Source organism: Schistocerca cancellata, chromosome 6 (genome assembly GCF_023864275.1).
Source record: "Schistocerca cancellata isolate TAMUIC-IGC-003103 chromosome 6, iqSchCanc2.1, whole genome shotgun sequence".
Classification (NCBI taxonomy): Eukaryota; Metazoa; Arthropoda; class Insecta; order Orthoptera; family Acrididae; genus Schistocerca; species Schistocerca cancellata.
Genome location: NC_064631.1, coordinates 74,468,215 through 74,600,225, shown reverse-complemented (window position 1 = coordinate 74,600,225; position 132,011 = coordinate 74,468,215). Strand labels below are relative to the sequence as shown.

The window sequence follows — 132,011 nt, the reverse complement described above, 5'->3', positions numbered from 1 at the left end:
AAATGAAGAAGATTCCCTTACCAATAGTTTACAACCTACAGACATCGTTGATTCTCATTCATCTCCATCTATAATTACTAATGCTACCAATGTACCACATAGCTGAAAAGACTTCAGACAGAGATCGGAATGGTGGTGGTCTGAAAATGAAACCGAGTGTGGTATTTGCTTACAATAAATCAGTGGGACTAGTCGACCAAAGCGACACGCAAATAAAAACAGTGGAAAGTACACAGAAGTCGTTTAAATGGTACAGGAAATCGTTTTTCCATATTTTGGACATGGCAATGTTCAATGCCTTTTGCAACTTTTTGTGTCGATCGCAAGACAGCAGGTGGTGCTAACCGTCAAGAGTATCCTACAAGACTAAACGTGTCGACACATTAACCAGATCAGTGGGAAAAGTACAAGACATGCATAGTCTGTGCTCGAAATGATGTGAGGAAACAAGCTAAGTCATGCTGTAATGAATACAATGTAACTCTTTGTGTTTATCCGTGCTTCAAAACTTACCACAAACAATTTCAGCAATAAAAACTGTTAAGCCTCGTTCTGATTGAATGTAGAAGTATATCACTATTGTAAACGGCTTTATTTGTATGTACATTATATTAAAAATGCAACTCACACGAAAATTAAGTGTAAATATTGTAAATAAATACCCCCAATTCTTCCAAAGCCAATCCAAAGACCAGAACAAAACAGAAAGCCGAAAAACCGAAAAACACCGAGCATGTTGGAAGCACTGCACGTGGCGAGCATGCCAAAAGCATTCACCTCCCAGTGCAGGGCTAACGGCGCCACAGTGCAGCGCACAAGGAGCAATATTTTTAATTTCCTTAGGCCATTAAGGCAATAGACAAAGTCATACATGTAATACAAAATAATTCATGTGTCAATAGAATAATAGGTTTGTTATTATAGTGTAATATTACAATTGATGAAATCCTACGAAGTCATACTTATAACACAATATAATTCCTGTTGCTAAAGAACAATAGGTTTGTTATTATAGTGTAATATTACAATTAGTGAAATCCTACAGAGCCATACTTATAATACTATATAATTCCTGTTGCAAAACAGTAATTGGTTTGTTATTACAGTATAATATTACAATTGATGAAATCCTTTATGTCGTAGAATGGGTGGGCAACTAACCAGTCATACAGCGCTTGTTTGAGTGGTTGCTCTGGCAAATGTTGCATAGCTAGTGGAAGTTTATTAAATAATTTGTGCCCCATTAGTTCACAACTGTTCAGTGATTTTGAGAGTCTGTGGAATGGAGTATAAATACATCTATTCGTCCTAGTGTTGTAGCAATGTGTATTTTCTCTGCGTTTAGCTTTGGGTAGCTTCTTTTTCGTATAGATTAAGACATAGTATATATATATAGGTTTACTACTGCCATAATTTTTTGCTCAGAAAACAAAGGTTTACAGTGTGCCTTATATGATGAGCCTGCAATTACTCTAATAGCTTTCTTCTGCAGTACAAGGATGTCACGCACATAACTGGAGTTTCCCCATAAAATGATAACACAGGTTATTATGCTCTGGAAGATAGAGATAGCATATTGTAACATAATTTTTAGGTACAAAATCCATTAGTCACATTAACAGACAGATTGCCCTAGTCAACTTACCGCTAAGATACTTGGCATGTTGACCCTAAGATAATTTGTCATCCTAATATACCCCTAAAAACTTAACATAACTAAGATCATCATATGGTAGCTTGTCTTCTAGGCTAAATAGTACCTGCTTAATTTTATTTTCACCAAGCAAAAATCCATTTGCTTTAAACCAGTATGATGCTTGAGCAATTGTCTCTGTAACACAAATTTTAAGGCTATTTGGGTCATTACTGCTGTTCAGAATAGTTGTATCATCTGCATATAGTACAGTTTTTGATTTAATACATGAGGCATGTCGTTAATCATTATTAGGAACAGGAAAGGGCCCAGTAGAGATCCCTGTGGGACACCTACCTTAACTAGTTCTACACTGGACAATTATTTGGCAACACAGACAGCTTGCATACGGATCTGTAAAAATGATCTTAATAGTTTAAGACTATTACCACTAACAACATAGAAGTCCAATTTTTCAAGTAGTAATGTATGTTCTACACAGTCAAAGGCTTTGCTTAAGTCACAAAAATTGACTTGAGTGGAGTCTTTATGCTCAAATTCTTGATGGATGTATTTTGCAACAGCATCTATTGCATCAATTGTCGATATGTTTTTCATAAGAATATTGAGATCCACTAATAATGTCTATAATATCAAAATAATCAGATAATTGTTTGTAAATTGTGCATTCCAGTACTTTAGAAAAAGATGGGACTATGGAAATTTGCCAGTAACTTGAGGCAGAGTCTTTATCCCCTTTTTTATAAACTGGAACTACCCTAGACAGTTTAAGGTCATCAGGAAAATATCCTTCAGCTAGACATATGTTTATACAATGTGTTAAGGGGTATACTATACTGCCTATGACTTTCTTCAGTATATTACAGTATAAATGATATATGTCTAAACTGTCTGATGATTTTAACTGTTTCACTATACTTAATACAAGATCTGGTGAGACCTCAGAGCAACTGAAGATACTTGTATTTGTTGATGATCTACAGCTGTTTTTCAACAGTAACTGTGGTGAGCTGATTTTGCGTTTAGCAATACTACGTCCTACTTCTTAAACTAATTTAACAAAATAATCATTGAATTTTTGGGGAGAGATTGTAACATTTCTTTCACATTTAGCAAATGGTTCAAATGGCTCTGAGCATTACGGGACTTGTCCGTGTCCAGATGTGTCTTCATTGGTAGCCGTCAAATGCAAAAATTTTGCCCAGACCGCTGCCTTCATGTCCTTTAGAGTTTTTTAGCATTCATTCTTGTAGCTAGGCCATAATATAGTTGTATTTGATTTATACCCTCACCAGTAACACAGCCACGACCCCCGATTGTTTTGCCGTCGGAAAGTTTTCTTTTCCCAAGTTTCTGTTTCAGTTTCTTGAGGCGACTACCCATCCGCGTCTGGACGTGACCGCAACATTCCAATTTCTCAGTTGAGAAGACGGGACCATATGGTTTGGCCTCACAAACCTTAAGGTAAGAAGCACTGTCCCCGTCTCCTAAATAATACTTGTACCGCACCCCGTATTTCGGCAGCGATTCTTGGAACATTTCCACAAATCCTTTTACCTCCATTCCTCCACATACTCCACAGTAGTTAGCTAGGCAATCAGCATCATGATTGTTGGTCATTCCATTTTGTCATTTGCAATACTTGGATAAAATTTTAACATCAATTACCTTGCCTGTGTTTTCTGATATTGCAGTTACAATTCCATCGAGTGAAGTGTGGCCCCTATGTTGCCACGATCCATCAAATATTGCTGTAAAGTCTCTATTACCATCATTTTCACCGTCACTTTCTTCAACAGCAGCTTTCATACTCTCTTCACAGACCTCTTTTGCAGCATCTCGAAGAATCTTATTGTAATATCAGAAAGCTGGCGGAGTCGGCAAGTTCATTACACCACAGAAAGTATTCGCCACTTCTTCACCTTTTCCAATACACCGGAATGTCTAGGCTAATCAAACATTCACTTCTGATTGTTTAGAGTCTGGTAAGTATGGAGAATTAATAGTGCACACTTCAAAAGAACAGTCACTGCACTTTATTACTATCGGTACTTGTAAGCCTAGCCTTGTTCCAGTAGAGACGGTAAGTGATTCTTTACATTTTACACACACCACAATTTGGCTAACTAGGCTAAAAAACTGTTGATATTAACAATATCATACCAACTTTCTTCTTTTCCATATATCTCATATTTAGCCAATTTACGGGTAAGCTTCTTAGAAGAAGAGCTTGTTTTAGAAGCAGAAGCTGCTTCAGTACTAGAACTAGGCCTAGGCTCACCTTCACAATGAACTTTCACTTCAGATTCACCACGTTGCAAAAACTGTTTTTGTTTACAACTCCCCCCACTGAACTCACGTTATCTTTTCTTGTTTTGTATTAGTGGAATTTTTACATAATATAAACTTATTTGTTGAGATCTAAACACTGAAATACGAATATTGTAAACAAACTTCACTTTCAATCACCACAAACAAAGAACTGAAAACAACAAAGTAAACTGGCAGCTGTTTTCATCATTGTTGCCAACGGTATTTCATCAGTGTTACCAACTAAGCTTTCAAACAGCTGTACTGTAACAAGTAGTCACTAGTGAGTAAAAAGAAGGTTGAGTTCATGAAAAGTGTGCGTTGCAAGGTTTTACTAAAACGCTCGTAAAACGGAAACCACTCAACATAAATTAATAAATTTGGTATCTATTTAAACCCAAATATATGCGTACAAAAAAGAGTAGAAAATCAAAATCTAAATTGTTGAACCAAACAACCATCTGATTCCCCTTAAGATAGCATATTTTAAGATCATAGCAGTCAAAGGGTTAAATACTCAGTGTGAACTAACACAGAAGTATTCACCACTGACTGCTATTGGGAAAAGGTCTTAATCTGCACTAGAAGACAGTACTAAGTTAAAGTATTTTGCTTGTTACACTGAAGGAATATGTTGCAATATAAACATATCTTGTTCAATGTGGTTTTTCCAGTGGAATACCGAAAATGAAACCGGGCATGTAACAGTTTAAAATAAAATTCGGAATAAATTAATGATGAACAGCAGGTAGCAGAAATATATATAAACATAGTTCAGGATCACATATGTACAGTCATGGGTAAAGCAAGTGATAGACTTCGGTTTATTGCTAGAATATTGGGGAAGTGCAATCAGTCTACTAATGAGATTGCTTAAAAATCACTTGTGCGACCAATCCTAGAATATTGCTCAAGTGTGTGGGAGCCATACCAGATATGACTAACAGGGGATATACAGAGAAGGGTAGCACAAATGGTCACATGGTTGTTTAATCCATGGGAGTGTATCACAGAGATACTGAAGGGTAAACTATGGGCCAGTTGTACAATCTCCAGTCAGCAGCCAGTCAAGATCTATTCTCGGAATAGCGTGAGAAACGCATTGTACGAACTCAGAATAACAGCTGACGGGACAGTAAACTCGCGGTAACTGACCCGGCGATTTCTGGCTGGTTAGAGAGCTTAAAAGGGGAAGAAGTTTTCAGTATGGCAGGAATACTGACAAATGTAGACAGCGATGACGAGGTTTTAGTAGAACTGTTCGTGAGATTCAGGAAAGAGAAGAAAGTGAGATGACGCGGATTACAAATTTATATCCAGATTTCACCTGTCAAAGGAAGTTGTACTACGTTTTTTCAATCTTGTAATTGAGAAACTGGACCATATGATGGAAGGGGATACTGTTTCTCAGTTTTCTTAAATAATACTGTTTATCTGTAGTAATATGCATTTAATTTCAGTACTTCGTGAATTCCATTGTGTTATTTATGTAATTCAGGCACACGAAAATAACGATTCATGCAAAAAGAGTGTCGTTTACCTGGCGTGTTACAGTGTTTTCAGAAGTGGAAAGAATTGTTTCATTTTATTTAGCAGACAGTGCCACAGTAGACTTAACCAAATCGAAGAACTACATCAGTTATGTGTACTATCTGTATTAACAGATTTTTCTATTTTAGAGAAAACATCGCTTACGGAACGTTTTGATTAAATAATGGTGTTCCAATTTCGCTTGGCCCCATTACATCAATAGAAGTAAATATTTTCAGGTCTTATTTTTTTGTGAAATACATTTTTTGCGAACACCAGAGCACTGTCAGAACAAATTTCTGCCTTTTAGTGAAAATCTTAGGATCACAGGATACTTACTCAAGCTAAGTTTAACACAGTAAGAAGAAGAGGAATGTTGTCATTTTTTCTTCATTTTTGCTTTCTCTGCAATTTTAAGTGATACTTCCCCAGCTACAGAACGTAGCTGTTGTATTTCTCAATTATTTGTATTATCCACGTACGCCAACCAAAATTTATCATAAAATAACAGCTACATATATATGTGTGTGTGTCTGTGTGTATGTATCTATGGATATATACATGTAGTTACTGAGTGTGTACAGCCGTAGCATGTGCAAGGAGTGCCTGGAATGCTATGTATTTAACTGTCCTTGAATATCATGTTATTTTCTGTCTCCTGCTTTGTGTCAAATTGTATCTAGTTGACAGTAACTTAAATTTAAATATTTTGTATTGTACTTGTGTGAAGTACCATCTTTCTGAAATTGATGGCTTTTTATGATTGTTTAATGTAACAAAAGATTAGATGTCCCAAGTTCACTCAGTCACATATATAGCAAAAATTCTGTTCATTCTCATCTCCCATTGGAACAATACCTTTATATCTTTCAGTGAGTGCTTCTGAGCAACAAAATTGTCCACCACCTAGCATTATTCCCATAAATATGTTAATTATTTATGCTTATGAAACTAAGATTAACAAAGTAAAATCAGCAGGAAGGCCATAGCAGATAGCTGTTGTTTTTCTTAGTTATTAGTATTAACCACATAACCACATCCACATTTATCATAAAGTAAGTGTTATCTTTGTGTTATGAGGACACAGATATTGGTCATTCGGTTAACTAGAGTTTTTAGCTATTGGTCATAATCCAGTGGAAGAAGTGGCTGGCATATTTCGTTTTTAAATTTCTCTTGAATTGTCTCATGTCATTCTTTTCTTTCTTTCTTTCAGAAATCACTCTTTTCCACCGAAGAGCCAGCTATTATGGAAACTCAAATATTTTGCTTCTGGTGATTTTCTTCTGTCACTGGAGACTTTGTTGTTATGGGCAAGGGAACAACCATCAGGATTGTTAAAAGGCTGTGTATGACACTGGACAACGTGCACAAGAGACAATTTTTAAAAATTATTCCAGTTCTCTCATGTAATTAAATGAATATAAAATAAACAAATGTATATGGATTAATATATTTTTATTCTAAAATAATTTGTTTTAATGTTTATTTTCTGATTCTAATTTTGAATTTTATGTTATTTTTTAACCATTGCAGTTCTTCCTCCCTCCTCTAGTTCTTGTCAAGCTGCTTTTGAAGCAGCACCAACCAAAACTCTGCTAACTCTTTCACATTTGAGAACACGAATTTTTAATCTGGAAACAAAACTTAGACTTCTGAGCTGAGATGATTGTAGAAAAGAAGGAAGAACGCAATGAAGTTGTCATGCTTCCAGTTATTTCCCTCCCACATTACATATAGCTGCGCTAGATGATTGAACAAACCAAAATTATGCTTGAAATAATTACTGTTCTTCAAGAGATTTACGGTGAGATACAGTAACAACAGTCACTAGTTTGATATGTGCCTTAGGTACATTGCTACCCCAGGATTGTAAAAAAGATAATGGTTGCTTACTGCAAATGTTGACATCTTATTCTCCATATATACCCTCAGTGTAATTAATAATCACAACATCACGGAAATGGGATTTATATGCCTAAGAAGTGAAAAGGTGGATGTACAAATAATGTTCAGTAATTCAGCAAGGGTATTTTAGGCAGAGCACTCACTTCTGCTGTAAAGCAGTAGTCATTCTAAGGTGTAAATACAACAGCAAACTAGCGAGTAGCCCCTCTCAGAATTTACAGCCAAATCTATCTCGACAATGTCTGTGTTGTTACAGTTTGTTGGAGAGGCTGAAACGACCTACTATTTCTCAAAGCAAACCGCATTTCACAGTTTCTTCTATATTATGTGCCTACTTACAATTCACCATCTACCATAAAGCTACATTTGATGGAATACTATCATGTGTAAAAATGTTGCATCTGAATCGAACTGACTGCGTTATCCTTCTGTTGACAACTTCATCAAATTGTGTATTTCATTGTTCAAAAATTGGAACTTACGTTCCACACACAGGGCGCCATCAATCTGCAGCCTCTGCTACCTTTTCTGAGCATAATATTTACGTGTTTACTTCTTTAAAAAAATCGTACATTTGGTGTAGCTGCTCTGCCGATCTATGTGAAGTAGTATGAGTATGGAAACTGTTGCATATGTTTTCCCCATATCTATCTAGAAAGATCTCTTACTGGTCAGATAACAAATATATGATCCCTTGACTAATTTCAGGATAAATCGTTACATTGTTATACATATAAGTACCCTACCTATTTAGTTAAATGTTTAGCACTAATATTTCCACTGAATGAGACTGCAGCGATTTTCGTGTTTTCTGCTACACTCGCAAACTTATTTACAGTATCTACCAACTTCAAAATATCCTCAAGCAAATAGTTTTGCGATCTGGTACTCTCATTACTCATGTTTCACACACTATTTCTGCAGACAACGACTAAGTAAATATGATATGACGTACACGAAAATACCCAGAGTGCTCTTCAGTTGTTGTTTACTTAAGTGGGCATGTACGCTGTTCCAGGAATAACTATCTGGGCCATAAAGTGGCATCATACAATGTGCACTCCAAGATAAACAATGGTTAGCCCTTCGATCATAGATACTAGTAGACTAGCCTTGCTGTGCAGAAGCTATAGGGCTGGTGTGGCTCCAACATAAACCACGTGACTGTTGGCAAAACGTGGCGGGATTTCAAATCAGCGGTCTGCATCCTATGTTTGTATCGTATTTTCCCCACATTTCTCAATTGACTGCCAAACGCTTCCAACAAAAATATTTGCTCGAGTATCATGTCGTTTTTGGAAATCCAGAATCTACTACGTAGGAATCAACATGGATTTCGGAAACAGCAATCGTGTGAGACCCAACTCGCTTTATTTGGTCATGAGACCCAGAAAATATTAGATACAGGCTCCCAGGTAGATACTATTTTCCTTGACTTCCGGAAGGCGTTCGATACAGTTCCGCACTGTCGCCTGATAAACAAAGTAAGAGCCTACGGAATATCAGACCAGCTGTGTGGCTGGATTGAAGAGTTTTTAGCAAACAGAACACAGCATGTTGTTATCAATGGAGAGACGTCTACAGACGTTAAAGTAACCTCTGGCATGCCACAGGGGAGTGTTATGGGACCATTGCTTTTCACAATATATATAAATGACCTAGTAGGTAGTGTTGGAAGTTCCATGCGGCTTTTCGCGGATGATGCTGTAATATACAGAGAAGTTGCAGCATTAGAAAATTGTAGCGAAATGCAGGAAGATCTGCAGCGGATAGGCACTTGGTGCAGGGAGTGGCAACTGACCCTTAACATAGACAAATGTAATGTATTGGGAATACATAGAAAGAAGGATCCTTTATTGTATGATTATATGATAGTAGAACAAACACTGGTAGCAGTTACTTCTGTAAAATATCTGGGAGTATGCGTGCGGAACGATTTGAAGTGGAATGATCATATAACATTAATTGTTGGTAAGGCAGGTACCAGGTTGAGATTCATTGGGAGAGTCCATAGAAAATGTAGTCCATCAACAAAGGAGGAGCCGGCCGGAGTAGCCGAGCGGTTAAAGCGCTACAGTCTGGAACCGCACGACCGCTACGGTCGCAGGTTCGAATCCTGCCTCGGGCATGGATGTGTGTGATGTCCTTAGGTTAGTTAGATTTAAGAAGTTCTAAGTTCTAGGGGACTTATGACCACAGCAGTTGAGTCCCATAGTGCTCAGAGCCATTTTTTTGAGCCAACAAAGGAGGTGGTTTACAAAACACTCGTTCGACCTATACTTGAGTATTGCGCATCATTGTGGGATCCGTACCAGATCGGGTTGACGGAGGAGATAGAGAACATCCAAAGAAGAGCGGCACGTTTCGTCACAGGGTTATTTTGTAACCGTGATAGCGTTACGGAGATGTTTTGCTTCCACCTACTTATACCTCCCAAGGAGATCACAAATGTAAAATTAGAGAGATTAGAGCGCGCACGGAGGCTTTCAGACAGTCGTTCTTCCCGCGAACCATACGCGACTGGAACAGGAAAGGGAGGTAATGACAATGGCACGTAAAGTGCCCTCCGCCACACACCGTTGGGTGGCTTGTGGAGTATAAATGTAGATGTAGATGTAGATGTAGATGTACTACATTTGACCTGGATTTGTGCACAGTACCATTTATAAAATCTAACAAATACATTGAACGCCACTCTGGTGGGCAGTGGGATGAAATTACTATAAACTATCAGTTAAAGTAAAGTGTCGTTAAAATTCTTTTAAACAGCAAGAGTGGGCTCGTGTCACAACTTTAAACATCGGATTCGTCGCGTTTTGAGCTCTAGCCACTTATAAAAGAAAATGGGATATGGGAATTATGTCAACATTAGGTGCCAAAATTGTCGACTTTAGGATAAGGTCCATTTTAGAGTATCAATTTTAGGTGCACTTCAAAGGTTCAGTTCCCACTATTTTCACAAAAGTTTAAACCATCAGTTTAAAAAAATGATATTTTAGATGAAAGGTGAGACTTAGAAGTTGCAGAAAATAATTTTGGAGCCTAGGTTAAAAAATGACAGACACTGTAAATATATATTATAAATATACATTGAAATAATAACTGACCTATCAAAATACTTCTCCGCGAAGGGCTTTGAGCAAAAGCGTGTATGTGCAGATGGCTTAAAGTTTTTCTGTTTCAGGGCCTCTATCCAAACCTGCCTTCGGCTTTCATGCTTAGGGAACCTATGAGTAGGAACGAGAAACAATTATACTTATTTCTGTAACCGAATTATCACACATACTTTCCAAAATGTAATATGACTTTACAGGCATCACTTTCAACACTTTAATTTACGTGATACTCTATTTCAAGTGTAAAAAACATATAAAAGTCACTTCAGCAGATTTCAATAAACGCATCTGCAAATGTAATGCCATTTCCCCCGACAAAACGCTGAGTACAGCCATAAGCGCAACACGAAATAACCATGTTTTGCCAACATTCACGTGACTTCAGCTCAGAGATGTTGGAGCCACGAAAATGACGTCACGGCAAGTCTATTATATTTATGGTCGAAGGGTTAGCCTATTCCTTGGTTAGGTATCCCTGGATTTATCCTGAGATTGTACAACTGACCCTATCTGAGAAAGTCAATTAGTTAAGTTTCAAGAAATGGCTCTAAATGATTACTCTAATGATGTGCTACAACCCCCTATGTATTGCTTACACAGGGATCGTGAGGATAAGATCGGAATAATTACTTCACACGCTGAGGCATCCAAACAATCGTTCTTCCTGTGTTCTGTATGTGAACGGAACAGGAAGAAACTCTAATAACTGGTACAATGGGACGTACTCTCTGGCGCCCACCTCACAGTGCTTTGCAGAGTATAGATGTATGTGTAGATGTAGAAAGGTCAGGTATACTAAAACGGCCATACAACTTCTGTCGAAGTGATATGTGCCACATCACAGTGGTTTGCAGAGTATAGATGTATGTGTAGATGTAGAAAGGTCAAGGATACTAAAACGGCCATACAACTTCTGTCGAAGTGATATTGGAGGCCTAAATCTTCAATTTCTCTTCGTAATTTTTATTTATATCTTGCTTAACAGCTAAAAAACGCTGTTGTTTAGACATTCTGAAATATTTACTACTCCTCCTCTTCCAGCTGTTCTTAAAGAGTGTGTGTCTCTCCTTCACAGTCTTGATTTTTTAACATTTTTCTATCCCAGACCCTTTTTGCTCTCTGCTCATCATTATGAAGTGCTACAGTAATCATTGCAAATTGCGTTAAACTAAATTTCGGCATTTTTATGACGACTTACCATGAAATACGAAACAGCGCCTATGATGAGTATTTTATGAACCGGCTTTAACGCCACGACGATCTTTCGATGCTGACGTGACATGTAGGATTTCCTTTGACAATCGACATTCAGAAACGTGATGGTTAACTAATGGTGACGTTCCGGCTAGTGTGAATCCCCCATAAGACCAATTCACAATGTCTGTCATGTCAAGACAAGTCACATCCCATAAAAACATTCTACAATGCATTTCAAACGACGGCATACACACTGGCTGTCCATTCCATCACATCATGTCACAGCACCATCATGGTTTCTCGGAGAAGAAGGTTTGATGGCTGACATCATCGCTCATTGTTGGTCACTGATCACATGAACCGCTAAGAGCCCAAGCTTATTTCCTTATGATACACTGCCATGCTCAGATCTCCACATTTCGTTTAGAAATGGTTTTCGTGGTTGATGTAAGTTGCATGTTGTTGGTTATTTATTACGAATTGTTTCGTTCCTTCTTTTGTTAAAATTTATAATAAATGATGAAAGATTCATTGAAGCAGTTGGGCAGCAGGCTGAAGTTCACAACATGAGTGTATTAAATTACATCCTCTCTACTACATTTATAAAGTGGATTATGGTTCATACTTGTACTGTATTTAATATTTTAGGTGGTAATATATAGCAATATTGCTGCAACATGTGTAACTAACCTGTTACTACGGGTTATTACGTTAAGAGTGGGAATGGAAATGCTTATTGATTGTGAAACTAACGTGAGAATATTAGGCTCGCCACCGACTCTAACCATACAACTAATCAAAGGTTGGCGCAATCGGAAAATAAATTAAATTGATCACAGACTAAAAACTCATAAAAAATTCGTACCTCGTGATATCGCTCATAGGAGATGCGATGTAATTAATAGTATTTCTCGTGCACTGTCCACGAGAATCAACCATTTACAGTAAAATACTACATGCATGAACACTGTGCAGAAGATCAGCTCCCAGCAACACACCTGAAAATAAGACTTAATCTAAAGCATTTGTTTTAAAATAAAAGGGGAAACTAATCACTGGACCTGTGCGTAATAAACGCGTTGGATGTGCTAACAGGAAAGCTATGAGGTGAGTGGCTTAGGTACAAAAACGTAACCTCGGAATGTAAGAGAAGATTGTGTATAAAATCATTTATTCCTAAAATATGGATGTGAGGCATGTACACAATTCCTGATAACATTAATTCCGAAAACATTAAAGAAAAGCATCGATACATACAAAGTTATAATCTACACCTAAAATCATTGGTTTGAATCATTCATACAACTGCTGTTGCCTGATAACTGATCACAATAACTCGTGAAACTGTACATGCTTCGCAGTACACCCGCGTGCCCACGTGGTTTGTGGAGACGCAATTTCTAGGTATCATGGCCAAGTTGCAACAATACCACATCACACAACCATGAACAGCTAACATTCTTTAAAACAAACATGAGACCAGACAGTTAGTGATGACGTTAGCCCAACAAACTCTAATGTTCAACCACGAGGTCGGCACCCCACAGACGAAAGATACATAAAGCAAGGAAAATTTACGAGAAGGCAAAGCTACTAATATTTAGAAAAATGAACGCTTATACAGGCATAGCTGAAAGCAAACAGACATTCATACAGAGGCGAGTGCTCACTTCTTATCGACACCTTTGTGTGACGCTCTTCCGGCGGTTCCAAGTCTGCTGTAGAAATTCACTAAAAGAAAAATCTGCCAAAGTTTTGCATTCCTTGCTGCGACAAGGCAAAGCAATCTTTCAGAGTTGAAAAGCGAGACCAAAAGCTAACAGCTCTACCCTCGCCAAGTAACAACGCGCCACGCGGTCAGTCTAACTCACCCTTCTTTGACTGGAGCACAGCTGTGGACGCTTCCCGTACCGGCGGCAGACTGCCACCCTTTTCCATCTCTGGCCTCCTCCACGCTCTGCGTGGCCCGGAAAACCCAAAGATGCCATTTCCGCCACCAACCTAACACAGGTGGATTGCTCACAAGTAGCGCAAACCTCTTTGCCTACTTGACCACTATGAGATTTGGCTATTCTGTGCAACTGCTGCTGAGTCTGTATGACTATCGCAAACTTTCTGCAGCAGACTACGCCACCATCTAGCTACGTGACACACAATGGCATTCATTCAATCACGCCACTATGAGAGTTATGAGAAAAGAGAAACTAGGAAAAGAAAGAGAAATTCTGGTGAAAATGGGGTACCAGACTAATGAAAGGTGGCTACAGGACCCTTTCATCACCCCAAACGTCCCGGAGAAGACTGTGCCGCGAATTTTCTCGCCATGCTAGGAGATTCGCCAACAGTCTTCGAAACAAACATACCCTAACGAGTAACAATTGCGACAGGCAAACAGCAGTACAAAAGAATTGATTAATCTCTTATATCCAAATGAGTTTTATCTGACCTTAGTCAATAATTGTGACATCATGCGGTCTGGAAGCCAAACAGAAAAAATTAAATTAAGTGTGATATTGTATGCTAACATCATGTCATCTGACCTACTACGACAACAAATATGGGATATTGTTTATAATTGCCTTAACCAATTATCAAAAGTTAACATAGAGACTTTGATGAACAGGTATACAAAATATATAAACAAATACAATGATGCAAAATCATTATCACAAACCAAAGCAGTATCAGCTGGTGCTGACATATATAAAAACATGTAAGTGAAAGTGCAAAATACAATATTGACAACAAACACAGTGATACAAAATCATTAATGAACCCAATGGAATGACAGCTGGTAAATAACCACCTGTGGAAAATAAGACATGAGCACAAAAACACATCCAGAAACCAGCTCGTTGACACGCTGTCATTTTTCAGTTTCGTCACATGGTAGTTTCACTGGGTATTCTCTTTAGGTGCTGGGGTGGGCGTCTCTTCTAAAGGCGACTTGGTGGATAAGCTACTAGGGGACCACAACACTGAACTGGGGCGTTCGCAGCGGCGTTGATTGTAACGTACGTTGCAACTCAGGTTTTCATCCTAGACAGCACCCCGCGACGTTGCCTCGTGCCCGTTTCCACCCTCTGCGTCCATACTGTGGGATGGTTCGACGTTGCAAATTTGCAGGACATCGCCGCTTGTGGGCCCTGCCTCACCATCGAGAAGGCGGCTTGGCGGTCGTCGTCCGTGTGTTGCGAAGGAATGTGTTTTATGACACACGCCCCTGTCTCCTGTCGTGTCAATGGAGAGACACGTGCTCTTCACCATCACATCGAGGTCGACGTAAACTCGTGCGGGTGTCGGGCTTGAGACCCGCTTATCACCGCTTTGCACCGTCTCAGCTGATGCATTAGTGGTGGGACCCGTGTCCCTCCGGGCAGTAGGCGGTACCTCACCACAGCGGCCGTCTGGACTAGCGGCGCTCAGAGATCGGCGGCCTCGCCTGGCGTGCGTCATACTTTTCCTTTCGCTTGTCAGATGACTAGCGCATGGAGTGGAACGCCGGCCATCAGCTGGCGCTGCCGTGGTGACACGCCTGCGGGCCCCAGTGTGAGCCTGGGCTTGGGGGAAGACCAGCATCCCCTCCCCTCTGATGGGGAAACAGCTGTGACCGCTCACCGCACTACTGCCTCGCCGTTGATAGCAGGGTGGACCAAGCCATGTGCTTTCTGATGCAGAGGCTCCCTAGGCGGCCTTGTACCCACTTAAGAACTGCGCTCACAGAGATCATTACAAAATATCATGTGTACAGATTACCACAAAATCAGCGGAGTTTCTTTTACTCCTGATCAATACGTAGAATAATTCCCAAATCAACTTGACAGGAAGGGCCTTGTTAACAATACCAATAAAAAAAACAATGAGGAAAACTACATAACCAATATTCAGACAAACAAAGAAATCCTTTTTATAAAATATAGTTCCAGCATTACATCTGCTGTCAATCATTCATGGTAGATCTTGTACAAGGTTTAGTCAGGATTTGGATAGGATTTGGCGCCGCTGCTAACTACAGACACAAAACTATACCTACTCCTAACTACGCCCTCACACACAATCTACAGAGCTCGTACTAGTCACCATCACCATATAGCCTGACTACAATTCCCACATATAAACAAAATATTCCTTTCAACATCAATACCGATATCGTTGTTCATTGACTGCTGCTCCAACGTTTGCACCACACGTTTGCTTTTCTATGGACATTGCATAATATAAGTTATGATTAATGAGACACAGAAGGTTCATTCAAGTCACATCTGGAATGGTAAATGTTTCAACATCTATTCATCAGACTAATGCAAAAGGTCAGTGGGCATAAAAATGGAAATAAAAATCATTCTATCCTATTAACATACACATAAACACTTCGTCCTATAAGTACTTATAAAAGACTGTCAAAAGAAATCCATTGTCCAGAGCCTCGAGTACCCAACTTACTGCTGTCATAAGATACTCATAATGATTGCACGATTACTCACCACATGTCCCCAGGGGTCCTCACCTACCATTATGTTATTTCAGCTTGGATGTAGTCGCATTGAGTCTCTATTAAATATCAAGCTGCTTGAGTTTATAAGCTGTTTCCGTATACGTCTTCTGGGTTTTCACATTCTGGTGCCCTCAACCGTACCTAGTAGCATGTGGTGGCAAGTTACACTTTCCAAATATCTTCTAAGAAGGCAACTCTGAAAATCAAACACTATTAATCTCCCTTCGTACACAAATCCTTCACCTACAAGTCACCAAGTCGCTTCATCAACACCGCAGTACATTTGAAAAATCTCACTGAATCATGCTCACCTAAGGGGAATAAGAACATTGCAACTGTAATTTATCATCAAGAATTACCTTACGACCAATGACTCGTCACGCCAACACACCCGATACCTTTTTTAGCCATCAAGAAACAAAAGCCATCTTACAGTAATAGAAAATACTTCGTCTGAACCTCATAATCATTCACATTCAGATGTTATAAAGCTGCACAAAACTACTCTTTTCTGCTCAGAAGAAGAAATAACTACACATATACACTTTAATTTTAATCACACCAGAGTGAATCAAAACGCTGGAAAATATACACAGTAAATGTACTAAGGAGACACGACTGAGTTTACCGCAGGCACACCAATACTGTGGTCCTCCATCAACAAATCTTCCGTAATAACGTCTTCCTTTATCAAATGCACATCAGTATCATCAATAGCACCAGTCCTCATTAAGTTGACGCCAACCGAGTCAGCCCATAGTCATTGATCCCTTTGATTACGGTCATATGGCGGATTGTGCCACGGGTTTGCGGGACGTATTTCAACACCCACTGGCGGACCACCCGTACTGTTTAGAGCACCCCTGTTGTCGCTTGTTCGATAATTATTTTGTGGTCGGTTACGACTACCGTTTCTAGTTCAGCTATAATTGCGCCTAAATCTCTGCTCATTACCATATCTTCTAAACTCCCGGGGGTGTCTTCGATTTCCTCTCGGCGAATGATGATTATTGGCATCGTTCATTCGGCCCTCGTTCCGTGAGGAGTCGCGACGCTGCCACCGCCCATGCGTTCTGTAACTCTCAGGGGACCCGTTACGTCTGGATTGCCAACTGTCTCTACGCCTGCGGCTTCGCTTGCCCGGCCGCTGCTCTTAGGCGCTCTGACCGTAATTCTGCGTGGTGCCATTCGCATAGCACACAAGCTTTAAAAGGAGATTGCGAAACCCCTCTACGTCATCCTTACATCGGCCTGCAAGAATAACGTGCTGCAACTGCATTGGAAACTTTCCCAGACAAATACGAATAATTTCTGCAGGTCCATAAGGATCGTCAAGATGTTCATTCGCCTGCAGCATGTGCTCGAACATGTGCACAGGGCTGGAGAATTTTGACCTGTTTCTCTGGTAGCATAATGAGTCCGTGTTTTACACGACTTTGCGCTGCCACTGACCAATAGATCGACAGGAAGTGTTGTCGAAACTCCCCGACAGTGTAGCAATTGCGTGCAATTGACCTCATCCGCGCCGCTGGCTCACCTTCGAGGTAGCCGCACATATACTCTATTTTGTGCACACTGGGCCACGTAGGAGGAAGGGAGAACTCGAACTGCTGTAACCAGGCCCGCGGGTGAATCCCCGTAGCCGAGTTACGGAAGACTTCAAACTTCCTCACCGTCAGAAAATGTTTAAAGTCAAATTCGTGAGTTTCCCTTGCCGAACGTTCCTGGGGATATCCGCGCCATTGCCACTTTGTACGAGATCTGTGATCGTGATAATGATCAAATTCGCCATCGTTCCCAGAATCATCGTCGGAATAATGGCCCTTTCGTTCATTTCTTTCAACTTCATGGGCCATTAACCCTTTTAGGTGAAGTTCTAAACGGGCCATGCTCTCACATAGTCCCTCGGTAACCCCTCTTTGTTGTATATTTATTTCACACTGTCCGCGCGGACATTTCGTTATCGACCGTATTTCGTCCGCATCCGCTGATAACGAGGTAATCGTCTGAGATCCTGGATATTTCTTCTCGCATCTCTCGGTGGGCCGTGTCTTGTAGTGTTTGCATACGCCCTTGCTCTCGCTCGAGGGCTATTATCGCCTGGCTGAGGGTTTATACCTACGCGCTAAGGTGGACCGGGCACTTAAAGCCGCAGTGTCCCCTATCGGGACACAGGAGCCGCGTGGTCACTGTGACATTGTTCTGCTAACGCGCGGAGATCCTCAGCGGAACTTTGTACTACTCGAGGCTCAAGAGCTGCGTGTTAACTCCGGTATTGTTCTGCTAGCATACGTAGATTCCCAGGGAACCTTTCTTCTTGCTCCATAACCTGCTTACTAATGACTAGCTGCCCCTCTTCTAAAGCGGAGATGCGTTGGTCAATGATCATCACTTTCTCCCCAACAGCCTGTACTATTTCACTACTCAATCTTTTATTTGCTTCCTCAATATCCCTCTTATTACTGTATAGTAATTGCCGCAGCATAGTCTGTAATGAATTTGCATCTATCGACTGAGTCGAAACCACTATAATGGGCTCAGGATGGACAACACTTGTACTTGCGTTTTCCGAGTTTCGTTCCTGTATGGACTCCACGTTTTGGTCTCGTCCTTGTTCAGGGTTATCGTCTGGCTGGTTTTTTCGATTGTGGCTCCCTGAACAGCTACGCGTCTCCATCATAAGGGTAGTTACTCCGTGCTCCAAAATACAAGAATACTGCCAAAGTCACCTAATGGACTCACACTCCCAACACGGCAGCCAAGATTTACTATATTACACGGATACACGCTACAAGACAAGAATCAACCCACACTTGTAACACAATGGAATACTAAATTACAATGTCTTTTCAGTAATACATAAACAAGATAAAACATGGAAGAAAATGCACACCTATATCCTAAATCCACGTAAATTCTGTGTTCCAGAAAGACAATATACCAATTAGCACGTCCAACCGAAAATAACTAATCCTCAGTGTGCATCAGAAGATCTCTGGTTTACCGAAATCCGTGAGCAGGGTAAGCCATGTGTAACTAACCACGTTACTACGGGTTATTACATTAAGAGTGGGAATGGAAATGCTTATTGATTGTGAAACTAACGTGAGAAGAGTAGGGTCGCCACCGACTCTAACCATACAACTAATCAAAGTGCCTATTGGCTTCTGTCTCGGGTTCTTCGGCCGACGTTCATCTAATGATTTTTCTGACGTTTCGCCAGCACGAGTGGCTGGCATTGTCAAAGCTTCACCCTCCATTGCCGGTGGTGAACTGGAGGCGAGCTCGCGGCCGCAGACTATATGTACCTGGCGCGTCAACGTCCGAGGGCTTCTCCGCGGTCATTTCCGGTACGGTTCCCCTCTTGCTACCTGCGACGGTCGTTCGCTGCAGTACGGGAAGCCAGGATCCGTTTACCTTAAGGATTTCCTCTTTCTTGTTGAAACTGTTCGCGTGTTTTTGGATTTCTACAGCTTCTCTGAACAAGCGCGTGTGATAGTGCTTCTCTACAGCCAGAACTTCCGTGTCGGCGAATTTTATTACGTGGTCGGTCTCATTCAGTGCGTGCTCTGCCACAGGCGATTTCTCCACCTGCCTCAACCTGCAATGTCGCTTATGCTCTTTGATCCTGGTGTTAATGGATCGTCCAGTCATTCCGACATAAACTTTTCCGCATGTGTAAGGTATACGGTATATTCCCGACATTGCAAGTGGGTCTCTTTTCTCCTTCGCCGATCTAAGACACTCTTTGATCTTCCTTGTCGGTTTGAAAATCGTCTTTACGCCGTGTTTGCGCAATAAACGGCCGATTCTGTCCGTCACTCTGGGAATGTATGGCAGAAAGGCCGTACCCAACATTTCTTTTTCTGGTTCCATACTTCGCCGAGTGTTTGGCTCTGTTACACTTCTAATGTAATTTGTGGAGTACCCATTGCTCCTCAGAACAGTTTCCAGGTGTTCATTTCTCGTTTGAGGTGTTGAGGCTCACATATTCGTCCTGCTCTCGTTACGAGCGTACTAATCATGCCTCTTTTCTGGCTCGGGTGGTGGTTTGACAGTTTGTGCAGGTATCGGTCCGTGTGTGTCGGTTTTCGATACACGCTGTGTCCCAGGTTTTCGCCGTCCCTTGTGACCAGCAAATCTAGAAATGGCAGTTTCTTGTCCTTTTCTACTTGCATGGTAAATGTTATGTTGGCATGGAGGCTGTTCAAGTGTCTCAGGAATTCACCGAGCTGTTCTTCACCATGGCTCCACACCACGAAAGTATCATCGACGTACCTGTACCACACCTTAGGTTTGCAAGTCGCCGAGTCCAGTGCCTGTGCTTCGAATTGTTCCACGAAGAAGTTGGCCACCACTGGACTGAGAGGACTACCCATGGCGACGCCTTCCAGCTGTTCGTAGAAATCGCCATTCCACAGGGACGGCGAAAACCTGGGACACAGCGTGTATCGAAAACCGACACACACGGACCGATACCTGCACAAACTGTCAAACCACCACCCGAGCCAGAAAAGAGGCATGATTAGTACGCTCGTAACGAGAGCAGGACGAATATGTGAGCCTCAACACCTCAAACGAGAAATACAACACCTGGAAACTGTTCTGAGGAGCAATGGGTACTCCACAAATTACATTAGAAATGTAACAGAGCCAAACACTCGGAGAAGTAAGGAATCAGAAAAAGAAATGTCGGGTACGGCCTTTCTGCCATACATTCCCAGAGTGACGGACAGAATCGGCCGTATATTGCGCAAACACGGCGTAAAGACGATTTTCAAACCGACAAGGAAGATCAAAGAGTGTCTTAGATCGGCGAAGGAGAAAAGAGACCCACTTGCAATGTCGGGAATATGCCGTATACCTTGCACATGCGGAAAAGTTTATGTCGGAATGACTGGACGATCCATTAACACCAGGATCAAAGAGCAAAAGCGACATTGCAGGTTGGGGCAGGTGGAGAAATCGGCCGTGGCAGAGCACGCACTGAATGAGACCGACCATGTAATAAAATTCGCCGACAAGGAAGTTCTGGCTGTAGAGAAGCACTATCACACGCGCTTGTTCAGAGAAGCTGTAGAAATCCAAAAACACGCGAACAGTTTCAACAAGAAAGAGGAAAGCATAAGGTAAACGGATCCTGGCTTCCCGTACTGCAGCGAACGACCGTCGCAGGTAGCAAGAGGAGAACCGCACCGGAAATGACCGCGGAGAAGCCCTCGGATGTTGACGCGCCAGGTACATATAGTCTGCGGCCGCGAGCTCGCCTCCAGTTCACCACCGGCAATGGAGGGTAAAGCTTTGACAATGCCAGCCACTCGTGCTGGCGAAACGTCAGAAAAATCATTAGATGAACGTCGGCCGAAGAACCCGAGACAGAAGCCAATAGACAGTTTGACAACAAGCGCCCACGAAAGCCTTAACAATTTTGAACTAATCAAAGGTTTGGCGGAGTCGGAAAATAAATTTGTTTGATCACAGACTAAAAACGCGGACGTTGTGATACCGCTCATAGGAGATGCGATGTAATTAATAGTATTTCCCGTGCACTGTCCACGGGAATCAACCATTTAAAGTAAAATAGTACATGCATGAACACTGTGCAGAAGATCAGCTCCCAGCAACACACCTGAAAATAAGACTTAATCTAAAGCATTTGTTTTAAAATAAAAGGGAAAACTAATCACTGTACCTGTGCGTAAGGAAACGCGTTGGATGTGCTAACAGGAAAGCTACGAGGTGAGTGGCTTGGGTGCAAACACGTAACCTCGAAATGTAAGAGAAGATTGTGTATAAAATCATTTATTTCTAAGATATGGATGTGAGGCATGTACACAATTCCTGATAACATTAATTCCAAAAACATTAAAGAAAAGCATCGATACATACACCGTTACAATCTACACCTAAAATCATTGGTTTGAATCATTCATACAACTGCTGTTGCCTGATAACTGATCGCAATAACTAGTGAAACGGTACACGTTTCGCAGTACACCCGCGTACCCACATGGTTTGTGGAGACGCAATTTCTAGGTATCGTGGCCAAGTTGCAACAATATCACATCACACAATCATGAACAGCTAACATTCTTTAAAACAAACATGAGACCAGACAGTTAGTGATGACGTTAGCCCAACAAACTCTAATGTTCAACCACGTGGTCGGCTCCACACGGACGAAAGATACATAAAGCAAGGAAAATTTACAAGAAGGCAAAGCTATTAATATTTAGAAAAATGAACGCTTATACAGGCACAGCTGAAGGCAAACATACATTCATACAGAGGCGAGTGCTCACTTCTTATCGACACCTTTGTGTGACGCTCTTCCGGCGGTTCCAAGTTTGCTACAGAAATTCACTAAAAGAAAAGTCTGCCGAAGTTTTGCATTCCTTTCACATGAACTGCAAAAAAGAACCGTGGGTAGAACATGGTTAGTAAGTAGAATTTATTTGTATGTTGTCAGGCAATTGTAACACATCACAAAGAAATGGAATGCGTCTTGAGGCACTGCAACAGTGGCAAAATTCTTTCTTTGCAATGTATACATCATGTAATGTTCTAAAGTTGTTTGTTTGGATATATGCTTGTGGCTGGTTCCTTTATTGTTTAAGTATTGGCTCTCTCAATTGTGTGTGAAACAGTTTTGCAATCATAAATGGCCACTATTATGTGGTTTCAGAAGCTAGCCCCATTACAAATAAGGCACTTGAACTATTAAAACCCATAGCAAGAGGGAAAGAAAACCTGTACATCTTGAAGAGAAACATATTGAGGGAGATATGACTACTACAGAAAAATTTACATGAGACTGTCAATTAAACTTAACCTAAAACCGGCCACTTTTTCATAGGACATGATGACAGCTCGTAATACTGTGTTTCTTTTAGTAATTCTGGAAGAAATTTGACGTTGTTGTTGTTGTGGTCTTCAGTCCTGAGACTGGTTTGATGCAGCTCTCCATGCTACTCTATCCTGTGCAAGCTTCTTCATCTCCCAGTATCTACTGCAACCTACATCCTTCTGAATCTGCTTAGTGTATTCATCTCTTGGTCTCCCTCTACAATTTTTACCCTCCACACTGCCCTCCAATGCTAAATTTGTGATCCCTTGATGCCTCAAAACATGTCCTACCAACCGATCCCTTCTTCTAGTCAAGTTGTGCCACAAACTTCTCTTCTCCCCAATCCTATTCAATACCTCCTCATTAGTTACGTGATCTACCCACCTTATCTTCAGCATTCTTCTGTAGCACCACATTTCGAAAGCTTCTATTCTCTTCTTGTCCAAACTAGTTATCGTCCATGTTTCACTTCCATACATGGCTACACTCCATACAAATACTTTCAGAAACGACTTCCTGACACTTAAATCTATACTCGATGTTAACAAATTCTTCTTCTTGAGAAACGCTTTCCTTGCCATTGCCAGTCTACATTTTATATCCTCTCTACTTCGACCATCATCGGTAATTTTACTCCCTAAATAGCAAAACTCCTTTACTACTTTAAGTGTCTCATTTCCTAATCTAATTCCCTCAGCATCACCTGACTTAATTTGACTACATTCCATTATCCTCGTTTTGCTTTTGTTGATGTTCATCTTATATCCTCCTTTCAAGACACTGTCCATTCCGTTCAACTGCTCTTCCAAGTCCTTTGCTGTCTCTGACAGAATTACAATGTCATCGGCGAACCTCAAAGTTTTTACTTCTTCTCCATGAATTTTAATACCTACTCCGAATTTTTCTTTTGTTTCCTTTACTGCTTGCTCAATATACAGATTGAATAACATTGGGGAGAGGCTACAACCCTGTCTTACTCCTTTCCCAACCACTGCTTCCCTTTCATGCCCCTCGACTCTTATAACTGCCATTTGGTTTCTGTACAAACTGTAAATAGCCTTTCGCTCCCTGTATTTTACCCCTGCCACCTTCAGAATTTGAAAGAGAGTATTCCAGTCAACATTGTCAAAAGCTTTCTCTAAGTCTACAAATGCTAGAAACGTAGGTTTGCCTTTTCTTAATCTTTCTTCTAAGATAAGTCGTAAGGTCAGTATTGCCTCACGTGTTCCAACATTTCTACGGAATCCAAACTGATCTTCCCCGAGGTCGGCTTCTACCAGTTTTTCCATTCGTCTGTAAAGAATTCGCGTTAGTATTTTGCAGCTGTGACTTATTAAACTGATAGTTCGCTAATTTTCACATCTGTCAACACCTGCTTTCTTTGGGATTGGAATTATTATATTCTTCTTGAAGTCTGAGGGTATTACAAATGAAAAAAACTGGGTGCTTCGGCTTTGTAGGATGTAAAATTCAGATTCTTCTTCCTCGAGCTCCTTGTATAGGGTGTGATATTTCCCTGCTATACCATGTAATGACATGTATACGCTATCCCTGCAAGCTACAAACCATTTGAATCCAATAAATGTTTTTATCGTACAAGTGTGGACTATAGTACGCACACATATGTGCTACTGCGTTTTGTTTAAGCTCTTTGCTCATAACTGTTGAAAATCATCTTGCAAAGATCACAATTTCTGTGAGAAATAGTTGCGGACATCTATGCGACTTGAGATTGCGTGACTTGAATTGACTTGACCCGCCATGCTGTGATAGACAGTGTGAATATACCTTCATATTATGGCGCTGTGATGTTAGTGTGACAGATAGTGTGAACTGGTCTTTTGTAGACTTATTTCTTGTAAATGGTTTATTCTACAGTTCCCATTTCCTAAGACTTTTAATAAATGTATTTGATGTACATGTCTGCAAAGAACTAAACATTTAGGACCTGGCATAATGTATGCCTACCAGAAAGACCGCCACAACTGTGTTTAGGCCTGTCCACAGCTATTATTGTTCACCTTAAGACCAGTTCACACTGGCTGTCCCGCAATGTTAGAACGCACTGGATTCCAATTGCCACACTGGTGGTCCTGTCCTGTCATGTCATGCCATCGTCAAGATTCCTCAGGAAGAAAGTTCTGTTGACTGACGGCTGTTTATTGTTATCACATGACCCCCAAAGCTCATTTCCTCGATATATGGCCACCTGCAGATTACCACATTTCATTTTGTTATGGTTTTCGTGGTTAATGTCTATTGTTTTTTGTTTGTCATTTGTTATGATTGTTTTGTTTTATCACTTCTTTTGTCAAAATTTATAATAAATGACGAAAGATTAATTAAAGTAGTGAGGCAGCAGTCTGAATACAAACTAGGTACAGGAAGTCAGTTGAAATCTGAAATTGATAGCAGTGGGATTTTTGGGAAATATAAGTCTATATAGAAATGATAGGCAAATGGGGTGGTATGTTTGTCACAGCAGACAAGAATATAAAATCCACTGAGGTAAAAATTGAAGCTACATATGAGGTTAACTGAGAAAGACTCACTATTGGGGTGAGCATAAAATGATTATTGGATCCTTCTATGAACCACCAGACTCATCTCCTGATATAACCAAAAATTTTATAGAAAACATAAGTTCATTTTTAAGTCATTTCCCCAATCTTGCTGTGATAATCGATGGTGTCTTTAATGATGAAACAATTATTTGCAAAAATTACAGCTTTTTAGTGGTAGGCGTGATAGGACATCCTGTGCAACTTTACTAAATGCCATCTATGGAAACTATATAGAACAGATAGTTAGGAAGTCCACTCATGATGGAAACTTATTGAATCTAATGGTAACAAACAGACCTGACATCTTTGAGGATGTTCACATCGAAACTGGTATCAGTGACCAGTAGGGAAAAGTCCATAATGGGGGGGGGGGGGGAGGGGGAGGACCTCCATGGTATACAGTCACTGTAAAGGAACTTCTTAAGAAACAGAGATTACTGCATGTTGTTGTTGTTGTGGTCTTCAGTCCTGAGACTGGTTTGATGCAGCTCTCCACGCTACTCTATCCTGTGCAAGATTCTTCATCTCCCACTACCTACTGCAACCTACATCCTTCTGAATCTGCTTAGTGTACTCATTTCTTGGTCTCCCTCTACGGTTTTTACCATCCACACTGCCCTCCAATACTAAATTGGTGATAGCTTGATGCCTTAGAACATGTCCTACCAACCGATCCCTTCTTCTAGTCAAGTTATGCCACAAACTCCTCTTCTCCCCAATTCTGTTCAATACCTCCTCATTAGTTATGTGATCTACCCATCCAATCTTCAGCATTCTTCTGTAGCACCACACTTCGAAAGAGTACTTCATAACAGGAGCAAGACAACACATAGGGCTATGGACAGAGAGATGCTGAATGAAGCATGTTTGGCTGTCAAGAGAGCGATGGGTGATACAGTAAATGACCACTGTAGCAGAATATTGTCAAGAGATCTTTCATGGGATCCAAAGAAATTCTGGTCATACATACAGGCTGTTAGTGGCATAAAGTTGGTGGCCTGTCCCTAGTGAATGAGACAGGAACTGAAATTGAGAGTAGTAAAAGCAAAAGCTGAAATGCTTAACTCCATTTTCAAATGTTTCTTCACAGAGAAAAACCCAGGAGAACTGCCCCAGTGTAATACTCATATCACAGAAAAGGTGAATGAAATAAGCATTAGTGTCAGTGGTACTGAGGAGCAGCTGAAATCGTTAAAACTGAACAAAGCTCCAGGGGCCAATGGAATCCCTGCCAGATTATATGCTGAATGTATGGTTGAGTTGGCCTCTCTTCTCACTTAATCTATAATAGGTCCCTCAGACGAAAAACTGTGCGTAGTTCTCAGGTCACACCCATCTTCAAGATGGGTATTAAATTTATACACAAAACTACTGTCCAATATCCTTGTCATCGATTTGTTGTATAATCTTGAAACATATCAAACGTAATGAGGTACCTTGAACAGAACTAGCTCCAACAAGCATGGATTACGAAAATTTCGATAATGTGAAACAAGTCTCACACATTTCTCACATGACATACTGAAAGCTTTGGATCAAAGCACTCAGGTATATGCTGTATTTCTCAACTTCCGAAAAGCATTTGACTCAATACCACTCCTAGGTGTACAGCCAAAAATAAGTACATATGGGGTATCAAGTGAAATGTGTGAGTGGATTGAGAACTTTTCGGTAGGGAAGATGCAGTATGTTCTCTTGGATGAAGAGTCATCATCAGATGCAGAAATAACTTTGGGCGTGTACCACAGAAGTGCATAAATATTCATCCATATCTTGATGTGATTTCATTGTGGTGCAGAGATTGGCACCTTGCTCTAAATGTTCAGAAATGTAAAATTTTGCACTTCACAACACGAAAAAAACGTAGTACATCATGACAATGATTCATTGTTGGAATTGGCCAACTCATACAAATACCTGGGTGTAAGATTTTGTAGGAATGTGAAATGGACTGATCACATAGATTCAGTTGTATGTAAAGTAAGTAGTAGACTTCACTTTACTGCTACAATACTGGGGAAGTGCAATCATTCTATAAAGGGGGTTAAAAATCACACATGCAACAGGTCCTAGAAAAATGTGTAAGTGTGTGGGACCCATACCAAACAGATCTAGCAGGGGATATTGAATACATACAGAAGAAGACAGCATGAATAGTGACATGTTTGTTTATTCCATGTCAGAGTGTCACAGAGATAGTGAAGGAACTAAACTGGAAATCTTGAAGATAGATGTAAAGTATCCCAAGAAAGTTTATTAACAAAGTTACAAGAACTTGATTTAAATGATTACTCTACGAATATATTGCAACCCCCTACATATCGCTCAAATAGGGGTCATCAAGATAAGATGAGAATAATTAGTGCTGCACAGAGACATTCAAACAACCATTTTTCCTGAGCACCATACACGAATGGAACAGGAATAAACCCTATTAACTGGTACAGGGAATGTACGCTCTACCATGCACCTCACTATGATTTGCAGAGTATAGATGCAGACGTTGATCTAGAATTGCTTGACGTGAATGTACTAAATTACTTGCCCTCTACTGGTTTATAAAGTGGATTTTTATAGATGCTGGTATGGTATTTAATATCTCACAATCAAATGCATTGCAGTATAGATATAAATTGAAGTGAAAAAAGTAGTGTGGGTAGAACCAGGTTGATTAGTAGGTGGAACTAGTTTTCACGTTGTCAGGCATTTGTATCGTTTCATACAGAAATGGACTGAAACATTCAGACACTATAGGTTGTTTGTTTGAATATATGTTTGTGGCAGGCTTGTTTATTGCTATGTAGTTCTCTGGATTGTGTGTGAAACAGTTTATCAAGCGTCAGTGGTCAATATAAACAACTTAACCTCAAACAAATCAATTTTTCGTGGGTTGTTATGGCAGCTCACAATACTGTGTGTCCCGCACCCGGGTTCCTGGGTTCGATTCCCGGGGGGGTCAGGGATTTTCTCTGCCTCGTGATGACTGGGTGTTGTGTGATGTCCTTAGTTTAGTTAGGTTTAAATAGTTCTAAGTTCTAGGGGACTGATGACCATAGGTGTTAAGTCCCATAGTGCTCAGAGCCATTTGAGCCAATACTGTGTGCTTTTTAACAATTCGGGATTCAATCTGACATTAAGAAATAAAAAAAAAACTGATGCTTCGACTTCCTAAAATATAAACTGAAGATTCCTCCTCCTCCAGCTCTTTGCATAGTGTGTGAAATTTCTCTTGTGTATCACTTAATGACTTTACCTGACCCACAGTCTTTTTTGTTTTGTTTTTTTGTTTTGCACTTCTGTCTTCTTTCTGTAATATATACACTATCCTGTAAGCTGTAACCATTTAAGTCCCACACATGTCATTTTCGTACAAATGTGGACTCCAGCAGCCATGTAAATGAACTAACAGGGTGTGTATGTGCAATTCTCACTCAAAAACAGTTGAAAACCGACTTGTGAAGATCGCAAATAGCGCGAAAAGAGCAGTGAGGACAGCCATGAAATTTGAGATCACATGACTTCAAATGACCTGACGTTCGGTGACGTGACAGACAGTGTGAATACATCTTGATGTGACGGTGCTGTGACATGAAGTGCGAACTGGCTGATTGGTTTATGGCGTTCTGCAGACCCTTTTAGATGAGGAAGGAAGCTTTATTGCTTGAGTGAAGCAGTTGTGCTGATCAGATTACAGTTGTATCGAAAATAAAACAGTTACAGTTGCAAGGTTATTTTTATTTATGAATAGTGCGTTTTGCTATGATTAGGCATCATCAGGTTATGTAAAACTATCAAATGAAGTTCATTGGATTGGCTACCAAACCTCTATGTCAACCACATACATGTCAATTCATCTGGATGAAAATCCAGTCATCAGAATACTGTAAGTAAAAGGAACTTTGGGAACAGTTCAAAGGTTCCCACTATTGCTTTTAGTTATTATGGCTGCCTGATTTACATCCACTCGGTTTTATGCGAATATGGTTGACATAGAGCTTTGGTAGCTGATGCAATGAACTTCATTTGACAGTTTTACATGATCTGATGATGCCTAACCACAAGTAAATGCGTTATTTTTAAATAAAAATAACATTGCAAGCATGACTGTTTTATTTCCAATATAAACATGAAACCCAGTTGCTGTATCAGACAGCCAGTGATGTTGTGGAGTGAATACTAACTGTACTTCATTTGTTTCATAATGGCGATTCCAAGACATGGTTTGTCTGGTGCAAAAATTTAAAATACTTGATTTCAATGTCAAATGATGAATCCGAAGCAGAAGTTGCTCATAATGTCTGTGAAATCGATGAATTACAAGAAAACACTGCAAACGCTATTGATAGTGAGGAATATATCCCTCCCATCGACAAAATCAGTGACTCTTCAGACAGCAATGTTGCACCTGCTATACAGGAGAAGACCTAAAAGGGACAAACCTATAGCACGTATGTTTGTAAAGTCTTTATATTATTAATATTGTGCATCTTCATGTTTTCGCGGCGCAAACATTGTTCCGTAAAATTTTGGTTGTGCAGCTGCATAAATTCGACTTCTTCTAATATATGAGCTGTATACCGTCCAGCCAGCTTCAAAGTGAACCTGGAACACAGTGAACAGAAATAGATTATGTAAAATTTTGTGGTTTATATGATTTGATCAAATGGACACACATTCCCAAAGGACAGATTTCTTTGCTCCAGCTACCCCTGTGTGGAATTCTTTCATTGACAATTTCTTGGAATGTTATATTCTGGGTGAAAATATCACTGTGGATGAGCAACTCTTTTCTTGCAATGCTAGATACTCTTTCCTTCAATATATGAGCAATAAACCAGACTAATTTGAAATAAAGTATTGTTGCAGTTGATACTAATTCTAGGTACCTGGGGAATGATTTTCCTTACTTAGACCAAGATGAGCAGCACCCCACAGGTATTCCTGTTGCAGAGGATATTGTAATGCATCATATACAGCTATCAGTTTCTGCAGGATGAAATATTATATGTGATGGTCCTTTTGCAACCAAATACCTCACAGAAAGTTTGAAACACAAGAATCCAAGAATTGTAGGCACAGAGAAGAAATCTAGAACGGAAATCCACTGCAGTGCCTTTGCACACAACTATACTTTGTAAGTCAGGTCATGGCATTGGTGTCATTCCACTGTGAAGTATAGATGTCGCAGATAGCCCATGACTTTTTTTGCAGTGTACTGGACTTTGAAGCTATCAATACATGAGTACCCTGCAAGGAAGTAACAAGTTAAAAGGTAAGCTGAAGTCAGTTTATATACAAGTTGGCAGAAGAGTTAACTTCAGCATATAAGGCTACAAGGAGACAAAATACAAATACTTATACAATACCGCAACATAGCAACATTTGCAAGACTGGTCGAATTGAAGGATATAGATGGAAGGGTAGTAGGAAGTACTAATGTGGAAAGTGCAACAAGTATGTTGGTGGACAATTTTTAGGCGATGCTGAATACACATTTGCAAGTATTACCATGCAGCATGTGGTTTTGAATCAATGAGATATGAGTTATGTATATTTTTCCCAACTATATATTGTGCTATATAAAATTTTATATTAGAACACATATTTTTATTAAAGAAAGTTAGTCTCACGTTTTATTACCATAAATATTTGGATTGATTATTAAGTTAAACGTTCATTGCACCATGTAATTACTCAGAAAAAAGTAAAACTCTATCCTGGTAAAGTGTACTAATAGTATGAAATAAATTAGCATATGTCCAAATTTGTTTACGATTTTTAAAATGGCCCATTAAACTGCATACATCAAAATGACTAGCTGATTCTTTTAGACAGACCATAATGCCCAGTCCTTTTTGTGTTGAAAGAAAGTTTCTTCCATGTCTGATATGACAACTAAAGTTGAAAATACTCCAACCTCAACTTCTGTATACTTGAAAAATAAACATAGAACTTTTAGATCATTTCTGTTTGATATGGGGAATGCACATAAAAATCCTTGCTTTATATCATCCAACACCTGAAACGTTGTCAGTTCAAAATCATAATTATTGAACACATGCGCCCCATCTGTAAAAATGTAGTCCATGTCACACTTCTTCAGGATTTCTTCCTGTGGATTGTTCATTTAACTAACACAGAATCTGCACTCTTCAACTATGGCTGCAACGTCTCCACATTGTCCTGTCATTCATAAAAAAAACCCACTTCATACACTCACTCCTCAACATCGCTAACATCATTGTGATGCCTAGTTGTTGTGGAGTACAGGTTTTAGCTACATTCAGTATCATACAAGTGATTTATTTCAAGTTCAGTCACAAACAGAGCATCATACTTTATCTTGCATAGTGTGGAAAGGAATTTTATTCATGATACCTGCAGCTACTATTTCCTTTTCTGTTTCAGTCAGTCCCAGGTGACTTACATCATGTTTAACCAACATGACTGATGCAAATTTGACATGGTATGATTCATCTATGGCATGTGTGATATTTATTTTTTCGAGACATTAAAAAATTTATTGCTGTCTTGCAATGTGAGCTGTCTAATGTCTTTACTTTTAGAGACAATATTGCTTGACGTAGATCACGTAACTAATGAGGAGGTATTGAATAGGATTGGGGAGAAGAGAAGTTTGTGGCACAACTTGACTAGAAGAAGGGATCGGTTGGTAGGACATGTTCTGAGGCATCGAGGGATCACAAATTTAGCATTGGAGGGCAGCGTGGAGGGTAAAAATCGTAGAGGGAGACCAAGAGATGAATACACTAAGCAGATTCAGAAGGATGTAGGTTGCAGTAGGTACTGGGAGATGAAGAAGCTTGCACAGGATAGAGTAGCATGGAGAGCTGCATCAAACCAGTCTCAGGACTGAAGACCACAACAACAACAATTGCTTGACCGAGGACAGGCATTATATACTAATGTCTTATACATTTATCAGTACCATAATTTCACAAGCATCACCTGTGTAGAATTTTCAGTTCCCTTTTTGCATTTTTTGAGAGAACCAAGAGGTGAAATGTGCAGACCTCTGGACTTCACTCATATGTCATGTGCGATTCTCTGAGTGTTCAAAATAATTATACTCTGTAAACACTTCGTACCTGTGGTCTAGGGGTAGCGTCTTTGATTCATAATCAAAACGTCTTCGGTCCTGGGTTCGATCCCCGCCACTGCCTAAATTTTGATAAACAATCAGCATTGGCGGGCAAAGACTTCCGGCATAAGAAGTCAGCCTCATTCTGCCAACGGCCTTGTCAAAGAGGGCGGAGGAGCGGATAGAGGTTCAGGGCACTCTCTTGTCCTAGGGGTGGAAAATTGCCCCTAAAGGCGGAAGAATCAACAATGATCAATGACATGAGGATGCAGAAGGCAATGGAAACCACTGCATTAAAGACACATAACGTGTATCCACAGGACATGCGGCCTGTAATTGATGAAGTGTCATGATGATCTCTCCATTGGCAAAAGATTCCGGTATAGTCCCCCATTCGGATCTCTGGGAGGGGACTGCCAAGGGGGAGGTTACCATGAGAAAAAGATTGAATAATCTGCGAAAGGATAACGTTCTACGAGTCGGGGCATGGAATGTCAGAAGCTTGAACGTGGTAGGGAAACTAGAAAATCTGAAAAGGGAAATGCAAAGGCTCAATCTAGATATAGCAGGGATCAGTGAAGTGAAGTGGAAGGAAGACAAGGATTTCTGGTCAGATGAGTATCCGGTAATATCAACAGCAGCAGGAAATGGTATAACAGGTGTAGGATTCGTTATGAATAGGAAGGTAGGGCAGAGGGTGTGTTACTGTGAACAGTTCAGTGACCGGGTTGTTCTAATCAGAATCGGCAGCAGACCAACACCGACAACGATAGTTCAGGTATACACACCGACGTCGCAAGCTGAAGATGAACAGATAGAGAAAGTGTATGAGGATATTGAAAGGGTAATACAGTATGTAAAGGGGGACGAAAATCTAATAGTCATGGGCGACTGGAATGCAGTTGTAGGGGAAGGAGTAGAAGAAAAGATTACAGGAGAATATGGGTTTGGGACTAGGAATGAAAGAGGAGAAAGACTAATTGAGTTCTGTAACAAGTTTCAGCTAGTAATAGCGAATACCCTGTTCAAGAATCACAAGAGGAGGAGGTATACTTGGAAAAGGCCGGGAGATACGGGAAGATTTCAATTAGATTACATCATGGTCAGACAGAGATTCCGAAATCAGATACTGGATTGTAAGGCGTACCCAGGAGCAGATATAGACTCAGATCACAAAATAGTAGTGATGAAGAGTAGGCTGAAGTTCAAGACATTAGTCAGGAAGAATCAATACACAAAGAAGTGGGATACGGAAGTACTAAGGAATGACGAGATACGTTTGAAGTTCTCTAAAGCTATAGATACAGCAATAAGGAATAGCGCAGTAGGCAGTACAGCTGAAGAGGAATGGACATCTCTAAAAAGGGCCATCACAGAAGTTGGGAATGAAAACATAGGTACAAAGAAGGTAGGTGCGAAGAAACCATGGCTAACAGAAGAAATACTTCAGTTGATTGATGAAAGGAGGAAGTACAAACATGTTCCGGGAAAATCAGGAATACAGAAATACAAGTCGCTGAGGAATGAAATAAATAGGAAGTGCAGGGAAGCTAAGACGAAATGGCTGCAGGAAAAATGTGAAGACATCGAAAAAGATATGATTGTCGGAAGGACAGACTCAACATACAGGAAAACCAAAACAACCTTTGGTGACATTAAAAGCAACGGTGGTAACATTAAGAGTGCAACGGGAATTCCACTGTTAAATGCTGAGTAGAGAGCAGATAGGTGGAAAGAATACATTGAAAGCCTCTATGAGGGTGAAGATTTGTCTGATGTGATAGAAGAAGAAACAGCAGTCGATTTAGAAGAGATAGGGGATCCAGTATTAGAATCGGAATTTAAAAGAGCTTTGGAGGACTTACAGTCAAATAAGGCAGAAGGGATAGATAACATTCCATCAGAATTTCTCAAATCATTGGGGGAAGTGGCAACAAAACGACTATTCACGTTGGTGTGTAGAATATATGAGTCTGGCGATATACCATCTGACTTTCGGAAAAGCATCATCCACACAATTCCGAAGAATTATCGCACAATCAGCTTAACAGCTCATGCATCGAAGCTGCTTACAAGTATAATATACAGTAGAATGGAAAAGAAAATTGAGAATGCGCTAGGTGACGATCAGTTTGGCTTTAGGAAAAGTAAAGGGATGAGAGAGGCAATTCTGACGTTATGGCTAATAATGGAAGCAAGGCTAAAGAAAAATCAAGACACTTTCATAGGATTTGTCGACCTGGAAAAAGCGTTCGAAAATATAAAATGGTGCAAACTGTTCGAGATTCTGAAAAAAGTGGGGGTAAGCTATAGGGAGAGACGGGTCATATACAATATGTACAACAACCAAGAGGGAATAATAAGAGTGGACGATCAAGAACGAAGTGCTCATATTAAGAAGGGTGTAAGACAATGCTGTAGCCTTTCGCCCCTACTCTTCAATATGTACATCGAGGAAGCAATGATGGAAATAAAAGAAAGGTTCAGGAGTGGAATTAAAATACAAGGTGAAAGGATATCAATGACACGATTCGCTGATGACATTGCTATCCTGAGTGAAAGTGAAGAAGAATTAAATGATCTGCTGAACAGAATGAACAGTCTAATGAGTACACAGTATGGTTTGAGAGTAAATCGGAGAAAGACGAAGGTAATGAGAAGTAGTAGAAATGAAAACAGCGAGAAACTTAACATCAGGATCGATAGTCACGAAGTCAATGAAGTTAATGAATTCTGCTACCTAGGCAGTAAAATAACCAATGACGGATGGAGCAAGGAGGACATCAAAAGCAGACTCGCTATGGCAAAAAAGGCATTTCTGGCCAAGAGAAGTCTACTAATATCAAATACGGCCTTAATTTGAGGAAGAAATTTCTGAGGATGTATGTCTGGAGTACAGCATTGTATGGTAGTGAAACATGGCCTGTGGGAAAACCGGAACAGAAGAGAATCGAAGCATTTGAGATGTGGTGCTATAGACGAATATTGGAAAGTAGGTGGACTGATAAGGTAAAGAATGAGGAGGCTCTACGCAGAATCGGAGAGGGAAGGAATATGTGGAAAACACTGATAAGGAGAAGGGACAGGATGATAGGACATCTGCTAAGACATGAGGGAATGACTTCCATGGTACTAGAGGGAGCTATAGAGGGCAAAAACTGTAGAGGAAGACAGAGATTGGAATACGTCAAGCAAATAATTGAGGACGTAGGTTGCAAGTGCTACTCTGAGATGAAGAGGTTAGCACAGGAAAGGAATTCGTGGCAGGCCGCATCTAACCAGTCAGTAGACTGATGACCGAAAAAAAAACACTTCATAATTTCATATGTTATACTTCACTGATCTTTTTTAACTCAATGACTCACTGTGATGGTCTCGCCGTCCTTAAAATTTTTTTTATGTTTCTCTGGGTTAGACTTTGACACATGGTTCCAAAGATTTTTGATGTATTTTTACCCCTTCCTGGTTTCTGAAATGATGTAATCACGTTGAGCAGACAATACCACCAAACATAATAACGTAAAGCTACTGCCACTGCTTACTTCACTCGCTACAAGCACAGGCAATGATAAAATGTGAAGACTAAAGCTATGAACACTGAAGACTAAAGTTATCCCCACCCTGATAGAGAGACAAAGTGAAATAAAAACATCATCATATTACAGTGGTACATCGAGGAGTTCAAGACAAGAAACACATTTTAAAATTACTGACTCCATTGTGCTACAAGGTGATACTGTCCACCATAAGGATGACTGGTTACTCTATCCCTAGTTACTGATCAGCAACCAATTGCAGCTGAAATTGATGTGAGTCAAAAGATCACTGTATGCTCTCCATACTTGCCTTCACAAGATTTTATAGCATCTGAGTCACTGATCTTGTGGAACAATTCCCTTGGGCATTCTTCCTACTGGAGGATTCAGTTCCCATAACGTGTTGTGAGTTTCAAACTCTACTTGATCGACTTTTCGAGGTTCTCTTGAAGTCTCATGAACTGAATATTCTTCGAATGGGTCCCCCCCTCCCCCCCCGCCCCTCATTTCAACGCTACTAATGGGTCATCCTCAGCTATAGATGTCTCTTTCTGCCCTTTGGCCCTCACTCAGTGGGGACTTACTGATGACCTTCGTTCCAGTGACCACTTCCCACTCTGGATCTACCTACAAGATGAAGCAACCCTTGACGACAAGCCTCCAAGATGGAGAATCAGTAGAGAAAATTGGACATTGTTCAGCCAGGTGGCTGTGCTTGAATGGCGAGGCAGCCCCAAGGAATGGGTAGATGACATTACACATCAATCTGCTGAGCCACCGACTTATGCATCCCAAGGTCGTCAGCTCTTCTTAGAAGGTGGCTGGGAATGGGTGGATGACATTACACATGTGATCCACCATGCTACCGACTTATCTATCCCAAAGTCTTCAAACCTCTATGTTGGCAGACCGATGAGTACTCAGTACACAAGAAAGGTGATATAATGTGCTGTAACTGCATGGGAATTTGCCTATTACCTATATCAGGGGTTCCAAAGCTTTTACTCTAGGAGAACAGTTTGAGAAACATGGTATATTTTGAACATCAATAAAATTTCAAAACAGGAGAAAACTTGGTTTATTCCATGATAACTTCTATTTTAAATCATAACTGATAACTGTCTCTAATGACCTCGTTGTCGACGGGACGTTAAACACTAACCACCACCACCACCACCATAACTGATAACACAGAAATCATAAAAAATTTAAAAAAATAGTATCATCAAAATTCAAAATTTGGGAAAAACGCCATGTTATGCAGAGCTCTTATTCACTTCTCGTGGAACAACAGTGTTCTGTGGAACATAACTAGGGAAACCCTGGCCAACAGCATATAAAATAATCCCCAACATCCTTGTTAATAAGCTATGTTGATAATGCTGTTGGTGATTATCAATGTGTATTTTGTTGAGGAAGATCCACTGTTGATCAGATGCTCACAGATGGCAAATACTAGAAAAATGTAAAGAGTTTAGGATCGATACACATCATGTCTTTACAGAGTTCACATCAGCCTATGACAGTATTGACAGAAGGTTGCTGCATATAGCAATGGAAGAGTTAGAGATGAATTGACTGCCTTAGTGAAATTCAAGTTAAAATACAGGATATGTTATCAAGTGCTATGACCACAAACAATGGAGTGAGGCAGGAAGACAAATTATCTTGCCTTCTGTTTAATGTAGCGTACATTATAAGAGATGCTGGCCTCTCTACAGTGAGGTGGGGGATATCAGTTCAGGTGCTGACATATGCAGACGATACTGACATAATTGCAAGAACATCAAGTGCAATGAATGAGGCCATTACAAGCCTAGAAACAACTGCTATAAAGCAGAACCTATAGACAAATGAATGGAAAACTAAGTATAAGAAAGATTGTCTTATGATCCCTTATCCACAGCTATTGGTTCATATAATTTGATTTTGTGTTTAATTTCAGCTACTTTCGATCACAAGTAAACTGTAAGAACAATACCAGCTATGAAATCCAAAAACGAATATTGTCTGTCAACAAATGCTTCATGGCTTCAGAAAACACATAAAATCTAAGCTGCTGTTCAGGAAAACTAATGTCATGATGTATAAAGTTTTAGTGAGCCCAGCGCTGATATGCTGAAACATGGACATTGATGAAGTTCGATGGAAAGCAGCTTCGCATATTTGAAAGAAAGATGTTGAGACAAATGCTTGGGCCCATTGAAGAAACTGGTGTCTGGAAGTGGAGATGCAATAATTAATTATGTAATCTGTATAACGAACCAGATATTGTCATCTACATTAAGAACCTGGAATGGGCAGGGACATGTTCTGAGAGCAAATAAAAGAACGATTAAGAAGATATTAAATGCAATGCCTGAAGGAACCGAAACAGTTGGAAAAACAAAGCTAAGATGGGCAGTAGGCGTCAGAGAGGACAAAAGGAAAACTGCGATTCGGAAATGGAGGAGTTTGGCACTCAGCAGCGAAGAATATAATAGTCTTCACAGAAGGCCAAGGCTCACAAAGGGCTGTTGTACCAGTGATGACGATGACTGTCACGGCCAGCCAGGATCCAACATTCTGCCACTAACATGTGAGCGAGGAGAGGGATGAATTGTGCTTCAGATGCCGCAATTCTGAGTCAAACAACTGCTCTTTTTCCATCTGGGGGCTCAATCCTGCACTGTCTGAGGCTGTGCCTGATCATGACGAAATCCAATACAGCATGATGTGAAACTTACAAATTGCGTCAAAGAAACTTCTTCCAGTATGTTTTAATTTATTCTAGCAGACAGTACAATTTTCAAGCTCTTGGAGAGCAGTAACTTTGATATCTTTTGTCAAACTATGAAAGGACCGAAAATGTTCCAGTAGCTACAGGAACTTTACCTTAATGAGTCGTAAAGGAAAGACCTTGGAACAAGTGGACAACTGTCGACTGGTCTGGATCAGAGACTTCGCAACACCTTCGCCACTCTCACTATGGATCAGACGATGTCAATCGACTGTTGACAACCTAAGCCTGCTAGAGACAGCTATGGAGCAGACTTTCTTATGTTGAAAGCATAGTGCAGGGACAGGGACATTTTCTGACATCAATCGGGCATATGACACTACTTGGAGTCACAGTATTCTAGGGCAACTCCACCAATGTGGTTTTTATGGACATCTACATATATTCATTTGGTCTACACCTACATTTACATATATACTCCCCAAGTCAACTCACAGCGTGCGGTGGAGGGTACTTTGTGTACCCCTGTTGCTTCCACTTTTCCTGGCCGACCGCTGTGGCCGAGTGGTTCTAGGCGCTTCAGTCTGGAACCGCGTGACCGCTACGGCCGCAGGAACTGATGATCTCAGATGTTAAGTCCCATAGTGCTCATAGCCATTTGAACCATTTTGAACCTCTTTTCCTGTTCCTGTTGCTACTGGTTCATGGGAAAATGATTGCTGGTAAGCTTCTGTGTGAGGCTGACTCTCTCTAATTTTATTCTGATGGTCTTTTCGCGAGATATAGGTAGGAGGAAGCAATACATTGGTTGACTCTTCTAGGAATGTCTATTCTCAGAACTTTAACAGTAGACTGTACAATGATGCACGATACCTCTCTTCTAGTGTCTGCAATAGGAGTTGACTGAGCATCTCCCTGATACTTTGACACTTACTAAATTAATTCCTCTATCAGTTTTATCTGGTACGGATCCCAGACTGACTAGCAATATTCAAGTATCAGCCGAACGACTGTTTTGTAATCTATATCTTTTGTTGGTGGAGTACATTTTCTAAGAATTCATCCAGTTAATCTCAGTCTGGCCTCTACCTTATCCCCAATTAATTTTTTGCGTTTGTTACATTTCAAATCTCTCTGTATTCATACTCTTAGGTAGTTTATAGAAAGAATTCCTTCCCATTATTGTTCTTCAGTCGTGTAACCATACAATTACCGGTCTTTCTGTCTACGTGCACGCAATATGTTACATGTTTCTATGTGGAGGGTCAACTGCCACTCCCTGCAGCAAGCATCAATCCTCTGTGGATCTTCCTGCATTTCACTACAATGTTATGGCGTTGCATCTACTCTGTATGTGTCAGCATCATCTGTAAAAAGCCTCATGGAACTTCTGACGTTATCTGCTAGGTCGTTTATACAGGGTGAACATTAATAAAACCGACGAACTCCAGAGATGGATTCCTGACTGGAAATGGAGGAAAAAAGGTCCTATGAACAGGTGTCTGGAAATGCATTGTTGCCATGGTAGAAGTCACAAACGAATAAAAGTTCCAGTCACCAACGAATAAAAATTCCACTGATAATGTGCTGTGACTGTAGCCCACAGAAGACGATTATGCAGATTGATGCTAGCTGTAGTAAAGGTTGATTCATCAGTAAAGAGGAATGATGACAGAAACCCCATAACTGTGATGGTCCGGTTCAAAACCCATCGACAAAGCCCTTCCCATAGTGGGAAATCCACTGCTGATAATCCTTGCACTCATTGCAGGTGATAGGGATGGTACTGGTTGTTACACACAATATCTAAAATCGTACTTTGGCTTACATCATGTTGGTGGGCCACTTGCCTGGACGTTGTACTATGATTCATATCAATATCCTGTTGAACCCCATTCTCCAAATCTGGTTTATGCAGAGTCCGCCACCTCCCTGCACATTCCTCTGTCTGAAAGGACCAATGATCACACAAATGTCCAAAACGGGTTTGAAGTGTTGTATGATGTGGCTGGTGTCTGTGAGGGTACTGCTTGGCCTACACAAACTGCCACCTCGGCTTGATCTCGACGTGTATGCCAGACTGCAGCTTACAGTACGCTGTATCAATCACACAGCTTACAAAATACGAGGAACCCACAGCACACGGTCAGACGAGGTTTCCTCTGTCACTGGCATCTACTGTGACAACAACGCATTTCTGCACACATGTTCACAGGACCTTTTTTCCTCCATTTCCAGTCGGGGTCTGCCTCTGCAGTTCGTCAGTTTAATTAATATGTAACCCCTTGGGGTATGCCTGAAGTTACATCTGCTTGAAGTACATTTGAAGATTTCTCTCCATTTATAATCACATGCTGTATTGCTGGACATGTCTGCTCCAGTTTTAGAGGGCATTGGTGAAATTGTGGCAAGACTAAGGGTGCTCAGTGTATGGATCAGCGAGGCCTTCTTGCCTGGAGATCATTGTTACTATCCAACATGAGGGGACCAGGCTGGCTGTGAGTGCTTATAGGTCCAGACCCAGACACATCCTCTGTACTGAAGAGGGGCAACTGCTGCTTACCATCTGGCGACTACTCCTCATGGTGTATCAAGTGTATAGGATCCTTGCTGCACCAAATTCACCAGCATACTATACTGTTGCTCGTCCAAGTATGAAACACCGTTTCTCAAATAATTCACAAGGAACGAGGCCATTTCAGTTTCGTGTGGAGTATGTGGTGGAGTCAGTTGGTGTGGGGCAAGGACAAACTGAAATCCAGGCGTGGAACTGACTGCCACCTTATTTACTACAGAGGTCCAGAAGAATTTTAGATTTAATGGAGTCCAGGAAAGGCTTCATTCCTGCGTTTCTTTTTAAGGCATTTCTTTACGACTTTTTCAATGAACACCACAACTATATGTCTTTATTCACAGATGTGTCTAAACAGGGTGACTTCCTTGGCTGCTCTGTTATTTTCCCTGATTGCGTTCACAAGATCTGACTTCCTCAAGAATAGTGTTGTGTTCAATGTGGAGCTGTACATGATAATCAGGGTACTGGAACAGATGCTGAATTCCTTATCTGTTCCGATCATCTGAGTGCTCTTAACTCTTTATAACGCTTGTGCCCAACAGATAAAGTAGACCAGAATATCGAGGATGCCCCTCTCCACCTACGAGGGCTGGGGATGGGAGTGCTTATTCCGGATGCCAGGGTACACAGATGCTAAGAGAAACTAAATGGCAGATGTAGCATCCAAGGATGCGTGGCGTAATAATCAGATAGTTCATTATGCCATTCTCCTACATGCTATCACCTAATTGTTGAAGTACAGAGTCGTGCATGGATGGGAAGAAGAATATCTGGAAGTGATAGACAACAAGCTGCTCCTATTAATGTCAACAGCTTGACTATGGCGTACCTCTGTCAATCCACACAGACGTGCTGAGGTACTTCTCACTCGCTTTCATACAGGACACTGCCTCTTGACGCATGGCTTCTTGCTCCAGCGGGAAGACCCACCTTTACACTTTAGTAGACTGTGTTTTCTATTCAGACAAGAGGGCAGAAGCTAATGTGCGAATAGATTTGTCCTCTATTTTAACTGACAATGATACGGATATGGTACGACTTTTAAGGTTCTGTCAAATGTCTGATTTGTTACTTAAAATTTTTGGGGATAGTTTTTAACGTGTGATCAGGATGGTTGTCTTATAGGAGTTTGTTGTTAGTGATCAGCCAGCCACATATTCCTGTGTAATTATTTTGTGTTTATTCTTGTATTACTTGAGTTTAATTGACAGTTTTATAACTCCTTCGCATATCTGCGCTCTCTTAAAGGATAGGGATAGGTAATGTGATTGTGTAGTTGGGAGAGAGTGAGTGTAATTATGTAAGACTTACTCTTGCTTGTTTTACACAACTGTAACCACATTCGTTTTTACTACTTTTCGTAAGGACGCTGATAACTTTGCTGTTGAAGGCCCATAAAAAAAACACACATGCACAAGCTCTTCTCTGCAATTAAAGCTATGATAAAACTTTGATTGCTGCGTAGTATAGCATCTGTGCTGTGGACAGTGTGGACCAATGGGAATCCGACAACACAGAATTCCCGAAAGCCCCCGTATTGCCGGTTGTCAGACTGAGAGAAAGAGAAGCCACGTACGTTGGAGATTAACTGTGGAAGGGTGTAAGAGTAGGTGGTTGCAGAATAGTAGTAAAAATGTTGAGGTACTTGTTATTACTTGCGCTTGCATGTGCAGTGCTAGCTACCGAAGAGGATGTCTTGGAATTGACTGACGAAGATTTCTCAACTCGTGTACAAGAACATGAAACAATGCTTGTTATGTTTTATGCACCATGGTAAGTTGTTTACTATGCTGTTTCTAGGATACTAAGCAGATCATAGGGACGCACATAATTGTGTGGATGATTGTCATGTACATATGAAAATGTTGTGCAGCAATCGTTATTTTTATGCCGCAGGTGTGGTCATTGTAAAAAACTTAAACCAGAATATGCCAAAGCAGCTGGGATAATAAAAGACAACGATCCACCCGTTACGTTAGCCAAGGTAAAGTATTTGATCCGTTGTTTACTACGAAATAAGTTTTAATCGTTGTGTATAAGCAACACCGCATATAATATTTATAATTATTTTGAAGTGATTGGCTCATGTGGCCCACATTCCAAATTACAGGTAGACTGTACGGAAGCAGGAAAAGAAACTTGTAACAAATTCAGTGTCACTGGATATCCCACGTTGAAAATTTTCCGTAATGGAGAGTTGTCTCAAGATTATAGTGGCCCCAGGGAAGCAGGTTTGTAATACACCCTGTAGTTTCCATTGCGTTAACGATTCTGTAGTTTCTACAGTGAGTTAATTTACGAGCATATTTTTTTACAGCTGGTATTGTGAAGTACCTGAAAGCACAAGTCGGGCCAAGTTCTAAGGATTTGTTATCAGAAGAAGCCTTCGAAGATTTTATTTCGAAAGATGATGTGGCAGTTGTGGGTTTCTTTGAAAAGGAATCCGATTTAAAGCTAGCATTCCTCAAGGTAGCAGATAAATTACGCGAAAAAGTGCGTTTTGGTCATACATCAAACAGAGACTTGTTGAAGAAAGGTGTAAGGTAAATCTTAAACTTGTCAGGCGTGTCATATGTTTGTATAACAGTGTCGTAACTGAACACAACGGACAATTATATAGTGCAGTAATGTTAATGAAATTATTTTTTCCAGTGATGGCATTGTACTGTACAGACCAAAGCACTTGCACAATAAATTTGAACCAGACACTGTTACATATGATGGAGAAGCAAAGAAAGAAAATATTGAATCCTGGATCAACAGAGAGTAGTAAGTAAATCACTGGATCCCCATATTCAGAGTTCACTGTATTTGCTGATAGCAACATCAATAGTGTAAGTTACTGTCTTACTTTTCTGTACTGAGGACTCGGGGCCTCAAAAACTTGTACATCCATGTATTCTGTTGTCTTTACCAAGGAGTATTAAGTACACAAAGGAAAACCGCTTATGAGTTTCATTGCTGTCCTCAAATTTGAGCATAAGATGTGGTATCTTACCTAGTTTGTGCACCTCATTGCAATTTTTTTAATGCATATTTGCATAATATGCATGAAACAAGTCACCGGAGACTTGTCCAGTACCTAAATATAAGTTTTCTGAATGTACCATGTGGTTTTAGTTTTTAGAAGTGCATTGGAAATGGTGGGTGTGGTTAAATGACGTGAATGTAAATATTAGTCTGTTACTGATCAATCTTCATTGGGCATTGATGTTCGTTGGCTTAACCTACACCTACACCTCATGGTACACAAGCTGTCACAACAAGGATTTAAGGGGTGCCTATCATAACACTCGATCCTAGAATGTGTGTCCAGAGCATCCCCAGCTTTAGAGAACATCTTATCATGAATTTACTTTGTTTCAATTCTGTTACTAGTGGGTAATGTAGGCATGGCAAAACAAATTGTGCCGTTCTCATTACATCACATTAATAATTGTTCCGTAGTTCATGAACGTGGCATTTCGAAATTATGGGGAACATCAGTTTAACGTAAGGTTTCACATATCGCCATTACTATTTGGTATCTTAAAAATTAATTTGAGTAGGGGTTCAATTTGTTTTTAAATGCTGGTTGGTTATCTGAGAGGCGTTTAATGCTACTTGGTAAATGATGAAAGACTTGTGTGGCAGCATAATTCACCCCTTTCTGTGCCATTCGAATTGAAGACCATCCTTTTTTTTTTTTCCTAGTGTTGTAGCTATGCACTTTGCTGTTATTTCTCAACTTGGATATGTTATTAATAACAATTTCGAAAGTGAATATAGCTATTGTGAAGGTACTGTGAATATTCCTAGTTCCTTAAATCAATGCCTGCAAGGTGGTCTTTGGTGGGCTTCAGCTATTATTCTGATTACATGCGTTTGTGCAATGGGTATTTTTTTCTTAATAATGAATTACCCTAAAATATGATGCCATATGACAGCAATGAATGAAAATAGGCATAGTAGGCTAATTTGCTGATGTATGCTTGTCACAAAAATTTGCAATAACCCTGATAGCATAAGTAGCTGAGGAGATCATCAATGTATTTCTTCAAATTAAATTTCCCATAAATTGATACACCCAAGGATTTTGAATTTCTGCTTTAGCAAGAACTTAAGTCTATATTTACAAATGGTGCTATACAATTTACTGTTCAGAACTGTATATACTGTTTTTTCTCAAAATTTGCTAAGAGTTCATTTTCAGAGAACTACTTCATAATTTTGTGAAAGATATTTACAATTTCCTCAGTGAGTTGTTTGTTGGGGGTGAATACAATGCTTGTATTGTCAGCTAAAAGAACTGTGCATCTTCATGAATATTGAGTGGCTGATCATTAATATATGTTAAGAACACCATTCTTGGTGTCTGCCCATTTGGAGGACTGCTGATTCTTGCAGATATTCTGTGCTGTTAATTTGTCAATCTTCTGCAGCCTTACAGTTAATATGAATTAAACCATTTGTGCACTGTTACTCATACCACAATACTTGAACTCATCTAGAAGAATTTCATGATTCACACAGGCAAAAGCCTTATAGCATATTTGTATACTCAGAAAAATGCCTGTTTTCTACATATGTGGCTGAGAATCCTACGTATGTCGGGAACAAGCTTTTAGTACTCTGTTGGAAATGTCAATTCCATGTGAGCTTCTACATTTCAGTGAAGTTATTATTTTCCTTATTTCAGTAGGAGAGGTGGGTTGAACTTCAATTTTATCGAATTTCATTAGTAGTGCCTCTCCTGTGTACTGCTTTGCATTTCCTGATGAACAGCTCTTTTCTTTAAAACACTTAAAAATGTTTATTAAAAATATTTTCTAGTTCTGGATTTTAAGACTTTTCATAGAGTTTTATAGAAATATTTTTCCTGTGCTCTCGGTTGCCCTGTTTCCCTTTAAACTATATTCCAAATTGTTCCAATTTTAGTACCATAGGCACTAATCTTGGACATAATGCCATACTTCAGGATTTGTTAGTAACTTTTCTTAATACAGTGCCATAGTTTTTACAATGTTGGGCTGTTGCTGAACCATTATTCCTTCTAGCTATAAGATAAATTACCCTTATCTGTTTACAAGATACGTTTATCCCTTTATCAACTTTTTGCGTGGTTTCTTACATTTATGTTTCACTGTTTTGTTGGAGTTCATTTTCTCAAATCTTTTTTTTTTTTTTTTTATTTGTTACAATGTGGCAAATAAATGAACTGATTTGGAAGCTGCTACTGTTATAGGTAAATAGCTCATTTTTCTTGAATCAGTATGTTTCTTCACACACAATTCATGTGGCCAAGTCTTTCATTTAAGGTAACCCATCACAGTACAGTGAAGGTGTTAAGTGGTGACTAGGAACATAAATAAAAAAGCTCTGAAACATTGCCTTTCAGCTACAGATTTACATTATCCCAGTCCACAGTTTCATTATACAGTAAGATATAGCTGCTGAAGTAACTGAACCTAACTTACCTGCTTAGCCATGTATAATCGCTGTTGTGTTCAGCATTGAGAATTCTTCAGTTAGTGGAATGTGTAACTAAATCAGTGTGACAATGACATATCTTTGCATTTCAACAATGAGTTTGGCTTCAGTATTGTAGTTATAAATTCGGTGCTGCTGTAGTTGATTGTGAGAGTGAACAATTAAAAAAAAACAAAAAACTGTATTACAGCCATGGTCTTGTGGGGCATCGTCAGAGGGATAATACCCAGGATTTCAAGAATCCTCTCGTGGTTGCTTACTATGGCGTTGACTATGTCAAGAATCCTAAAGGTATGTAAAATGTACCATAGTAAATTGGTGGGCATACATACAAGAACTGTAATTTCGTGTAGGTTGTCATGAGATTGGAAGAAGTTTGTAACCTCACTTTAACATTCTTTGTTAATGTTTTTGTATGCCATATTTGAATGTACTGTTTTTCTTAAATTTCAGGCACCAACTATTGGCGTAATAGAATCTTGAAGGTTGCAAAGAGCTTTGCTTCAGTTTTCAATTTTGCAATAAGTGCTAAAGATGACTTCCAGCATGAACTGAATGAATTTGGTTTTGATTATGTGAAAGGTGACAAGCCAGTCATATTTGCTCGTAATGCGAAGAATCAGAAGTTTGTCCTTACGGATGATTTTTCGTAAGTAAATTGCATGTTTGCTTTTGTCTTGGAACGGAAGTCTAAATGTCATTGAACGATCAGAGTTTGTCTAGTTCTTAAAAATGCATTGTCAGCAGTGGTGGGTTGTTAAGTGAATGTGTTTATTGCTGGTTTATAAGTAACCTTGTGACAAACTATTATTATGCCTTATTGGATTTGTCAGGTCTTTTTGAAGTAGGTGTTTGATGTAACACTATCTAGTAAGGCATTTATATGTCTAGAATGTTGTTGGCTATGTTGATTCTTCTAAATTGTCCAACAGATGTTTTGTAAATTTGTCATATGTCCTACTGGTACATTGCATATCATCTGCATGTTGAATGAGGAAATGCATGAAATGTTTTGTACTGTGCTGTTCCTGCAAAAATCTGGTGTATTGGCTGTGTACGTTAAATGTCAGAAATGCTGGAAATCTGAGTGTGTTAGGTTTATGCAGCCTGCACCACACAATAATTTGTGCTGGGTCGACCTAAGCGTCCGATCCCACCCGTTGGCTTAGACCTGTGACGTAAGGTTGTTGTGGTTTGTGACGTCACGACTGTGCGGAATTTAGTTTGTGAGAGTGACGTGTTTGTAGATGTCGTTTTGATGCGATCGGTGGTGCTCTGGTGGTGTGTTAGGTGATGTTTTTGGTTTAGTTTGCGAGTGTGGCGTCATGTGTGAATTTTGGTAAATTCCTTTTTTTTACATCTTTGGTAGGTGTGGATATGACTGACAGGGTCAACAGTTTTCGGTTGTTGGCTGTGATGGGGGACAGTGCATTGTCTCTAATAAAATTTCTTCAACTATTCGGATTTTTGGATGAAATTGTGAAGTGTTCAGTATGTTGTGAAGAAATGAGTATTACTTAAAGTTCCGGCATCTCGGACCAGGGACGGCTGTATGTGATGTTGTAAGGATAACAGATCAAGTGAAGTGTTCGATCCCAATGTGTGGCTGTGAATGTTGGTATTGGTATCGGGAGATGTTTTTGGTCTCTATAGGTCAAGGGAAGTGTTAGGTCCTAATTTATGGGATCGGGAGTTGCTGTTGAGCTATATAGGTCAAGGGAAGTGTCAGATTCCATATGATATTGTGTTTAGTGGTATTTGGGGAGTTTTGTGATGTTGGTTTTTTGTCGTTTTGCGTGGTTCTGTATGGGGGTGGGTGTCTAAATTTGTCCCCACCCAAAAACGCCTTATTTGCCACACTTGGCCCGTTAGTATCATTAGGCTTTTTGTGGAACGTGTGTGTGTGTGTGTGTGTGTGTGTGTGTGTGTGTGTGTTTCGGTGTATTTTCGTCCTCATGATGTGTACGTAACGACTTTATATACGCCATATTGGAATTGTGGTTTATGGTCGTTTCCGCCATATTTGTGATGTCATGGGTTAAAGCAGACGGGCGGGATCGGACGCTTCTGTATTTCCTTTGTGCCGTATCAGGAAGACAACTTGTGGAGATAAACAGCAGCATGTGCCTTCAAAAATTAGGGCTTGCCATCTGCAGTATGGTTTTGATGACCTGCTTTTTAGGGTTTTTAAGCAATTGTACAGTGTTTCTAGCCTAAATGCTATCAAGTGGTACTGGGGGCCATGGCATCAGTTTTACTGTAGAGGTGTTTTGGTCAGTACTGTCAGGGCAAGACTACATGACAGATGATTGCTACCCGTTTCAATCCTTTTAAAAAGTTACAGGAAAAATATGTAATTGGAAAGTTTTGGGCGATGATTGGTGTTGGTATGTGTTTAATTTTTGATTGGGATTTGGGTTGTAGATTTTTGGAGTGGTCGGGGAGGAATAGTATGGGGCAGTGGGAAGCATTTTTGTTTATGGAATATTTCAGATAGTGTTCTTTTGTTTTTGGTATTTTAGATGGCATGCTGTTTGTTCAAGAAAAGCAGATATTGGTTGGTGGCTGTTGAGACTGGATGGTGCATGTATTTATCATTTTTCTTTGGTTTGTGTATTCTGTTCTATGTTTCCTTTGTGATTTTTTTTAAAAATTACGATGGTGTTTCTGAATGGTAAGTGTGTTCCTATTAATTTCAGTCCAGAGATTTTGTGGTGTACTATGGCTTGTTGCTTGGTTTTGAGTTTTTTAGGTATATGAGTAAATGACAGTTAACTATTCCAGCTGTGCTCTCAGAATGACATAATATTTGTTTATCATTGCTTCGTTGTTGGTGGGTGTTGTGTAGTTCACTATAGCTGTACAGATTGTGTGAAGCAAGTAAAGCCAATTTTACATAGAGAAATTCACTTAATTTGCATTTATTGATGTTTTGTAGTGTTTATGCGAGGTTATTGAATGTTTTCATAGTGGGTAAGGCATTTGACTAGTTTATTTATACCCAAGCAGCTGAACTTCCCCAGTCACATATTGGTTTATACCGGGTGAGTTGGGAGGAAAGGTACATGCTTTGAGGGTTGATAGTATTAGTGAGTCTGAACAAAAAGCTTAATATGGACATATGCCCTATTGTGAATGGTTTCAGAGATAGAACACATTTAACCCTTTGTGCATTTTTGTGATGAATATTTACTGTCTTTGTTGCACATATGCCATATCCATTGCAAAAGTTCTTTTGAAGCTATTGATTAATAAATAAAATGATTCCAAATAGCATCATTGTCACAGAAATCCACTGGAAGTATTACTTAGGTATAAAGCAGTCAGTGTAAATACATAAACTAATTTCTTATTTTATTAGCAAGTGTTAAAACTCTTTGTTTTGTTAAGATATAAAACAGCGTGTTTCTTTGAACCTTTCATTTATTTTTAACTCAAAACCATGCTACAAAATTGATTTTTTATTGATTTATTTACAAAGAAATTTTTTGAAACAGTTGTTTTGTTTGTTAAAACCACAATGCAACATTGCACTTGGAGCATTTAACTCTTGAATATGCCTTTATACAAAGTCTGCATCTTGATTTTGACTCTAAATGCTCTGGCGAGTGTCCTGTTTGGTCAAAGTGCATGTCAGCAACTGGGCGAATTGCTGTAGGCTTTCTTTTGGGAGCAGGTAGACTTAGAGAGTCTGTGGCTGGATGGCCCCTCTTTATTGCAGGTGTACCAATTCCTTTCTTCAGCAAGGCACTTGATATTTCTGCTCAAAACTTCAGAAGTTGTGTGTGTTTCTCATTTTTCTGAGTGCAATGTCGCCCGTAAAGCAACCAAGTGTTCACACAACCCATGTCTATGAAATGGAAAATAATTCTCAGGTAGTACCTCTTGCTTTTTTATGTTTATTCTGTATATTTGGACCAACATACCATGTAGGTCCACTCCTCCCATGTGCATATTATGCTCCTGCACAATGTTGGGGCAGGGAATGTCTATATACAATCTGTTTTTTTTTTTTTTTTTTTACTCCAACGTTCCACATTTTCAACTGGTTCCTTGCCTTTATAAGTAGAAATCAGGTGGACAGCTTCATTGTCATACCATTTCAAAATTATAATTTTGATTTTTCACCTATATGGTAATCACAGGTTCCTCTGCCTTCTTTTTTCATCTCTGCATCACTTTTCAGACAGTATCCACACAATCTGTTTTTTCTGATGGTTCTCGTAACATATATTCCTTCATTTCTAAGCTTTACTTCTAGGTTGAGGGAAGTAAACCAGTATCCATAAGGAGTTTGAAATTGGCGTGCCTAGGCAAGTTCCCAATCAGCCAAATCACTACATTTCCAATCATTCCTAACTCAGGATTACTTGCATTGTTTGTTCCCTTCCCAACATACACTTCAAAATCATAAATGTAACCACCCCACCAGCTCGCGCAAATACTTTTATGCCCCATTTGTGTGGCTTTGATTTTATATACTGGCACAGATGTGACTTCAGCGGAATGAGTCCTTCAATACTGTTGTATTCTTAAACTTCAGTTTTTAGAAAAATTTTCTGTAGTTGATCTAAAAAGGCCTGATCTTGAACAACTTGTCATGATGAGGGTCATCCCTGGGTAACATATTTACATTGTTGTTCACATGCAAATACCTCCTCAACTTGTAAAACTGGTGGAGTGGCTTCACGTCAGCTATCTGATTATACCTTGTCTCATTTTCCCAATACATCTTGTAACATGGTACACTCAAAATACCACTTAGTAAATGAATTCCAATGAACTGTCTTATTTCATTGGCACTAGTGTTTATACTTCGTCCTAACACTTGAGTAGAATATAGATTTGTCTGTGTAACTACCGTATTTACTCGAATCTAAGCCGCACCTGAAAAATGACTCGAAAACAAGGAAAAAAATTTCCTGAATCTAAGCCGCATCTGAAATTTGAGACTCAAAATTCAAGGGGAGGGAAAAGTTTTAGGCCGCACCTGCAAATTGAAACAAAGTTGGTTCATTGTAATATGAGACACAATTTAGGTCGAATGAATGATGATACAGCTACAGTAGTTTGGTTTGAGTCGTAAGCTTAGCAGGTAAGCTTTACCAGTTAGCCATTGCTATGCGTCAGGTTCTCCGTCCATATTTATACAGGTACCCTTCCTTTTTCACGTGCCTTGTCTGGTTTGAATTGATTGCTTATTTTTCTTTGATGTGATAAGTGCCGTTCTCTTCGTTACAGGTGTTTAAGTCACTCTAGGCTGAAAATGTATTACTGTATTGTGTCATGCATTGTTTGTCGCATTCTGATGAGTGTTTACGGCCTGTCGCCGCTCGTGGCATGGCTTGCTTTTGTGCATGCTACTGCCGCTTACAATTAAAAAAGAAATGGAGAGGAAACGTCTCATTGGCGAAAAAATGGAAAGAGACTGGTATTTCTTGTTACTTACACTGCTCCTTTCTTTGATAATGATCAACAAGAACCAAATAATAGACTGCGTATGATGTTCTGAACAAGAGTTTAGTGAAAATTTTTCTCCGTTCGAAAATCTTTGCAGACGCCTCTTTAGTACATTACATTCTGCACAGAAATTAGTCATCTTAGATTCAAACATCTAGTCAGTTGCCGTGCTGCATTTCTGACTGTCACTATTAGGCATAAGAATAATACGAATATAAACATGACATGATATGTATATTCTACCTTGTTTGCTGTTGTCTCACTCTAGTTTCGTAGTTTATTAGGCAGACAGGATTTAAATGAGATAGCAGCAAACACAAAAGAATATATGGCAAAATGTTTATATTTGTATTATTCTTATGATGAAGAGAATACTGAATGTGATTCACAATTCATAAAATTTCCTACTAGCAACCATCTCTTCTGACAGCTAGGAAAAAATTCTGAGCGTACAGTTGGCCATATTGACAAACATCCCAAACAGTCTTGCCAGTCGGATTTTCGTAGTACATTGGAATGCTGCTACATTCAAAGATGAACAATACAGAATTTGTATTTACTTCTTTGGGTAATGTATGAAAATGCAGTGGTTGAAACTCGGGGTGGAGAAAAAAACTTGTCTTCCACCTTTTTTTAATTTATTTACTGACGCAGAGGTTTTGGTGCCAGTATTTACCTTTGTGCCTGAAAGCATGCCTGTGTAGTGCTACATATATTAGACGGCAGAAGTTACTTGTGGCGGCTCCTACCATCATTTTTCAGAACTTCTGCTTACTTTGCACTCGATTCTAAGCCACAGGCGGTTTTTTGGATTACAAAAACCGGAAAAAAGTGTGGCTTAGATTCGAGTAAATATGGTAAATTGTCAATTATAGTCTCATCAATAAAACTCAAAATATTGGAGGGGAGAACATTCTTCACTTAGTGGATCCGAACACTGCACAGCACATCCATGTATAGCTCAGGCAGTTTGCATTTCCTGCTCCTAAATTTTCAAGCCTTACAGATAGGGTTGTTTCATCATCAGTAAGAGCTTCTTCTAAACTGTCCAGTTCAGGTTCTGTCTGTAGAGGCAATACTTGCTGTACTAATGGATCATAGTCACTTTTATCATCCGAAACAATTTCGTCATCTGATGTTTGTCATCACCACACAGAAGAAAAAGAATTTCATCATCCCGTAGAGCTTAATGTTTTCCACGCTTAACCTATAAAGAAAATATGATGCAAGAATGAAAACTACGAAATACTAGAATAAACACAACTCACTCTTATGATACAAATTCATTTTTGCATACCTCATACATACTAATGCGTCAGTGACTCCAAATGGCGTCATTAGCAATTTCAGTAATAAGTACTGAAAAAAAAGTATACCTAACTGTATTGTAAACCTACCGTATTTCTTTCCCTTGCCCTTGAGGAACTAGGTAAAGTTCGTTCTATAACCAAGAATTTCAGTATACACAGAATAAAACTATACACAACAATCGTTGTTCACTCAAAAATGTAATAGCACAACTCACGATGCTTTTTTGTTCTGCACTTCAAACAAACGGCAAGCTACAAAAGCAAATGCCACTGTGATCTGTTGGCCAAACTTGGAACTACGCAAAGTGATGCCAAACAGTATCATTGAAGCATTAGAAAGGTCAAAACAGCCAGAAATACTTAATGATGCCATTTGGAATCGCAGAAAGCTTTAAAGACTTTTGTACATTTTTCTTGAATAACTCGAAATCCTCACCTTCCAGTGAAAACGTGTTGCAGTACAAAATTAGGCTATATTAAATTTCTTACAAAAACATCCTATTCATTTTTTTCTCCAGTACTAATGGTTTGTATGAAGAGGGCACTAGAATGTTGAAAAACTTGCTCGACGCCCTTGCACTGTAGCTAACGTAGTTTTTGTGGACCAGTTTGAGGTAGTTTACCGAATTGATAGACCGCAAGTCTCGTGTATCAAACTGTTAGTCTCAGCTTGCTCTGCACTGCTGTGGTACATTGTAAACAGTGAAAAAGTGACAGTACAGAAAATTATTTATTTTTTGTACTATCAAACATTGTCACTGTTTACAATGTACCACAGTACTGTAGAGCAAGTTGAGATGAACAATTTGATATGGGACACTTGTGGACTATAAAGTCGGGAAACTATCTCAAAATGGCCAACAAAAACTACGTAAGCTACAGTACATGTGTCGAGTGAGTTTTTCAACATTCTAGCGCTTTCTTCACACAAGCTAGAAGTTACAGAGAAAAATGAACAGGAAATTTAATATAGTTTAATTTTGTACTGTGACACGTTTTTTGTGGGAGCATGTGGCTTTACAGTTATTCAAGAAAAACAAATAAAAGTGATATTTAACGTGATCTGCCTCAGAAACCATTCAGAATAGGGTGTAATTCCATATGAAATTTTTTTTTGTTCAGTATACTATCACCCCTCAAAGCATGTACCTTTCCTCTTTACTCACCCTGTATATTACTAATGTGTTAAGAAATGGTGTGCATAGTATGGTTGTGTGTATGACATCATTCACAATTTTGATGATGTCATGGGTCAAATGGGAACTGAACAGTTCACTGTTCCTGCAGTGGTAGGCTATGTTTATTGACCTGGTCTCCTTATTATGATGAAATTGCATGGGCAGGTGCAATTAGGTTGTTCAGGAAAGTGACTCACTGTGTACTGTGGTTGAGGGAATGAAAGTGATTTGACTTGCTCAGATTTGGCAGATAATTTGTTCTTTTGCAATAAATAAAACATGATCATCTCCTACATATTACCATTGTTGCATTTCTAGCTATCATCCAGGCATTTACTAGAGAGTTAATTTTGCAATACCCAGCAGGATAATGCACTCGGTTGTTCCTCCACTTCTGTTCATGTTTGGTGTCTTTGTGCTTTATCAGTTACCACAGCCAATTGTGGATAATTTTTCAGCTGGTAACATTCCGTAGTTTCTAAGTTCCTTTCTGTTATATGTTATGTTATTCAGTGTATAATGTTTAAACACCAGAATGTCTGGAACCAGTAGTGAAAAGGCACACGAAAATATCTGCATAAAAAGTTTTGCATCTTCAGTTTTGATAACCTTGGATTACTTAGTTCCTTCATTAAAATAACTGCAAAAATGCATTGAATTACGCAACCACAAAATAAGTAGACAGACGCCCTGGGTTGAATTTGCCTTCAGGATACTAAATTCTGTGTTACTTATACACACAAAGGTAGTGAGAACTATCCCACCTTTGGAAACTGTTGAGTCCTCCCTCAGGGAAAGAAAAAAAATAGGTTGGTGATGGTTAGAAGTAGATAACCTCGGACCCCAGTTTGTAGGGGCTGCATATAGAAGACAAAGATCTCACAAGTGGTACCCTGTGAGTGACCTACCCCTCTGTTTTAACTGCCCACAATCTACCCCATTTTCCTCCCTTAGGAAGGAGCTAACATTTTCAAAAGTTGTTATAGTTTTTGTTCTTTAGTGTGTGTATTGACAGTAATTTCTTTGGAAGCTAATGGATAGCATAGCTTTAGCATTATTATTGGTTGTGTTGTTTGGAAATGGTGTTATGGGCATAAATATTTACATGTTTTTTGTAAACATAACCACCACTTGTGGTTTAGGCATTAGGCCTAGACAGTAGACTTTGATGCTTACAATGAAGCATGAGGAGCAATCAAAGATTGTGGCACAAATGATCAGCATGTTGCCAACCTCTCCAGCTGTTATTGCCAGTAAGTGAATCCTGATCATGCATTGCTGCTTTATTCAAACAGCTCCTCATTTGGCCCCACAGAGGTTGGGTGCCCCCCTACCAGAACTCCCCACCTTTTTTAAAAAAAGAAGAAACCTAATCTGATGAGGTACTAGGAATGACCCAGGTCCTTCCACACTGAAGGCAGCAAAGTTAACCATTATTTAATTTAGTCACTGCACAGTACAGGTACAGGAAGTTAAACATACCCCTGATGGTAATTAAATTTAGGAATTAACTGATGTGCAAAGTCTTCACATTAACATTTTCCACCGGTTTGAGATTGTCAGATTTGTCACGAATGATCCTGCTTTGATCTGATTATTCAATTCTTCTTAAAATCTTTTGTCTCTGGTGTTGGTTCTGTTTTGTAAGGACCCTAAATATAATGGATCTAAGCTTAGTGTGCAATCTCCTTTCTGAGTGAGTTATCATCTAAAAATAAATTTTTGTCTTGCATATGTGGCTGTTACTGCCACACACTGTTTTATTCATGTGGTCTTCAAAAGTAACAATCATATTACACTTTGAAGAATGATACATGGTACTTTTACTTTGTGATTTCCTAATTGTGGCTGACATATCAAATTCTGTTGAAGCTATCAGTTCCTTCATGATGATTTATTAACTGTCTGAGTGGAATGGTGACACAATATTTTGGGGTGTGATGAAAAAGTTTCATTTGGTCTTTACAGACTCCAGAAACTTAAGTGTGTTTATAGATTTGACAGTGTTTCACACTTAGTTTTGGAGAGGTGGTTGCAGTGTAATACTACAGTACGTACTGCAGCTTTTGTAAGACATATTCACTCCCTTCAGTCAATAAGTTGTTACTGAATGCATTTTCATGTTAATATCCCTACAAATATCAGTGTGATGGTATTCAGTTAATCAGTCAACATGTTTCATGTAATTATGTTTTTCTTATCAATTACAAATGTTGCCCTTATTTATTTTGTATCACTTTCATAGGATGGAGACATTTGAAAAATTCTTGAATAACTTGAAAGATGATAAATTAGAACCTTATCTGAAATCGGAGCCAATTCCTGAAGATAATGATGGACCTGTAAAAATAGCTGTGGCCAAAAATTTTGATGAAATTGTGACCAATAATGGACAAGACACACTTATAGAATTTTATGCTCCATGGTGTGGACATTGCAAGAAGCTGGCACCAGTTTATGATGAGCTGGGAGAGAAGGTAAATGTAAACCATGTGACTTTGTTATATTTTTCATTGTTATTAAAGTTCAGAATCTGGTTGCCAGTCAGAAGGATAAAAGAAAATCTCATCTCTTTATTTTCTCTCATGAAATTTTGGTGCATTTCATAGGTATTCAGGTAGAACTCGATGTGGAAGTAACAGTTTGGGATTTGAACTGGAGAGAGAGAATTTTTTCTTGGTCATTGGACTGGATAGATCAGTTGGCTAGTACATTAAGAAAGGAACTGGGACTTCAGTGTTATGTGACAGATTTGCAGCTGAAACTTACAGGACAGTACTAATCCAGAATCGGACTGCTACTCTGGAGCTGCTTTTGCTTGTTTTATTCAACATAAACTTTTGGAAGCAACACTTCATGTTGTAAATGAGGCTTTGCTACAAGGAAGGGCATGTCTGCAGAACCCATGCTACATCTTTACGATTACTTTCCAATTCAGAAATTTAAGTATTTGGCGGCAGATTCGAATTCCTTGTTCATTCAACCTTCAGATTAGCATGTAACCATACTGAATAACCTGAGTCTGTCTGTGCACTCTGATTTCTCTTATTTTATTGCAATTGCTATTTCTCAGTATATAAAGGGGACCAATAAAATATTTATGGAATTGTACAAGAAAACATTGCTGCGAGGACCTGCAATAAAAGAACACAGATTTTCTGTATTTAGCAGTTGGTGCACAAAAGGATGAGGTGACAAGATATGTGTATTACCCACCAACCATGAAGGTAAAGTCTGATATTGCAGATAATCAACAGGTACCATTTGACCAACATTATGGTTAGTACCAGAAGGCTGATTTTTGGATTATGGCACATTGTTCAACATTGGTTATATGTTGATGAAAATCTTAACACTTCAATTGAATTGTCCAGATAATAATTTCATGAGGTGTAGCATAGGTTGTGATACGGAAATGACTGAAATGATAAACTAGTACTGATTTGTGCTTGTTTGGTATGTTTAGAATGGTGTTAAACATAGTGTATAATCTGCTGATAGTAAACACTGCCGCAGTATAAAATTATTTTATATTATTGCAGTACATATTCCGTAGGTCCATTATTGCGTGATAGTGCATGGAAGTAAAATGAGTCTCAACATTTGACAATCCCATACAGAGATCAGAAATACAAATTTCAGGTATTGTGTAAACAGACATTGAGTCATAAAATATAAAGAAGATTCTTGTGACTTCAAGAACATGAACAGTCTAAAGCAGCAACAAACATTAACACAGAAATATTTGGGAAATAGTCTTATGTCTTTGTTGAAGAATTTGTTTAGAGAAAAACATTTTTTCAAACAAAAACTCCTTACTTTTAAATACAGAATAATCCCACTTCTACATTCCCAGAATTAAGGTTTTCCTTCAGTTTACATTTTTTTACTCCATGAAATTTCCTATGTTCAGTGCTAATTCACACTCATTTTTTTAGTAAACGTATTCATAATTTTCCTGGGATTTGCTTTATGGAACAATGTTCAAGAAGAAAAACTGTCCTGATTGATATAAAATAATGCTGGCATGGCATTAGCTTTTGAGTAAAGACCTAAGTGTTTACAAACATTAAGTGGTTAGGTTTTTTGATACCAGGGCGCTGTTCAGCAGATTTGAATCATTAAAAGTTAGAACAGTTTGTGCAATGTCTCCTGCCATTGCCAAGCTTTACTTGGCATTGTGTCTGATAGAAGGAAGTAGGTCCGTTCGAATACGGATATCTTGACAGATCACAACTGTTTGTTTTAAAACAGTCTCCACCTTGTGCTCATTGTGACATCTATGCATTACTCTAGTGCATATTTTCCGTGTTTCATTGTTTGTCCACCTGTAGCACAAGTTGACACCATTGCTCTCTTTGTGTTGCTTGGGTGTTTCTGCTTTAAATAATGTACACTGCACAAGTTATGTATTTTTTTCATGTTTAGCATGATGTGTTCAGAGAATTTATCCTCATTGTCAAGTGCTAATACTAACGTGTTTTTTGTGTTGTTTGACAAACAGTGTGAGTGATAGTTTGCGTATGTGAGAGAAGCACAATGGAAGAGGCATAGTATACCTTGTAACTTCAAAAAGGCAACTACAGTGGAAGAGGCAGAACACGTGCAAAGCATGAAAAAAATATGTAACGGACAGTTTTTCATTATTCAAACAGCGAATGGCACAGTCGATTATGAGGAATGAAATTGTCAAACATTTCTACTTCCCAGGCCCACAGAATTCTTCCTGTGGTGTTATTTATTCTTGGCTGCTTGCCGGTCTGAGGCTGAAAACCAATCTTACCTCTCTAATCAGGGTGTCATTGCTGTCAATCGTGCAACGGAAAAGGTAGATTTCTCCTTAGTGCCCACCCACACTCTTTTCCTCACATTTGATAGCATGGTGCTTCCGTCCAAGGTCAAAGCAGGCTATGAAATTATCAGTCTGACCGTACATTCCGAACCTGATGCGCTGTTACCAGTGTCGTAGTTTCAACCACACTAGAACATCTTGTCAACACCCTGCTGTATAACTGCAATGGTGGCCATATCGCCTGCTCTTGGGATTGTCCTGTGTATTTTGATGAGCGGGCTGTCACAGAGATTCAGGTACAGGAAAAAGTGTCTTACCTAGTCGCTCAAAAGTTATTGGCTACTCGCAAACCCTGCATTCTCTTGTCTGGCACCTATAGTTATGTTCTTGTTACCCTTCGCTCCATGAAGGACATGGCCACACAGACATATGACCTCAAATTCAGATCTGAGGTTGTGAAATTGCCCAGTGTCATGGTAGCATCACCATCTCCCCATCAAGCTGTGCAACGAGCCATCAAACACTTGCCTGAAGGGGCAAAACTACCAACTATTGGTAGGCCAGAAAAGACAGGGGTAGTACTCCCCCTTCCCCTTCACTGTCTCGAAGATCCTCTTTGACAGGGTTGCCACATGATGCCTTTGCCCAGCCATCCTCCGTCGCCACTGCGCACCACCAACCGTTTTTCAGCATTGGACTCCACAGACTGGCAGCACACACAAGCCGATGCTTCTGTGGACGCCATGGAGCAGGATGCTGCTGCTTCTCTGCTCTGTAGCAGCGACTCTTCACAGGCTGTCACTCTGCAGCCACCAAGGTGACACCCTTTCATCTCTTCATCATGACTCTCCTCCAGTGGAGTGTTCGTAGCCTTCAGTCCCCAAAGAGGATTTACGGCTGCTTTCAGCATTGCAGCATCCCCTTGTACTCTGCCTTCAGGAAACAAAATTGCATCCTCACGACAGCTTTGAGCTTTCAGATTTCTTCCCAGTTCGTTTTGACCTTACCCCTGAAGTGGGCATTCCAACTTGTGGGGGCATCATGCAACTCATACGGCATGACATTCATAGTCAACCCATCTCCCTGACTGCCAGTCTTCAAACTTTTGCAGTTTGCCTTTTCCTTCCCCACCTGACTTTTCCCTCTGTACCGTTTATGTCCTTTCATCATTCTGTGTCACCAGGGCAGACTGCCTTCAGCTTTTTGGGCAGCTATCTTTCCCATTTTTTGCTACTCGGTGACTTTAATGCGCATCATCCCCCTTGGGGTTCTACCAGGACCTGTTAGAGAGGTGCTGTCTTGGCTGACCTTCTTAACCATCTTAACCTCTTCTGCCTTAAAACTGGAGCACACTCTTTCCTTTCTGACTTCTCGCACGTCTATTTCAATTTGGGCCTGTCCTTTCGCACTGCCCAGCCTGCCCATCGACTTGAGTGGTCCGTTCTTTGACACACCTACTTTAGCAACCATTTCTCGTGTGCTCTGTTTGCTGTCTGTCTACCCATGTGCATGCCCAAATGGCAGCTTACTAAGGCTGACTGTCAGCTTTGCTCCTCCCTGGTGACCTTTGGAGGACAAGATTTCCCCATTTGTGATGAACAGGTGGACTAGCTCAACAGTGTTACCGTTAAAGCTGCAGAACGTTCCATTCCTCGCACTTCCCTTTCCCCTTTCTTTCCCTCCCATCTTCTTCCGCCTTTTTCCTTTCTTCCCTGTCATTAGTTTCTCATTTCATGGACATTGTAGTTCCCTCTCCTAATGTGGGATTTTATCGGTTTTAGTTAATCTAAGGTTGGAGGGACTGATGACCGCGTAGTTTGGTCCCTTCTCCAACCAACCCACTTTCCTTTACCATGTTGTGACCCAGTCCTTTGGTGGACTGAGGCATACCGCGTTGCAGTTTGTGCACGGAGACGTGTCCTCCGCTTTAACCATCATCCTATCATGAGGAAACTGCATTTGTTATAAAAAGATGCATGCAAAGTGTCATTGCGGTTTTGGGATAGCAAACGATGTAGCTGGATTTCATTCACTAGTTCTTTTAACAGTACCACCCTTTCCTCTGTTGTGTGGTCCAACCTCTGACAGCTCTCTGGGATCAAGATCCATTACCCCCATTTCCAGCCTCACAGTAGCCGACAATGTTACCGTGGATGCTGTTGCTATCTCAAACACCTTGGGCCACCATTTTGCAAAAGTTTCAAGCTCTTCCCACTATCACCCCACCTTCCTCCATCGGAAACGAGCAAAGGAGGCTTGGTCGATACCCTTTTCTTTTGAGAATCGTGAGTGCTACGATGTTGTCTTTATGAGGGAGCTCGATCATGCTCGTAGTTCATCCTGATCCTCTGCCCCAGTGCCAGACGCCATCCACATTCAGATGTTGCAGCACTTTTCTCTTGCGGGCAAGCACTTCCTGCTTAACACATACAACCACATATGGGCAGAGGGCACATTTCCCGGATGCTGGTGTGAAGCCACCGTCCCACCCATAACTAAGCCCAGTAAGGACAAAAACCTTCCTTCTAACTACTGCCCCATCTCTTACCAGCTGCATTGGCAAAGTGATGGAAGTTAGAATTAGTGCCTGGCTGGTATGGTGGCTCGAGTCTCACAATTTACTGACGACTGCACAGTGTGGATTTAGAGAACAGTGATCTGCAGTTGACCATCTCTGTACTTTGTCCACCCATGTCGTGAATGGTTTTCTGCGGAAATCACAGACTGTGGCCATGTTTTTCGATGTGGAGAGGTTCTAAGACACCTGCTGGACAACTGGTATCCTCCGTACTCTTTACATGAGGGGCTTCTGTGGCCGCTTGCCCTGTTTCCTTTAGGCATTTTTATAAGATAGTTTTCAACGTGCATGTGGGTTCTACCTTGTCAGACAACTTTATCTAGGAAAATAATATCTCAGGGTTCCGTCCTGAGTGTTGCCCTCTTTCCTATCGCCATTAACCCTATCATGGCCTGTCTCCCATCGGGCATCTCCGGCTCCCTTTTTGTTGACGATTTTGCCATCTCTTGCAGTTCTCCATGGACCTTTCTCACTGAGTGGTGTCTTCAGCAGTGTCTTGATCATCTTTACTCCTGGAGCATCGACAGTGACTTTTACTTTTCCACTGACAAACCCGTCTGTGTGAATTTCTGGCAATGCAAGTGGTTGCTCCCACTATCTTTACATATTTGGCCTGTTGCCTGCCATTCATTAAAACTAAAATTCCTGGGGCTCAAGTTCGATAGGAAACTCTTGGTCCCCCCCCCATGTATCTTATCTGTCAGCCCGCTGTGCGTGATTCCTCTGTCCTGTGTCCTCAGTGGCATTTCCTGGGGGGCCGATCGAATCACCCTCCTCCCGGTCCCTTGCCTGTTTGAAACTTGACTATGGGTGCTTTGTTTGTGCATCTGCACGCCCATCCCTCTACACTGTCTCATCACTATCAACCATCATGACATCCATTTGGCCACGGGGCACCAGCCTGGTTGAGAATCTGTATGCTGAAATTGCTTAACTACCCCTGTCCTACCGTCTTGCCTTTCTGCTCAGTTGCTATGCATGCTGTTTGTCACCCCCTGTGGGTCCGGGGGTTAGAATAGACCCGAGGTATTCCTGCCTGTCGTACAAGGCGACTTAAAAGGACTTTCACATGTTTCGGCCTTTATGCGATGGTCCCCTGTAGGGTTCGACCTCCATTCTTCAAAATTTTCCTGAAGAGCGAGCCAATTGCGAAAAGGCGCCTTACAAGGTGCATGTCCATTGTGCATTGAGATCTTTAGCCCACTTTCTCATCGTCACATTGCAGTCCTGCCCATTCTCCATCTCTTGGGTGAGGACACTTTTCTGGGTGCATTTTCCATTATGCACTATGCAGTGTCGATTTCTGCGTCAAAGATGACCACGGACTTCTTTGCACCTGATATCCAGCATGGTATCCAGTCTGTTGTGGTGGGGCTGCCATGTACCCTGTTGGTTGTAGCCCCTGACCACACAGGGATTGCTCAGCTGATGCCTGCGCTATTAACTCCCCACGTATGCCAAGGGGTAGATGCCCATCCCCATGGAGCATTGGGACTCATGGCAATGGTCATCCTGCCAGGTGGCCTTTGCTGCCCAGAAGTAAGACCCCAAATTGTTCCCCTCCCTGGCCACACCATGGGAGGGACATCAGGCGAAGGATGGCAGCGGATCTTATTTGCCCCGGTACATTGTATGTTCAAGAGCTGATGGGGAATCTTTCATCACGATGAAGTCTGTTTTTTGTTGAGCATTTAGAGGACAAGTTAGAGGAGGTGGAGGGCTTGTCCAAAATGAGATCTGGGTCAGTCTTGGTCAAAACAGCATCATCTGCCCAGCCACAGGAGTTACTTGCTTGTGACAAGCTGGGGGATGTTTATGTAACCATAACACCCCTTAAGAGCTTAAATATCGTCCAGAATATCATATTTCAGAGACTTTTTTTTGCAGTCCGACAATGAGCTGTGCGCCAATTTAGAGCGTCGAAGTGTACATTTTGTCCGGTGTGTCCACCGGAGTCCGAAGGATAATCAGGTTCCCACCGGTGCCTTCTTCTTGGCCTTTGAGTGTGATACATTGCCCGAGAAGGTCAAGATGATGGTCTACCGGTGTGATGTAAAGCCCTATATCCCTCCCCCTGATGCGGTGCTTTAAGTGCTGGAAGTTCAGCCACATGTCTTCCCGCTGTACTTCCAGCGTCACATGCCGAGATAGCAGACGCCCATCACATTACAATTCTCCATGTGCCCCGCCTCCCATCTGTGTCAGCTGCATAGAGCGCCATTTGCCTTGCTTGCCTGACTGCAGGATTCTCCAGAAAGAAAGGAAAATCATGAAGTACAAGACCTGGAGAGACTGACCTACACTGAGGCTGAATCCTGTGTGTATGACATCGTCTTACACTGCCGCTATAACAGTTCTGGCACCATCAGCTCTGCCAACCCAGGTCACCTCTCAGAGGTGGAAGACTGCACCATCCCTCTTGATGGTGGGAGCTTGTCCTGCACCACCTGCTTCTGGAGCAACACCCCCCCCCCCCCCCCAACCATCGGGGATGTCTGTCCCCATTGCTAAGCTGGAGAAGTGTAATCCTTCTTCGGCTTCTCTCTCTAGGAAGGGGTCCCTTGCGTCTCTCCCTTCCCAGGTTTCTTCCAGTGGGAAAGATGACACCTGTCAATGGCTTAAGAGCCCAAAAGCAGCTGCTCATAGGGCTTCACGCTCATTCTCAGCCCTGGAGACTTAGCCAGTGAAGTCCTCTCAGCCAGGGAAACCCAAGGAGCAGCAAGAGAAATCCAAAAAGAAAACCCCTAAGTCCAAGGAAATTGCTGGATGGGGTGGAGATTTTGGTGTCCGCTGAGGACCTAGATCTCGCCAGACCCACAGACACAATGGATATAGACTGCTCAGGCAATAAATCGGTGGCAGCAGGTGACTGAGGCATAAACCGCCTCATTGAATGTTTCATGCCGTCCCAGTCTCATGATGTTATCCTCCAGTGGAATTGCGGCAGTTTTTTCCACCGCCTGGCTGGATACAGCAACTGTTAAGCTTTACACCTGCTAACTGCATGCCCTCCAGGAAAGCTGGTTCCCAGCAATGCGGACCCCTGCCCTCCGTGGCTATAAGGGATATTACAGGAACCGTAGTGACTATAATAAGAGTGCCAGGTGGAGTTTGCGTTTATGTCCTAAACTCGGTCTGTACTAAACATGTGCCCCTTCAAACCTCTCTTGAAGCTGTGGCTGTCAGAATAAGGACAACACAGGAAATAACTGTCTGCAATGTATATCCTCCTCCAAATGGAGCAGTACCCCTGAACGTATTAGCCGCTCTGATCGATCACATCTCCAAACCTTTCCTACTTCTGGGAGATTTTAATGCCCGTACACCCTTGTGGGGTGGTACCATACTTACTGGCTGAGGCAGAGATGTCAAAACCTATTGCAGTTTGACTTCTGCCTCTTGAACACTGGGGCCGCCACACATTTCAGTGTGGCTCATAGTAGTTACTTGGCCATTGATTTATCAATTTGCAGCCCAGAACTTCTCCCATCTATCCACTGGAGAGCACATGGCGACGTGTGTGGTAGTGACCTCTTCCCCATCTTCCTGTCACTGCCCTAGTGTCAGGCACATGGACACCTGCCCAGATGGGATTTGAGCAAGGTGGACTGGGGAACCTTCAGCTCTGCTGTCACTGCTGACTCTCCCCCACATGGTAACATCGATGTGATGGTTGAGCAGGTGACTAGCACAATTGTTTCTGTGGCAGAAAACGCGATCCCTCACTCTTTAGGGTGCCCCAGGTGTAAGGCAATCGCTTGGTGGTCGCCAGAAGTCGCTGAAGCAATTAAGGAGTGTCGGTGAGCTCTACTGTGGCATAAGTGGCACCCTTCCCTGGAGTACCTCATAGCCCTTAAACGGCTCCATGCCTGTGTTCGCTACCTTGTCAAACAACGGTAGGAGTGGTGTTGGGAGAGATACATCTCCACCATTGGGTGCCACATGGCACCTTCCCAATATCTGGGCAAAGATCAAATGTCTTTTCGGGTACCAGGCCCCAACAGCTGTCCCCAGTGTTATCATAAATGGCGAGTTATGTACCGACACAAATGCGATTGCAGAGCACTTTGCCGAGGGAGCACTTTGCCGAGGGAGCACTTTGCCGAGCACCTCCGTTGGAGAATTACCCCCCGCCTTTCCCACACTCAAATGGCAGCTGGAAGGGAACATTCTCTCATTCACTACATGCTGCAGTGAATCCTGTAACACCCCATTTACAGAGCGGAGCTCCTCAGTGCCCTTGCACATTGCCCTGACACAGCTCCTGGGCCTGATCACATCTGCAGCCAGATAAACATCTCTCATCTGACTACAAGCGACATCTTTCGTCATCTTCAACTGGATCTGCTGCGTTTAGGTCTATCCATCGTAATGGCGGGGGAGCACCATGATTTCTGGTGTTCAAACCTGAGAAGAACCTGCCTGATGCAGATAGCTATTGGCCCATCAGCCTCACCAACGTTCTTTGTAAGCTGCTGGAATGTATGGTATGTTGACAGTTGGGTTGGGTCCTGGAGTCACATGGCTTGCCGACTCCATATCTGGGCGGCTTCCGCCAGGGTCACTCTACCACTGATAATCTAGTGCCCATTGAGTCTTCCATCCAAACGGCCTTTTCCAGATGGGATCACCTGATTGCAGTCTTTTTTTACTTACTTAAAGCATACAATACAACATGACTTGGCGACATCATATCCTTGCCACATTGTATGAGTGGGGTGTCCGGGGACCACTCCCAGTTTTTATCCAAAACTTCATGTCGCTCCATAGTTTCTGTGTCCAAGTTGGTGACTCACACAGTTCCATCCATATACAGGAGAATGGAGTCCCACAGGGCTCTGTATTGAGTCTATCTTTATTTTTAGTGGCCATTAACGGTCTAGCAGCAGCTGTCGGGCCCTCCATCTCACCTCTGTATGCAGACGACTTCTGCATTTCGTACTGCTGCTCCAGTACTGTTGTTGCTGAGCGGCGCCTCCAGGGAGCCATCCACAAGGCACGGTCATGGGCTCTAGCCCACAACTTTTTCAGTCGCAAAGTCGTGTGTCATTCACTTCTGTCAGCATTATATCTTTCATCTGGAATCTGTACTTTACCCTAATGATGATCCACTCACTGTAGTGGAGACATACCATTTCCTAGGACTAGTTTTGACACTCGATTGACTTGGCTCCCTCATCTTCGTCAGCTTAAGCAGAAGTGCTGGCAGCACCTCAATTCCCTCTGTTGCCTGAGCAACACCAGTTGGGGTGCATATTGCTCTATGCTGGTGCAGCTCTACAGAGCCCTTGTCCAATCTCGAATTGACTGTGGGAGTGTGGTTTATGGCTCGGCAGCACCTTCAGCATTGTATTTGCTCAACCCTGTGCACCACTGTGGGGTTCGATTAGTGACAGGAGCTTTTAGGACGAGTCTGGTGACTAGCGTACTGGTGGAGGCTGGTGTCCCTCCATTGCATATCAGATGTGCGCATCCAAATTACAGTCTCCTTTTCCCACCCGCGGCAGTCCATCTCTCGCATCAGCGGCCCATATCGGGGCTAAAGATTGATGTTTCGCATGCAGTCCCTTCTCTCTGAACTGGAGTCCTTCCCTTTACCACTTCTACTTGCGGTCCGTTCACGTACGCCTCCATGGTGTAAACCTCGGCCGCAGCTTCGTCTGGACCTTTCGCATGGCCCTAAGGACTCTGTTAACCCTGCTGCTCTCCGCTGTCATTTCCTCTAGATTCTTGACGTGTTCCGGGTCTCTGAGCTGATTTACACAGACAGCTCAATGGCTGATGGTCACGTAGCGTTCACATTTGTTCATGGAGGACATATTGAGCAGCACTCCTTGCCGGTTGGCTGCAGTGTCTTCACTACAGAGCTGGCAGCCATATCTCGTGCTCTTGAGTACATCCACTCATGCCCTGGCAAGTAATTTCTCCTGTGTACTGACCCAGCCTACAAGCCTACAAGCTATCAACCAGTGCTACCCTTGCCATCCTTTGGTAGCGTCCATTCAGGAGTCCGTCTATGCCCTGGAACAGTCCCGCCATTCCATGGTGTTTGTGTGGACCCCAGAACACGTCGGAATCCCCGGCAACGAACTTAACAGGCTGGCCAAATAGGCAACGTGGAAACTGCTTCTGGAGATAGGCATCCCCGAAGCTGACCTGCTTTCTCTTACACCACAGGGTTTTCCGGCTTTGGGAGATGGCATGACAGCACGCTCAACAAACTGCATGTCATTTAAGGAGCCTATGAGTGTTTGGAAGTCTTTCATTCAGGCCTCTCACAGGTAATCAGTTGTCCTTGCCGGCTCCGCATTGCTCATACGTGTTTAACACATGGTTACCTACGCTGTTGTGAGGAACCACCTCAGTGTGACTGTGGCTCCCAAATGAGTCGGCAACCTCTTGCTTGACTGCCCACGTTAAGCCGCTCTGTGGCAGATTTTTAACTTTCCCTGTACCCTGCCTTTGGTGTTGGGCGACAATGCCTCCACAGCAGCTTTAGTTTTACGTTTTATCCTTGAGAGTGGGTTTTATACTTCTATGTAGGTTTTAGTGCATGTTCTTTGTCCCCCTATGTCCTCCACCCTAGCTACTAGGGTGGCAGCCACTGTAATCTGCTTTCATGTTTTGCTCTCTTCTGTTTTTAGCATATCTCTGTTTTCTTATCCTCTTTTGTTCCTTTTAGTCTTCCGTTGCCTTCCCTTCATTCTTGAGGCTTTTCCTTTCTTTCCGTTTTGTGTTGTGTGTTTCCTCTGTTTTACTCTCACACTTGCGGCATTGTTTTATTAGGAACAAGGGACGGATGACCTCTTAGTTTGGTCCCTTCTCCCGCCTCCAAACCAACCAACCATACCATTTGTCTGCCATCTGTGACCACCCATCCTATGCCTCCTCCTTTGATGATTCCTTTGATCATCCGTGTGGGGCTCATCCTTCTCTGTTACGTCCTGGAGTCCACTTTCGGCACTTGCTACGGTGGCTTAACTTCACACTACCTGCACCTTTTCCAGTGGGTGTGAACCCTTCACCACCTTGCCTTTGTGAAGGACCCATGTTAACCTTGGCCTTCATTCACTTCCTAAGGACACTACTCCAGCCTCGTTCTATGGCCTTCAGTTTCTTGACCTTCAGATGGAACTTCACGATAGTACCTTTGTATACACTGATGGCTCTGGTACTGACAGTGGGGTTGGGTGTGCCTTAGTCATTGGCACCTGTGTCTTTCAATGTTTGCTTCCGGCACACTGCTCAGTATTTACAGCTGAACTCTTCACCTTGTATCAGGCCATGGAGTACATGCGGCGACACAGCCTTTTTCAATTGTATCCTCTGCTCACTCATTCAGTGCCCTTTAAAGTCTGTCCACTGTACACTGCCCATCCTTTAGTGCAGTAGGTCCAAGAAAACTGTCAGCTGCTCACTCTTGGTGGAGCCAGTCTCATGTTCTGTGGGTTCATGGTCATGTCTGTCTGCCAGGAAACGAGGCTGCTACCAAGGCTGCAGTCCTCATGCCTCAGCCCGTGACTACCTATGTGTCCTCCGATGATCTGTGTCGCTGTCTGTGAGGAGGTGGTGTCCCTTTGGCATCGCCACTGATCCTAACTTCACGGGAATGAACTCCGGCTTATTAAGCCTCTCCCAGTGGCTTGGATAACTCCTTTCTGTCTTCGTGTTCTATAGTTTTGATTTGGGTGCAGTTATTTTTGTGCCTTAAAGCAAAACAAAAACAAGTTCCAGTTACATCAGCTGTTAAACATAGTACAAAATTCAGATAACCTTTATTAGACAGCGAAAAAGTTCCTGAAGAGTATTAGATTCCTGCTATGTACATAAATAAACTGAAAATGAAAGGGTGGGGGGCAAATCCCCTAAGTGACTTTTACTGCTTAAAAACTGATTTCCTGCTTTTACACCACTTTTGAAAAGTGTAAAACTGGGGTTCCACTGTAATCTATCACCTTGTTAGGACTTATTACTTGGGAGTTGAAGATTTTCGTGCTTGTGTATTTCACACCAGAGACAAATTCTTCACATTACAAGGTAAATTTCATTCCCTTGTTATGATAAGGCACATTTGTTTCATTTGGAGAAGTATTGTGAATCATCAATATCATGATCAAAGAGATAGATTGTGGGGTTGTGATATACATTCTTGCTTGCATAAAAACATTGACATTATCTTTTTTGTAGACACTGCACAGAATTAACTCTTTTTCTTAATGGTAAAGACTTTTTTTATAGCAGTGAATTGCTACAGATGGATCCCACACTGTATCAGTGAATGGGAGCGTCCAAAATAGGTAGGTTTTTAGACATTGGATATTATCCAAATGGCAAATGTTGCTGAGCTATGACTTTCAACCCCCCCCCCCCCCCCCCCCCCCTCCCCGAGGTCCCCAAGGATCTTTCGTGCATACATGTGTGATGTATTTGGGGCCCTAAGCTATTGCAGCCTTTCTTTTCTTCCAGGTTAAGTTTCTTTTGTCATATCCATTCCTTCCTTTCCTAGCTCCTGCCCCACCTCACCCCAACCTATCCTTTGTTCCTCAGTGTTTGTTTTTGAAGACTTGAGCCATTCCTTTTCAGTTTTGGCTTGTGTTTCCACTATCACTCTTTTTTCCAGTCCTCCTTGGAGGTTTGACCTTCATTTGTAAGTTCTGTTTCCATAGTTTCAGATATTTCTATTAGAGGAAGAACTCCCTCCCTAGTGACTCTGGCAATGGGTTCCCCTTTGCCCTGCCCCCTCCCGTTTGGCATTGAAGATTTGCTGACAGGACTTGATCTCTGCCTCTTCAACACTGGAGACCCCCACACACTTGAATGTGGCACACTGCACTTTCTTTGCCATTGATCTGTCTGTCCGCAGCTGTGGATTTCTCCCCTCCGTTCAGTGGGGAGTTCATGACGATTTGTTGTGACCGTAATCATTTTCCGATCATCTTATCTTACCTTAAACGTCACTCGCTTGGATGCCCTCCCCCACAGGTATGGGCAAAGATAAGGCTCATTTTTGTCTGCTGACATTCTGCAGGTGCCTTTGGAATTTCCTGAATTGTGTTACCCTCACCAGCCCGGACTCTGTTGCTGAGCATTGTGCTCAGTATTTCGCCTGGGCCTCAGCATTGGTGTACTATCCACCTGCATTCCATTGTCTCACACTGTCTGGAACGACTCCACTTTCTTTTGTTCCTCACTGCCTGTAGTCTTATAACACCCCGTTTAGCGAGTGGGAATTTGCTCCAATACGGCTCCTTGACTGGAGAGTGTGCACGACCAAATGCTTAACCATCTATGCAGAGAGGGAACTCCCTTCCCAATGGCAAGAAGCATCATTTTAGTTTCATAACCAGGTAAACTGCCTCTTCAGATAGACAGCTGTTGTTGGGTCAGTTTAATCAATGTCCTCTGCGAGTTACTTGAACGTGTGGTGATTCAAAGGGTGTATTGGATCCTTGAATCCCGGGATCTTTTGTCTGCTGTGGCCATTATGCTGCACACAGTTTAGTCCACCTGGAGTCTGTTTTTGCCCATCATAAATTTGCTGCAGTCTTTTTATCTGCATAAAGCTTATAATACCACATAGCAGAACTGCATCCATACCTCCTTCATGTCCCACTTTCCAGGTACAGATTGGTCCCTCCTGTGGCAAATCCCATCAGCAGGAGAACGGAGTTCCGTAGAACTGTTTTGAGTGGCCCCTCTCTTTTTAGTGGCTATTGATGGTCTTGTGGTAGCTGTGGAGGCTACAGTGTCCTCTTTGTATGCTGACCATTTTTGTTTGTCCACGATGGCCATGGTTTAATGCAGACTGCAGGAAGCAAATCGCCTAGCACAATCTGGGGCTGTCATTCGTGGCTTCCATTTCTTGGCTGCCAAGACCTGTTATGCATTTATTGTTACCGTACAGTCAATCCTCACCTGGATCTGTACCTTGATGACCAGTCCCTAAATGTGGAGGACTCTCATTGTTTCTTGGGACTTTCTTTAATGCTCAGTTAATATAGCTTCCCAATCTTCAGCTGAATCTGACATGCTGGTCTCGCCTCGGCGCTCTTCAACAAGTCAGCAATACCAACTAAGGTGCAGACTGCACTGTGATAACAGCTCAACAACGCATTGGTCCAGCCTCATCTAGATTATGGGAGTGTTGCAATCAACCTCCTAGAAGAGGCCGGTATTCCACTACTGAGAGCTCTGGCACAAAAAACAGTTGATCGCTTATGCATTAAGCATTTGCTGTTCCCTGGATCACCTAAACTACCATATCCTCTTTCCAGATACAAAGATCCAATATGTGGAACAGTGGCCCAGGCCTGGGGTTTCACTGCCATCTGCATCCAGTCTTTTTTCTGAACTTCAACTTTCTTCTCTGTGGCCTGTCCACAGCTCTGTCTTGATCTACCACAAGAACTGAAACACACTGCTCATCCTGAGATCCTCTGATGTGAATTCTCCTCTCTCTAGGCAAGCTCCATGCTTGTGGGACACACTGGATCAAAATAGTTCAAATGGCTCTGAGCGCTATGGGACTTAACAGCTATGGTCATCAGTCCCTTAGAACTTAGAACTACTTAAACCTAACTAACCTAAGGACATCACACAACACCCAGTCATCACGAGGCAGAGAAAATCCCTGACGCCGCTGTGGGACACACTGGCTTTACTCATGTTCATGTGGAATGTAATAAACTCCACTCCTCTCTGGATGACAGCAGTGTTTTCACTGTGGTACTGGAAGTCATCTGTCATAATCTTGAGCATCTGTCTTCCGTCACTGGTGAGTCTTTCCTCATCTGTAATAACTCTTTGAGAAGTTTGAGCTCTTGACTGATGTTATCCTGGCCATCCCTTGATCCTGACTATCCAGGTTTCCCATTTTGCCCTTGAACAATGTGGAGGTTTGGTAGTCTTTGTCTGGACCCCAGGTCACATTGGGATCCCAGGGAATGTACTTGCTGACAGTCTTCCCAAATTGGCTACCAGGAAGTCACATCTTGAGGTCAGTTTTATGCTGTCAAGTTCTATGGATCAAGAATACAGAGTGGCATTCTCTGAACTTGCTGCACAAACTACAGGCATAAAAGGAGGCCATGAATTTGTGGAGGTCCTCCATGTGGACCTTATGCAAGGTCTGTCATCTTTTGCTGGCTCCACATTGGCAATACTTGGCTGACTGGTGGTAATCTCCTGTCACAGGCACCTCTCCTGTCTTTCTTCCTCCTCCCCCCCCCCCTTTCTCCCCTTCTTTCTTGTTCCTTACCTTTCTCTAGGCCTTTTTGACCAAAGCCTGTTTTGTGTATGGACACCTAAGAACTTTGAAGATCTTGGCTTGCTTTGTTGGAGGACAGGTGTGGTTGTGCTTGTGTAATCAGGGGAGAGGGGACAGAACCTTACGCAACTCCATAATTTACCATTCACTAGTCACTCTACCTCTCTCACCTGCATGGCATTATTTTCTCGTGTCTGTCCTGTAAATAGCATTTTAGCCTGTTACCCAATTGTCCTCAGGTTCCAAAAAAGGACTTCTCTGCAAGTATACCCCCCATGAAAGTCGTAACACAAATCACAAAATATGCCAGCATGTAATATCTGCTCTTCAAGGTATTACAAAACGTTATTTGTAAAGGAAACAAAAGAAAAATTCAGAGTAGGAATTAAAATCTATGGATAAGAAATAAAAACTTTGAGGTTCGCCGATGACATTGTAATTGTGCAGAGACAGCAAAGGACATGGAAGATCAGCTGAACGGAATGGACAGTGCCTTGAAAGGAGGATATAAGATGAACATAAACAAAAGCAAAACGAGGATAATGGAATGTAGTCGAATTAAGTCGGGTGATGCTGTGGGAATTAGATTACGAATTGAGACGCTTAAAGTAGTAAGAGTTTTGCGATTTGGGGAGCAAAATAAGTGATGATGGTTGAAGTATAGAGGATATAAAATGTAGCCCGGCAATGGCAAGGAAAGTGTTTCTGAAGAAGAGAAATTAGTTAACATAGAGTATAGATTTAAATGTCAGGAAGTCGTTTCTGAAAGTATTTGTGCGGGGTGTTCACTTGTATGGAAGTGAAACACAGTAAATAGTTTAGACAGAAAGAGAATAGAAGCTGTCGAAATGTGGTGCTACAGAAGAATGCTGAAGATCAGATGGGTAGACCAAATCACTAATGGGGTGGTGTTGAATAGAATTGGGGAGAAGAGAAATTTGTGGCAAAACTTGACTAGGAGGTTTTGTTTGGTAGGACATATTCTGAGGCATCAGGGGATCACCAATTTAGTATTGGAGGGCAGTGTGGAGGGTAAAAATCATAGAGGGAGACCAAGAGATGAATGCACTAAGCAGATTTAGAAGGATGTAGGTTGCAGCAGGTACTGGGAGATTAAGCAGCTTGGACAGGATAGAGTAGCATGGAGGGCTGCATCAAACCAGTCTCTGGACTGAAGAGAACAGCAGAATTGCACCAGTAGCAGGGCTTCAAAGCCATATAGAGCAAAACATGTATTTTAGCCCCACTGATGTATTTTTTTTTTTAATCCTCAGCCAGACTACCAATCCAATTATCTTCAAACCACGACTTCCCAAAATGCTTGACAGTAATAACACACTCCCATAATATGGCACAGCATGTGTGTGAAAGCTGACCATTTGCCTTAAATCAGCTTCTGCAGTCTTAACTGCAAACTTCACTTTAACTCGCATCAGGAAAGTGATTCAGTGATTAATTTGTAAAACCATCATAAATACGAATAACATGAACTCAAGAAAATAAATTTTGAACATAGAGTGCACCACAATATGTGATAACCGTAGGAAAGGCATTGAAAACGGGCTACGTTGGACAAGAAGCTGACAAACAAAAAGCAAGATAAAGCTGCTTCTCACCAGTCCTTCAATGTGTGAACACACACCAACTTGGAAAATGGGTAGTGAAAAACACTTTGTCCAGACTTTCAACTGAGAGTTATTTCTCAGAGAAAACTGCCCAACTGTTCCTGTAAATCAAAAACTCGCGATTTATCAACAAATCATTAGATGCCTCAGTAAGAAGACCTGTGGCCTTACAGTCAATGTCCATGATGCATTGGCTGTACCCATATCTGTGTTTCCATGAACACCGTGTTACTTATGGTATAGAAAAAAATTATAACTTAGCGACATCATTCGATAGAAACTATACAGAAAGAGGCAGTGTTGCCATCTGTGTTAAGATCAATGTCACTTGTAGTACAACTGATTACACAGTTTTTGTCTAGAACAACATTTGGAAGTGTGTGCCATAGAATCATTTAGATAATTCTGTACCACCACATTTTGAAAGCTTCTATTCTCTACTTGTCTACACTGTTTATCATCCATGTTTCACTTCTGTACACGGCTACACTCCATAAAAATACTATCAGAAAAGACTCCGTGACACTTAAATCTATATTCGATGTTAACAAATTTCTCTTCAGAAATTCTTTCCTTGCTATTGCCAGTCTACATTTTATATCCTCTCTACTTCGACCATCATAAGTTATTTTGCTTCCCAAATAGCAAAACTCCTTTACTACTGTAAGTGTCTCATTTCCTAATCTAATTCCCTCAGCATCACCCGACTTAATTCGACTACATTCCATTATCCTCGTTTCGCTTTTGTTGATGTTCATCTTATACCCTCCTTTCAAGACACTGTCCATTCCGTTCAACTGCTCTTCCAAGTCCTTTGCTGTCTCTGACAGAATTAAAATGTCATTGGCAAACCTCAAAGTTTTAATTTCTTCTCCATAGATTCTAATTCCTACTCTGAATTTTTCTTTTGTTTCCTTTACTGCTTGCTCAATATATAGATTGAATAACATTGGGGATAGGCTACAACCCTGTCTCACTTCCTTCCCAACCACTGCTTCTGTTTCATGCCCCTCAACTTGTACACTGCCATCTGGTTTCTGTATAAATTGTAAATAGCCTATCACTCCCTGTATTTTACCCTTGCCACCTTCAGAATTTGAAAGAATATTCCAGTCAACATTGTCAAAAGCTTTCTCTAAGTCTGCAAATGCTAGAAACATAGGTTTGCCTTTCCTTAATCTACACTCCTGGACACTGCGAGAGGGCTGTACAAGCAATGATCACACGCACGGCACAGCGGACACACCAGGAACCGCGGTGTTGGCCGTCGAATGTCGCTAGCTGCGCAGCATTTGTGCACCGCCGCCGTCAGTGTCAGCCAGTTTGCCGTGGCGTACGGAGCTCCATCGCAGTCTTTAACACTGGTAGCATGCCGCGACAGCGTGGACGTGAACCGTATGTGCAGTTGACGGACTTTGAGCGAGGGCGTATAGTGGGCATGCGGGAGGCCGGGTGGACGTACCGCCGAATTGCTCAACACGTGGGGCGTGAGGTCTCCACAGTACATTGATGTCGCCAGTGGTCGGCGGAAGGTGCACGTGCTCGTCGACCTGGGACCGGACCGCAGCGACGCATGGATGCACGCCAAGACCGTAGGATCCTACGCAGTGCCGTAGGGGACCGCACCGCCACTTCCCAGCAAATTAGGGACACTGTTGCTTCTGGGGTATCGGCGAGGACCATTCGCAACCGTCTCCATGAAACTGGGCTACGGTCCCGCACACCGTTAGGCCGTCTTCCGCTCACGCCCCAACATCGTGCAGCCCGCCTCCAGTGGTGTCGCGACAGGCGTGAATGGAGGGACGAATGGAGACGTGTCGTCTTCAGCGATGAGAGGCGCTTCTGCCAATGATGGTCGTATGCGTGTTTGGCGCCGTGCAGGTGAGCGCCACAATTAGGACTGCATACGACCGAGGCACACAGGGCCAACACCCGGCATCATGGTGTGGGGAACGATCTCCTACACTGGCCGTACACCACTGGTGATCGTCGAGGGGACACTGAATAGTGCACGGTACATCCAAACCGTCATCGAACCCATCGTTCTACCATTCCTAGACCGGCAAGGGAACTTGCTCTTCCAACAGGACAATGCACGTCCGCATGTATCCCGTACCACCCAACGTGTTCTAGAAGGTGTAAGTCAACTACCCTGGCCAGCAAGATCTCCGGATCTGTCCCCCATTGAGCATGTTTGGGACTGGATGAAGCGTCGTCTCACGCGGTCTGCACGTCCAGCACGAACGCTGGTCCAACTGAGGCGCCAGGTGGAAATGGCATGGCAGTCCGTTCCACAGGACTACATCGAGCATCTCTACGATCGTCTCCATGGGAGAATAGCAGCCTGCATTGCTGCGAAAGGTGGATATACACTGTACTAGTGCCGACATTGTGCATGCTCTGTTGCCTGTGTCTATGTGCCTGTGGTTCTGTCAGTGTGATCATGTGATGTATCTGACCCCAGGAATGTGTCAATAAAGTTTCCCCTTCCTGGGACAATGAATTCACGGTGTTCTTATTTCAATTTCCAGGAGTGTATTTTCTAAGATAAGTCATAGGGTCAGTATTGCCTCATGTGTTCCAATATTTCTACAGAATCCAAACTGATCTTCTCCGAGGTCGGCTTCTGCCAGTTTTTCCATTCGTATGTAAAGAATTCGCGTTAGTATTTTGCAGCCGTGACTTATTAAACTGATAGTTTGGTAATTTTCACATCTGTCAACACCTGCTTTCTTTGGGATTGGAATTAATATATTATTCTTGAAGTCTGAGGGTATTTCACCTGTCTCGTACATCTTGCTCACCAGATGGTAGAGTTTTGCCAGGACTGGCTCTCCTAAGGCTGTCAGTAGTTCTAAGGGAATGTTGTCTACTCCCGGGGCCTTGTTTCGACTCAGGTCTTTCAGTGCTCTGTCAAACTCTTCATGCAGTATCATTTCATCTTCATCTACATCCTCTTCCATTTCCATAATATTGTCCTCAAGAACATCGCCCTTGTATAGACCCTCTATACATACTCCTTCCACCTTTCTGCTTTCCCTTCTTTGCTTAGAACTAGGTTTCCATCTGAGCTCTTGATATTCGTGCAACTGGTTCTCTTTTCTCCAAAGGTCTCTTTAATTTCCTGTAGGCAGTATCTATCTTACCCCCTAGTGATATATGCCTCTACATCCTTACATTTGTCCTCTAGCCATCCCTGTTTATCCATTTTGCACTTCCTGTCGATCTCATTTTTGAGACCCTTGTATTCCTTTCTGCCTACTTCATTTACTGCATTTTTGTATTTTTCCCTTTCATCAATTAAATTCAATATCTCCTCTGTTACTCAAGGATTTCTATTAGTCCTCGTCATTTTACCTACTTGGTCCTCTGCTGCCTTCACTATTTCATCTCTCAAAGCTACCCATTCTTCCTCTTCTGTATTTCTTTCCCCCATTCTTGCCAATCGTTCCCTAATGCTCTCCCTGAAACTCTCTACAGCCTCTGGTTCTGTCAGTTTATCAAAGTCCCATCTCCTGAAATTCCCGCCTCTTCTTAGTTTCTTCAGTTTTAATATACAGTTCATAACCAATAGATGGTGGTCAGTCCACATCTCCCCTGGAAATGTCTTACAGTTTAAAACCTGGGTCCTAAATCTGTCTTACCATTATATAATCTATCTGAAACCTGTCAGTATCTCCAGGCTTCTTCCATGTATACAACCTTCTTTTATGATTCTTAAACCAAGTGTTAGCTATGATTAAGTTGTGCTCTGTGCAAAATTCTACCAGGCGGCTTCCTCTTTCATTTCTTAGCCCCAATCCATATTCACCTACTAAGTTTCCTTCTCTCCCTTTTCCTACTACCGAATTCCAGTCACCCATGACTATTAAATTTTCGTCTCCCCTCACTATCTGAATAATTTCTTTTATCTCCTCATACATTTCATAAATATCTTCATCTGCAGAGCTAGTCGGCATATAAACTTGTACTACTTTGGTAGGCGTGGTTTTCGTGTCTATCTTGGCCACAATAATGTGTTAACTATGCTGTTTATAGTAGCTTACCCAGTTTCCTATTTTTTTATTCATTATTAAACCTACTCCTGTATTACCCGTACTTGATTTTGTATTTATAACCCTGTATTCACCTGACCAGAAGCTTTGTTCCTCCTGCCACCGAACTTCACTAATTCCCACTGTATCTAACTTTAACCTATCCATTTCCCTTTTTAAATTTTCTAATCTACCTGCCCGATTAAGGGATCTGACATTCCATGCTCCGACCCGTAGAACACCAGTTGTCTTTCTCCTGATACCAATAACTGGTGCAATATTGGGAATAAAATTTAAGAATATGCTCAGTACTGCAATTCACATGTTCTGTGGATCAATTTAGCAGCACTTGTGCCATTAAATGTGTGAAGCACAGCATAAGCAAGAAAAGAATTTCGCTCTCTTCACACCTCTAAACATCCATGACCTTGTGACCTTATTGTCTTAGTTGATCTTCTTTTGACAAAGGCTATACTAAAACTTCGTATCTGCTAATGTTTTGAACCTGCATCAGATAAAACCTCAGCATAAATGTGTCTGTAAATCTGCCACTAATAAACGATAGTAGATTAACTAAATCTAGATCATGGAAGTTATCATGTACTCGCATCAGTCAGCTGAAAAATGATCTTTATGTAGATGGCAGGAAATCCTAACTATCTATACACAAATTACTTTCACAACCTCTCACAGCAATACTTCTTTACTACACTACAGCACTGGCATTTATGCCATGAGAATTTGCATATGTATTTCTACTGCTGCTAAAATCTTGTTAAAGGTGAAAACTGTTTTTCTGTTGGGTAAATAAGCTTTTAACAAATATCAGTTTAGTGTACATCACCACTGGCCCCCCTGCGGGTCCGGGGATTAGAATAGGCCCGAGGTATTCCTGCCTGTCGTAAGAGGCGACTAAAAGGAGTCCATCCCCCTCACGGGGGTAGTTAGCGCCTGCGTCCGGAGACGGACGGTTCCACGACCTATAATCGTGGTCTTTTTGGTTTTTCACTTCTCGTTTCTTCCTTCCTTTTGTTGGTTCCTTTCTTTGCTATTCTCCACCTCACTGTCTTCCTTACTCTTTCCCTTGACTTCTCCTTGCCTTCTCATTGCCTTTCTCTCCTTGCCTTCTCATTGCCTTTCTCTCCTTGCCTTCTCATTGCCTTCTTCTCCTTGCCTTCTCATTGCCTTCTTCTCCTTGCCTTCTCATTGCCTTCTTCCTCTCTCTCTTCTTTTCCTCCTCTTCCTTCCTCCCTGTGCGTGTCTGAAGGCCGACCCACGCGTTCGCACGCGTAGCCGGTGACGGGGTAACGCGTAAGTCCCCGCCCTGGGTAGACATGTAAGGCACGCGCGTACCCCCTGGTAAAGGCCAGGCCCAGGGAGGGGTGATTGCCTGAGCTGATACCTTCTGACCATGCCGATTGGTCCCTCCGTCTGTTTCTCGGGAGGTGTGACCTGAGGTGTAAACATTCACCTAAGGCGGGAGTGCCCTCTGAGAGGGTCCCCACAAGGAAGGAGCGCGCCATCGGAGACGCTGGCAATCATGGGGGATTCCTCCGCAATGGATTCTACTCCATCTGTCTCGACTTCGACCCAAAAACGGAAACGTGACCAGCCAACAGTGACAAAAGTACTACCGCCTGCCCCACAGTTCCTCGTAGTTTCTCGCACTGAGGACGGAAAGGATTTTTCCTCTGTCAACCCTTTTGTTATTCAGAAGGGCGTTGATGCCATAGCCGGATCTGTCAAATCTTGTACCAGGTTGCGTAATGGCACCTTATTACTAGAAACTGAGAGTGCCTTTCAGGCACAAAAACTGCTTCGGGCCACCCTCCTGTACACGTTCCCTGTCCGGGTGGAGGCCCACCGAACTTTGAATTCTTCTCGTGGTGTAGTCTATACTAGCTCCCTCGACGGATTGACTGACGAGGAGCTTCAATCTTTCCTCGCTGAGCAGGGCGTGACGGCTGTCCATCGGGTCATGAAAAAGGTCAACAACGACCTTGTACCGACCCGGACACTTTTCTTGACCTTCGATAGTGTTAAGCTGCCATCACGCATCAAGGCAGGCTACGAGGTTATTTCTGTTCGCCCCTATGTCCCGACACCTACGCGCTGCTACCAGTGTCAGCGTTTCAATCACACTCGACAGTCTTGTTCCAATGCGGCTAAATGTGTCACTTGTGGCAGGGATGCCCATGAGGGTGACTGTCCACCTCCGTCTCCTCATTGTGTGAACTGTCAGGGTGACCATGCCGCATCCTCCCGCGACTGTCCTGTCTATAAGGACGAACGTTGCATCCAAGAAATTCGGGTCAAAGAGAAAGTGTCCACCTCGGCTGCTCGCAAGCTATTGGCTAGTAGGAAGCCCACGCTGCTCCCAGTGGGGAAATATAGTACTGTCCTCGCCTCTCCTCGGACTACCCGGGAGGTAGCAACCCAGACATGCGATCTGACCTTCAGCACCACGGTCGTCCGTTCGGCCAGTGCTAAGATCGCGCGGTCGACGTCTCCTCTTCCTCCCATCACACCAGACACCAGCCACTTCCTCAGCTTCTGCAAGTCGAAGACCCCGAAGTCAGATGCACGGTCCTTCAAGAAGGAACCATCCCGTGCAGACTTCCTCCGTCCCTCGACCTCCCAGCCTTCGACCGGTACTTCCACCAAACGTCCTTCCAAAAAGGCGCATAGGAAGCACAGTTCTCCTTCTCCGCCACGGCGCATTTCTTCTCCTGCGCCACCCAGCGGTTGCCGCCCCAGGCTGTCATCCGTTTCGCCTGGCCGCACCGCCGGTAGCCGTATATCTGGCCGTTCACCGGCGGAGGAAGCTCCCCCTCCCGGCAATCCTCCCGAGATGGCCGATGACCCTATAGACCCCATGGACGATGACTGTCCGCCTACTGATAGCGGCGGCAGTGCTCGCTCGAAGCCAGGCCCTAAGCGGCCTTCGAGGTGACCCCTTCTCTCCTCTTCCTTTTCTTACGATGGCACTTATTCACTGGAATATTCGCAGCATTCGCTCCAACCGAGAGGACTTGAAGTTGCTGCTCCGCTTGCATCGTCCGCTCGTCGTAGCCCTCCAGGAAACGAAGCTACGCCCATGCGATCACATTGCCTTGGCACACTACACCTCTGTGCGTTTTGACCTACCCCCTGTGGTAGGTGTCCCAGCTCATGGAGGGGTTATGTTGCTGGTCCGGGATGATATTTACTACGATCCCACCACGTTGCACACCGGCCTGCAGGCAGTTGCCATCCGCATTACTCTCCCCACTTTTACGTTTTCCTTTTGTACCGTTTACACTCCATCGTCCTCTGCCGTTACCAGGGCAGACATGATGCAACTTATTGCTCAGCTACCTGCACCATTTTTGTTAACTGGAGACTTCAATGCCCACCATCCCCTTTGGGGTTCTCCAGCCTCCTGCCCGAGGGGCTCCTTGTTCGCAGACCTTTTCAACCAGCTCAATCTTGTCTGCCTCAATACTGGCGCCCCTACTTTTCTTTCGGACACATCTCGTACCTATTCCCATTTAGACCTCTCCATATGTACTCCCCAACTTGCACGCCGGTTTGAGTGGTATGCACTTGCTGATACATATTCGAGCGACCACTTCCCGTGTGTTATCCATCTCCTGCAGCATACTCCCTCTCCGTGCTCCTCTAGTTGGACCATCTCCAAGGCAGACTGGGGGCTCTTTTCTTCCAGGGCGACCTTTCAGGATCAAACCTTCACAAGCTGCGATCGTCAGGTCGCACACCTCACGGAAGTCATTCTCGCTGCTGCTGAATATTCCATCCCTCACCCTACTTCTTCTCCACGTCGCGTACCGGTCCCCTGGTGGACCGCAGCATGTAGAGACGCTTTACGTGCTCGTCGACGTGCTTTACGCACCTTTAAACGCCACCCTACAGTGGCGAATTGTATTAATTATAAACGTTTACGTGCTCAGTGTCGTCGTATTATTAAAGAAAGCAAGAAAGCCAGCTGGGCTGCTTTCACAAGCACCTTCAACAGTTTTACTCCTTCTTCTGTTGTCTGGGGTAGCCTGCGCCGGCTGTCTGGCACTAAGGTCCACTCCCCAGTTTCTGGCTTGAAGGTCGCGAATGAAGTCCTTGTGGCCCCTGAGGCTGTCTCCAATGCCTTCGGCCGCTTTTTCGCCGAGGTTTCGAGCTCCGCTCATTACCACCCTGCCTTCCTCCCCCGCAAACAGGCAGAGGAGGCTAGGCCACCTGACTTTTCTCCTCGAATTGTGAAAGTTATAATGCCCCATTCACCATGCGGGAACTCGAAACCGCACTTGGCCGATCACGGTCCTCCGCTCCAGGGCCTGATTCTATTCATATTCAGATGCTGAAGAACCTTTCTCCTGCGGGTAAAGGTTTTCTTCTTCATACATACAATCGCATCTGGATTGAGGGACATGTTCCCGCATGCTGGCGCGAGTCTATTGTTGTCCCGATTCCTAAGCCGGGGAAGGACAAGCACTTGCCTTCCAGTTATCGACCTATCTCACTTACTAGCTGTGTCTGTAAAGTGATGGAGCGAATGGTTAACTCTCGATTGGTTTGGCTGCTCGAGTCTCGAAGCCTACTTACCAATGTCCAATGTGGATTTCGTAGGCGCCGCTCTGCTGTTGACCATCTGGTTACCTTGTCGACCTTCATTATGAATAACTTCTTGCGGAAGCGCCCGACCGCGGCTGTGTTCTTTGATTTGGAGAAGGCTTACGACACCTGTTGCAGGGCGGGCATTCTCCGCACCATGCATACATGGGGCCTTCGCGGTCGCCTCCCTCTTTTTATTCGTTCCTTTTTAATGGATCGACAGTTCAGGGTACGTGTGGGTTCTGTCCTGTCCGACACCTTTCGCCAGGAGAATGGGGTGCCACAGGGCTCAGTTTTGAGCGTCGCTCTGTTCGCCATCGCGATCAATCCAATAATGGATTGCCTCCCAGCTGATGTATCAGGCTCCCTTTTTGTGGACGATTTTACCATCTATTGCAGCGCGCAGCGTACACGTGTCCTGGAGCGCTGTCTTCAGCGTTCTCTTGACCGTCTTTACTCCTGGAGTGTCGCCAATGGCTTCTGTTTTTCTGCCGAGAAGACGGTCTGTATTAACTTCTGGCGCTACAAAGAGTTTCTCCCACCGTCCTTACGACTTGGTCCCGTTGCTCTCCCAATCGTGGAGACCACCAAATTTTTAGGCCTTACCTTTGACAGGAAACTTAGCTGGTCTCCACATGTGTCATATTTGGCCGCCCGTTGTACCCGTTCTTTAAATGTCCTCCGTGTTCTCAGTGGTATGTCGTGGGGAGCGGATCGAACCGTCCTACTTCGTCTATATCGGTCGATTGTCCGCTCCAAGCTGGATTATGGGAGCTTCGTATACTCCTCTGCACGGCCATCCATCTTACGCCGCCTCAACTCCATACAACATCGGGGTTTACGACTTGCGATCGGAGCATTTTATACCAGTCCCGTAGAGAGTCTTCATGCTGACGCTGGCGAATTGCCACTCACTTACCGGCGCGATATACTGCTTTGTCGGTATGCCTGTCGGCTACTGTCAATGCCCGACCATCCGTCTTATCGTTCCTTTTTTGACGACTCTCTTGACCTTCAATACGGGTTGTATGTCTCTGCCCTGCTACCCCCTGGAGTTCGCTTTCGTCGCCTCCTTCAACACCTTAATTTTTCACTCCCTGCAACCTTTCGAGTGGGCGAGAGCCGCACGCCACCTTGGCTCCAGGCTCAGGTCCGCATTCACCTTGACCTCAGCTCGCTCCCAAAAGAGGTCACCCCCGGTTCGGTCTACCACTCCCGTTTTTTGGAACTTCGTTCGAAGTTCATCAACATGACTTTCATTTATACAGATGGCTCTAAGACCAATGACGGGGTCGGGTGTTCCTTTATTGTCAGGGCACAAAGTTTCAAATACCAGCTCCATGACCATTGTTCGGTCTTCACAGCTGAGCTCTTTGCCCTCTACCAGGCTGTTCTTTACATCTGCCGCCACCGACATTCTGCTTATGTCATCTGCTCAGATTCTCTGAGCGCCATCCAGAGCCTCAGTGATCCGTACCCGGTTCACCCTTTCGTACACCGGATCCAACGCTCTCTTCAGCGGCTGGTGGACGTCGGTCCGCCGGTTAGCTTTATGTGGGTTCCTGGCCATGTCGGTATCCCTGGGAACGAAGCTGCAGATGCCGCGGCCAAGGCTGCGGTCCTCCAGCCTCGGACAGCTTCTTGTTGTGTCCCTTCGTCCGATTTTAGCAGGGTCATTTGTCGGCGCGTTGTGTCGCTGTGGCATGCCGATTGGGCTGCACTTACCGACAACAAGCTTTGGGCCTTAAAACCTCTTCCCGTGGCTTGGACGTCCTCCTCACGCCCTTCTCGGCGGGAGGAGGTTGTTTTAGCAAGGTTACGAATTGGACACTGCCGGTTCAGCCATCGCCATCTGCTGACGGCTGCGCCTGCGCCGTTCTGCCCATGTGGGCACTTGCTGACGGTTAGACACATTTTAATGTCCTGTCCAGATCTTAACCAACTGCGCCTCGATCTTAAACTGCCTAATACTTTCGATGCAATTTTAGCGGATGACCCACGAGCAGCTGCTCGTGTTCTTTGTTTTATCAGTTTGACGAACCTCGCTAAGGACATTTGATGATGTTGTTTTTTAATCCTATGCCTGTCAGTCTCTTTTATCGTGTTTTCCCTTTTAGTTGTTGTTGTTAACTTGTGCCTCGCGGTGCATTCTTAGAGTAGTCAGGGCGCTAATGACCATTGAAGTTGTGCGCCCTAAAACCACAAAAAAAAAAAAAAAAAAAAAAAAAAAGAATCACCACTGGACATTTCAAGTGATACATAGACATAGGAAATGTACATGGAATATGTATTGGTGTACACTTGGATAAAAGCTTACTGATCCAGTGCAACCATAGTTCGTCTTTGATCAATTCGTGTGATGTGTGCAGATGCATTACATTGTGAGAGACAAAAAGATTTTAAAAGTGCCACTTGGGTTGATACACAGTGCATTGTAGATCCCTGTAGCATAATTTTACAGTTCTCCTGTCTCTTGCTGTAGTGTTGGGAGTATACACGTGTACTATGAGCAGGAGGTACACGACAGTTACTATACATGCAATATAACTTTTAATTTGACATGAAGGTTACTATATATGGTGCTATCAATAGATTAGCCATGTATACCTTTCTTATCATCCCTGTCCCCCCTTCCTTTAGCAAATCCTCACTTTCCAGCTAGGCTGTCCAAATAACACAGGCAGTAGATTTTTCAAAAGTTTCTTCTTCTGGGAGGGCAAGTGACAATAATAAAATTTCATTAGTCAAGTGTTGTTTACTTACTCCACTGGGACAAATTACAAACAACTTATTAAAGTTTACTGTGGTTTTATGAGGAAGCATTGACAAATTGCAAAATAGAGTTTCATTCAATGTTGTTTCTTGAAGACTTCATGTAGTCTTCAAGAAGTTGGAACAAGGCTTTAATTGGCCTCTTTGTTCATGAGCTAAAAGCACAATGTGTGACTACAGAGAAAACAGTGGATAACTTGTTGAAACTTTGAATCGGTGGTCAGTGGTCTATAGGATGCTTTTATCAGACAGCTGATTTTATGCATGGAAATACTGATCCAGTGTCATGTCGTGTAAAAGACTGAATGCTATAGGATGACTGTTAGAGCAGGAAATAAAGACAGAACTATATTTGCTGATCAGAATTTTACATTGTTCAGGGTGAACTTTATTTTTAAAAGAAACAGTTCTGTAAAATATTTGAAATGTGAGAATTTAATCAGTGATAGCAAAAAGGACACCTTCATTTATACAACAGTGGAAACACTGCTTTAGATTACCATTTGCCAGTAGGAATAGGAAACAACCAACAATTGTGTAATCTGTGGGTCAGTATGTAGTTTCACATCTTAAGGGTTTTGAATGTGGTTGGACAATATTTTTTGAAGTGTTCATCACGTATTTAAGGTTCTAGCACAATCTTTGCAATTTCTATAGCCTCGGTGTACTGTTAATCATACCTGTTACAGTGCATGTTGAAGAATTGCAAGTTTTGGTAGGTGTTCCATAGAAAAGTTGAACTTGACAACCTTATGTTTTATTATGCAAATGAGGGTGCATTATTTTAAATATAAACTTTTTGAATGCTGTAGATGAAAACTGTTGTGATTACATCTGCCTTTAATAATGGTACTTCACCACACCAAAGTTTTGTTTTATAATATCCAAATAAGGTAATGAAGCTGTGAAAGCTATAAAACACGCATTTAATTTTCATACAGCTGTAGAGTAATGTGAAGAAAGGAGATGTCAGATGTTGAAGTACGAGAAAATCTAGATCTTGTTAGAATAGTCTGCCTCAGTTAATCATGGCAGTATAGGGAAGAGATTTCACAAAATTGATAAGTTGCTGTTTAAATTCAAAATTGTCAGTTTGTTTCATTTTCATTTCCTCAAAAAAAAAAAAAAAAAAAAAAAAGAGTGGAACCTATATGACCATGTTTATCAGTATGGGGCTTAAATCACAACTTTTTTACAGATGAAGGGAGAGGATGTGGCCATAGTGAAAATGGATGCCTCAAACAATGATGTTCCAGAACCATATGAAGTCCGTGGATTTCCAACGTTGTACTGGGCCAGCAAAGATGGCAAATCAAATCCTGTTCGCTATGATGTAAGTTAATTTCTCATAAATTATGAAGTTCTTTTTACTATTTAAATAATGTCAGACTTAAGTAAGAAGTTACTAATTGGGTATCTTAATTATACAGGGTGGCAGAGAGCTAGATGACTTCATCAAATATATAGCAAGACAAGCAACAAATGAATTGAAGGGCTGGGACCGCAAGGGGAAGACGAAGAAGCAAGAACTGTAGAGAGAAAATTGTTTTCAAGACTGTATTTGAAGCAATATGGTGGAACTTGAGAAACTGCCCAGATCAGAAGAGCCTTTGTACAAAGTTTGTACTAAAACTAAACTGAACTGTACATAGCTTGTACAAGTGTAGTTGTAACAGATTTGTATTTTCTGCATTTGATAAACCAATGGTTGTACTGTTAAAGATCTATTAAAATTCATCAGGAACCTTTGAATTTTGTCATGTGAGATGTCAGGATGCTGAGATTTGGTTGTGTTTAGATGGGTGTGTGCTATTTTTATATTTATTGTATTGTTTGAAAATTTTAATCAGTGGATATGGGTGTTCTGGTATTGCATGAAATTAGAAAACTTTATCATTCCATGCGCCTTTCAATAAGTTATATATATGCAGCTGAGAATGTCAGCTCTTGATCTGAATTATAAAAAGTATATTGTACTATACCTTTGTGCTGCAACAAGTGTTCCATGAATGAAGAATTAGTTATTGTATACAAAAGTTTTTCATTTATAGTCTTGGAGATACTAAGAACACGATGATTTTAATGTTCCATGCTTACCTGTACTATTGATTTTGTAAAACAGGTTAGAATAAGTTACACAAGATAGTGTAGGAAAACTTTCTAAGCTAGCATCTTTACAGTGGAGAATTCAAAAGTCTGATTATAATTAAAAATTTGTGCTGAACCTTTGTTTGAAAAGTAAAATGTTTTATACAAATGTCTGGTCATACCATTATTTATCTTTCTTTCCTCTCTCCCCCTGTTAACACAGTATGAGGAATAATGAATGTGACTGGTTACAGTAAGTAGTCCTTAAACTGATCTTCATTATGGTCAAATTTAACCTACAATGTATGCATTTACAAAAATTAAAGTTGTCCACAAATCGGTTGACTCTGGGAACACAACACAGTTTTTGCACACAAACTCTGCTCGTACTGCATGGGTGTATGTAGCTCTAAATTTTCACTGGTGTCGAGTACAAAATATATGTACAAGGGTGTCCTGATAAGTCCTTGGCTATATAAAGAAAAGGATGCTGTTCAGGTTTGACAAATATTAAGTACCCAACATATTCTCCCTTCAGCTCAACAGGTATTTGGCATCCATGTTCTGGCTTTTTTCACCCACCTTAAAAAAGGCAGATCATACTGCAAGCTGCTCATCTGCAAACTTTGATTTCCCAGTAGTGTGAAATCTTCCCTTGATGGTTCTTCAGGTTTGGGAACAGTTAAGTCTGAGGGAGGTCACATTATGTGAATAGGATGGATATTCCAATTTTTGCTGTGCTGACCATCTTGTGAGAAGGGGCATTCATTGTTTTTTCATGAACCAAATTCCTGTTCTCTGCTTTCCTCAACATTTGGAGAGGTGTTGCTTCAGTTGTCAAGAAATTCAGTGTTGTTCTTCGCCATGGTGGTTTTACCATGTTGTAAGTAGGCAAAAAGTAGCGTTCCACCTTTATCTGAAAACAGGTGTGAGCAAATTGTCTGATCTTTGTGTTTTGAACTGCTTTGAACATGGATAACCACTGTCTACACTCTTTGGACTCTGGATCATAACTGTGTGTCCATCATGAAAACATGATCTAAAAATTCCACTGAATCATAGTGAAATGGGACCAAAGTGGACTGTGAACCAAATACTAATTCATGCTTTTTGTGTGCATATCCGTTTGGGTGAGTGCTTTTGATGTCCAATATTTCACGAATAATGACCTAAATATTCTCATATATTCCCAGGGTTTCTGCTATCTTTTTGGCAGTTAGCCAGGATCAAGGAATGAACAATCCACTGTTTCTGAATATGTGGCTTGACTTAGTCTTCCAGTACACTGTTTATCTTCAGTGCTGAAATGCCCTGTTGTAAGTGCAGAAGCCCAATGCTTGATAGTAGAGCAGCAAGGGCAATTATTACCCATTGTGCCAGACATAAATTTCTTTAGCAATGTTCCGTTTTAAAAAAGTTACTTAATCACAGCATGACTTTCACTGTCAGTTCTGTTTCCTTGCACCATGTTCACTTCAAACCTGTCAGAAAAATAAAAATCAATGTTACTGCTACACAGTTACTATCACATATAATGTACAGAACAAGGTTTAATGCCAAAATGTCAGAATAAAAGGACATCCATTTTGACTAGGAAAAGGCAATGACCTGATCAGCACACCCTTATACAGTTTGTGGGACAACTAAACGTTCTTACATTCTTTGGAGTAATAAAATGATGAAATAATATTTGATGGTCCTGCAGTAACACACAGCATGATATATTTTGTCATGGTGTGATATGGTAAATGTCTGGAAGTTTTTGAGCTGTTGTGGATCAAATGTTTTCAGTTAAGAGCCCTTTTGGAAACACTTCTAAATACAGAGGGGTCCAAAAAAAAATGTATCCACTGTTTAAAAGTTCATAACTTGCAAACTAATTGACAGAGTTGTCTAATTTTTGGTGAAAGTGTAGCTTAAAGTCCAACTTAAAGATGTCACTGTAGGTGTTTGAAATGGTCACCATTAACATCCACACACAAACGATGCCGCTGAACTGCAGCACAAACTGCTACTGACTGCAACGTGTTCAGTTGGATATATGCACATTAATGTAAAATGGTTTCTCAAAGATCATCAAATGTGCGTGGCTTTTTTGATAAATTACGTCCTTCAGTGTTCCCCCACAGGTAAAAGTCCAGAGGAGTTAGGTCTGGGGAACTTGGTGAATACTACTCCACAGCACCTCTTCAGCCTATCCATCTTCCTGGTAGATTTTCGTCGAGATACGCTCTAACACAATTTTGGTAGTGTTCTGGGGCACCATCTTGTTGAAGGCAAACGCTTCTGTCTGCATACAAGTCTCAGATGGCAGGTAAAATGGATTTCTGAAGCTTATTGAATGTAAGACTTGCACCAGCCACGTTTGCTCGAGTAACTGGGTGGAACTAAGAACAAAACACAATACAATGCTTCTGTGGCAATTTCTGGAACTACAAACTATTACACTACCAAAGATGGGACAACTCAGTCAATTAGTTTGCCAGTTATGGACTTTTAAACAGTGGATACATTTTTTTTAATCTCTATTTCAAAAAAAAAAAAAAAAAAAAACTAATACCTAAAGAAAATAAAACTGGTCAGGAATTTAAGTGAATGCTTTGTTAAAGAAAAAATTACCTAGATTAAATGAAATTTTGATTTTTTAAGGGTTGTGCATTTGGATCAGTTTTCATTATAATAAAAACTGAGTGGAAGGTGAATGCAACAAAGGAAAGTAAATTGGCTGACCTGAGTAATAGATTTATTAACCAACTAAGTTGCAGTGCAATGTAAAAGAAAACTGAAAAACTTAACTGTGTGGTACCAAAAGTGAGACATTAAGAAACAATGGAGTGATGTAGTTTATACAATTTCTACTACAGGTAAGTTTAGAATGGGTTGAAGTGAGGGTCCTTCCTCACTGACAAGGATAAAAGTAGTCCAGTTAACGCAGACCAATTATTCTTCTCTCCCCCCCCCCCCTCCCCCTCCAAAATGCTCGTAGACTAGAGCAGTGGCTGTCGAACTGCAGCCCAAGTCAAGTGTTCGTATGGTGTGGGGGTCTCATCTGTATTTTATAATATATGCTTCTAGCCACTAAGAGCGGAATCGAAAAAAGTCAAAGTTAAGCGCTTCTTAAGAGTATTTTTCTTGCTGGATAACAAACGAAAAAATACTTGATGTAATATTTCAAGATGTGCTGTCAATTGACGAATTCGTATAAGTGAGAGGAGGGAATAGTGTGTCTTACATTGTTGACAACTCATGTGAGCAGAATCAGCACCAATCAGCTGCTACGTTATAAATCTCGAATGGAAGTTACATGGGAATGCGCATTATAGAGACAGTCATCAATAAATGTGGTACATAACGAGATTTTTACTCTGCAGCGGAGTGTGCGCTGATATGAAACTTCCTGGCAGATTAAAACTGTGTGCCGGACCGAGTCTCGAACTCGGGACCTTTGCCTTTTGTGGGCAAGTGCTCTACCAACTGAGCTGCCCAAGTACGACTCACGCCCCGTCCTCACAGCATTACTTCTGCCAGTACCTCGTCTCCTGCTTGGGCAGCTCAGATGGTAGAGTACTTGCCCGCGAAAGGCAAAGGTCCCAAGTTCGAGTCTCGGTCCGGCACACAGTTTTAATCTGCTCTAACATTGTAAGAACGTATTTTTTACCTGCTTGGGTTCTATTAAAAGGTCTCATGACATCTAACCCTAACAAAGAGAATGGTCTGTCAGCTTTTGGTAGTCATTGTAACTAAATTTTCAGATGACTCAAATCTGCTTGTTGTGCATATGGGATACAATTCATTACATATTTCTCTGCATCACTCCGGCACATTTACCACCAAAATCTTTCGGTTACATGCCTATCAGCTGCCTGTTTTCCTCTGAGGCTCGATAATGTGTGTTCATGCATTTGATGTAATACTTGCAGCAGCTAAAATTTGAGGTCTGCACTTTGTAGACCAGTGTAGCAAGCCTTCTTCCATTTCAAACTGAGGCTGCGCTCGAAACAATTTACATTCACTGTCAGTTGCTTGTGCCTTTATCCAAGCTGTCTGACTTCCACCTACTACTTGCAAAGCTGCTATCTTTCTGCTTGGGACATCAGCATTTGTGTGTTTGACTCCGGGCTTACGAATTACCGTATAATCAAACTCACTTAATTTTAATTCCCACCTTGCTAATTGACTTGGTGGATTTTTTAACCCTAATAACCAGTCTGAAGATGCATGGTCTGTAACTTCTTTGAATTTGTGACTGTAAAAGCAGCAATGAAAGTAAGAGATTCCATATATTAACTGCTAACACTTCTTTTTCAGTTGTTGAGTAATTAGTTTCAGCCTTATTCAATTGTCTGGAGGCATGTGCCACTGGACATTCTTTTCCATCAACATTCTGACTTAAGGCACAGCTTAAAGCATTTTTGTACGCATCACACACAAGTATGAACTCCTGTTCAAAGTCAGGGAACATTAACACAGGATCTGACATTAATATTTGCTTGAGTTTCTCAAGCACTTCTTGGCATTTGAAGGCCACTAAAACTAACACCGTTTTGTAGCTCTTGGGAATGCAGGAGGATGGCGTAGGTTATCTTCAATCAGAAAGATTCCCAACAATTAGTAATAGAATTATATTTATTAAATATGAAGAAATACTCAACTTAGATGATGTTTCTTCTTGTGAAATGTCCAGCACAATTAGATGTTTGAAATTATTACAAGTCCTCTAAAATTTTAAATTCCTGCCACTGAGGTATTGACCAATTGCTATCCACACATGTGTCGCTCATGGGTGGGCAGCTGCAGCCCGTGGTGGACCTTGGTATAGTTTGTACTGCCAATCCATATAACTGCGGCACAACAAGTATTTCGAGTGCACCTTATTGATTTTGGTGCGGTACTCTCTGGAGTCGTGAGTAACATCACCACAGTAGCAACTTAGTTCATGGTCATGCAATTTCAGCAAACCCCTTCATGGATTGGCAATAATAATTGCATAACACAATGAACGAGTGTAATCATTTAGTAGCTTATGGTGTTGCTACATAACATACAGCAGAAGTAAATCAAGGATACATCCTCACTGTGTCTTGATTGATAATGTGCTGAAGATAAGTTACTTGTGTGTGAGCAAAATGGCATTTCTCCACACTTAGTGTAAGGTGCACTGCAATCAATCCACTAAACACTTCATCCAGACATTTAACATGATCTTCTGCAGTTTTTGAATAGACAACTATATTGTCAAGATATACCATACAGATTTTTGGTTTTAATCCACAAAGTACACCATCTAATGGTCACTGGAAAATAGCTGGAGCATTTTTCAATCCAAATGGCATTCTTCGATATTGGTAATGACCTGAATTTGCTGTGAAAAAGTTTTGGGTCTGTCTCCATAAAGCATTTCTAGTTGGTAATAACCACTTCTAAGATAAGTTGCTGAGGCATATCTACATTTCCCTAGGTTGTCTAATGTATCCATTATGTTTAGTATTGGATATGCATCCGTTGTGGTTTGTGCATTTAAGTAATGATAGTCACAGCAAAATTGATATTTTCTGGTACTGGCAACTGATTTTTTGGGTACCAGGACAATATTTGCTGACCAAGGGCTATCACTATGCTCGATAATATCCTCACGCAATTGCTGATCTATAAGCTCTGCCTGTAGGTGTTTCGCATAAACTGTTGGATTATCACCTGTTCGTATGCAGTGTTGTGTGATAGGTATTGTTGGTAGTGGACCATCTGAATTGAACAATACTAAATATTCTAACAACAAAGCTTCCATGGCTTCTCACCCACTATCTTTCAAGTGGCAAACCTTGTCACATAGTACAGATGCATTGATGATTTGTTTGATACTGTTATCACAGTGTGACCCTTTGGTATCCTGATCTTTGAATATCTCTAGACTTGCTAAAAATGACCTTTTGAGAGAGATTCACTTCATCTGTCCTGAAGTTATCCAAGCTTACCAGAATCATAAGCTCCCCATTAATGTTGGTTATGGATGCAGGGAGTCACACCTAGTGATACGTGGCTGGCGACCACGGGGCCCCGAGCTGAGTCCTGGCATTGCTTCCACTTACTTATGCCAGGCTTCTCACTTTTATCTTTCCTATCTGGCCACCCTCAGCCAGCTCTTGGTCTTTTCCGACCCTGACGCTATTAGGTTTCGAGGGCTAAGGGTCTTTAATTTTTCAACCTATACTTCTCATGCAGCGTCTGACCCGGAGCGGGCGGCTGCAAAAGGTGTCTGTATCCCATGTTAGGGGTGGCCTCCAGAACTGCGGAAGGCAACGGAATACCACCGCAGATTATCTTCCCTGCATAATGCAGTCTCCATTTTATGCACAAAAAATGGCTTCCTCTCATGTTAAATCAGTGTCCGGAGGTAAAATAGTCCCCCATTCGGATCTCCGGGGGGGACAACTTGAAAGGAGGCAAAAAATCAAAACGAGAATTGGTACCTGGAATGTCAGAACTCTGCTACAAGCAGGAAAACTAGAAAACCTGAAAAGAGAGATGGAAAAGAATCATATGGACCTCGTAGGAGTTGCTGAGGTAAGATGGAATGGACATGGAGAGTTGCAGTCAGATGAATATGTATTCTACTACTCAGGAGGAGAAGTAAAAGGAATTAATGGAGTAGGAATGATTATGACAAAGGAATTGGCTAAATGTGTGGAATATGTAGACTATGCAAATGACCGGGCTATTGGTGTAAGGCTGAAGGGAGCACAAAAAGATTTACTGATTGTCCAGTTGTATATGCCAACTTCAGAACATGATGACCAAATTGTAGAGGAAACATACAGTGTAATAGAGAGAATAATGGACGAAAATAAAAAAATGCTGCAAAATAGTAATGGGAGACTGGAACGCCATTGTGGGAGAAGGGAAAGAGGGAAACATAGTCGGCAGTCATGGACTTGGAAAGAGAAATGACAGAGGTGAATGGTTAATTGACTTCTGCAGGGAAAGGCAGCTGATAGCGGCAAACACATGGTTCAAGAACCATAAGAGGAGGTTCTACACCTGGAAATCACCAGGGGATAAATACAGAAACCAAATCGATTTTATACTGGTAGAAGAAAGATACAGGAATGGAATCAAGAAGGTGCACACATTACCAGGTGCAGATATTAACAGTGACCACAACTTACTTATGGCAGAAATAGAAATAAGAATGAAAAAACTGAAAAAGGCGACAATGGTGAAGAAGTGGGATCTAGAGAAGATAAGATCCAACAAAGAACAAATTACAGAAATTCTGTCTCGGGACTTTCTAAACACATTACGAGACAAAGAAGCACCTGACAATGCCAACGAGTACTGGAATATGCTGAAAGAAGGAATCATTAAAGCAGGACAGCAAAATATAGGATATGTAAAAGGGAAAAGGTAAAAAAAACCATGGGTCACACAAGAAATGATTTCCAAGATGGAGGAGAGAAGAAAATTGAAAAACAAGAACACTGAAGATGCAAGAAAGATATACCGAAGGTTAAATAACAAACTGCGAAGAGAAACAGAGCAGGCTAGGAAAAATGGCTAAAAGAGGAATGTGATGAAATTGAAGAACTGGACAGGAAGGGAAGATACGACTTAGTATACAGCAGAGTAAAGACTATGACATGGGAACAAAACAGAGCAGGAAGTGCTACTATGGAAATTTTGAGTAAAGACGAAGAGGTAGTGTACAAAGATCGTGACGATGTCCTCCAGAGATGGGAAGAATATATAAAAGAGCTATATGACACAAATAGCAAACCAGAAACCCTGGAACTTGAATCACACAACAGTGTAAGTGATGAAGAGAAAGGACCGACCATCATAATGGAAGAAGTAAAGTCTGCCATTGCTGCAATGAAAAATGGTAAAGCAGTAGGTACAGATACAATACCGGGAGAAATACTAAAATGCTTGAACCACAATGGAATAAGAGAAATATTGAGGTTATGTAATAAAATATATGACAGTGGTGAATGGCCTGAGGACTTTTTGACAACAGTAATGATTCCATTACCGAAACAACAAGGAACCAAGAAATGCAGCGAGTACAGGACAATCAGCCTCATTTTACATGCAGCCAAAGTGATGTTAAGAATAATTAATAAAAGACTTGAAAAAGTAATAGAGGAGAATCTCGGCGAGGAGCAGTTTGGCTTTAGACGGAATACGGGCACCAGAGATGCAATAGGGCTCCTACGAATCTTGGGAGAAAGGTTTATTGAAAAAGGAAGAGACCTATATATGTGCTTCATCGATTTAGAAAACGCATTTGACAATGTGGTTTGGGACAAGCTGGCGACTATTATGAGGGAAAAGAGAGTGGACTGGAAAACCAGAAGACTTATAAACTCATTATACCTTAATCAAAAAGTTTCAGTTAAAGTGAGAGGAGAAAGTACAAACTGGATCAGACTAGGGAAAGGAGTAAGACAAGGATGCTGTTTATCACCTACTCTTTTCAACCTGTACTTGGAAAATATGATTGACCAATGCTCATTAGATGACAAAGGAGTAGAAATTGGAGGAAGAAGAGTAGGGTGCTTGAGATTTGCTGATGACATGGTCCTTCTAGCCACAGGGGAAAAAGAATTACAGGATTTGGTGGACACCATTGCAACTAACGGGAAAAAATATGGAATGAAAATTAACACAAATAAAACAAAAGTATTGCCAATAGGAGGAAATAAGGAAATAAAAATTGTGCTGAATGGAGAAACACTAGAACAGATACAAAATTTTAAGTATCTTGGAAGCAGGATAGACTCCGACTGGAAGTGCACCACAGAAATTAAAACAAGGATAGCAATGGCAAAAGAGGCGTTTTATAAGAAAAGGAGAGTCTTCTGCAGCGATCTGGACAGAGAACTCAGAAAGAGACTCATAAAATGTCTTGTATGGAGTGTTCTTCTATATGGCACTGAAACATGGACTATGAGGAAAAAAGACAGAGAAAGGCTGGAGGCTTTTGAGATCAGGAAATGGCAGAAGATGGAAAGAATAAGTTGGATGGACAGAGTAAAAAATGAAGAGGTACTGAGAAAAGTGGGAGAGAAAAGACAGTTACTAGATGTAATAAAGAGAAGAAAAAGAAATTGGATTGGGCATATATTAAGAAAGAATGACGGACTGATAAAAACAGTTTTAGAAGGTTATGTAGAAGGGAAAAGGAAGTGAGGAAGGAAGAGATTCCAGATACTGGACGACATGATGGACGGTACAACATACAGCAGCCTTAAGAAGGAAGCAATGGATTGCAGAAAATGGAGAGGCAAAGGACCTGCTAATATAGCAGATAACTGATGATGATGATGATGGATGCAGTGCTTCTTCATATAAAACACTGCATTTCATCTAATACTTCATTGTTCTGCAGTGGCTCAACCACACACAATCTCTGCTGTGGCACATCAGCATCTACAGATATCCAAACCAACTTCTTTATACCAGCAGGTACTTTGTCATGTGTAATCATCTTTAATGGACATATACTCAGTTCAGCTGGTGACACCTTAGCAACTGGCATACCTCGCAACATTAAAATATTTACAGCTGTTGGACCCATTGGTAACAAGTTTCTGCCAAGGCCAACCATGTGCTGTGAAAGATTAATTTTTGCATTATGCCTATACAGGAAATCAAGTCCATGAATCACAAAATACCCTCATCTCACAGTTCACAACACTTCCATATGCTCATGAAATGTCTCCAGTGATACCAATTGACTGTTTTGCACTCCATACAATTTATACCTTGGAGTTCCTAGTCTTCTCCTGCCCACAAGGTCTAGACTAATAATAGATACATGTGCACCTGTATCAACTAGAAATTTACATTCTCTACCATTTACAAAGTCCATCGAACAACAATTCATCTCTTTCTTAGTGTCTGCAGTACTCTGACTTACCATGAATGTTTTCTGACAGACAAAATACCCCCATTTATTTTTAATATTTTCTGTTGACTATTTCCTTTACTTTGCATCTTATTCCCACACTTGTTTGCCTTGTGACTAAAATTCTCGCATCTTCAACATTGTGGTTGATTGCGTTGCACCTTCAAATGCCCTTTCTTCCCACAATGATAATAATTCTTTTCAGAATCAAAAAGTCGCTTATCAGTGCATACCCATATAGTAATATGTATCTTCTGCAGATTTATGGCAGTATGCAATGCTGCAGCCAAATCCACTGGATTTTCCATTTGGACTATTCATGAAAACTCTTCAGGAATTCCTTACAAAAACACAGCAAGTGATCTGTTTATCTGAGTCCCTGAGTATGATGTGATCTGCATTAGGATTTCCCATAAACTCATCTGTATTTGCATTTACTTTATGGATTCTGTCTGAAAAAATCTCTACAGTCTCATTTGCATCCTGCATCAAACATTCAACTTTTCCCTACAAAACCTGGCACTATTTTGCTTATGGTATCTCTGACACAAACTTTCCATTAACTGCTCAGTGTCTCATGACATGTCACATATGTACTCGCTTCACACAAAAGGCATAAACTGGCAATCTGCAGAGTAATTTCATCTGGCCAATTACATGTTCTGGCTGCAGCCAATAAATCATTAATGAATACTTTGACACCCTCTGTTATTTTGCCAGAGAAGGGTGTGATGATGTTAGATACTGAAGAACCTACTGAAAAGTGGGGCATTACTACTGGTGACTTAAATTCAATCGAACCCAGCTGTGAATTTCATGTGGCCCACAAAGATTCTTATTGTTGCACCAATTCCTCATGGCATAACTTCTATTGGGCATTTTCCTCTAACAGTTGTGACACTTGATCTGTTAAAGTGGCTATACTATGCTGAAGAGCCAAAGACACTGGTACACCTGCCTAATATCGTGCAGGATCCCGCAAGCACACAGAAGTGCCACAACACGACATGGCATGGACTCGACTAATGTCTTAAGTAGTGATGGAGGGAATTGACACCATGAATCCTGCAGGGCTGTTCACAAGTCTGTAAGAGTATGAGAGGGTGGAGATCTCTTCTGAACAGCACATTGCAAGGCATCCCAAGTATGCTCAATAATGTTCATGTTTGGGAAGTTTGGTGGCCAGCAGAAGTGTTTAAACTCGGAAGTGTGTTCCTGGAGCCACTCTTTACGAATTTCGGCCATGTAGGGTGTCACACTGTCCTGCTGTAATTGTCCAAGTCTATCAGAATGCACAATGGATATGAATGGATGCAGGTGATCAGACAGGATGCTTACGCATGTGTCACTTCTCAGAGTTGTATCTAGACATAGCAGGGCTCCCATATCACTCCAACTGCACATGCACCACACCACTACAGAGCCTCCACCAGTTTTAACAGTTACCTGCTGACATGCAGGGTCCATGGATTCTTGAGATTGTCTCCATACCTGTACACATCCATCTGCTCAATACAATTTGTTGAGATTGTCTCCATACCTGTACACATCCATCTGCTCAATACAATTTGAAATGAGACTCGTCCAACCAGCAACATGTTCCCAGTCATCAACAGTCCAATGTCAGTGTTGACAAGCTCGAGTGAGGTGTAAAGCTTTTTGTTGTTCAGTCATCAAGGATACATGAGTGGGCCTTTGGCTCCGAAAGCCCATATCGATGGTGTTTTATTGAATGGTTCGCACACTGACACTTGTTGATGGCCCAGCACTGAAATCTGCAGCAGTATACTGAAGGGTTGCACTTCTGTCACGTTGAACGATTCCTTTCAGTTGTCATTGGTCCTGTTCTTGCAGGATCTTTTTCCAGCCACAGCGATGAAGGAGATTTGATGTTTTACTGGATTCCTGACATTCACAGTACACTCATGAAATGGTTGTATGGGAAAATCCCCACTTCATCGCTACCACACAGATGCTGTGCCCCATTGCTCATGCACAGACTATAACAGTATGTTAAAACTCACTTAAATCTTGATAACTCGCCATTGTAGCTGCAGTAACCAACTGAACAACTGCACAAGACACTTGATGTCTTATATAGACATTGCCAGCTGCAGCACCATATTCTGCCTGTTTACATATCTCTGTATTTGAATACGCATGCATATACCAGTTTCTTTGGTGCTTCAGTGTATTACTAGTAGTAACTGACCTTGTGCCTAGCATATTTGTGTAATTTACCACTCTCTTATATGTATACCAATATTAGCTTCACAAACATGAGACTTAGTTACTTCTTTTGCCTGATCATCACCCAGCAATACTCAGTATGCTCCTGTGCTGCATGACCATAATGTGTACAGCTATAAAAAGTTACTGGTACAAACTTAGTGCATGGTTCACTATGACCTGTTAAATTACAAATAGCACATCTCACTGGTACCAAATGCATTTCTTTACAATTGCCTCTGAAGACTAATAAAGCAACTGGCTCCATTGCTTTTAAAAAATATACTTTTGATATAACACATCCATCAATAATCTTACATTCTGCCATACCACAAAGAAAGAAAAATTTTTTTTATCAATATTTGAATAAAAGTTTGAAGATAACAAATATAGTAATTTTGCCTGTATAGCTATCAGCTATAAACACCAACTGAATTTGTATTTAAGCCATTGCTGATCATGTAAGATCACTTAATTGATTTTAGGTAAAATAAAGGAAAGGCAACCCCTCACCTATCGAGGACTGATGTGTAGCACATAGATACATGTAAAAGAAAACAGTGTTCACACTAGCTTTCAGCTCTTGCTCTTTTTTGAGCAAAAGTACACACATTCACACCCAAAACCCACAGACACCCAAATGCACACTTCCACACCCATGGCAAGACAGATCATTAATTGATATTCAGTCTTGCCATGGCCTTGGGAGGGTATGTCTGAGTGGTTGTGCATGTGAATGTGTGTACTTTTGTTCAAAAAAGAGTGAGAGCTTGTAAGTTTGAGTGAAAACTGTTTTCTGTTGTATCTGGCCATGTGTTACACATCAACCTGCTATAGATGAGTGGTTGCCTTTCCCTTATTTCATCTACTGTTGCATCCAGGAATTTCCATTATTATTTTACTTGGTTGTTAATTATATTCTTCCTCGATAGCACTATCAATTTAAAGATTCTTGTTGAAAATGGTTTGAACAGTTTAAGTATATTGAGAAATAACTGACACAACTACATGTGTTTTATGTTCAATTCTTGGCATTTTTATTTTGATTAGAATATGGTTAAGCAATGACCAGTTCTTTGTGCAACCCCTCATACAACTATCAGTTCTTCATGGCTTGTCAGTGAATCCACCAAGTGAGCACACTACTAATTGATATAAGACAATAGAATCTTACTTTCACATTACATTGATTAAATGTTCACTGAGTTCACACATGACAAAGTCAACACAAATGTTTACTTACAGTGACTATTTTCATGATAGTTTTCCCAAATAAATTTTCACCAAAAAGACACATACAATAAGAAATTATTGCATATACATATCCAATTATTTCCAATACAGATGTTAAATGAATGATTACACTTCACAGACTTTTATATCAGTAGCAGCTAATCAGACGAGGAATGGGAGGCTGAGCTTCCTCCTTTTTGTGTAGTATAGATGGAGGTAGTGGAGGAGAAAGTGGTAGTAGTAGTGGTGGTAGTACCAATAATTATATTTTTACAATAAACTTTTATGCATTTTGGTTCACAAGCAAAAGATGTTAACTTGTGTTATTTCTTCTAAATTTCCAGCACTAGAGACCACATCAAAATGTGAAAGCTCAACCATAACCTAAAGCAGATGGAGTGAGGCATACTCTATATGTTGAGGAGGCTGGGCATATGCCAGGCCACCTGTAAATGATTGGTTGCAATGGTAACCTTTAGTCACTGCTAGAAATAGAGGAGGGAGTACAGGCTTCTTAGCTGTGTTGCCAGCCTTGGTGCTGCTGTGTTCTTACATGCTGCAGGAGGCCAGTTGCTGTGGTGCCACCTCTCTAAGTTTTTATGTTAGTTGTCCCGTGTGTAGTGAATATGGGTCATGCCCAACTTTGTGAAAGTACTGAGATAGCACTTTTGAGTGAGGATATCATTACTTCCTTGCAGGAGCTATTGTTTTCAAGGACATCTGAAGCTGAATGACATTAAATTTTGAAGAAAGGACATCCAACATTGAAGTGACACATTCTTTAGAAAGATAAGTTCAAAACAGGGTCATTCCAAAGTTCTTGGCATGAGCAGCACAAGTAAATACAAAGCCACACAAAAGGAAAATTGTTATAGTTCTGCTGGCCATGTTTGCTTTTAAACACAGTAACCATATGATCTGCTGAGGGTTATGATGATCTGAATAATCTGTCTACAGGTTTAGCGCAGCATGCATCTCCTAAAGATTATCTAAGTAGTTTTATTTCATTTACGGAATTGTCCAAACAAGTGTTTAGTATTTCAGAGCTACTTAATGAACAACATACACTGAATAAAATCAGAGACAACAATGAAGTGAAGCCTAACAGAGGGGCCATGAAACTTTTAAATCTTAAATGGAAACACCCATTATTTTATTGCAGATTTGGATTCTCCCAAAAAAGTAATCAAGTTTTGTCTGAAACTTGTTTTCAAACCAGTGACAGATGGTGCTGAAATCAAGAAAAATTCCAATTGGCGAAGAACTCTGATATGTTTCCTACCCACCACAGTTTTTGATGGAGGGAGGCAGAATAGTATCAAAACATCATTAGGGAACTCTTCACAATTGCATTACTCACCCATCTGTGGTGCTACCATGACCAAACTGCGAACTACGGCTCAGTATAAAGGTCGGTGTAATGTGACCAGATGTCACTTCACTTTCAAATTGTGAACCATAAACATCAACTGATGAAAATAAATTATTCTTTAGTGAAAAATGGCTCATTATCCTTCTACAGAGATTGTTAATATGATGTTAATTTTAGGTGAATGCCATAACAAATAGCTGCAGTTGTGCAATTGCATGTGGATCGTTTTCCAAACAGATGACATCCAAGTGAAAACATTATTTGAAGTTGCACCCAAAGAGCTCGAAATAGATAGATGAACCATCCACCTCGTCATCACGAATACAATGAAAATGACGCTCATACCCTTACCGTGCTCGCCTGTGTTCAACTGGATCCCGAAATGAGTAGTCATGCGATTAAGATACAAACTGGAATGCCGAAATCAACTGTTTTGAGGGTTTTGAAGGCACATAAATATCATGCATATCATATCACACTGACACAGGCATTAACGCCAATTGATATGCATATACGCGTGCATTTCTGCCAATAGGCCTTGGAAATGATAAGAGGTGACAATGATTTTGTTAGATATGTTATGTTCACTGATGAAGCCACATTCAAAAACAATGGTGAATTAAATCATCATGATTGTCATTATTGGTCCCCTGTCAATCCACACTGGCACAGACCCATTGACAATCAACACAAATGGTCGTTAATGGTCTGGTGTGGAATTTTAAACGGTTACTTGATAGACCGTACTTTTTTGACCGAAAAGTTACTGGGGAATCTTATTTACAATTTCTCCGGGATGATTTGTTGGAGCTGATGGAAGATGTTGATTTAGAAACAAGGCAATGAATGTGGTTCCAACAGGATGGAGCAGCTCCCCATTATGCTAAAAATGTGCAGAACGTATTAAATTTACAGTACCCTGGTTGGTGGATAGGGCATGGCGGACCATTTCACTGGCCTCCACGTTCACCAGACCTAACATCTCCTGATTTTTTCTTGTGGGATTGTTTAGAAAATATTGTTTATGAAAGACAGCCCACAACCTTAAATGACATGGAGGAATGCACTCGAAGAGCGTGTGCAGCCATACCATGGGATGTGCTGCTCAAAACTGTGGACAACTTTCACAGTCGATTGACTTTACGCATTAAAGCAAATGGAGACAATTTTGAACAATTTCTTCATGGCTAATTTCATTAATTAAGCACCCCAAATTGTGAGAGGCAAGGGGACTCACAATAATGAAGCACCCCATCGGAACATCATTCTGCTATGTCCATTTCATTGTTCCTGGGTAATGCTAAAAGTAGGATACAGTACATTTTGTACAAAAATAGCTTAATTTGCCATAATGAAAGAATTGATGCACATTTTTTATTGATTTGATGCGTCTTTCTCGGATAATTCTACATAAATCAGAGTTCTTCCCCAATTTTACTTTTTTCTTGATTTCAGCACCATCTGTCAATGGTTTAAAAAAATGTTTTAGACAAAACTTGATTACTTTTTTATGGAGAATCTGAATCCGCAGTAAAAAATTGGTGTTTCCATGTTTCCATTTAAGATTTAAAAGTTTTTCAGAAATGTTATAATTTTACCACTTCGGGACCTGTATACACAGATAATTCTGAGCTCTTCACTCATTATGCCAGTGATTTCAAAATCTTTTCCAATGCAAGCTGGCAGGTTTACATATTTACATTACTCACTATTTTTTAGACTTCCAATTTTCTTCTTGTATGTAGTGATACCTCCACCTTTATGTTTTCATCTACAGAAATAATTACTTAAATCATATTCTTATTATTAGGCTGCTAAGTTGTGCTTCATTTAACTCATGCTCACTGATGCATAATATATCTGGCTGTGTTTCATTCAGGACCACTTCCACCTCAAGTTTTTGTTGCCTAAGTACTGAATATTTTGGTACAATATTTTAATGTTTTTGTTCTCTTTATGAGTCCTGGGTTGCTGAATATCTGTTGTAGTTGGAGCTTGATATGTGGCTATGCTGTATTCATTATTATTTATTTTGCCCTTTATCTCTTTCATTGGCTGTGGAATAAAAAATATTTTGCTAAATAGTGGGTAACTGCTCGTACTCTCTGTGAAGTTCATGTTGGTTTCGTTTCTATTTGTTCAACTTTTGAAGTTGTTGGTTGTATGATTTGTTGTGTTTCACAGTCTTGTTGTGGTGCTGTGTGTGATGGTTCCTTATTACATTTAATCCACTATCAGTTGTATCTGTTGACACATTGTGATCTTCCTGTTTTTTACAGTGTGTTCCAATACTGCTGTTAATGCTGCATCTGCTACTATTTTTGTTGATTCAGTGTGGTCTATCTCATTGTTGGACTGTGATGGTCCAGTTTTTCCATCTTCCTGGTTTTTTGATTCTATAGAAGATTTATCTACTTCTGGCATGACGGTTACTGCTATTTTGTTTCCCACGATTATGGTCTGCTTTTTGGTTGTTATTGCTTACTTTAATTCTCTGCATAGTTTCTTTCTTTCTCTTTTGTTTATAAGCAATCCTTGACATGTGAAATCTTGTCTTCGTAGGAATCTGTTTACATCAACCACTGTGGCATGATTGTATTGTTCACAATGTACTTGTTCAGCTGATAATGATATAATTTGTCTGTACCCTGTCTCGCTGGTATAGAATTGTTCACAGTATCGCCCACATGTGTAACATATTCCTGATTAACTCCTCTACAGCATTACTGAAATTATAGGTCTTCTTCCAGTTTCTTCTGTCATTTGATCCAGCACAGACTATTAGTGTGTCTTCATTTCCGAAGTGTTTGATTTTGCTATGAATGTCTGTAGTAACTTCATTAAACAACATGCCTGGCTCCACATATTGCATGAAACCAGGTACTCCTGCTTTCTTCCTCTGGCCTTTCAAATGCACAGCAATTCTGGATCGTATGTTGGTAAACGCGTTCCTTCAAAGAGTAAAATGAGATGAAACTGTAATTCAAGTATAATATCTGCCAGTCACACAAACCAGCCAGGTCTAATTGTCGTTTTAAATTAAATAATTGACAGTCCTGACAGTAGTGCAATGACTACAAGTGAAGCCTGTGATTTCAAAAATAGCCTGCTAGATTTTGGCGTCATTTTTCTTGTCCCTGTTTTCCAAAACATATTTTTAACAACAGTTCTGCAACAATGCTGTCTCAGAATGCATAGCTTACATGAAAAACTTAAGAGATGAAGGTAAACTGATCAGCTTTTTAAATTCCATGAAATGCTTGACTAATACACAACCTGAAGCTTCCACGAATAGAGCTGAAATTATAAATGAATATATTGGCAATCCACTGATGTCAAAATACGGACAATTATACTCTATATCTTGTAGTGTTTCAGATTATTTGTAGACATCCAAACACACCATTGGGAAACTGTCGACAAGAGATGCTCCTGAGTAAGTTGAATAAGGATAAATGTAGTGGGAAAGGGAAACTGTGTGTTTTCCTTTACTGTATGCAGTGAATTTGGAGCAGTGGTGGAGCCAGCGAGAAGGGGACCAGTAAAAATAGTGTTGCAACCAATGGTCATCCAGGAGTCATTTGGGCCATCATGCAGCAAGTGCCTGAATAAGAGAGCCATAGAGTAGACAACGCACCAACAAGGGTGTAATGAACATTTGAACAGCAGTAGTTTTTTATCTGTGTTTTGTTTGCTCTCTCAGGACCTGAAGTACGCATGTATGGATAGTTTTGAATGTACTCAAGAGAGCAGTATTACCATAGCAATTGTTTGTTGTGTTGTTAAAAGAAATAGTGAAAATGTTGGGCAAAATATATCCCTGTTTGTGAGAAGTGTGGCTATTTATTTAGTAGTGCCAGTAGAGAGAACTTGCGGAAGCATTCCAAGAATCTTCACCACAATTGGATCGACAGGGAGGTGGCATGGAAGGATCCGGACCACCAAACACCTACTCTGAGAAAAGAGGATAAAGGTAATATTACTTTCATCTGGTAGTGTATTAGGGTCGGCAAATTCTTGACCAGTTATATCAGCCAGGGACGCAACTTCCCGCTAGTGCCGGTATAAGACCCACGACAAACCCTACAAAATATACATCAGCAGGAGAAGAGTGGAAAACACACCTCAGTCTACATCTATAATCTGCAAACCACCATGAAGTGCATAGCAGAGGGTACATCCCCACTGTACCAGTTACTAGGGTTTCTTCGTGTTCCATTCACATATGGAGCACGGGAAGAATGACTATTTGAATGCCACTGTGCATGCAGTAATTATTCTAATCTTATCCTCACAATCTCAATGTCAGCAATACATAGGGGGTTGTAGTATACCCCTAGAGTAATCATTTAAAAGTTGGTTCTTGAAAGTTTGTTAATACACTTTTTTGGGATTCCTTCAAGTATCTGCCAGTTCAGCACCTTTGGTATCTCTGTGACACTCTCCCAGGGATTAAACAAACCTGTGACCATTTGTGTGCCCTTCTCTGTATATGTTCAATATCACCTGTTAGTCCAATCTGATATGGGGTCCCATGCAGTTGAGCAATATTCTAGAACTAGTCATATGAGTGATTTGTAAGCATTCTCTGTTGTAGACTGATTGCACTTTCCAAGTATTCTACCAATAAACAGAAATCTACCAGTTGCTTTACCCACGACTGAATCTATGTGATAATTCCATTTCACATCTGCAACTAGGTATTTGTATGAGGTGGCCAATTCCAGCAGTGTGTCATTGATATTATAGTCAGAGGATACTACTACTTTTTGTTTTGTGAAGGGCAAAATTTTACATTTCTGCGCAATTAGAGCAAGTTGCCAATCTCTGCAGAATGCTGAAATCTTATCAAGATCTGACTGAATATTTATGCAACTTCTTTCGGATCATACTTCATTACAGATAACTGTGCCATCTGAAAAAGCCTGATTTTACTATTAACATTATCTGCAAGGTCATTAATATATAATATGAACAGCAAGGGTCCCAACACACTTCCCTTTCTCACAGCCAAAGTAACTGCTAAATGACAATGACTCTCCATCCAAGACAACATCCTGTGTCCTCCCTACCAAAAAGACCTCAATCGAATCATAAATTTCACTTGATACCCTTATATTGTACTTTTGACAATAATGTAGGTGGAGTACTGAGTCAAATGCTTTTCAGAAATCAAGAAACACTGCTTCTACCTGTTTATCTTGATCCAAAGCTTTTAATATGTCATGTAAGAAAAGAGCGAGTTGGGTTTCACGTGATCAATGTTTCCAAAATCCACGCTGCCTGGTACTGAGGAAGTTATTCTGTTCAAGATACCTCATTATCTTTGAGCTCAGAATATGTTTTAAGATTCTGCAATGAATCAAGGATATTGAACAATAATTTTGTGCATCATTTCTACTACCCTCCTTGTAGATGGGTGTGACCAATGCCTTTTTCCAAGATCTGGGCACAGTTTTTGTTAGAAGATTATAGTTAGAAGTGGGGCTAACTCAGCCACAAATTCAAATTCAGTATAGAATCTGACATGGACTCCATTGGACACTGGAGTTCTGTTCAATTTTAATGATTTCAGCTGTTTCTCAATACCACTGACATTAATACTTATTTCACTCACTTTTTCAGTGGTGTGAACATTAAATTGGGGCAATTCTCCTGGGTTTTCCTTTGTAAATGAACATTTGAAAATGGAGTTAAGCATTTCAGCTTTTGCTTTGCTAACCTCAATTTCAGTTCCTTTATATTGTGACATAGCTAGAAACATAATTTTCACATTGTGATAAACCACTCTTCCTTAAATTAGGCAATACTCCTTAGTTTGCTAATTATGCCCAACATTTTGCTGTAGATGCTGGGGATTCATTATTACAAATGTATGATGGATTCTTCAATCACTCACAGTTGTGTCCAGAATTGGAGACAGTTTTCATTCTAGCATAAAGAAAGATTTCACTCTGTCAGTATGGGTGACATTAGAATGAAACAGAGCAAATTCTTCTAGAAGCTTTCAAACTACTTTTTCTAATCGCTACCATTCCTGCAACTAGTGCTTCAGTCAGAAGGTGTTTTTCTTGTCTTCCTGTGGTGCACACATCCACTGCAGTGGACAGCTGTTAATGGTAACTTCTTTGGTATTTTCAATCAGTCCTAAGGCTGCAAATGCATACAGTACACAGCATCGGTAGGGAGTACACAGTAGGGAACTTCACAATCTCATAACTGCCTAATTCTGCGTACACGATCAGATTATCTAGAGACACTCTAATATTAGAGTGGATTCTAGTTTTTGTGCCATTTGTATACAGAGTGTTTCAAACACATTAATCTCCTGTCATAAGGCAGTTCCTTCTACATGAGTGAACAGAGATACTTGAGGCAAATTTGTATCTTACACATAGGACTTCAAAGTTGTTATTTTCAACAGAACCATCCAATTCTCAACAGTGTCTCTTTCACTTGTATATAAATATGACCTTTGGGGTACTTTTTACAATTATATTTAGAATAAAAGCTTTTATTTGCTTCTCACAAATGTTCCAGTGCCTTCCAGTGGATGCATAACACATATCCAGACAATAATCAGTCTCATCCTATACTATTCTGAGTATGTCTGGAATTTTTGCATTCATTTTTGGCAGTGTCATAGTTTACCCAAAGTTGTTGGAAGGGGATGGACATAGATGGAATGTTTCATACTTCCCCTACCAGAAAAAAAGAGTTCCATTGTTGAGGCAGCTCCGTATTAGGAAATGCTCTTACATGTACATGTCAATGTGGTGGTGCTCAGTCCTGTCGAAAAATGATGTTTTGAGCATTTTCTCACATATTGTGGAAGATAACCACATCTCCAACATATCCAGGTGTGTGGTTCTTGTAACAAACTTTTCCATAAAAAAGAATGGTCTGTAAATGTTTTCTTGTGAAATGCCACAAAACACATGAAGGTTTACGGAGTCTCTCTCATGACTGATAGTTCCTTTTGATCTTACATTATGGCAACCCACTTTGAATGGAACATAGCCTCATTGTTTTAACACAAATTGTTATCATCCGTCTCCAAACCCAGAATGAATTCACAAAACTCTAAACATTGTTGTTTTGTCACAATCATGCAATGTTCATCACAACTGAATTCTGAATAAAATGAAACACAAATCTCATCACAAAACATACCATACAGACATATGAGAAATGGCTAACCTTCAGCTGGTGTGATGAATAGACTTCTATGGAATAAATGCAAAATTCTGTTGAATGTCCTCTATGTCTTGAACAAGCACATGAGGGTGACCTGTGGTTTTCCCTTGGTACTGCTGTTGAAAACTTTGAACTGTAGGAGGTGCAGTGATGTACTCTTAACAAACTCATGCTGCCCAGTTGTAACTTTATTATACCCACTAAAATGGAATTTATTGCCATGTTATCACCATCTTGAATGAATGTGCACTGGGTAATGAATGAGGAAATGTGCTAATTGGGCCAAGGAGATCCCTACTGGCAACCACATGAGACAGGAACTTGCAACTAACTTCAAGGCAGAAATTACCCACCATTTTTATATTCATTCATGTAGAAGCTTAGCCTTTTGAAATTGTAAGATTTTTTCTGAAGCAGTCTCAGTATTATAAACATCAGATGTACCTGTGCACTTCATTGTGGCAAGTCTGACATTGCTTGCACTTCCCCTGACGCAACTTTTCCTACCTTTATTGATATTGTCTGCACTTCCTCTGGGACACCTTTTTCTACCAATTCTCTTTGGGTTCTGGCTTGCAGAGGCAAGAATGCCATTACTGAAGCTACTGCTCTCCCTTCTATTCCAGGATTTCATAAATTGTGTAACAAGAACCCACAGTGGACTCTGCTATATTCCTCTGATAACCCTGCCACTGACGTCTGTGTCCTGTAAGTTGTGGTTCACAAGACTCTTGTTCCCTAAATGTGCACTCAATTTTGTTATGCCATTGCATTGTGTTGTACATTGTACAGATAGCTAGAAGTCTTTCCATAATTTTGCTGACAACTGATGTTAGGTTGACTGGCATATAATTTACAGCATTGTCTCCTTTGTGAGCAGGGAACACAAAGACTACCGACAAGTCATCCGCCAGTTCTTCTCTCTCTAAGCTCAACCTGAACACTTATGCCAGGTGGAGCACAACTGCTGAGTCAACCCTCTTCAGCAGATCAATAGACACACTGTCTGGGCCACACACCTTCCCAGTTCTGCTGCTTCTGAGAATATTCATTACTTTCTTCATATGTATTTCGAAATCCCCAACACATCACCTGGAAAGTACACCACTGGTTCATTCCCCAATGTCTGGATTGTGCTTCACAGTCCACCCTCCATCTTCCTAAACTAAAGGTGGGTGTTTTTCCATTCTCACATATGACCAAATCTGCTTTGCTATCTCCCAGAGATAGAATACTGTTCATTCCTTTGCATATCCTGCATAATGGTAAAAACTGCTGATGATCAATATTGTGGAAATGATACAATGCTGCTCACCATAAAGATAACATATAGAGTTGCAGACTGGCACAGCAAAACAATTGTTATGCATTGAACTTTTGGCCAAATACTCTTCCAGAAAAGAAAAGAAAACACACACATCTTCACACAAACAAGCACACCTCATATACACACGACTGTTGTCTCTGGCCACTCTGGTCAGAATGCAACAGTTGTGTCGAACAGAATCTGGAATGGGCTATGGGAGGGGGACAGGTTATAGATGGGAGGAGAGAGAATGCTGTCTGGCATGGTGTGTAGGACAGGGCTGCCAGGTGAAGTGCTGGGAAGCTGTGGGGAAGGGAGGGTGATGGAAATGGGGAGCGGAAAAGGAGAGGAGCAGAGTTGGGCAAAAAACCAGTGGGTGCATTGGCAAAGAGCGGCACACAATGAAGTTGAGGGGACATGGACTTGGAGCAGGAGATAAGGCAGAGAGAGTGGAAACTGTTGGGAGGAGGGTGTGGGAAAAGTAGGTCACTGTTGGTTGATAGGTTTTTTTTTTTTTTTTCAGGCAATTTTCAGCAGTCGATATATGTTTCAAAAACTCATGATACTGAACTGCATTAGCTGGATTTTATTATTACTACCAATTTTGGCCATAAGCCAGCACCTGGTATGAAAATCACACAAAACAGTTCATTTGTCATGAATGACAACAACAAATACAAAGACTTTGTATTTCTTGTTGTCATCTCATATGAATAGGACAATTGCTGCACTTGTGAATGCCATGAATGAGGTTTTTATTACAAGTATCAAATGGATTAAAATATTCAATGCTCTGCATTTCAATATTCATGACAAATGAAAATTTTTAAGTGATTTTTGTACCACATGATGGTTTATGGCCAAAACTGGTAGAACTAATAAAATTCAGTTAATTTAGTTCAGTGTCATAAGGTTTTTGAAACACCGTAGGTTGAGCCTAGGATAATTTCAGGAGTGGAGGATGTGTTGTATGTATAAATCCCATCTATGCAGTTAAAAAAAGATGATGGTGGGGAGGTTGTGAAGTAACCACTGAAATCAAGTATGTTATCTTCAGCTGCATGTTGTGCCATTGTGTGGTCCACTTTGCTCTCGGTCACAGTTTAATGGTGGTCATTCATCCTGGTGACAGATGGTTGATAGTCATACCAATATAAAAATCTGTGCTATGATCATAGCATAACTGGTGTATGAAATGGCTGCTTCCACATATGGCCTAGCCTTTGATGGGTGGGATAAAACTGTTACAGGACTGGTGTAGGTAGAGCTGGGAGGATAAATTGGGTACGTCTTGCATCAGGGTCTTTCACAGGGATATGATCCCTGCAGCATAAAGCTGGGTTCAGTAGTAGGACAGAGATTGACCAGGATGTTGTGGAGGTTGGGCAACAGAACGCCACTTTAGGAGGATAGGGAAGGATCTTGGCTAGGATGTCTGTCATTTGGTGACATAATGACAGATAATCAAAGCTCTGATGAAGGATGTGGTTCAACTATTATTGTCTATTGTCATGAACTGATATGAGGAACATTCTACCCAAGATCCTTCCCACCCTTCCTTAAGTGTTGTTTGGTCACTGACCCAAACTCCAAAACACCCTCGTCTACCCCTATGCCACTTTCAATCCGAAACTTATGACACAGGGATGATATCCCTGTGGGAGATCCAGGTGCAAGACCTGCCCATTCCACCCATCCAACACTTCCTATTCCAGCCCTGCCACAGGCTTATCCTACCTCATCAGAGGCAAGGCCACCTGTGAAAGCAGCCATGTCACATACCAGGTCTGCTGCAATCAATGCACACTTTTTATGCTACAAGCTGTCACCACGATTAATGACCACTGCCAAACTGTGGACAAGAGCAAATTGGGCCACCCTATGGCACAAGCTGCAGTTGAACATAACATGCTTGATTGCAGTGGCTGCTTTATGACCCAGGTCATTTGGCTGCTGCCCTCAAACACCAGCTTTTCTGGACTGCACAGGGAGGAGTTATCCTTACAACACATTCTCTGCTCCCGAAATTATCCCTCCCTCAACCTACAGTAACAAACCATTCCCACACCCTCCACACAACAGTTTCTGCCCCCTCTGTCCTATCACCTCCTCTCAATTCATGTCCCTCACCCTCACCATGCGCTGCTATCTGCCAATGCACCCAACTGTCTTTTCTCCTCCTCTGCTCATCTGCTTTACCGCTCTCCCCCACCCAGTCCACTCCCTCCCCCACAACCTCCTAGCACTACAACTGGCAGCCTAGTCTTGTCCTGCCAACATCTAGTCCTAGCAGTGCTCTTTTCTCTCCCAACATGTACCCTGGGGTTATCCCTTCCTCTTCTCTGCTCCTTTTATTCAATATGACGGTTGCATTCTGGCCAGAGCGGCTGTAGATGGCAATCATGCTTGCTTGTGCTTCTCTTTCCTTAAAAAGGCTTTGGCTGAAAGCTCAACATGTAACAGTCTTTTCGCTGTGCCTGTCTGCAACTCAATGTGTCAGCTTTATGGTGAGTAGAAATCTATTCCTTTCATACTACTATTGATATTCCAATCTGGACTTTCAATTGTTTGAGTTTGCAATACTGCTAATGAGTTATTGTTCCCTCTAGCACGTCGAACATGAAATTATGTTTTGTTCCCTGTGTTGTTCCCAGTTCTCTTCTTATTTCTCTTAATGAAATGCTGTTCACATCCACCCTTTGACCTTATTATATTATGTCCTGCATTTTGTTTTTAGTTCTTATGTTTTTGCTTATGTTTGCACTGTCCTTGTCTTACTTTTCCTTTGGTACTAGCTCCTCCTATCCTCTCTCAAGGCATTCTCCTTAATCTTCTCCACTTTGAGGTCCAACACTGTTTATTTTATGGCACATACATGACTTTCCATCAGTAATTTCTCAAATCCACAACTCCCTTGGATATACTTATCTACTGACATCATTTTGTCTAGGGTTGCAGGCCAGTGACTTCATACAATGTCTAAGGTGATCCTCAGGTTTGATTAACAAACAAAAACTCTGTGTAATGTTTGACTGCTATTATTAGTCTCAAACAAATCAAAACATGTTTCTGCTACTCTTCAATGTGGCTGCCATTAGTGCTACTTCCAGATGATCACTCAAAAACAAAAATACAGGTGCAATGTGAATCTGTTAAATCAAACTGCCGTCTCTCACTCATATCTCTGCTGGGAATTGCCATAACTATGAACTGAGCACTTACTTTTCAAATGGCACCTTGTGGTGTCACTATTATAGCATCAGCCAAGTCATACACAAGGATTACACAATTTCTTTTGAAACAAATTACCGTTTATACAGTTTTGAATTATGCTGAAGGCCAATTTCAAGCAGATTCAGTGGATCAGAACAGAATTTGGTGCTTTCAGAGTCAGTGCAGCAGAATAGAATTTGGTGCCTTCATAGGTTGTCATTTCCATTTGCTTGAAAATAGTGTTTATAATTTGTTGATTGAACAATGATAGAAGGGCTAAAAACCATCAAAATGAAAATCACTACAAAAATAAAAACTGAAATGAGTGCAGTTGATATTGACATTAAATCAATGCATTTGGTTATTAGATTTTGAGTCTGGAATTAGCTTTTTGGTGAAGATAAAGTATCTTGAAAGTTATCAATCCATTCTCAGCAGTTTTAATTAACAAATGGTTACTAAAACATTATCTTATAGAAGATCAAATTATCTGTACTGAGATACTTTGTCCTCATACTTTAACAAGGATCTCTCAACTAATTCAACATGCTCTTTTACAAAAAGTTTCAAAAATGGTGGGTCTGACTTTCAATAAATGTTGAGCATAATTTCTAGAAAGGAAATCAAAAATTAAAACTTGTATCATGTGATGACAGACAATAAAGTAAATAGAGTAATTTGTGTTGCATAAAGTGAACAAATTTGATTATCTGTATCAAGAAGACTAAATCTGAAGGAAAAGTAACAAAAAGAAAAAATGGTGACAAAAAAAAAATTAAATTGTATATATCAACAGGTACGGATGATAAATCATAAAATATTGTTGCAGATAGCCATGAAAGAGTAACTGCCAAAATTTTGCAACAGAAATTGGATGTAACTAGTACTGCCAAGTTAAGAACTACTGTATCTCAAGTTCTAAAAAACTGTGAAAGCTCTTTACAGTCTGAAAATTGCTCTGTTGTAACAGAGGATGCAAATTACATTTATTATAATGATATGAGATGTGCAACAAACATTTTAAAAGATAAACTTTGAAATAGTCCCATATTAACTTTTTTGCTGGGGCTACTCCATGGAGCAATAAGTTAATAGAAAAATCCTGTGTTAATATTGAAATCACCAACACTAATAGATTTTAAAAAAACTGTGAGTCATTTCGTAACACAACATGCATACTAATTTGCAGCTCTGTAAGAGAGCACCTTACAAAACATTGACTGCACAGCAATAACAGTGGTAAAGAAGCCCATGTGCCAAAAGAATAAAAGTTGTTCTATCATCATCTAAAGTAAATGGCATCCCAATTCCCCCGACAGCAATGGCAGGTATAGAGGGCCCAACAACACCTGTGGAAACAGTGGAAGAACCAACAGAAACATAAAAGAAAAAAAGATGTTCTGTCATCATCTAAATTAAATGGCATCCCAATTCCACCACCAGAAATGGCAAGTATAGTGGGCTCAACAGTACCTGTATAAACAGAGGAAGAACCATTAGAAACATTACCACAAATTCATGTGCAGGACAGTGATTTTGCCTTCTTGAAAAGCAGCCATAAGACCTACAGTAAATGTTGCCTTCATCATTATCATTGTTATTATTATTACCACCACCACTGCCACCAGAGATGGATAATTTCAAGCAATTTTATACTGTAGTGGAAAAAGTCTGCCAATATACTGATGTAATTCCATTAACTGATAAGTATGGTTATGCATGTTCAGAAAATATGTATTACATTGCCATGATGAAGTCCAGATTCATGGCAGGTAATCAAAAGAAATTGTCCAGATTAACTGAAGCATCAGATATCACTTGGCAAACTCATAAACAAGCTGACACATTCCTACCTAACCAACATTCCACAACTAACATGTAGGAGTTGGACAAAAATATGGAAATGTGACAAATGCATGGTTGAACATAAATGCAGATGCTAGCTAAGCCTGCAGATTGTGCTGTTGTATTCTACCATCAACAGCACTTGCGCAAAGTCCTTAACACATTGCAAGCATCTGTCATGATCAGAACAGTATTCTCTACAATTATAAGCAGATTATGTCAGAGCTGAGTGACTTTGAATATGGGCAAATTGTTGGTGCTCATATGGTGAGTGCTTCCATAACCAAGGTAACCAAAGTGATTAGTGTTCAAAGAGGCAGCATATTGAAGATTTATATCACATACAGGGAAACTGGAAGAACATCATCTGCTAAATCACAGTGCAGACAAAATTGTGTGTTGAGTGATCATAATGAATGATCACTGAAGTAGACTGTGATGAAAACAACAGCTGAAAAAGTCACTGCAGAAATGAATGTCACACTAATGAATGCTCTCTGCACCAAAGCAATACAAAGGGAGTCCAGAAGCAGGGAATTTCAGAGTGAGCTCGAGTTCCAAAACCATCCACTAGTATTGCAAATGCCCAAAACAGCAAAATGTGGTGCCAAAGCCACTGAACCTGGGCTATAGACAAATAGAAAAACGTCATTTGGTTGGAAGATTTTGTTTTACACTTCTTCCAATTTGTGGCTAAGTTTACCTCCCCAGACTGAAACATGGTGGTGGTCAGTGATGATTTGGGCAGCCATATCATGGTATTCCATAGATCCCTTGGTTATTCTGCAAAGCTGCATTACTACCAAGGAGTATGTCATCTTTTTGGCTGATCAGGTCCATCCCATGGTACAATGTTTGTTCCCCAATGGTTATGCTCTGTTCCAAGATAACAGGGCCCTGTTCACACAGGCATAATCAAAATCTAGTTTTGTGAACACAAGGATGAATTGTCACACCTCCCCTGGCCACCACAGTCATCAGATTTCAATAACATTGAGCCTCTGTGGCCTACTTTGGGGAGAAGGGTGTGTGGTCGCTGTTCACCTCCATCATTGTTAGCTGAACTTACCACTATTTTGCAGGAAGAATAGTATAAGATTCCCTTTAAAACCACAAGGGACCTGTATTTATCAATACCCAGCTGCCTGCAAGCTGTTTTAAATGCCAGCAGATTTCCTACACCGTGTTGTGTTTGTGGTGCTTTGTTATCCTTGTCCACTCTCTGTAGATGCAAAAGAAAAATGGTCAGTGCTCTTTTCTCTTTCTGTTTGCCTATGCATGACATCATATGTCACATCTTCATTACGTTGTAGGACAAATCCATCATTTGGTATCAGTAGGCTCAGTTTACTCGATCATCCACTGGTACTTCTCACTTAAAACAAAATGAGAACAGTGGAATTAATTGTTAGAAAATAAGACAAGGCACAAGTGATGACATAAAACAAAAGAACATATAAGTTAATAAAATAAAAGCAGAAGATAAAAGTTCTAAACAAATTGTATGACTATGTTTGCATGTTTTATATTACTTGAGTAGCACTTCATAAAAACATTATGGGTGAAAGAAAAATACATGCTATTGTTAGTATGGCACTAAAATTATGTAACTGTGTGAGTATCTTTGATTATTGCAAGAAGTCTTTCATTTTACTTTATTTATTAATTTTTATTTGTTCATCCTTTAACTATTCAAGACAAAATTATGGGATATGCTAGATACATTACAGGAATAATATATGTGTACACAAACATATACGAGAGCATTCAATAAGCAATGCAACACATTTTTTTCTGAAAGCAGGTTAGCTTTATTCAGAATTCCAATACACCATATTAGTCCCCACTCTTTTGGCTACAAAGCCCTATTTTTCACCATAATCTCCATTCGTTGTGATGCCCTTATACTGTCCTACTGGGAGTGCCTGGATGCTTACATGGCACCACTCTACTGGTCAGCATTAGAACCAACATCTTGCTGTGGCAATAAATTTCCCATCGTCCACATACTGCTTCCTATGGAGCGCATCCTTCATTGGGCCAAACAGATGGAAGTTAGGAGGTACAAGATCTGGGCTGTAGGGTGCATGAGAAACAACAGTCCAATGAAGTTTTGTGACCTCCTCTTGGGTGTGCAGACTTGTGTGAGGCCTTGCATTGTCACAGAGAAGCAGAAGTTCATTTGCACTTTTATGGAAACGAACCAGCTGAAGTCATTTCTTCGATTCCCTGAGAATAGCACAATACACATCGGAGTTGTTCACAGCACCATGAGAGAGGACATCAAACAGAGTAACCCCCTCAGAGTCCCAGAAGAACATTACCATGACTTCACTGGCTGAGGGTGAGTCTTTGAACTTTTTCTTTGGAGGAGAGGTGGTGTGGCACCACTCCACGGACTGTCATTTTGTTTCCAGTTCAAAATGATGAACTCGTGTTTCATCACCTGTGATGATGTTCATCAAAAAATTGTCACAATCAGCCTCATAACACGCAAGGAATTCCTTACAAATGGTACTTCTTTGCTCTTTATGGCCTTCTGTTAGGCAGTGAGGAATCCAGCAGACATACACCTTTGAGTAGCCCGAATGGTGGATGAGATTGTCAGCACTGATAGAGATGTCCAGTCGTGCAGCAAAGTGTCTCATTTTCATCCGTTGCTCACCATGAAAGATAGCATCTGGACTTTCCAGCATTGCAGGAGTCACAGTTGTCTGTGACAGGCCTGTATGCAGGATATCGGACAGGTTTATGCGACCTTGTTGTGATGATGACAGGTGCCTTGCCCACTGATTCACAATGGTGTTGTTCACTGCCAGGTCTCCATGACATTCTGAAAGTGCCTACAAATATCTGTGATGGTCTGCTTCCCACCAAAAGAAATTCAGTGACAGCTCTCTGCTTGTAATGCATCTCCATTACAGATGCCATTTTGAATGTTTTTGTATCCCACCTGGAAGGCAGCACTTGGGTCTGCTCCTGAAATCTGTAACATAGGCCGAATGTAGGAAGTGAGTAGGAGCAAGTGAGGTAAAGCTTTTGGTACTGCAAGTAAAGTAAAAGTGGTCACTAGCGTTGATGCAAAGTACATTGTCCTGAATTGTGAGGCCAAAAAGTTCAAATGCGTCCATGCCAAAAATGTTCATAGCATCATTAGAGCAGAGCACATGGAAAGACACTGTACATGACGTTGCACCATACGTGGCTTACAAACTACACATGCCGAGCACTGAAATTTCCTGTCCAGTAAATGCAGTCAGCGTGGAAAGCGAACAATGAAGTGGGGACGAACCAAGCAAGTCATACATTGATCCGTTCAGTAAAGAAATTGATGCACCAGTGTCCAGTTGCATGCGAACATAACATCAACAAATTTTCAAAGTCACAAAAAGTTTCGTCGCATTGTGCTGAATGTGAGAGGAAGTGTCTGGCTAAACTAGTTTATTCACATGATGAGCTGTAGAAGCATGTGAAGCAGAAGTCTGTGAATAAATGGCATTAACGTCCATAGGCTGATGTGAATCACGATCATGGTGGTTGCCACTGCGGTGATGCCCATGCGAGTCATGCGAATTGGAGACAAGTTGTGAATTAGAGTTTCTCTTACTACACACAGCTTGCACATGTCCTTTCTTATTACAAAAATAACACTGTTCTTGATGGGATGGGCAACTGTCTCGTGGGTGGGTACAAAAACAGTTCGGACATGATTTCAGTTTCTTAGTGTGTGCCTGGCTTGAAACTTGTTTACTTGTGCATGAACGGCACGGCATGGCTAGCTGGGCTGGGGCAGGGTGGGAGGGCACGTATTATGCCTCGCTAACAGTACACACACCTGGGTCACGTCGAACATGGAAGTAGCCATATCTAATGTATCTTGTCTGTCTAGCAAGTCCACTACTTCCTGCAAAGGTGGGTTTTTAAATCGTAAGATTTGCTCGCAGATGTGGTGGTCCCACACATTCTGTGCAATAGCGTCTCTAATTATGATATCCACATATGACATCCACATAAGCAATTAAAGTCACAATCAGATGTTAGTCCCTGAAGGTCAGCTAACCATGATTTATTTGACTGAGTAGGACCACGCCAGAGACGAAAGAATTTGTAGCGTGCAGCTACCACATTTACACTGTCACAGAAGTGGGAATTCAATGCATCAATCACATCATAAGTTTTAGTTCCTGGGCCAGTGGTGAGAAACAGTTTTATGAGCACACAGTATAACACAACACCCTCATTGGAAATGGAAAAGCCAAGCCACTCTGTGCCTGGTATGTTGTATGCTGCGAAGTGTGCCTTGAGCTGGGCGATGTATTCTGACCAACGTTCAACGTCAGGATCGAAGGCACGAAATGGCAGCACTGGAGGCATCATTGGCGGTGGTATAGGCGGAGGTGTCATAGTAGCTGCAGTTTGTAGTGTGACCAGTCCACTTACAGCAGCAAGCAACTGTGTCATTTGTGAGCCTGAAACCATACAAGATCAGACAGTGAAGCCTGTTCCTGTGGTGAAGCCATTGTTGATACAAACTTAAAGTCTTATAGCGAAGGGTGGAAGCACTCATACACTGATTCACACAGGGAAATGGAGAAAGCTAAAGCAGTATCGAGCAAAAAAACAGATAAGAGGAGAGAAAAAAAATGTTTATCCCCTCGTTGCCAGTAATTTTATATCCCACTGAGAAGATGGCACATGCCACTACTCTTGAAATCTGTAACATAGGCCAAATGTAGGAAGCGAATAGGAGCAGCTGAGGTAAAGCTTTCAGTACTGCAAGTAAAGTAAAAGTGGTTTTACTATAGTCCAATCCAAATTATACACTTGGATACATAACTTGGTACAGGTGAGCATGTAGGTGCAAAGCCGTGGTCCAAATAGAAAGTGTCAATGGCAAGTTAAGCTAAGGCGATGGTTCTCGACCATCTGCTCTTGATCAACTGGGCGAAAGTGGAGCAGCACTCATAGAGCTGCACAGCGTCGGCTAGAGGGTGCTGCCATCGGCGAAGATCTTCCACTCTCGTAGTGCCAACCTATGCTGTGACATCAGAACTATCAATACCACAAAGGTGACATACAGCATTGCCACCTGCAGAATTTCATGAAACACTAGGGGCTGAAGCAGGAAAACTCTGTGGTGTCCCAAAACAAATTCCACATTTTTTCAACTGAATTAGCCGAAGAAAAAAAATGTGTTACATTACTTACTGAATGCCCCTTGAACAAAGGGATAGGATTGAGTGTGGGTAGGGCCAGGAAGTCAGCCTGGCCTTATCAAAGGAACCATTCCACCATTCACCTTAGTAACTTGGTAAAACCATGGAAAATCCAGGTCATGGTTGCCAGACACAGGATGAAGCCTGCTCCTCCAGGATTCAAGTCCATTGCATTAACAATGTCTTAGCTGTATCACTCAGTATAGGATGAGCTCTTCTTGGTTAGAGTGCACTTACAGTGTTGGAGGTTCTTCTGATCCATTCTGTTATTGGCAGTTCATTTCTGTTGGTCATAGACAATTGGGTGATAGTATGCAGTAGCCAATGAGAATCACTGAAGATACAAATTGATTACTTTTGTTTTTGACATGGATAGTGTGAGATTGATGATTATTGATCTAGTTTACCAGTAAGTAAATTGCTTACTGGTTTTCATATATATTTTTTGTATTGTTGTTTCTCAGAATATGACAATATTTCTTGAGAGATTGTTTGATATTCCAACATGTTAGTTTGATTGTGAATAGGCAAATTCAATGAATGTGAGTGTAAGAAAATTGGTTGTGGTGGGTGATTGATCCACAGTGCAGCTCGATGTATAGATTAGGTTGAAATGATACAGTTTGGTTTTAAGTTGGTAAAGCCAATTAATGTGACTGGAGGAAAACTGGTTGTAGTGATGGACTGAGCCTTTGTGTAGCACTATTAGTTTTCCGAAAACTGTGTGTGATATTTTTGAAACGTGCCTATTTCCAACAGTGTGGTTATGCATGGCCTAAGAGTACAGTTCAAATTTTATGGAATATTCTGTTTTATATGACAACATTCTGCACAATATAGTCCATCAAGACACCAATTTTATACATGTCACATCATGACAATGTTTATAGAAAACTATTTTCTCATTGGTTCAGTTATCTTGTCTAGCCATCTTCATGTTCATTTCTCATCATTCCCCTCACAGTTACCAAAGAAGCATGCAATGCAAAAGCACTGACACTGTAAGTTCACTTTTATTGTTGTTCTTACTTTTTCTTCATTGAGTGATTGACAGTTGTGAGTGTTATAACTATAATAGCTGTCATTGGTTTGCAGGACTCCAAGTTTAGCTCTTGTCATCAATACATATTTGTATAAGTATAGGGAGGGTTTAGTAAACATACACAACACTTTAAAAAGGCATTTGCAGTGAGCCCTTGTAGGGCCCTGTGACAAAATCCAAAAGTAGTTTTCTGTAATGTAATAATTTCATTTAATCCCCAATTACTTTTGGCCCAGAAATCTGTAACATAAGCTACAATGGACTGGAAGTAACAAAAGTAAGCCATTCTAACACCTCCTGAGGAGCATACTTTTGAAATGAGTCTCAGAGCAAAACATGCCAAAGTGAGTTTCTGGGAGAGTTTTGCTACATGTTCTTTCCAGTTTAAACTTGATCAAAACATGTTTCTGAAAGTTCTGTACATCAAACTGTTGTAATACTAGCAGGACAACGTACTACAGTAGAATTTTGTTAGTTCGAGGTGAACAGAACCGGAACCACCTCGAACTATCGAAAACTCGGACTATCGAAATTTAAATGGGAAAAAGAAATATTATGATATTGTAAGTAATACAGGTCAAAATATGAACTTTACTAAAATAAAAGTAGTTACACATGCATTTGCATTGGCAGAATAACAATAATTATTTATTTAGACTAGTAATAGTGAAGTGTCTTTTGTTTGGCGAAGCTGCAACGTTTCCTCGCGGCAATGTCATGCCACCATCTCAGGAGCAGTAGGGCAGTTGGTGTCGCCTCAGGCTGCTGTTCCACGTAGCATATGGCGGCCTCAAGAGCAGTGTAGCCATCAGTGTGACTCATCATCGGTGCAACCTCTGCCTCGTCACTCTCACACTGTGATGGAATGTTAACCATGCCAATTATAGAAGAGTCTGTCACTTCCGACTGTTCGTCCAAATTTAACCACTCGCCTACTTCCACCTCTTCTGCCTCTTCACACCCTGGCAATCTTCTGATTAAATTACACAATGGTTGATCGTCCTCATCTGCTAAATCTTCAGTTTTTATGTCTGGCATACTTTCCTGTAGAATTTTCCTCCATGACTTAGAAATTGTATGTGACTTTATTTCGCTCCAAGATTCACTAATCCAGTACACGACGTCCTTCAAAGTCACTTTCTTCAAAGCTCCTACAATGCTTTCATTGTCTTTGGAATGCAGGATTGACTGTAGCAATCGCCGTCAATACTTATTTTAGACATTCCAGAACGCCCTGATCCATGGGCTGAATGAGACAGGTAACGTTTGGTGGGAAATACAAGACACAGATACTGTCACACTGCAGTTCTCCTGCACTTGGATGTGAGGACACATTATCCATCAGCAAAATTGCTTTGCATGGGAGTCCCCTTTCTTTTCAAAAAATTCTTGCAGTCAGGTACAAATGAGTTAAAAAACCAGTTCTTGAAGATTTCCTGATTCATCCAGGCATTATTCTGATGTGTATAGACAACCAGAAGAGCTGATATGGATACATTCTTGAATGCGCTTGGCTTGGCAGACTTCCCAATCACAACTTGTTTTAGTTTGTGGTTTCCAGTTGCATTTGAAGCTGCCATAACTACGAACTGCTCTTTGCTTTTTTTGTGCCCAGGAGCACTTTTTTTCTTCACAAGAAGCAAGTGCTGGTAACATTTTAAAATTTAGCCTAGTTTCATCACAGTTATATATTTGTTCAGTAGACAAATTTTCGTCAGTTATGATTTTTTTAAAACTCGATGATAAATTTTGAAACGGCCTGAGCGTCACCAGAGAGTCTTTCTCCACATACGTCTAGTTAACGCACTCCATACCTCTTCTTCCACTTGTAGAGCCAGCCCACACTAGCGGCGAATTTGTCATCTCCTTCCTGCAGCTGGTTTCTGAAAAACAAAGCTTTTTCTTGCAAGATTGGGCCAGAAATCGGAGCACCCTTCTGTCTCTACTGGGTAAACCACATGAACAATGCCTCACTTATTTTTTAAAAGTCTGACTTCTTCATACTTCTTCGACTGAGAGATTCGTGTGAGCATTTCTGTGAAGAAAACTGTTCCAATTTAAGTCGGTTTCTTCACCAGTCACCAACAGTAACTTCACCGACACCATATTCGAGAGCAAGTTTTTTTATTGTTTCTCCTTTGTCAAATCATCTTAGTGCTTCTAATTTTAGATTCAAAGGCACAAATTTCCTCTTTTTTGTTACAGCACTCATCTTTGTAAGGTGTACAACGCAACACACAGTCAACAAACAAAACAACACACAACACTGTACAGTACAGGTACTGGGAACTACAGCAGCATATGAACTCCCCAGTTTTGATCAGTAGCAGCCGGCAGCAGTCAGGTTATTTCGTGTCATACTGACAACAGATGTTCATGCAACAGGGCAGTGAGCTAATTGTCGGTGTTGATTGCATTGTTGTCTGCTTTTTCACTGAGCTGTACTCTCCCTATCTATCTTTTGCAATGATGTTTTCATTATTTATCATGTCTGATTGAGACTCTACTGTACTACAATATGGACAAAGATGAACATAACCACTGTTGTGAATAAAAGAATAGGTGTTCAACTGTGTTTATATGGTAATGACAAGTACTTGAAGGAATATAAATAATTTGTAACAACTTACTGAATAGTAGATGTTCTCAGTTGACAATAGGCGCATAAACAAGACTGAGTGTGTTAAACAATGGGAAATCCAACAGTATAGTTTTAAACGTGCCTGGCCACTGCTCAACACCTACTCACTCAACTACAGCGAAGTGGGTGAGGGTACGAAGTAGGTGGGAAGTGACACGGACAGTTTGGGAAGGGTGGCTGTTGGCTGAGTTGAAGTGGCAGCAGGGGCACAGGTATGTGGTACTGGTGGTCTCAATGTACTCATAGGCAGTCAAGGCTGTGTGCAGTGCACTGTGACATGGAGCAGAAGGTTAGAATGAAGAGATAGAACAGAGTAAAAAGGAGACATGGTAAACACTTTCTAATGCCAAGAGCAAATAAAATTTCTTTATTTACAAACAACTGGTTTCAACAGACTTTGCTGTAATCTACAGGTCTTGAAAATTTTTTGTTACGAAATGTGTTCATTTTGAGCTGGACCTCATGTCAAGTTGTCATGTAGATAAAATGTAGCACACTATATAAATATTTGTCATGAGTAAAACATTCAAAATCATAAAGCACTTTATGCATATGACCATATCCACACTTGTAGCATTCAGCAGATGATTGTTACATCATTAAAAAAAAAAAAAACAAAAAAAAACAGTACACAATAAAATACTTGATAGCCCATCTGCTTGCTCTTCTACTGTGTATTTTATTGTGTACTGTGTTTTTTATGATGTAACAATTATCTGTGGGTCACAATTATTGAACTATATGAAATAAAATCATCATAACTTCTGAACAGTTTGTGTTAGGATGTTCAAACTGCACAGTTGGTTGTAGGGCATAATGGGAAGTAGTATGGTTTGGTTTAGAGACGAAACCCACTTCCATTTGGATATGTTCACCTATAAGCAAAATTGGCCCATTTGGGGGACTGAGAATCTGCATTTCACAATTGAGAAGTCTATTCACCCTCAACAGGTGACTGTGTGGTCTGCAGTATCCAGTCACGGAATAACCGGTGTGATATTGCTTGATGGCGCAGTGACTACTGAATGGTACTTGAAGGTTTCATCCCCATTATCCAAAGTGACCCTGATTTTGATAAGATTTGGTTCATGCAAGACAGAGCTCAACCCCATCAAAGCAGGAGAATGTTTGATGTCCTGGAGGAGCACTTTGGGCATCACATTCTGGCTCTGGGGTACCCACATGCCACTGGCATGGGCCTCGACTGGCCACCATATTTTCCAGGTCTGAACACATGTGACTCCTTTTTGTGAGGCCAAATTAAAGACAAGGTATACAGAAATAACCCAAAACAATTGATGAGCTGAAAACAGCCATTCAGGATGTCATCAACAGCATCGATGTTCCGACACTTCAGTGGGTTGTGTAGAATTTCACTATTTGTCTGTGCCACATCATTGCCTATGATGGCAAGCATATCGAACTTGTCATAAATCCAAATATCTGTAATGATGTTTACATGTCGAATAAAGTGTTTGCATTCCATAATTTGTAACTAATTTACATTTTTTTCATATATTCCAATAATTGTTAACCCATACATGGACACGGCGATATGCACAAGGTGCTTTTTGATTTTAAATGTTTTATTTACAACAAATCCTTATATGATGTGCTACATGTTATCTACGTGATTACTTTGTGTGAGGTCCAACTCAAAATGAACACATTTTATAACAAAATTTTTTGAAGACATGGAGATGACAGCAATGTCTGTCAAAACTGGTTGTGTAAATAAAGAAATTTTATGTGACCTTGGCTTTAGAAAGTTTTTACCAAGTAAAACAGATTGCTTCTTCTGATTTCTCAACTTGAGGAAGACTGTGGAGAAGTGAGAGTAGTGCATGATGGGTGAAGTTAGGGTCGTGATACAGGATTGGAGTAGGTGTGATGCAGGGGATAACAGAGACTGAGGCCAGGAGGATCATGAACAACTAAACAGTTCATGTTCTCAAGGCATATTGACAGATGTTTTTCCCTCACTCCATTTGTGAGTGGAACAAGAATGGAAATAACTTGTAGTAATACAAGGTACCCTCTGCCATACACTATATGGGGGCTTGTGCAGTAAGTATATATGTAGATGTAGTTATGGTAGTATTTGTCTTCACAGCCAACCAGATAGCAAAACATATTAGCGCAATGCTCCTGGAATTCAGTGAGACGAGCACACCCCAGATCAAATCTACCTCACAGTTCAATTATAATGGCTGGTGAGCCAGTCAGCCTGGGTGTTGTTTTACATGGTTTCCCATATCCACCTATGAAAATGGGCTGTTAACCATGTACCACCACAGATACCCCCTACACAAACATTTAGAAAATACTCTCAGTCTCGAAAATGAGATATATGCTAGATACAAACAGATAAGATACACAAATTCCATCCTGGGAGGCAATGGTGGCATCAGGAAGTGCATCTGGCCACCAACTACCAGTAACATTGCTTCAACCCATATAACAGTGCTCATCACATACAGAAACAGAAAAGGGCAAAGGAGAAGGAGAAAGAGAAGAAGAGTATTTATTTTCATGTTACTTCATAAAATGTCACCATGTAGTTGTGAAATGTTCAATTTCCAAGCTTCATAAATGTTTCCTCTGTAAGACAAACATGCAACATTTCATGTCCATTTTGATTTGCGACACATGATATGACTTCAACTGCTTCATTTCTTTGCCAGTGTATTTAAAGTTTATGTTTTTAATGTGTTTATTTCTATTTGTTTTAGTCTCCAGATTTGTCATTCTGCCGTGTTGTCTTCATTGTCCGTCCATTGCGGTTGTCTTTCTGTGGTTGTTGGTAAATTACAGTTAATGCCCTCACTCACTTGGCCAGTGCCTCCTGGTCGTGTCCAATTCTGGTTACCACAATTGATATGGAAGAAAATGCAGCATTTCAGCACTATAAATATAAATGAAATATATTTCATCGTAACGTCCCATAAATAACATGGGAATTGCCTTATTGGGCAAGCTAATTCTATAGGCTCAAAATTAGTGTTAAAATGAGAAAAGAACGCTATGAGGTACATTGTGTAGAGATTACCTCAAACAATGAACATCCATCTGCCCTATCCTCCGTGCCAGTGCTTTTGTTTGGTAAGTCACATCATCTTTGTTTTTAGATATATTTTTCCCACGTGGAATGTTTCCCTCTATTATATTCATAAAAACATACATACATATTCTACATCCAGAATGAGATTTTCACTCTGCAGCGGAGTGTGCGCTGATATGAAACTTCCTGGCAGATTAAAACTGTGTGCCCGACCAAGACTCGAACTCGGGACCTTTGCCTTTCGCGGGCAAGCGCTCTACCATCTGAGCTACCGAAGCACGACTCACGCCCGGTACTCACAGCTTTACTTCTGCCAGTACCTCGTCTCCTACCTTCCAAACTTTACAGAAGCTCTCCTGCGAACCTTGCAGAACTAGCACTCCTGAAAGAAAGGATATTGCGGAGACATGGCTTAGCCACAGCCTGGGGGATGTTTCCAGAATGAGATTTTCACTCTGCAGCGGAGTGTGCGCTGATATGAAACTTCCTGGCAGATTAAAACTGTGTGCCCGACCGAGACTCGAACTCGGGACCTTTGCCTTTCGCGGGCAAGCGCTCTACCATCTGAGCTACCGAAGCACGACTCACGCCCGGTACTCACAGCTTTACTTCTGCCAGTACCTCGTCTCCTACCTTCCAAACTTTACAGAAGCTCTCCTGCGAACCTTGCAGAACTAGCGCTCCTGAAAGAAAGGATATTGCGGAGACATGGCTTAGCCACAGCCTGGGGGATGTTTCCAGAATGAGATTTTCACTCTGCAGCGGAGTGTGCGCTGATATGAAACTTCCTGGCAGATTAAAACTGTGTGCCCGACCGAGACTCGAACTCGGGACCTTTGCCTTTCGCGGGCAAGCGCTCTACCATCTGAGCTACCGAAGCACGACTCACGCCCGGTACTCACAGCTTTACTTCTGCCAGTACCTGCAAGGTTCGCAGGAGAGCTTCTGTAAAGTTTGGAAGGTAGGAGACGAGATACTGGCAGAAGTAAAGCTGTGAGTACCGGGCGTGAGTCGTGCTTCGGTAGCTCAGATGGTAGAGCGCTTGCCCGCGAAAGGCAAAGGTCCCGAGTTCGAGTCTCGGTCGGGCACACAGTTTTAATCTGCCAGGAAGTTTCATATTCTACATGTATATGAACCTTTTATTTTCATTGTATTATGATGACAAATATTGTATCATTGTGAGATGATCCCTGCATGAATGAATGAATGAATGAATAAACAAACAAACAAACAAATAAAGAGGGTCATGACAGTATCTAGCTGCCTTGACTTTGTTAAAGTAACCCTAAGCAATAAGATCTAAGGAGGTCAATCCACAATTACAAGAAGTGGGAACATAGTTAACATTCTGTATGCTAAGCTGACAAAGATCTGTGGGGATAACTGATCCAAAAGTTGACTGCAGTGTGCATTACCTACGGTAAAGCTTTTATCTCTATTTCTTTGGGTCTAGTTATCTTTTATTTTTATCAACAAAATGTGTATGTTGTGAAGTTAATAATAAAAAAAATAGTTTTGAACATTTAAATGCTGTTTACATCATCTGACGTGGCCTATAAGTCTTCACCACTTACTTTATGATCCTGACAATGAAGAAACAACTATTACATAGACATTAGCAATTGCTGATAACAAAGAACCTATATAATGTTCCAATTTCCCAGCACATAACAGGCACAATATACAGTGGAATGGTGCAGGTTCTGGTCTATGCAGATGATGTTAATATTATTGCATGAACAGATGTAGCTGCTAAAGAAACATAGGATGCTGGTGACACCAGCAAAAGTGGGTCTGGAACTGAACATAATTACAACCAAAAACATTCAAATAATATAACCAGAATTCTTAGCAGAACCAATTTATACTGTATGTTATTAATAATATCACATAATGTTAATACTGTGTACAACCTGACTTCTGTACAAGTTTTGTACAGTAATGCAATCGTTATAGATAAGTAGACTAAAATGTTCTTTATTTTTTTTTTTTTTTTTTTTATTTAACGATGAGTAGCTACAATTCCTTAAGAACTACCATATGCTCCTAGGTATACTGAACATTTCATATTTGGTGACAAGTGTTATATCCTTTTAAACGTAAATATGATTAAGAGTTTGTCTTTTTTGACCAAATCCACATCCACATCCAATTTCATTTGGGATCTGTGAAAGATACATTAGCATATCTGTTCTTATTTCGTAAATATTTACTATGTATTCTTGTCTTCTGACATGTTCCACACCCCAGAAGATCTCCTCACTATGGATCAATTGGAACGAAAAGTACATGTAATCTAATCTGTTCTAATCTAAACTAAATATAATGTTAGAAACTAATCAGGCATAAATACAATCTGTTAGCAAATTTGTCTATCTGGGAACTCTGATAACATCACTGTATGATATGAGTATGGAAATAAAGTGGCACATCCATCTAGCTAATAAATGCTATTATGGGCTGATCCCACAATTTAAGTTCAAAAGTCTGTCCAGAAGAACTAAGTGTCAGCTGTATAAAACTGTAATATGTCCAGTGCTAACCTGGACACAGACAACAGTGTGAAGAGCTAATAGGATGTTCTGAATGAAAGGTGTTACACAAAATCTATTGTGTTACTACCAAAGATGGAGCACGTAATAGATGATATAATTTTGAACTTTACAGATTATATAAGGAACTTGAAATCATAAAGTTTATTAAAATAAACTGCCTGAAACAGATTAGCCATGTTTTCCATATGGAACATGAGAACCTAACAAAAATAGCACTGCTACAAAAACCAGTGGGTCAAGGAAGCAGGAGAAAACCAAGATTTTGACACTTGGTTGATGTACAGGAAGACTGAAAAATTACTGGTGTTAGAGGTTGGAGACACAATACATCAGACAGGGACAAATGTCCTACAGCAGACCAAGCCCATTAAGGGCTATAAAGCTAGGAAGAGGAAGAATTTCCCTGCTCATTATACATTAACAGCAGATTTAAGGAAAATACAACTACAGAACACAGCTGACAGCAG

The 132,011-nt window shown here is 41.0% G+C and overlaps 1 protein-coding gene across 1 annotated transcript; it reads left to right on the top strand.

Annotated features, from left to right (window-relative positions):
• Window positions 1-43,063: 43,063 nt before the first annotated feature.
• On the top strand, window positions 43,064-88,899 carry LOC126190861 (protein disulfide-isomerase A3). The gene is made up of 10 exons (XM_049931456.1): window positions 43,064-43,326; window positions 43,450-43,537; window positions 43,664-43,784; window positions 43,871-44,096; window positions 44,206-44,322; window positions 47,213-47,313; window positions 47,476-47,671; window positions 57,216-57,447; window positions 87,841-87,975; window positions 88,073-88,899. The coding sequence occupies exons 1-10, from the start codon at window positions 43,187-43,189 to the stop codon at window positions 88,175-88,177; spliced, it is 1,461 nt and encodes a 486-aa protein (XP_049787413.1). The 5' UTR covers window positions 43,064-43,186; the 3' UTR covers window positions 88,178-88,899.
• Window positions 88,900-132,011: the final 43,112 nt, after the last annotated feature.

Excerpts from the sequence above, each read along its gene's own strand:
- LOC126190861 (XM_049931456.1), top strand. The coding sequence starts at position 43,187 with ATGTTGAGGTACTTGTTATTACTTGCGCTTGCATGTGCAGTGCTAGCT. Across the intron at positions 44,097-44,205 it reads TTGTTGAAGAAAGGTGTAAG|TGATGGCATTGTACTGTACA; the intron begins GTAAATCTTAAA and ends TATTTTTTCCAG. Across the intron at positions 87,976-88,072 it reads CAAATCCTGTTCGCTATGAT|GGTGGCAGAGAGCTAGATGA; the intron begins GTAAGTTAATTT and ends TTAATTATACAG.